At 41.6% G+C, this 144179-nt stretch overlaps 5 protein-coding genes and 11 non-coding genes across 20 annotated transcripts; 14 read left to right on the top strand and 2 right to left on the bottom strand.

The window, feature by feature from the left end:
- The first annotated feature begins 4637 nt into the window (after window positions 1–4637).
- Window positions 4638–11937, top strand: LOC119730662 (neuronal acetylcholine receptor subunit alpha-3-like). Its single transcript, XM_038203652.1, has 5 exons — window positions 4638–4986; window positions 6688–6827; window positions 6994–7148; window positions 7473–8499; window positions 9466–11937. Exons 1-5 carry the CDS (start codon window positions 4908–4910, stop codon window positions 9703–9705), a joined length of 1641 nt encoding a protein of 546 aa, XP_038059580.1. The 5' UTR covers window positions 4638–4907; the 3' UTR covers window positions 9706–11937.
- A 985-nt stretch (window positions 11938–12922) lies between these two features.
- Window positions 12923–29491, top strand: LOC119730552 (neuronal acetylcholine receptor subunit alpha-6-like). Its single transcript, XM_038203527.1, has 6 exons — window positions 12923–13258; window positions 25195–25334; window positions 26334–26378; window positions 26513–26622; window positions 26986–28000; window positions 28363–29491. The coding sequence occupies exons 1-6, from the start codon at window positions 13180–13182 to the stop codon at window positions 28600–28602; spliced, it is 1629 nt and encodes a 542-aa protein (XP_038059455.1). The 5' UTR covers window positions 12923–13179; the 3' UTR covers window positions 28603–29491.
- Trnaa-ugc lies at window positions 17217–17289 on the top strand. The gene has a single exon. It is a non-coding gene; the product is annotated as a tRNA-Ala (tRNA).
- Trnaa-ugc lies at window positions 18756–18828 on the top strand. Its single transcript has one exon. It is a non-coding gene; the product is annotated as a tRNA-Ala (tRNA).
- On the top strand, window positions 19074–19146 carry Trnaa-ugc. The gene has a single exon. It is a non-coding gene; the product is annotated as a tRNA-Ala (tRNA).
- Window positions 19237–19309, top strand: Trnaa-ugc. The gene has a single exon. It is a non-coding gene; the product is annotated as a tRNA-Ala (tRNA).
- Window positions 20036–20108, top strand: Trnaa-ugc. Its single transcript has one exon. It is a non-coding gene; the product is annotated as a tRNA-Ala (tRNA).
- Window positions 20359–20431, top strand: Trnaa-ugc. The gene has a single exon. It is a non-coding gene; the product is annotated as a tRNA-Ala (tRNA).
- Window positions 20678–20750, top strand: Trnaa-ugc. The gene has a single exon. It is a non-coding gene; the product is annotated as a tRNA-Ala (tRNA).
- Window positions 20998–21070, top strand: Trnaa-ugc. Its single transcript has one exon. It is a non-coding gene; the product is annotated as a tRNA-Ala (tRNA).
- Window positions 22121–22193, top strand: Trnaa-ugc. Its single transcript has one exon. It is a non-coding gene; the product is annotated as a tRNA-Ala (tRNA).
- Trnaa-ugc lies at window positions 22440–22512 on the top strand. The gene has a single exon. It is a non-coding gene; the product is annotated as a tRNA-Ala (tRNA).
- On the top strand, window positions 23402–23474 carry Trnaa-ugc. Its single transcript has one exon. It is a non-coding gene; the product is annotated as a tRNA-Ala (tRNA).
- A 3140-nt stretch (window positions 29492–32631) lies between the features above and the next one.
- Window positions 32632–63735, bottom strand: LOC119729964 (neuronal acetylcholine receptor subunit alpha-3-like). Its single transcript, XM_038202757.1, has 6 exons — window positions 63059–63735; window positions 49567–49706; window positions 36789–36833; window positions 36127–36236; window positions 33944–35033; window positions 32632–33437 (listed from the first exon to the last, which is right to left on the bottom strand). Exons 1-6 carry the CDS (start codon window positions 63141–63143, stop codon window positions 33180–33182), a joined length of 1728 nt encoding a protein of 575 aa, XP_038058685.1. The 5' UTR covers window positions 63144–63735; the 3' UTR covers window positions 32632–33179.
- A 21607-nt stretch (window positions 63736–85342) lies between these two features.
- LOC119730479 (neuronal acetylcholine receptor subunit beta-4-like) lies at window positions 85343–115899 on the bottom strand. Of its 4 annotated transcripts, XM_038203411.1 has the most exons (8): window positions 115337–115899; window positions 114990–115229; window positions 111144–111378; window positions 90287–90432; window positions 88220–88264; window positions 87740–87849; window positions 86590–87592; window positions 85343–86397 (listed from the first exon to the last, which is right to left on the bottom strand). In XM_038203411.1, exons 3-8 carry the CDS (start codon window positions 111235–111237, stop codon window positions 86194–86196), a joined length of 1602 nt encoding a protein of 533 aa, XP_038059339.1. In that variant the 5' UTR covers window positions 111238–111378; window positions 114990–115229; window positions 115337–115899; the 3' UTR covers window positions 85343–86193. The 4 variants fall into 4 exon arrangements, with proteins under 4 accessions (XP_038059339.1, XP_038059338.1, XP_038059340.1 ...); XM_038203410.1 differs by having other exon boundaries at window positions 114990–115899; XM_038203412.1 differs by lacking the exons at window positions 114990–115229; window positions 115337–115899 and adding an exon at window positions 112103–112452.
- Window positions 115900–118190: 2291 nt separating this feature from the next.
- LOC119730561 (sphingomyelin phosphodiesterase 4-like) lies at window positions 118191–143873 on the top strand. Of its 2 annotated transcripts, XM_038203535.1 has the most exons (17): window positions 118191–118305; window positions 120180–120263; window positions 121018–121233; window positions 122168–122270; window positions 122868–122929; window positions 124406–124569; window positions 124953–124985; window positions 131598–131838; window positions 133370–133515; window positions 134899–134989; window positions 136342–136466; window positions 138370–138533; window positions 139546–139727; window positions 140823–141071; window positions 142428–142553; window positions 143193–143321; window positions 143461–143873. In XM_038203535.1, the coding sequence occupies exons 1-17, from the start codon at window positions 118234–118236 to the stop codon at window positions 143830–143832; spliced, it is 2559 nt and encodes an 852-aa protein (XP_038059463.1). In that variant the 5' UTR covers window positions 118191–118233; the 3' UTR covers window positions 143833–143873. The 2 variants fall into 2 exon arrangements, with proteins under 2 accessions (XP_038059463.1, XP_038059464.1); XM_038203536.1 differs by lacking the exon at window positions 124953–124985.
- The last annotated feature ends 306 nt before the right edge of the window (window positions 143874–144179 follow it).

Here is a 144179-nt window from a genome sequence, read left to right as displayed (position 1 = left end):
AAATGTTGCCCGAGGCAATGTATGCCACGCCGCTAAAACGAACTGAAATAAATTAATTTCAAGATATATAATTCGAAGTACTTTGTTAGATTTTGACTGTAAATAGCTTGTAAATTTATATGTGATGACGTCATGATGGCGTCACATTCTCCCCCCCCCCCCCCGCATATTTGGACAGGGGTTCATGTTTGTACAAGGTTTCATCTTAATCACTTGAACCATTTGTGTGAAATCAATTTTGTTTTAATATTGAATTCACCAAACTTTGACCTTCCTTTAATCCCGGAAGTATCAAGTTCGTGAGTAATGGATTGATTGAAACATAGGGTTTTGATTTAATACCTGTCGACGTCATCATGACGTCACACTTGTATGCACACCTCTGTATCAGGGTTGATGTTCATACCTATTGAAGTTCATGCGTTGTTCCGTTTGAGAGAAAAGCCGCGGAGATGTAACGTCCAGGAAAAACTAAAAACAAAACACGAACACTACTACTAAAGAAGAATGAAGACATAACCGAAGGTTGAGCCAAGTCACCCTATTACTAAGCACATATTAACTTATAAAAATATTAGTAGATGATAACAATGTGAACACATTTTTGGGTATGGTATAAATCTGATGATCTTGCGTAAGAAGCATTGATACCATTTTTGACTTTTCCTTGGTGCACAAAAAATAGTTGTAATATAAAATGAAGATACAACTTAAACAACAAACATGCTGTCCGGTTGATAGTTTCTGCTGTTTGCTAAAATCCCATTTGAAAATCTTGATTCGGTGAGTTTTGTAGGATCTTTTGACAAAAAAATCGATCCTAAGTTATTCCTAAGTTTGTAATTTTTAAATAATTGTTTGAAGGAAATTGTTTGAAATTTGTTGACCAGTTATTTAATTAATATATTTTCCCATTGTTCCATTAACGTAATGGTTTGTATAGGACGACTGCATGGTTAGATATGTTTAAATCAGTAATCCTATATAGATACCAACGGTGTTAAATTCACATCATAGTTTTTACATTGTAATAACTTGTATAATTCAAGTATATCAGTGTACTTTTTGCCGATTTCTGGTGCCTTTTTGGAAGCATTTATAAAAACCACCGTGTCTCTATCATGATGGCCTAATTCAAATTTGTTACATGGTTTGTGTCGCTTTAAAGTGTTCTGCTTTGAACGCGTGTTACTTTGAATTGATTTCCATGTATTCTATATTGGTGTTTTTTAATGAAAGTTGGGCGTTCAATTCACTCAATTCAATTCAATTCAATTCAATTCAACTTCATATTTCAGTTTTCTTTACCGCTTTAATTTTATGGGTGTTTGATTTTAATGACGATGAGATTGTACATCATGTTTTAGTGCTCTGTATGAAGCTAGCTAGTATAGTTTAAAACGTCAGAAGCGTTTTGGCAGAGGTGGATTGTGTCGTTTTGGTAAACCTTTATTCTTGATGCACTGCACATTACAGTAACTATACCGCAATTATATTGTACAGTATTGCATTCTATCTAGAATTACTGACTTGTATGGTATCTATAAAAAATTAATGAGCTGCATTTTAGTGTCATTAACATTTTGCAACAGTGGCACATGCCTGCTCCCCCTCCCTTGACAGGTACTCCCCTCCCCTGAGCCCAAACATGATCCGCCCCTGCATACACAATCAGTAGGCTATCTCATCATTTTTAATAGTGTCATTGGCAATAGAGAAATTAATGCATTAAAAGTAGTGGTAAAAAAGCTGTCTTATTTTCATGCAGTTCGTTGTCATGGAAACTTGCACTAATTTTACGGAAATGTCATGGCACACACCAAAACCGATGCAAAATAGGCCGTCAGTTGCTTCTGACGTCACCACCTGCGTACACCACCCACCCGGGGGCAGCAGGTACCCTCCGTCGATGGGGGCGCTGTTCAAAACCAACGATTATGCACACAAACGGCCAATAATTTTCATGGTGCTTTTCAGGGCGATACATGTGTGAAATTCAGAAAAAGGCACACACAACGGCAGTTGCAAAAAAGGCACCACTTATTTTTGAAAAAGGGCACTTGTTCAGAGCAAAAGGGCAATTCGTTGAAAAAAAAAATGGGCATTTGAATGGAAAAAGGCAGTCTTTATAAATTAGTGGGGGAGGGGGGAGCCTCAATACCCCCCTTACCCCTCCGCTGGCTGCGCCTATGCCCCCCCCCCCATAGGGGGCATCGTCTGGAAGTATATAGCATCGTAAGGTTCTTAAGTGACTGGGCAGTTATACATGTTTTATGTTGTTTATCACATTTATTTGCTTTTTTTTTTTAAGATGATAACATTTTTTTTTATCCAGGTCACTTTCGTTTGACTCGCACTGTAGTTTTGCAAAATGTTGGCACGATCGGTCAAAATTCAAACACTTTTATTGTCATTTCGAACAATAATTACAAAACAAATCTGGCAATCATTTTATGAAAAGGTGAAATTTCGAGAGACGATCTTTAGGGATTAAAAACTAGAAACCTTTAAGATTTGAATCGTGCATCAAATGTTGTATTCGATATTTCATTTGCCTGTAAATATTGCGATGCAAGTTTAAAATAAAAATGGTTCAAATGACCAATGACATTGAATAAACCGAGTGACAAGAACCAATTAAGATTAGACTTGTTTCAGTTTTATCTTAGTTAATTTGTGTATGATACTCGTAGCCTTTGTACAGTTGAAATTAGGCTTTTGAGAATTACACTTTCAAAATGATTAGCCTACTTGTTCAGCAACTTGATGTTCTAGTTTGAAAAAAAAAAAAATAGTGGGACCGATGAAATGATTTACTAAATCGTCTTCACGAGGAAAGTTTGGTAGGCCTACACCTTGTCGAACCCTCAGATTTGTTTTGAAAAAGAAAACAACCTGGAAAGTATAGTATTTGAGATATATTTGCTGAATGGAAACACATGCTTTAAGATGGGTGGTCAGTATACCTGCCCCCCTTTCATGGACGTTCAACGGCAGATCCAGGGGAGGGAATTTTTTTTTTAAATGACGTCGCAAAAAAGGCAGCCACTGCCTACACCACCATCTTTTGCTAAAAACAATTGGTAAAAGTGGTCAGAACTTGCCTCAGATCGCACCACAGAGCATCTCGAATAGGCGGGCCCCGGACCCAACGCCGTAAATATTTTATTCAATTTGTTTTTGGGGGGAACAATTTTTTTGCCCCCCCCCCCCTCCCAAAAAGATTTTGTTGTGGATCAGCCCTTGTTGACGTTAGCCTATACAACTAAATGTATAACAACTACGCGTACAAGGTTAATTTCATGTATACGCAATTCTACCAGAGAATTTGCACCCAAGTGTGGTGATTATTTTGTGAAGTGAAGAGAGCCGTCGAGAGTTACTCGGGGTATCTTGAAGCTTGGTGGCGCTCTTGCAGAAAAACGGAAAAAGTGGAAATCCCACCCCCCTCCACTTTATGGAATCTTCGAAACTTCAAAAGTACCCCCTCAACGGCGAGCAAAATAGAGGAATTAGAGGTGAGGATGGGTTCACAATCCCATTATTATATTTTCATCATTTTTTTTGTTGTTATCAACTTGCCAGAGCCTTTTCTACCGCAATACTAATCTTATTGATCCTCGTTAAGTTTCATCGGATAAGAACAGTGATGAATCTACGGTAATATTCACACCGTGCACGTAACGACCTGGATCCGTGATTTAGCAGCTTCGGTCGATTAAGTCGGCAGCAGCGAAGAACGGAAGACAAACATTACATTGGAGCACGGAGAGATGAAATCGATAAACTTGTATCATTCGTCAGTGACGAGGCTGAACACGGAGGCCAGAAACGAACTAATTAATATAGAGGTTTTTGGGGGGCTGCTGGTTTGAGAGGAAAATGAATCACACGAATTATTCAGTATTGAGATGCGACAGACAGCCTTTACTCCAGGAATTTCATAATTAGGACCAAAGAGGTAGACACAGAGGAGAAAGGAGTGATATTTTATACTAGAATATTAATGGATGTGTGATTGACGTTTTAAGAACCCTTGCCTCCTTCCCTTTTTCAGGGGTCACTCAATTCACCAGCTATCCATAGGCTGGTATAGGATGGGGTGAGAAAACCAGACAGATATATCTTCTTTAGAAGACAGTTCTTGTCATTTTTCTGTTGCTGCATAACTTTGCAAATTAATTATGGAGAGTGATTGAGGAAGCTGAGGGAGATTCATGCAATTACAATACAGCGGCTAAGTGCGCTAGCTGGTGTTGACAATACAGGAAGTATCCCCGATCTCCTCAAATTACTTTAGCGAGTAATAGTAGCATCCCCTCCCTAAAAGTTGAAGCACAGTTAAATCATAATGCAACGCCATCTCTATTGCACGCATTGTCAGATCTATGTTTGCTCTAACCACTGTTTAATGACAACGTGGTGCTAGCAGCACGAATACCAAGGACCCTGTCCAACTTTCTCTTGTTGTTTCCAATCCTCTTACACCTTTTGTTGGTCTCACTTAGCGATACGGGGCCATAGTCAACAAAGTTCGACCCTATTACTAGGGGAGCTGACTATATCCAATAATAAAATTGCAATGAGCCGCAACAACAGAGCTTCATGAATAATTCATAGATGATGGGCCTTTCGGCCTGCGGATGTACCGTTAGAGGAGTTGAGTAAACGAAGAGGATGTACGATAACAATAGGCATCGTTCATCATCTGTAAACTACGGTAATCTAACGGTATGCTGTGACTGGAGACCTCGGGCTAACACAGGGCTCTCACTGCGCATTTCTGCATACAAGCACACCTGTCTCGCCTCCCCTTGAAACCAAAAACATTTCTTGTCATCTCGGTGAAGACGAAAAGTTCCGACAGGACGGTATTACGGAGTCAGGTTGGAGCAGTCTCGCTCAGGATGGCCGGCCGGGGGATAGCTCCGTCAGCAGGTGCGCTGGTGTTGCTGGTGACATGGGCAGGTGTCGGCTGGATCGCAGGTAGGTGGCAAACCAAGTCTATGCATTCCTTGATTGGAAAGTGGCTCAATCGAGCATGGAGTTGCCGCGTTTGCAAGGCAGAAAATTATAAGATGCTGTACTACAGACTATAATATAACAGTTAGCCTTGACTCAACCAACGTCTTAAAGTTGGAGTGTGAGCGGCAAGGAAATTTCTACTTCACAGAATCCCCTTTGTGAAAAGTTCGACTCGTCTCCATTCCATGTTAGTCCGAAACAAAAATCCTACATTCTACCAAAATATCTCTTCGGTACTTTAAAAACCAATACACAGTTTTATTGCTGCTGACAGCATTGCATGGAATACGTGTGGTGGAGGCCTTTGGATAATCTTTGGTATCTTGTGGAAAGCTAAGTATGAAGCTTTTCACTCACACTATAGAGACAATTTATGTCATTGGGCGAGGGGTGGGAGGGGGGAAGGGGAGGGGCATTGAGCTTTCCTCCCTGATTATGACACATAAGCCCGTCTTAACCCCAATCATATGTCTGCGAAAAATGGAGGTTCCAGAATAATTACTTGCAGAATGATTTAAAATGACTATTGTTTCATTTAGTGAATGTCTTACACGATATGTTTCGAAAGCCACCCCAACCCATGAAAAGTCTGTGTTACACTTTTGATAATTTACGTTTAATAATGAATTTTGTTTATCACTTGGGTTTAAAATGAACTCCGAGTCAACATTGGGTGACTTTTCAAGATGGACGGCACGATCATAACCGTTTCTTTTGTTCGCGACGAAACATGTTGACCAATCGATTGCAATTATCGATGTATTAGGCGGCAGACGCAATGTGGGATTTGCATATCGGAGATAGGCTGATTGGGACGCATCTGTGCAGCCTGAGTTGCAAAGGGAAAATGGGTTTTATGGCTAATAAACGGATTTCATTTTGATTAACTTTTGAAACAGTTGAGCACTTCATCTGACTCATAAGCTAAAAATGTATTATTTTAACCCTGAAGACCCTGAAGAAGCCGGGTTATTTCCCCCTCAGATCTCGGTCATTGAGTGACCAAAAAATATGAAACTTGGTGCATGCATAGAACAACTTAATATAAATACACCCAAGAAATGTTATGACTATAGGTTAAAGGGTTTTGGAATCATCGGCTAATTAATTATTCATATGCACCAATGTTAATTCTGCTTTGTGTACACTACATATTGGGAAATCCAGTGTTCACGGCGCGCAGCCATGGTCGGAATTTTGTGTTTTTGGTATCAAAAGATGCACAAGACTCGAAGCTAAAAAGTCAGGAAAGCTCGGGTCGGGAATTATTTTTTTTTGCAAGGGTATCGCGGAAAAAGTTGAGGGGGGGGGGGGCGGATTCGATCCGCCCGGCCCTTTTAGGTTTAAGTATCATGCGAATGTTACCTCGCTCGAAAAAAAGGAAAAGGAAAGAAAAGAAGATTTGCATGTTTCCAAAGAACAGACAGACACTGAGTTTTCAAAGAAATTGTACGGAGATGGTTGTTACACAGGGATCTAGATGTTTTTAATTAGACCTATAGTCTACATCTATGAGTATGAAACCACTTGTCTTCCAAAGATGCACAGCGCTTGGCACGAAGAGAAGACAATGAAGAAATGTTAGTTGACGATGTAGAAATGTCAGGTTTTAGAGACGAGGGTCAATGATGTTCCTAATAGAAATTTGATTTTTCTTGTTAGACTGCGAGGCTTCCAAATCAGCACAACAACTCCTTGAGGACAAGATGCGGGGCTATGACCCCTTGATTAGACCGGTGCAAAACAACTCCGATGTCGTAAGCGTCCTCATCTCACCAACAATCTCTCAGCTCATCGACATCGTAAGTAATTCAATCGGAGCAATCGAGTTTCAACTCAAGTTTCATTTGAAGGAACTCTTTTTCAAAGTACATGTATCTCGAGCTTAAACTCGAGTGAGTTTCATTCTTCATCGTCTACAGTCTGTAGCAGTTACGAGTAATTCTTATTTTGCTTTGCCATACTCAGGACGAGCAGAACCAGGTCATGATCACGAGTCTGTGGTTGAAACAGAAGTGGAAGGACAACAAGCTTACCTGGAACCCAGCCGACTACCACGGCATCGAGCAGATGCAAATACCCATCGAGCAACTGTGGAGCCCGGACGTTGTCCTCTACAATACGTAAGTCAAACTGGAATCCTTGAATCTTCTTTAGTATATAAGCTCATAAGTTGAGACGGATTTTCATTTTGTTTGTTTTTTAAACAATGACTCTGAGAAACTATTCCGAACAGTTTACATGCTTTCTGCTTTCGTCGATTGGTAGGAAGATTTAAGAAACGTTTATGACAAGACTTTTCTGCTGTACTCTTTTGGAACTGGTAGAATCCCCCAAGAACCCCCCCCCAAGAAAAAATGTATATCTAAGCAAGAACATAACAGATGTAGCTTTCGTTTATTTCATGCCATTGATGTAGTCCTACTTATTTGTCTTGTTAAAAACAGAGCCAATGGAAACTTTGCTGCGGATCTTATTAACTGGGCAACGGTCAAGTACGACGGTACGGTCCACTGGAATCCTCCTGTCATCTTCAGGAGTTCCTGTCTCATCGACATCTCCTACTTCCCCTTCGACGAGCAGCGTTGCAAGATGAAGTTCGGCACCTGGACCCACGACGGCTCGGTGGTGGATCTGAACCCTCTGACTCAGCGGGTGGAGCGCGAGAACTACCGGCCCAACGGGGAATGGGACATCGTGGAATCGCCGGTGGAGAAACACGCCATCAAGTATCCCTGCTGTGCAGAGATCTTCATCGATGTTACTTACACTTTCGTCCTGCACCGCAACCCGTTGTTCTACATCATCACGCTGATCATGCCGTGTATTCTCATCGCTCTCTTGACTGTCTTGGTGTTCTACCTCCCGTCGGCTGCCCAGGAGAAAGTCACGCTGTCCATCTCTGTCCTCATTGCCCTAATTGTGTTCCTCCTTCTTATCCCTTCCATCGTCCCTCCTACATCCACTACGGTGCCTCTCATCGCTCGCTACATGCTCTTCACCATGGCCATCGTGTCTCTGTCCATCTTCGCAACCGTCTGGACTCTCAATCTCCACTTCCGCAACAGCAACACCCACGTTATGGGCAGTTGGACCAAGAAGATCTTCCTGGGTGTCCTACCAAGGCTGCTGTTTATGGAGCGGCCAGGCGCGGCTGAGGAACGCAAGGAGACGGCCAGACAGAAGCAGAGGGAGCGGTCTCTCATCCGAAGCAACGTGTCCTCATCTTTCATCTACTCGCCGGTGGACGGTGCAGGTGGGCGCGGGAGAAAGGAGCCCAGAGGATACTCCAAGATGGTGGTATCTTCCTCTACCATATCTCCTTCCCTTCGAGAAGAGATTGAGTACCGGGAGCGGAGCAGCACACTGAAGAGATACGGAGAGCACAACCCTGTAAAGAGGGGTTGGGATGATCTCCTGGAAGGTCTTCAGTACATCCAAGAGAACTTGAAGAGCACAGATGAAGTAGAAGATGTAAGTTTGAGACCAACTTACATTTGGTTTGTCCAAAAGACACGTTGACCAATTTATTTTCAATTTTTAGCTTTGGTGTTTCTTACCATCTCAAGATTTTGTTAACCCAAACATGAAATTCACATTTTATTTCGTTCTAAAATGCAAAGCATGCTAACGACACACTAAAAATGTGGGTGTGAACTAACGCTCAAAGAGCCACCTTCACAGTAGTGCGCCTCCTCTAATAAAGTGTGTAAGCCCCCACCCCCCACCAATGGCGTGTGTCCCCTCCAATGGGTCGAGCCTCCTGCAGGGATGGGCGACCCTCTAAGCCTGTAAGTGGGCTCCCTTCAAGAGTGTAAAGGGTTGAGTCCATTGGTATTCACCTCCTCTAAGGCTGTGAGCATCTGAAAGGGCATGAGCGTCTTCCAAGTGCTGTAGACCCTTCCAACATTTTGATCCCTCTCCAATTATGGTATGAACCTCATCAAAGGGTGTGAGTTCTCTCAGTACGATCCCTGCACAAGATGGATGCTTGCTGCTCTTGAACCTGGGTCCACCCGATGTTCCCCAGTCCTTTTCCCCCCTCCAGTTCCTATGTTCCTCAGTGTTCCCCTTGGGTCAGGGTATAGGGTTAGGGTTAGGGTTAGAGTTAGGGTTACTGGATATATCAATGGGGTCACTCTGTGGAGAACATAGGGACTGGGGAACATGGGGACTGGGGAACATCGGGACGGGTGCGAATATACCTATGTTCCCCCGTCCCTATGTTCCCCAGTCCCCAATCCTAACCCTAAACCTAAGGACTGGGAAACATATAGGATTGGGAAACATAGGGATTGGGGAACATAGGGATTGGGGAACATGGGTATGTACCCCTTGCACCAATGTATTCAATAATTGCCCCAAACCGGTAATTGCTTCATTGCACCACATGTTCTCATTTAATAACCCAAACTCTGTTTCATTTCTTTCTCTCAATAGTCTGAGGAGGACTGGAAGTACGTAGGCCTCGTGGTAGACCGCCTCCTCCTGTGGATCTTCTTGATCGTGGTGGTAGTGGGCACGGCAGTGTTCTTTATGCAGGCCCCGATCATGTGGGAGGCACCAGACGTCCACAAGAGAGAGGTGTTTGAGGATCCCGAGGTACTACTGTCCGCGAAGTATTACGATCTCTATCCCACGGTGCCTCCCAGCCTGCCAGCTGACGCACAGTTGTCGTAAGGAGTTCAAGACCAACGTGGAAATATTCTTCATCCTCGAAGGAGGCCTAATGGTTCAAGCTAAAATACCGGAGCAAACTGGGTGATGTCTATATACCCAAGGCTCTGTCATCATCATCATCATGTCGGCCACAGCCGGGCTCCGATACAACTGCCCCACTCCCTCCGGTCCTCCATAAGGGTGGCAAGCTCTCCGGCCGTCTCCACTCCAGTGTCCCTCTTCAGCACCCCCACATAGGACATAGCTTGCCTACCCCGCCTCCTCCTGCTATAATGTTTCGGCTCCCACAGAACCACCTGATGGGCCCTGAGCTCAGGGTGGCGCTGGCAGTGCCCTGCAAGTCGAATCCGTAGTGCCGCCAACTACAATCCTGGCCAAATCTCGCTGGGCCCCCAAACCCCCGGCTCCCGTTCAGTGTTGTCTGTCATTGCGCGGTGTGTGCTCCATCAGCTGGAGAGAACAACATTGACCGGGGGAGCGGGGGAGTGGGTGACCGTGGCAGGCTCAGGAAGTGTCCCAACCATTTTGGCAGGGATTGTAGTCACCCACCCTCGGGAGGTCGCCGTAAAGGCTCTGTGGTATCGGTGCTATTGTTTGGACTCTTCTGTGACAGGACTTGTAACTATAAGACATAGTTCATCTTTCCTAATGACTTTTTGAGGGTTTGCAAAGTGCTGTAAAAAAGTTTTAAAATCACGGTTACAAAGGATTCAATAAATCGCTTTACAAGAAAAAATTGCCATTTATAATAAATTTGGTTATTGTAGTTCACAATCAGTCCTGTGTGGAGTCAAATGAAGACTGTGATGCATTGAAACGAACGCTGTGAATCTGAGGTATTTTGAAAATTTCTAAATAAATGAAATTGAAATTTTAAATGAAACTAAATAAATATTTGTTTATTTGAGTGATTTGTAACTCGCCCACAAGACGTATTTGATTATTAACTGTATGCCTGTCTTCTAACTGAGCGGCATAATTATAATCGTCGCCAAAATGGTACCACTTTTTCTGAGTGGGTGTATAATGCAGTGCTAATAATAAGAGCATGCCTTCGAGATCAAATTTATGCAGAAATTCACAGTCTAGATGGCCTTCTCTGTTTTTGTATATACTTTATTTTATATGTATAAATCGTTGTTTGATATAATCCGTTTGGTTTACAGATAATTGATTTCTTTTGTGTGATACTTTCCTTTTTGTGGCTTCCTTTAAAATATTCTAACAACCGGACTCGTAAAGTTGGTACAATTAATTTTGTTGAAGAAATTGAACGTGGACTGTTATCCTTTACATTGAACAAGTGCACAATTTATGTGTAATCAAACCTTGTTGTTGACACAGCCTATTTATTCACTAATATCGAAATAAAAGTAAATAGTAAAAGTAAACCCCCCAAATAAAACAAGTTTAAAATAAATACATTGTTCTAATGTTGCCATTATCGTTCCTTCAGTTAAAGTCCCTTAAGTTTTTAATTTGTTTCTCCCCTTCTGTTATTTATGAAAAAGTTGCATTTTTTACCCAGAAGATAACAAATAATATGGATTTTTGTATTTTGTTTTATATAAAGAAAGTGGGTGAAATGTTAGAAAAAAAAAAGAGTGTATAACACAAGCGAGTTCTGTTTTTTTTGTAGGTTTTATTATCCAGTGCGTTCATTGCAAAATGACTTGTCCTAAATAAAGTGTTGAGAAGACCCACACAAAGCATCAACTGTCCTTTCCGGAAACAATCTTGGACAGGCGGTATCAAACACCTTTGTCTTCCTGACCGAAACATCGCATATTCTACAGAAAATAAAACTTACAAGCATAAGAAAGAGTGAACATATAGGTACAGGAAAACATATTACCAAAATGAAAAAAAATTCAATTTGTTTATATTGTAGTTTTGATTTCTCATCAAGTAAAATACACATGACACACTCCGCATGATGTCACCTGACACTCGATCGATCACACGCACGAGATTTCATTAAAAGCGGTACATTCATGAACAACATGAGAGTGCAATCAATACGAAAATGTAGTCCTGTAATACATCGTGTGACTTTGCGTAATGAACATTATGGATTGTAGCTTCAGCTGGAATGAAATCTAATAACGAGTCATGCAGTCATGTGAAAAAAAATGTCACTGGCTAAAGCATTATCTTTATTGACTATAGAAAACACGGTAGCAGGATCCTGGAGACAAGACAAATAAAACAAGCAATGTATCATATATTGTTTGATGTGCTGATTGATTCGTGTCTGTTTCTTAGTTTGGTCTTATTGTTTGTTCATTTGTCGGTTTGCTTGACTGTAACTGAGAGAAACCAACCCACTGAATTTGAACATATTCGAACATTGTCATCTTGAGATTTGTATTACAATATCGGTAGGCCTACATCTCGTCAAAATATGTGAGTATTATTTTGATGGAGGGGGGGGGGGGTGTTGGGGTGGGAGTGGGTGAGGGCCTGAGGGGGGAGGTGTCATGGTCCAAGCTTGCTAGACACTGCATGGGTTTATAGAGATGCAATCCTTGAGAGAAGAGTCCCATGAAACAATTCTCAGGGAGGGGGCAGCCATGGCAATTTCCGACACCGATGGTGCAAAGATAACACCCCTGTCGTGTCTTGCATATTTTTCTGGAAAACAAAATGACAGTCTCTCAGAATGAGCAATCGAAAAGTTTCAGCAAGAAAACTGAACGCTTTTCAGAGTATCCCGACTGCGGTGAAATACATGTGTAGCAGAACGGGAGTACATGTGGTCATGAACTGTACACATATTGTGATTGTATTAGCTGATACTCAAAACTTACCGGAGAACGGTTGTATACTAATTTACAATAGTCACATTATACATAACAAATTTATATTCAAATCATAAAATGGGAACATCAACGACCACATAACAACCCGCTGCTTGTTTTGTGGGTTTTAGTGGAGGGAGCATAACCTGTTTACTTTGACTTTTGTACGAACTCTCCACGACTTCGAAAGTAAACCCTACAAATCGCTCTCAGTGCAATGTCTACTGACAAAAAGACGCAAAACTCTCCTCAAGGTTCATCCTGTTGTCATTCCCCAATCCTCTTTGCCTGTGACTATTGTCTCCTTCTTGGCTTAACGGCACACAGGTAACCGTTGATCCCCCCTCGAGCCCACTTGAACAATTAAACCTCACTACGGCAACCGTTTTGGGGAAGCTTCTGAATAATTCATCGGCGGCTCAGCGATATACCCTCACCAAATAAGAGTTAACGGCGGAGCACGCGTAAATATGCCGCACAGCGGTTCATCAACTACCACCTATGCGCCTATGGCTATACGCGCTACATTACGTGATAGCAAAGTTGACTCCCCGAATGAGTTGAACTGCACAGCCCATTAGAAATTGAAGATAATTTCTCCGACAAACGGAGCGAAAGAAACGGAAAGACCAACTTGATTTTGGAACCAGGTGATGTAGTGGAACCTGGCAGGATGGCCGGCCGGGTAAATGCTGTGGCGGCAGGTGCGCTATTACTGATGGTGACATGGATGGGAATCGGATGGATCGCAGGTAGGTGAAAATTGAGCTGAGTGGACCATTGATGAAGTCTGGAGTTTGAGATGTGGGTCTCCAATTAGTAGGCGGTTCTCTTGAACATTAAAATTGTCGTGTTCACCATGGTGTCAAACGAGTTGTGTAGAAAGCATTACGATGAATGGAGACGTACGCTGAATACATTCATGTTCGAGCTTGGGTCCCGTGTATTTACTATTTTTTTGCAAAGTGAAAAAAAATCCACTTTACTGGATTTGTTTTGTCCAAGACTGATAAATAACGTGGTAAATTGTGGTGTCGTAAAAAACTGTCCACGGATCACAAAATAGTAAGTGTTCTTTCAGCAAAAAGAACACATTCTCATAGGGATGTACTTGCCTATTTTGTGATCCGTGGACAGAACTTCAAAACGGTGTTTGTGTTCAAAATTCCGTAACTTAAAAAGTACATCAGTGATTTGAATGATTCTTGTACTAAAAGAAAGCTCATTGATTGGGCTTTCATATTCTAGAATTTGAAAGTGCTACAGGCAAAACCTCATACACAAATTGGTCCTGTCATTTGGGTTTCTTTTTCTATTCACCCTGTATATCAACTTAAAGAATATTTGGTTGTTTTTAAAGTATACCATTCCACACGCCGCCTGTAACGTCTGAGTCACAGTTTGGGAAAGCTTAACAATTCACATATCTATTATTTCAACTACCCTATCTACTAAAGCAATTTCATATCGAAACAATGTTGTTATTAATGTTTTGTAAATGTCAGTTATCCGGGATCCAAGACTGTGTCTGGTACCTCGACTATTTTCTTTTTATACAGTGGTCGCAATTTTCTAGTGCCCCATTAATAATATTGTCCAACGACTTCTTTTTGTTTGGGAGAAAATCGATTGCAGAGTGGACGTTACTCCTTAGGACTAAAGACCGGCCAAAAATCAATAACAGCTATTGACCATTGAATTCCGTTTGGGTGATGCATTCGAGAAAAAAAATATGCATAGGCCTAATGTGCCTGGTATGTTTTGCCTTAGAACAAGATCAAGCAAGATACAAGAGAGTTCCTGCAAAATATAAAATTATTGAAGGCAATGGGTGATCGCAATTTTGCTTGCATCCATCGACCTAAAGGTGCTGGTGTTTACTCGTCTCTTCACAAAAATACATGAAGAATGCGCAAAGCATTGTGGGTATAGCTCGTCGCCCTGACTTGTTCCCAGACCACAAGATTCTCACTAATCTGGCGAATCTTATGTTTTCAACCTCGTTTACAATAGGAACCCCTGAATTTAAAACTTTCTCCCTGTATCCTGATTCGATACAGAAATAGCAAGCAATGAATTTATATTGTGAAGGCCTACTTGGTGTTTATATTTACAACGTGTTTTACGTATGCTAACGTTTGCTGTGAATCATTCCGTCCACTCCACCTCCAAAACAATGTCCCCTTTTCCATTTTGCCCATATAATTATGTAACGGGTATTGGCTGGATAACATTGTAACACTTTAACATTGAACAAAAATATCGTGTTTTCGGAACTCACGCCGCCAGGAACGGATTCTGTTTTCACCCCAGACACCGCATTCAAATACGAACGCTTTTAAAACATAGCCGGTCACCAGACTGTTCCAAGTTTGCATATATACAGGTGCAATATTTTTGAACATGCAAACAAGCCCATGCCAGGGTGAGAGAGCAGGTTGTGGTGGGTGGGTACATCTGCTATATAAATCTGTCCAATGAGAGCTCAAAGATTAGTAGCCAGTACCAGCACGCAAAGAAGCAGTTGTGGTACGAGAAAAGTCCACAACCTGTTCACACAGGGCATCTGATTGAGGTTCTCTTCTGGTACAAAACCCCAGATGTTTACTTTCAGTAAACTTTCCCATGTTTGCGCACTTTCAAGGGATCCCTTTAATTACCATCAACTCTAAGTGCATGTGATCTAGGACTCCATTGTTTTCGCATTAACCTGTCCATTAGGTTTAACGTCGGTTTCCTGTTGTAATTAACCCCAGTCTGTCAGGAATTTATGCCCACTTATGCCTAACTGCTGCGAAAATGTCTGGGGAAAACCAGCCTTACTATTCGGAGTGTCAAAAAGCAAAGGTTATACAAGTCTAACTTTAGTAGTAAAAATCTCTGTTAATTTTACTTGAGTAATTAGGTTTACAGTTTGATTTTTTTTCGAGGATGTTGTCTATCTACTAACCCTCAGTTGTTGGCAAATGCAATTTAAGTATGGAGTGGCAAAAATCTATGGCGTAAATCAGTGTCGGGCATGCAGCGAGTGGGCGATGGAGGGGGGGGGGGGGGATTGGGGGATGACCAAAAATCATAAAATGGCCCGGCCGTGGAAAATAGGAAAAATAGGGTGGGGGCCGGGGGAGCAACCCTCGAAACCAGGGGGCGCTGTTCATGATACAAATCAACATTTTTATGCAAACTGTCTTGTGCGAGCTTATGGCCTACGTCCCTTAACCTTACCGCAAAGTGGTGCATTTTAAACTTGGTACTGTTTGTTCTCCAAATTTTCTTCTATGTATAGGGACTAATACATTTGGACTATCGGAATGGTGCAAGATCACCTTAAAATCTGCATTTTTTTTGTTTCGCCATACAAACATCTGGGACATTATCCAGTGCCCCCTCCTTCCCCTGGTCAAAAAATGGGGGGGGGGGGGGGGGGGGGTAAGTCTTTCTCACCAGTAAAATTAATTTTCATCAACAACGTTTTACATCACTAAAAAAATCCTTAGTCTTCATTTCAAGGCGCACGGTGCGTCTTGCTAAATTTTTTATTGATTTATAACACGCTGTTAATTGACATGATATTGGAGTTTTGTGGCCTATAGAAAATGTGAAGGAGTTTTCTTGTTTCAATAATAAAAAAACCCAGAGAAAACACTCTGCCGCCTGAGATAACAACAAATAATTATTGGGTGCATGTTAAGTCGAAAGATCAACAGGAAATTAGCATTTTATGAAATGCTATGGAGTTTGTCACTAACAAAAACAACGAAAAGGCAGTATAACAAATAATATTGAGCGTTACACGAGTAGAAGATGTGAGAGGTACCTAGGTCGATATATCCGGATCATATGTTTTTTTCTTTTTGATAGATGTGTAGTTTATTTTTAATACCCCCCCCCCCCCGATGAATTCCCTCACTTAAGTTACATTTTTCAGAAGACTCCACTAACTGTACGGGGATTTTTTTTATGTATAATTATTTTAATTAAAAATCCGTTTGTTTTTAGTATAATTGGGTGTTGAAAATCGTATGGGGATAAGATCAAATGGCAAAGCGCTCGCTCAGCATGCGAGAGGTACCGGGATCGATACCCGGATCTTCCAGAAATTTTTACTTTTCCGAAACTAAGGAGATTTTTTTTAATCACCTACTTATGTTGATAATCGGATATATAACTATTATAAAGGGCATTTAATAATCGAATGGGGGATTAGCTCAAATGGTAGAGCGCTCGCTTAGCATGTGAGAGGTACCGGGATCGATACCCGGATCTTCCAAGCACCTTCTTGTTTACGAAATTGAGATTTTGTTTAATATAATCACCTACATCAGTTCAAAATCCAGCTGTTTTATATTAGGTATTACGTACGGTTTAATAATCATAGGGGGATTAGCTCAAGTGGTAGAGCGCTCGCTTAGCATGTGAGAGGTATCGGGATCGATACCTGGAGCTTCCAGAAAATTTCATGTTTACAAATTTGAGTTTTTATTTTAGCACCTACTTAAGTTCAAAACTATCTGTTTTATATTAGGTATTACGTACGGGTTAATACTAATAGGGGGATTATCTCAAGTGGTAGAGCGCTCGCTTAGCATGTGAGAGGTTAGGGGATCGATACCCGGATCTTCCAAAAGTATTATTTTTTTTCGAGCGAACTGTTCTCATTACCTGAAAACATGATTGTCTTAAGTACGTATTAAAGGCGTCTTGCAGTATGGGGGATTAGCTCAAATGGTAGAGCGCTCGCTTTGCATGTGAGAGGTACCGGGATCGATACCCGGATCTTCCAAAAGTATTTATTTTTTTTTCCGAGCGAACTGTTCTCATTACCTGAAAACATGATTTTCTTAAGTACGTATTAAATGCATCTTGCAGTATGGGGGATTAGCTCAAATGGTAGAGCGCTCGCTTAGCATGTGAGAGGTACCGGGATCGATACCCGGATCTTCCAGAAACTTTCCTGTTTGCAAAACTGAGATTTTGTTTTTATATTATCACCTACTATAGTTCAAAATCTATCTGTCTTATACAATGATTAGGTATTACGTACGGTTTAATAATCATAGGGGGATTAGCTCAAATGGTAGAGCGCTCGCTTTGCATGCGAGAGGTACCCAACCTCGTCCCCAGTGCTTACTTTATTTCCAACGTTGTTTCCAATAGTAAACCCTGGATAGGAAACTTCCTTCCTGCATCCTGATTCGATACCGCAATTGGCTAGAAATGGATTTATATCGTGTACTTGGTGTTGTTATTCACAACGTGCAGTACGTGTTTTCGCCATCATTCGTCCACGCCTTCTCGAAAATATTCATTTTCTTTCCAGTTTGTTAATATTAATATGAAATGTGATACTGCATGTTGTCTCGTTAAGATCGTAACAGTTTAATTAAAATTAAATCATGTTTTCGTAACTCACTCCATGCTCGCGCTGCGACGAATTGTTTTTACCCCAGACACCACATACAAAAACAAACGCAAATGTAACGCACAGGCAGGCACCAGACTACTCCTAATTTGCATACGTGTTCAAAAATCTTGCACATGCAAATGATCCAATACCAGAGTGAGAGAGCAGGTAGTGGTGGGCGCGTACTGCTCGACACCCTGGGGACGAGGTTGAGAGGTACCGGGATCGATAGCCGGATCTTCCAAAAGTGTTTTTGTTTTTTTCGAGCAAACTTTTCTCATTACCTGAAAACATGATTTTCTTAAGTACGTGTTACAGGCGTCTTCCAGTATGGGGGATAAGCTCAAATGGTAGAGCGCTCGCTTTGCATGCGAGAGGTACCGGGAGCGATACCCGGATCTTCCAGAAACTTTCCTGTTTGCAAAACTGAGATTTTGTTTTTATATTATCACCTACTATATATAGGTCAAAATCTATCTGTCTTATACAATGATTAGGTATTACGTACGGTTTAATAATCATAGGGGGATTAGCTCAAATGGTAGAGCGCTCGCTTAGCATGTGAGAGGTACCGGGATCGTTACCCGGATCTTCCAAAAGTATTTTGTTTAATTTTCGAACGAAGTGTTCTCATTATCTGAAAACATGATTGTCTTAAGTACGTATTAAAGGCGTCTTGCAGAATGGGGGATTAGCTCAAATGATAGAGCGCTCGCTTTGCATGCGAGAGGTACCGGGATCGATACCCGGATCTTCCAAAAGTATTTTTTTATTTTCGAACGAAGTGTTCTCATTATCTGAAAACATGATTGTCTTAAGTACGTATTAAAGGCGTCTTGCAGTATGGGGGATTAGCTCAAATGGTAGAGCGCTCGCTTTGCATGCGAGAGGTACCGGGATCGATACCCGGATCTTCCAAAAGTATTTTTTTATTTTCGAACGAAGTGTTCTTATATCTGAAAATATTATTGTCTTAAGTACGTATTAAAGGCGTATTGCAGTATGGGGGATTAGCTCAAATGGTAGAGCGCTCGCTTAGCATGTGAGAGGTACCGGGATCGATACCCGGATCTTCCAAATGTAATTTTTTATTTTCGAACGAAGTGATCTCATTATCTGAAAATATGATTCGCTTAAGTACGTATTAAGGCGTCTTGCACTATGGGGGATTAGCTCAAATGGTAGAGCGCTCGCTTTGCATGTGAGAGGTACCGGGATCGATACCCGGATCTTCCAAAAGTATTTTTGTTTTTTTTTCGAGCGAACTGTTCTCATTACCTGAAAACATGATTGTCTTAAGTACGTATTAAAGGCGTCTTGCAGTATGGGGGATTAGCTCAAATGGTAGAGCGCTCGCTTTGCATGTGAGAGGTACCGGGATCGATACCCGGATCTTCCAAAAGTAAGTTTTTATTTTCGAACGAAGTGTTCTCATTATCTGAAAACATGATTGTCTGAAGTACGTATTAAAGGCGTCTTGCAGTATGGGGGATTAGCTCAAATGGTAGAGCGCTCGCTTAGCATGTGAGAGGTACCGGGATCGATACCCGGATCTTCCAAATGTAATTTTTTATTTTCGAACGAAGTGCTCTCATTATCTGAAAATATGATTGTCTTAAGTACGTATTAAAGGCGTCTTACAGTATGGGGGATTAGCTCAAATGGTAGAGCGCTCGTTTTGCATGTGAGAGGTACCGGGATCGATACCCGGATCTTCCAAAAGTAAGTTTTTATTTTCGAACGAGGGTTCTCATTATCTGAAAACATGATTGTCTTAAGTACGTATTAAAGACAATTTGCAGTATGGGGGATTAGCTCAAATGGTAGAGCGCTCGCTTAGCATGTGAGAGGTACCGGGATCGATACCCGGATCTTCCAAAAGTAATTTTTTATTTTCGAACGAAGTGTTCTCATTATCTGAAAATATGATTGTCTTAAGTACGTATTAAAGGCGTCTTGCAGTATGGGGGATTAGCTCAAATGGTAGAGCGCTCGCTTAGCATGTGAGAGGTACCTGGATCGATACCCGGATCTTCCAAATGTAATTTTTTATTTTCGAACGAAGTGTTCTCATTATCTGAAAATATGATTGTCTTAAGTACGTATTAAAGGCGTCTTACAGTATGGGGGATTAGCTCAAATGGTAGAGCGCTCGCTTTGCATGTGAGAGGTACCGGGATCGATACCCGGATCTTCCAAATGTAATTTTTTATTTTCGAACGAAGTGTTCTCATTATCTGAAAATATGATTGTCTTAAGTACGTATTAAAGGCGTCTTGCAGTATGGGGGATTAGCTCAAATGGTAGAGTGCTCGCTTAGCATGTGAGAGGTACCGGGATCGATACCCGGATCTTCCAAATGTAATTTTTTATTTTCGAACGAAGTGTTCTCATTATCTGAAAATATGATTGTCTTTATAAGTACGTATTAAAGGCGTCTTACAGTATGGGGGATTAGCTCAAATGGTAGAGCGCTCGCTTTGCATGTGAGAGGTACCGGGATCGATACCCGGATCTTCCAAAAGTAAGTTTTTATTTTCGAACGAGGGTTCTCATTATCTGAAAACATGATTGTCTTAAGTACGTATTAAAGGCAATTTGCAGTATGGGGGATTAGCTCAAATGGTAGAGCGCTCGCTTAGCATGTGAGAGGTACCGGGATCGATACCCGGATCTTCCAAAAGTAATTTTTTATTTTCGAACGAAGTGTTCTCATTATCTGAAAACATGATTGTCTTAAGTACGTATTAAAGGCGTCTTACAGTATGGGGGATTAGCTCAAATGGTAGAGCGCTCGCTTTGCATGTGAGAGGTACCGGGATCGATACCCGGATCTTCCAAAAGTAAGTTTTTATTTTCGAACGAGGTGTTCTCATTATCTGAAAACATGATTGTCTGAAGTACGTATTAAAGGCGTCTTGCAGTATGGGGGATTAGCTCAAATGGTAGAGCGCTCGCTTAGCATGTGAGAGGTACCGGGATCGATACCCGGATCTTCCAAATGTAATTTTTTATTTTCGAACGAAGTGTTCTCATTATCTGAAAATATGATTGTCTTAAGTACGTATTAAAGGCGTCTTACAGTATGGGGGATTAGCTCAAATGGTAGAGCGCTCGCTTTGCATGTGAGAGGTACCGGGATCGATACCCGGATCTTCCAAAAGTAAGTTTTTATTTTCGAACGAGGTGTTCTCATTATCTGAAAACATGATTGTCTTAAGTACGTATTAAAGGCAATTTGCAGTATGGGGGATTAGCTCAAATGGTAGAGCGCTCGCTTAGCATGTGAGAGGTACCGGGATCGATACCCGGATCTTCCAAATGTAATTTTTTATTTTCGAACGAAGTGTTCTCATTATCTGAAAATATGATTGTCTTAAGTACGTATTAAAGGCGTCTTACAGTATGGGGGATTAGCTCAAATGGTAGAGCGCTCGCTTTGCATGTGATAGGTACCGGGATCGATACCCGGATCTTCCAAATGTAATTTTTTATTTTCGAACGAAGTGTTCTCATTATCTGAAAACATGATTGTCTGAAGTACGTATTAAAGGCGTCTTGCAGTATGGGGGATTAGCTCAAATGGTAGAGCGCTCGCTTAGCATGTGAGAGGTACCGGGATCGATACCCGGATCTTCCAAATGTAATTTTTTATTTTCGAACGAAGTGTTCTCATTATCTGAAAATATGATTGTCTTAAGTACGTATTAAAGGCGTCTTGCAGTATGGGGGATTAGCTCAAATGGTAGAGTGCTCGCTTAGCATGTGAGAGGTACCGGGATCGATACCCGGATCTTCCAAATGTAATTTTTTATTTTCGAACGAAGTGTTCTCATTATCTGAAAACATGATTGTCTGAAGTACGTATTAAAGGCGTCTTGCAGTATGGGGGATTAGCTCAAATGGTAGAGCGCTCGCTTAGCATGTGAGAGGTACCGGGATCGATACCCGGATCTTCCAAATGTAATTTTTTATTTTCGAACGAAGTGTTCTCATTATCTGAAAATATGATTGTCTTAAGTACGTATTAAAGGCGTCTTGCAGTATGGGGGATTAGCTCAAATGGTAGAGTGCTCGCTTAGCATGTGAGAGGTACCTGGATCGATACCCGGATCTTCCAAATGTAATTTTTTATTTTCGAACGAAGTGTTCTCATTATCTGAAAATATGATTGTCTTTATAAGTACGTATTAAAGGCGTCTTACAGTATGGGGGATTAGCTCAAATGGTAGAGCGCTCGCTTTGCATGTGAGAGGTACCGGGATCGATACCCGGATCTTCCAAAAGTAAGTTTTTATTTTCGAACGAGGGTTCTCATTATCTGAAAACATGATTGTCTTAAGTACGTATTAAAGGCAATTTGCAGTATGGGGGATTAGCTCAAATGGTAGAGCGCTCGCTTAGCATGTGAGAGGTACCGGGATCGATACCCGGATCTTCCAAAAGTAATTTTTTATTTTCGAACGAAGTGTTCTCATTATCTGAAAACATGATTGTCTTAAGTACGTATTAAAGGCGTCTTACAGTATGGGGGATTAGCTCAAATGGTAGAGCGCTCGCTTTGCATGTGAGAGGTACCGGGATCGATACCCGGATCTTCCAAAAGTAAGTTTTTATTTTCGAACGAGGTGTTCTCATTATCTGAAAACATGATTGTCTGAAGTACGTATTAAAGGCGTCTTGCAGTATGTGGGATTAGCTCAAATGGTAGAGCGCTCGCTTAGCATGTGAGAGGTACCGGGATCGATACCCGGATCTTCCAAATGTAATTTTTTATTTTCGAACGAAGTGTTCTCATTATCTGAAAACATGATTGTCTGAAGTACGTATTAAAGGCGTCTTGCAGTATGGGGGATTAGCTCAAATGGTAGAGCGCTCGCTTAGCATGTGAGAGGTACCGGGATCGATACCCGGATCTTCCAAATGTAATTTTTTATTTTCGAACGAAGTGTTCTCATTATCTGAAAATATGATTGTCTGAAGTACGTATTAAAGGCGTCTTGCAGTATGGGGGATTAGCTCAAATGGTAGAGTGCTCGCTTAGCATGTGAGAGGTACCGGGATCGATACCCGGATCTTCCAAATGTAATTTTTTATTTTCGAACGAAGTGTTCTCATTATCTGAAAATATGATTGTCTTTATAAGTACGTATTAAAGGCGTCTTACAGTATGTGGGATTAGCTCAAATGGTAGAGCGCTCGCTTTGCATGTGAGAGGTACCGGGATCGATACCCGGATCTTCCAAAAGTAAGTTTTTATTTTCGAACGAGGTGTTCTCATTATCTGAAAACATGATTGTCTTAAGTACGTATTAAAGGCAATTTGCAGTATGGGGGATTAGCTCAAATGTAGAGCGCTCGCTTAGCATGTGAGAGGTACCGGGATCGATACCCGGATCTTCCAAAAGTAATTTTTTATTTTCGAACGAAGTGTTCTCATTATCTGAAAACATGATTGTCTTAAGTACGTATTAAAGGCGTCTTGCAGTATGGGGGATTAGCTCAAATGGTAGAGCGCTCGCTTTGCATGTGAGAGGTTCCGGGATCGATACCCGGATCTTCCAAAAGTATTTTTGTTGTTTTTGATCGAAGTGTTCTCAATACCTACTTTATTTGAAAACATAATTGTACATTTAAGTACATTTTACAGCTGGATTGCATTATGGGGAAGAGCTCAAAATGCCAAAGCGCTCGCTTTGCAGTGCCAGAGGTACCGGGATCAAAAGCTGGATATTCCATATTTTTTTTCTACCTTGATTAGATATGATGTTTATACTTCTTGACAAAAGATCATCCGCAGTCAATAGTTTATCTAGCAGGGGTGCAGAAAAAAACCCAATAATTATGTTCCCCGGACGCAACACCTGGATACACGAACTATTCAGGGATCTTCTTCTGTTCATCAGAATGTGCTGAATGGCTTGTACTGGATCAAATTTGATTATCCTCTGAACAAGTTTCACCAAACATTGAAAGCAGGGTAAATTATTCGAATGGCCGTAGAGAAAATGGAATAGGGAAATGACCAAATCCTCGAAACTCTTTACTTAAAACAAATCCATGCACATGCACGTATTAAAGCTGTCACAACAGGATCTATTTACAGGCATAAAGGATCATTTTGAACTGCATTCATTTTGCTCGTTTCTAATTAAATACCACTCAAAATCTAAAGAAGAATGTTTCCAACCTTAAACCTGTTGAAGTTTCAGTTCGGTGGATTGTTCACTTTTCGAGAAAGCAGTGAAAAACCATGCACAACCTTTTGATCACGAAACGAGATTTTGTATATACTGTACTCCTTTATTTCCAAAAATCAGTTAATTGACTGATCGTTGGAAATCACCTACATTTCTTGATTTCTTCTAAAATCACTGAAAGCCATACGGAATGATTTCACGGGCTGTTTGCTACCAGTACAATCTTTAATCTTAGTGAGCTTTTTTTGATGGTAATTCGGTTGGGTACTTGTGGGATAAATGCAAATGATCCTTTGTGCATTTAAGGAGAATAAAGGTTGTGACAGAGTTGATTCAGTATAGGCACCTCATGATATTGTAAAGTAAAGGAGAAAAAAAAAAAAGGTACACACCATGTACTCAGAACACGCCACATTATTCTCCAAACACCCACAATTAATGTTGCCCGCTTAATTAGTTATTAGTACAGGTTTTCCCGGCTAATTTCCTGAAATGTTCATTCACTTCTGAAAATCGGTAATTCATTTTCGTCTGAATATGAATGCAAGTCTTTAATCTCTTTCCAATTCAACGAAAATTCAATCGTTTTCATTGTCCATTCGGTTTTGAGAAACAGACGGCCTATTACGTTACCTGTGCATTCATTTACGCAATCATACCTTTTCTAAATTGATTTCAGGTACAGCTAATTCGATTGACGGTTGATAAAAAAGAAACCCCTAATTGTATCTATTGCAGATGACACTAAACTAAAAGTGAAATAGAATGGTGAATGTTTGAAATCGCCTTCTAAAAGCGAAAAAGAAGTCTTGTAAACGAATCTGAATGAGCATAAACGAAAGGTGCTGCTCAATCACTTAATTGATTGAACTGAAATGGAATCGAATGCTCTGGTAGCGAAAATGAAGCGCGTGTTCAGAGAGATTCTCAAATTCAAACGAAAATGAATGACCATTTTTCAGAAGTGATTGAACATTTTAGGAAATTGGCCGGGAAAACCTATATTACCGAAAAGAGGAAAACAAGCAACAGAGTCACGCAGATGTTTTGGTTAAACTTTCTGTTGATCACTTGCAATCCTCAGGTTGCGAAGGTTCCGACTCGGCTTACAGTCTGTACGAAGACATGATGAAGGACTACAACCCGATGATTATTCCCGTCGAGAACAGTTCCAGCGTCATGAACGTCTACGTCGGCCTGACCTTGTCTCAGATTGTCGACATCGTAAGTTGTCAGTTTAAAAAAGAAACTCACCTTAGATGGCTATGAAAGACAGGATCATATTTTGCACGCATGAGGGCGCTTTTACGACGCAGTTTGGGGGTACAAACACACGTGATAATCGATTTATTAACGTTAGTTAAAAAATAGAATTTTTTTTTTTACAATCTGCAATCTCAACATTGAAAGTAAAGTTGCTAATTTGCTTTTTTAATGTAATCTATTTGTAAAGCGCCGTCGCCAGCTCCGGGAATGGGGGGGGGGGGGGGGACGCAACAAGAAAAAACACAAATTTAGTTATTTTCTACGTTTATGGTTTTTGCCGATGGGAGGAGGGGGGGGGGGGCGTGGGGTGGGGAGTTGCTCGCCGGGGAGGGGCGGTCCCCTGCCCCCCCTCCCACTTAGCAACGGGCCTGCTATTTGAACCCAGTATACATGTCATTGTTAGAGCGCCCTCATTATGACCTATAAGCCAAATCGAAATTTCGCGTGAGCAATGAATTGTACGGGACAGGATTTCGGATAAGCAAACCCACGTGATGCTGAAAGCTAGACCCTCTATTAATTGGACTAGAATTTAATGACATGTTTTGTTTACCCAAATAAATGCACAGTTGAGACGAGTTGGCACATTCGCGAGCGAAAGTTCGATTTGGTTTAATGTAGTATACTCTAAGTTAAACAGTACACACCATATTGTGTGTTTGATCGAGTTGATGCCCTATTTAGTCATACCCCTCCAATTGTCTTCTCTCGAAAAAATTAGAACTGAAGTTGCTGTCTCATCAAATTTTAGCTCAAATTGAAATTGTCTTCATCCTCTCTAGAATTATATGTTTCCCCGCAGTATCGAAGCCGTCCATTTCAGTTCATCGTAAATCTTTTTTGTTTAAACATACATTCTTTAGATTTTCTGGATGGCAAACGTCAGACAAAGACATGCACTCATGCTCACACAGTTCTTCTTATCAAGTTAATTTTGTTTTTGTTTTTATTCATCAGGATGAGCAGAATCAGATTATGATCACCAGTATTTGGCTGAAACAGGTATGTCAAAATAATGATCAGTTAGAAACTCTAAACGTGACTCCCCACAGGATGCTAGCCCGCCCTCTGTTTTTGTTGTTTTGTACATCGCATGATCATGATCAGCCTTTGCATCTGCTTCTTTTTTTCGGCAGAAATGGAAGGATTACAGGTTTGTCTGGAACCCAGACGACTACGAGGGTCTACAGCAGATGGAGGTTCCTATCGATCAGCTTTGGAAGCCGGACGTCGTTCTTTATAACACGTAAGTCATGGTGTCTAGACTGTCGTTTGCCGTGCGTGGTCATAATGGAGGAACCATACTGAAGAACAATCCTAAGAAATCACTGCGCTGTATTTGACACACGTTCTCTTTTAAATTATATCCCACCAAGTCCTGCTTTACATTATGGTTTTATGCATGTCTTACAAAAGAAACAAATTGTAAAATTCAGGGATAGTTAAACCTCCTCAAACCTTTTCTTTTTGGTCGACTCGAAGTCTAAGTATCAGGTTGACATGGGTAAGACTCCCGTGAGCAAGATATATTTTGCCAAACTATAACTGCTATGTAATGACTTGTGAGTAGAATCACCTGTTTTTCGTTCCACTCTGCCTTCCTATAAAGGGCCGACGGAAACTACGCAGTAGAGGTTGTGAACAGAGCCACGGTAAAACACGACGGTACGGTCTACTGGAATCCTCCCGTCATCTTCAGGAGTTCCTGCCTCATCGACATCTCCTACTTCCCCTTCGACGAGCAGCGCTGCACGATGAAGTTCGGCTCCTGGACCTACGACGCCTCCCAGCTTGACATCAAGCCGCTCAGCCGACGGGTTGAGCGGGAGAACTACCGTGCTAACGGGGAGTGGGAGATCGTAGAATCACTCATCGAGAAGCACGCCATCAGGTACGCGTGCTGTGAAGACGTCTACTTGGATCTGACCTACACCTTCGTGCTGCATCGCAACCCACTCTTCTACATCATCACCCTGGTACTGCCGTGTATACTGATTGCACTATTGACTGCCCTGATCTTCTACCTCCCCTCGGAAGCTCAGGAGAAGATCACTCTGTGTATTTCAGTGCTCCTGGCTCTGATTGTGTTCCTCCTGTTGATTCCATCCATCATCCCACCCACCGCTACCACGGTGCCTCTCATCGCTCGCTACATGCTCTTCACCATGGCCACTGTGGCCATCTCCATCGTGGCCACAGTCTGGACCATCAACCTCCACTTCCGTAACACCAGCACCCACGTAATGAGCAAGTGGATGCGGCGGATCTTCCTGGAGATCCTACCCAGGCTGCTGCTGATGAAGCGCCCGGGGGAAGACAAGGAACGCGAGGAGAAGGAGAAGCAGAAGCAGATGGAGAAGGCCGTCATCCGGAGCAACGCCTCCTCCTCCTTCATCTGCCTGCCGGGGGATAACGGGAGGAAGGAGCCCAGGGGATACTCCAAGACGGCCGGGGCTTCCACCTCCATGCCGCCGTCTCTGCGCGAGGAGATTGAGCACCGTGAGCGGGGAAGCCCTCTCAAGAGATACGGCGAGTACAAGCCCGTGAAGAAAGAGTGGCAGGAACTTCTAGGTTACCTAAATTACATCCAGCACAACATAGAGGAGACGGACACAGTTGAGGATGTAAGTCTGTGTGATGTAAGATGCACCCATGTTGGTTCATCTTTCATGTATGAACTAACCTAGGGAATGGGTTAGTGTGTTTGCTGTGCGGTAAACAATGATTCAGCCGTGCATTGTTGTGACACATACAGTAGAATAACACGCGCAATAGTATGAGTTTTCCACCGATTACAATCTTTTGTCCTTCCAAACGATCGACTGCAAGGTCGATCCTTCCACGTAAACGCTCATATAAACTAATACATGTACTTAGGTCAAGCTTCGGAATAACTTGGATCGGTGCGTTTCTGAAATCCCAAGACTGAAACCGGTGTATTAATCAGAGTACTTAATATCACCGTCTCCTTTTCTCTTCCCAACAGTCAGAGGACGAGTGGGCCTTCGTAGGCCTGGTCATCGACCGTTTTCTCCTGGTAGTCTTCACCTTCACGGTTGTGATCGGCACCGTCGTCTTCTTCATGGAGTGCCCGATCTTCTGGGAGAACCCTAACACCCATTACAGGGAGGTGTACGAGGAACCAGAGATCCTACTGAGTGCCGGGTACTATGATCTGTACCCGACATTAGCCCCTACTCAACCGAGTGTCTCGGTGGCACGGTAGGGCGGGTTCGCACTACCCAAAGAGAAAAGTATCCTTCGTAAAAGACTCTGTAAAAAAATATGTAATTAGATTGACCTAGCTTGAACTGTTCCTAGAGGGAGCTATAATGTCGAAGCGTTTGCGCACGCACCAAACGAAGGAACTACAACGTGTCAAATATTTCCTACTTTTGATCCTGGATAACTTTTGTTTACCAATGGAATTAATCCAAAATTTCAGATATGCAATCAAGACACCACAAATTTTATGGAACGACTTTCATAAAAATTAGCTTTGTGCAAGAGGGTGAGATTTAAACGCCATACGAAAGAAAATACTCACTTTCAGAATGTCAATGCTGCAGTCGAAAGCCTCTGAAGGAATGCCGGTGTAGCATGAATTTAGGTTTTATGAAATACGGACTCATTGGTGGTATTGCTCATGCATATATAATTAGTAGAGGGACCGGTCACGTGAGAGGGTTTAACCAATAAAAGGGAAAAAGAGTCCGATTTTCATACAAGTCAGATTTTCATGTGACACCGGATCACCCCTGATGTCATTGGCGCAACACACGGTCGGAGGTGTGCCACGACACCAGGGGTGATCCTGCATTCCTTCAAAAGCTTTCTGCCGCTGGAGGACGCCATAGAAGTCGAAAGTGGCAGATTCTGAAAGTGAACATTATTTTCAGTGGCGTTTAAAACTCCCCCTCTTGTACAAAGCTGATGAAACTCGCTTCATAAAATTTGTCGTGCCTTGTTTACATGATCTGATCCATTGGTAAACAGAGAGTTATTTAGGATCAAAAGTAGGACACGTTTTTAACACGTAGTACTTTCCTATTGCGGTTAAGTTCAGTGTTGTATATCCAGAGGGGAAAGAAGGGGGAGGGGAGGGGATGGCAAGGGGGGGGGGTGGCAGGGGAGCGCCACCACCTCATAGCTTTTACACATGTTCATTTTCAAAGTACTCATATTTGAGTACAGTCATAACATGGTGTTTGAAATTAACGTCAGTGACGGGAAAACCCATATTGTAGTTTTACTGCATAATGTATATAGCCGGTCTATGAATTGGAACGTATAGTCGTCTGGTCTTCCTTGTTCGTTTTGTTGCTTCATGCCAAAGTAAATTGGGTGCAAACAGAATTTCGTGGTTTTAAGGTATATGAACAACATCATCGTTATTTTGTAAATATATTGCAATCCACTAGACATGAGAAATGTACTTCAGTTTTGACAACAGTAAAAAAAAATGGAAGACCCCCATGCTTGAGCCAAATGGTTGGCTGAATTCGCCATTATTAAAAAAAAGCTGCATTTGAAAAAAACACAAAAAAACTTGTTGGTTGTTGGCGTCGTTACTATGTAAGTTGATAAGCAATTACGTAAGAATCCATGCAAGTGAAAGCTTACCAGAGCACTTGCTTTAAACCCAACTGTGTAAGGTGGCCCAGGAGAGACCTCTTTGATTTGAATTCAGAAAACAAGTCCAAAATCATCCAAAAATTGTCCGCTGAGAAGTTCTTGTATCTATACATTGCTAATTGTGTATACATAATTTGTTTATGATTTTACTTAAATTATGCTGCCTATTGTTTAACATACTACAGATGTTGTTAAAAAGTAGAGTAGGGCCTACTGATATTTTCAAAGAAAAAAATGTAAATAGTAAAACATGCAAACAAAGTACAAAGCAGAACAAAAGACAGGAATAAACAATCAACTTTTGTGGGTTTCGTGATGAACATTATTTTATTACATTATTTAACACAATTTGTGAGTGACCCTGCTTCATGCATAGAGTATTAACCTGTTATAATTAAACTTTTATCGTCATGCGTTATTTCATTTTAAATTCCTATATTTATTATTTGTTATCTAAACTTAATTCCATTATTTACCATAAACGTTTACAAGAAGGAAGATCATAATTATTTCCAGCTTTGTGCATTTTTTTTTAATAAACTGACTTCGAAAGAAAAACAAAACGGAAGGAAAATGCCTTCAAACTACGTCAACTTTACGCCTGCGCAGTTGTTGACCAGCATTGTTACAAATTGTATTGAGTTATATTTTAAAACAGATCACGTGACATCGTACCGTCAGTTACTTTTTCCAAGTGAACATATTATTGTTATTTTTTCATCGGCAGTTCCCTTTTTTCGTTTGTCTCTCTATTTTATACAAAGAATAAAAAATGAACTGCCAGTGATTGTGCTGCCATACACATCCGGGTGTTTTACTACTGTTTTATACACACTTAGAAGATGGCGGCCGTTCATTTAACTCTCTGGTTATCAATCATTTCAATTCATTATTTATTTCCTTATTGCTTCTAAACACGTTGCTTATTGGCCATCCAGCAGGATGTCCCAGTAAGCCATGCAATCATCAAGTTGATTACAAAACAAAGTATACTTCTCTGTCTTCAAGTTATTCATCTCTCACCATATCATTGTTGATAATGTTAGGGTCGCAGACCCTCAATCTGAATGGCTACTAATTTCATTAAAAATTCGGTCATTCATGTCAATTGATCAGCACACCACCGGTAAACATTAACACAGTAAATTATTCATTCATTATGAAAAAGTCAAAACAATGTGTATTCTTCACAGGAAACGTAAACAAACGTTTTCCAAGCATTAAAATCACTGGCTACATTTTACGTTATTTTTAATCGCTGTGCTACCGAATTCCGGTTCTTAATACTTCGTCATTAAGATTTGTTTACTACTTTCATTTCGCTCAGGTTCCTGTTTATAAATACAAAACTACTGCTTTTTTGTGCCTGACAATACAAAGTTACACACCCTCTGATCCGAAAGTGTTTATCAATAAATCTCACAAAGGTTTCTGATCAAAATTTCCGATTTCATAATTAAGAATTTATAGCCGTCCTGAAAAACTTACCTCCGCGCCAGTGACGCACCCGGAATTTGGCTTGGGGGGGGGGGGGGGCTCATTTTTTTTTCTCAAAAAATGTTGCCCAAATTTTTTGGCTGTAGAAAAAAATTGGATTATTTTTTTTCGGGGGCTGACAATTTTGGCGCCACTTACACCTCTATTATACTACTCGAAAATAGGTCACATAATATCACCAAGGTGAAATCTTGGGACTAAAAAAAAAGATACCCCCCCCCCCCAAAAAAAAAGACGCCACTTACACCTCTATTATACTACTCGAAAATAGGTCACATAATATCACCAAGGTGAAATCTTGGGACTAAAAAAAAAAGATACCCCCCCCCAAAAAAAAAGACATTTATTTTTTTTTTTGGGGGGGGACACAAGCCCCCCGAGCGCCCCCCCCCCCTTGGGTGCGCCACTGCAGTCCCCGCACAAAACAGATACAAATTACGTTGTTCCATATTTGTTTTGAGAGCTGCTAAACGTATTATCTGTATAGGTAGCCGTTACAAATGACAAATGAACTATTCCTTATAGCATGGATAACTTTGTCACATTGTCAAATGCTGCTGCTCTTTCCCGTGCAAATACCTGGGAATGCTTTTAACTTTGTTCTTACTTGAGACAGTTATGACACACAATCCAGTGTTTCTTAGCTACAAATAAGTCCTAATTATTAAAGTTGTAATCAACGACTGTTTTTGATAGGATTAACAAGAAAAAAGAAGGGAAAAAAACAACAAGGGAGTACAGGGGCGGACCCAGGAATTTTTGCAGGCTGGGGGGGGGGGGGTTCATCAGCAAAAAATTGTGAAATGTAGAAAAATGTACACAGGTCTTTTTCTCCGGACACTTGGCCTCCAAAATCCAACATGGGGGGGGGGGGGGCTTGTACCAATGGGGGCGCCGTTAAAATCCGACGATTATTAACAGTAGATTACACAATAGTCTACAAATACCCCCTAACAAAGCTGGCTCTGTACGTATTTTGTGCACAGGCGGACAATATTACCAGAGTATAGTTTTTTTGGGTGTCAGAGCAGGAGGGGGGGGGGGGGGTTCGCATTATTTGTAATGAATTTCTACGAAACAAAAAAATGACAGAGCTGGGGGGGGGTTGACCCCCCCCCCCCGATCCGCGTCTGGAGTATCCCTCATAAGCAACCCTGTCCATTTCATGAGCATTGCTTTACACGTGTTAGAAATAATAAATAAATTGTCCTTTCGTCCATTTTTACCAAAAGCAAGATGATTGGTTGTATTAAATTGCACGAGTGCTACTTGGATCTAGTAGTTTAGGTTTTTTAACACCATCTCATCTGACCAGCTAATTTGCCCCAATCACGGATGCAACACTTCATTCAAACTGCGTGATCGAACTATAACAAGCCGATTCTATAACTTAGTCAAGGAAAACAATGGGACCGATGTCTTCGCAGGAGCATGCGCGTTATACTCCAGATCAACGTCAGCACGTAAACAAACTGTACACGTGCTTACTTTTTTTTCGTGCGACGGGGGCCATCATGGGTCAAATGTCATGTAGCTTCGCAGTAGAAAATAGTGTTAAGCAATTTATGCGGTGAGAACGAGTTTGGCTGGTAGCCTGATTCTCTTAAGCATAATGCGTCCGTACTGAGTAAATGTGCTTGCTGAGCAGCTCCATGGCCCCTCCGTGGCCTCTCATCGCTTCATATCGCAGGTATACAGCTGACTCTTGACGGTGGTCTCGTTGGAGTCCGGCAGCAGATCCTCCAGGTAGGCGCATTTGACCTCGGGTAGGCCCTGCAGCAGCGACTGCTGCTTGAACCGGTTCTCGTTCTCCCAGAGCACCGGCGAGGACAGCATGATGGCCATGGTTCCTATGACGACGGCAAGAAGGTAGATCCACAGGAAGATGCGGTCCACTACCATGGCGACGAACTCCCAGTCGTTCCGAGTCTGTGTATAGATTCGAAGCAAATGTGAAGGTTATTCAGGTTTGGGCAAGGTTTGCCCAAGGGCGGATCCAGAACACAATTTTTTGGGGGCCAAAAAAAATGTTGGTCCCCCCAAAAAGTGGGTCAAAAAAATTACGCCGTGGGGTTCGGGGCCCGCTTTAGGGCCCCGAAAATGTTTTGGATTCTAGATGCTCTGTGGTGCGATCTGAGGCAATTTCTGACCACTTTAACCAATGTTTTTTTGAGGAAAAGATGGTGGTGTACTCATTGCCTGCCTTTATTGCGATTTCACATAAAAAAAAAAAAAATTGGTTTCGTTTTTTTTTGGGGGGGGGGGGGGGGCATGGCCCCCTTTGGCCCCCCTGGATCTGCCCTTGGGTTTGCCAAAAGAGAGGGTTCTCGTGCATTCTTAGTACAGAGGCTATATGTCATCAATATGAATTGCTCATTAGGTTTTTGCTTCTACTTCCTGCTGCTAATTTGTTGGTGTTGCCCATGGTGCCTTACCTTTTTAGCTTTATCCTCTTCCTTCGTTCTCTCCACGATGTAATGAAGATAGTCCAGTCCCTCCTTGAGTCTGGCCGGTATTTTCTCTTTCTTCATCTCAGTCTGTCTGTTGTGGTCTACATTGGTCTCCTTTTCCTCGTCCGAGTCCCTCCACTCCATTTCTTCCTCCAGCGAGCAGTTCAGTGCCATCATCTTAGGTGCGTTGTTGTTGGCCGTCCGCTGCAGCAGGTGGTAGTTGCTGGTGGACCGGCCCACATTGAAGCTCCGCTTCTTGTTGTTGAAGCACGAGGAGCGGTCCGTAGCCGGGGAATCGCTGGAGTTGACGTAGACCTTGCGCTTGGGCTGCGGTGTAGCTGCCGACGCGCTACACAGGTAGTCCTTGTAGTTGGGCGGCCGCTGGATGTGAAGGAAAGGCGGTAGCGTCTCGGTGAAGAGCCGCTTGACCCAGGGAGACATGGTGTGGGTCTCGGACGAGCGATGGAACAGGTTGATGATGATGATGGTGGTGACTATAGACACGCTGACAATCCCCATGGTGAAGAGCAGGTAGCAGCCAATCAGCGGCACGGTGTCAGAGGTGGTGGGGATCATCTCAGCAATCAGCAGCAAGAACACAATGACGGCCAGCAGAATGGAGATACAGAGCGTGGTCCGCTCGCCACAATTGGAAGGCAGGTAGAAGACGAAGATGGTGATCATGGTGATCAGGACACAGGGCACCACAAACGTCACCACGTAGAACAGGGACTTCCGGTGCAGCTTGAAGTGGAAGGTGATGTCCACGTAGGTCTGCTCGCAACACGGGTACTTGATGGTGTGTTTGACCACGGGCGTGTCTACGATCTCCCACTCCGCGTTCTCCCAGTAATCCTGACGGTCCACCGTGCTTCCCAGGGACTCCAGGTCGATCTTGCTCTCGTCGTAGGTCCAGGAACCGAACTTGAGCTTACAGTCCTGCTTGTCAAAGGGGAAGTAATGGACGTCGATGGCGCACGCGCTGTAGAAGACGGCAGGTGGGCTCCAGTTGACCGTGCCGTTGCAGTAAACCAGAGCCTTGGTCACGAGATCGATCTTGTAGCTGTCGTCCACACTGTCAACACACAGACCATACAAAATTACAATCATGTCATTTTCATAATATTAGTTTTTTTGAAATTTCCTTATCTCGTGCTGGCGACAGGGTAGAATGAAAACAAAAATGTTTTCCCACCACACAGCAAAACAAAAACAATCATCAGTGAACAACAAGATTCCATGACAAGCACTATGCAAGAGTGCATGCAACGACTTTGAATGCTTGTGAAAAAAAAAATGAAATGCATTGCCCCAACGGAGCTCACCAAGGACATGGGATAGAGGAAATCATAACAAGGAAAATTTAGTAAAATTAAATGGAAGCTCCCTGCATATGTACACATCATGTCTAAATCGAGACAGCGCCCTCTCCCGATCAAAATAGGGCGTATTAATTTTCACATCCTAAATTGAATTTACTTCGCAGTGGCAAAATTACCAGATGTTGAATCATCTAATTACCTGGTCCATCGCAGGTGAATACTCCTTATTTATAGACACGAAATCATCCATATTTTCACTAATATATGATTCTTTATAGTCTCAAAAATACAGACTGAGTGAAAAAAAACCCCAAAAAACCCCAAATGTCGGTATCATTGTTTTAGTGAAGTTCTGCATGTAGCACTTTCAAAATCTAGAATATGAAAGCCTAATTCATAAGCTTTCTTTTAGTACAAGAATCATTCAAATCACTCATGTGATTTTTTAGTTTAATACGGAATTTTAAACATATCTACCGTTGTAAAGGTCTGTCCGCGGATCACAGACAGGTTATTGACTTTTCAGTAAAACGAAAACAAATCACATAGGGATGTATGTGAATTGTTTTCGTTTCTGAAAGAACGCAAACCTTTTTTGTGATCCGTGGACAGAACTTTAAAACGGTGGTTGCTTTAAAATCTCTGTAACTTAAAAAGTACATAAATGATTTGAATGATTCTTTTACTAAAAAAAAAAGCTTATGAACTGGGCTTTTATATCCTAGATTTTAAAGGTGCTACATGCAGAACTTCACTTAAACAATTGTCCCGACATTTGGATTTCGTTTTTTTTTTTTTTACTCACCCTGTGCAGGGGAAAAAAGGGGAAAATATCACACAACTCACTTGTTGTAGAGAAGCAAGTCTGGGCTCCAGAGCATCATAATAGGTATGTGGATCACAGACACATTCTTGTAGTGGTCTGGATTCCACGTCAGTCGGTAATCGTGCCACCTCTATACGAATAAACACAAAGCTAGTTCGGTTATAGAAACTGTACGGGGAACACCCTGTTTTTCGTTGCTGAAAAACGGTTGCTGAAAAACGGTGCCTGAAAAATGGTATAATGCTATGGTAATGCCCTGGCTAGCGGTCGCAGGCATACCTTAGGGTCCCCCGTCCCCTTGACTAATACAGAAAAAGTAAATTGATGCGCAACTTTAGAAAACTACTGTGCCACGTGGAAACTAATGCCCATTTTAATTCACCCATTTTGTAGAAAACACAATTTAAATCCCCGAGAGCCTTTGCCTCAGAATCATTAATGTTTTGGGGACTTAACCTTCACAGTTTTGTGTACAGAACTTCGAAATTCAGGAAGCAGATGATAGCACCATCGTGGTCTTCACGGGACCGAAATACACAATTTTTTTTCCGGACTGATAAGGGGGTAGAGCGCCCTCTATTGAGCCGTGATAGACCCACAGGAATATTGTTCTTTAGTGAGCGACGGTTAATTTCTTTCTGGGAAATTCCTCAGAGCACGGTTAAAGAGTCTATAATCTTACCTGTTTGACCCACAGTCCGGTCTTCATGACTTGATTTCTCTCGTCCTGAAAATAAAAAATAAAACGAGACGTCTTCAGTCAGTAATAGGGCGAGTTAAATGTCGTTAGACATTAGTTTGAACATGAAGCTTAGGTGATGCTTGACCATGGGTGAGTACCAGGTAGTCCCCCTTTTTACAAGGCCTACTGGCCACACTTTTTATGACAAGATGGTACTTTCAGGTGAATTGATTTGTTTCAATTGAAACACAGTTTCCCATGGTTCTCAAACGGGACGACCATTTTCATCCAAAAGTTAAACAGAATCCTAGTGGTTTGTTTCTCAGTATTACACTGGATTTAGTGCTTCGGCTAAGATAAATATACAAAAAAATTAAGGGAAGGAGCCGTTCCATCTGTAAAGAATTCAATGTTTTGACAAGGGTTCTTTCAAAAATAATGAATTTTGCGCATAATGAAGAAAAGAATTTAAAAAAAAAATGTGTGCAATAGAAATGGCACAACATAATAAACGACAAAAAGTGATGGGTAAAGGAAACAATATAAGTCGCACAGAGATTTAGAGATTAAATTATAATAAGCATAAGAATCAACCTTAGAATTTAGGAGCAAATTTAAGAAGAAAACGGGAAAATTTAGATAATGTAAGGACAAAAGCAACCGAAGCCAAACAAATGACCCCCTTAAGCATGTCCTCTGATAGAAGCATGCAAAAAAAAAAAACAGCACAGGCATGAAAATAATCAGAAAAAGGGGTGAAGATACGTGCGGCAGATAGCGCGAACATCAATCCACACTTCGGCTAATTTCGAGGCGAGAATCACGTCTTCAAAACCAACCCTGACTGCCAGGGATTAGCGTCCGTCATCTATGCCGATGTTTCTCGGGCCCTCCTCCCCGGTACGAGCAGCTAGGAGACGCCGCGCTGTCTCCACCGTCAATTCAGACCGGGCCATCTCGGTTTACCAAGTGTCCACACAATTTCAGTGAAAGACGAACGGGAAACAGGGATAGTTGTGTGTGTGTGTTGTGTCACGACCGTCAGCAGAGAGATGATGACGAGGAGAAAAGACGCCGGCTTCCCTGGTTCCTCGAGGGATGCTAAGTGATGCTGAAGGGGAATAAGCTCAGTTTCCGTAAAGTCAATTATTGGTGTGGTTTCAAGAAAAGTGGAATCAGAAAGAAAATACGGGGTTAAGGGCGCTTGAAACGATGACGTCACATCTCGAGCACTGACAGAAGAAGCCTTGATACCCTGCGGGATGTCAAATGATGCTCATGGGCAAATAGCTTTATTTTCCTTGTGAGTCAATTTCAGTGATTGGATAAACGACGATACAGACAGAAAATCAGACGGTAAGGGCCCTAGAGTTGACGGCGTCACAGTTTGGGTCCAGCACAGAGGAACCATGCACTGGTTCCTTCAGGGGTGCAAAATGATACCTGTAGTTTCAATTGTTCGTGATTTTTAGCGTTGAAGAAATGTTGAAGAAATGCACATGCAGAAATTAAATTCCGATGTTAAGGTCTGCATAATCAATGTCCTCAGATTTTGGGTGTGGTTCCGTACAGGGTGCAAATTAAAGGATCCCCTTGGGAAAGGCCCATTTCCGTTGTTGGTTAATATCAGTGATATTATGAAGAAATGACCATACAAAAAGAAAAACTGATGTTAAGGGCTCTTGAAACGAAGACGTCAGAATCGGGTTGGGCGAGGTCAAGATGGATTTCTCCTAAAAGTGCGTCATGTGCCCGTAGGTGCTTGCGGGCATCGTAAGCAAGACACGGGGATGGTTACGCACGAGGGTTGAGGCAAATCGCAAAGACTATAGAGAAATTCGGTTTTTTTTGTGTTTAAAGTCCAGAACTTCCAACACACAATTTCCATCAAAGATCAAAAAGTTTGCTATCCAATTTGCAACACAGACAATTTGAGAACAGCCCGCATCATTTGGCATTGACTGACAAGCCAAACCTCGGCACTGCTGATTCTACAATGCAGAGAATGCCATGCCGGCCCATAACGAGGCGATGTGCCGGTTCCCAGCGGTCGACCAGCGAGCCAGATGGATGTTTGCCAGAGCCCATTGGCGGCAAAACCTATCGAGTAGATGGTGTCAATAAAGAGGGGGGATTAACCAATAATAAAGAAAGAAACACATGACGATGACGACAGAATCGCCAGCCCGCGTTTCGGACCGTCAACTCCCGCCGTGTATGAGCAGACGCTCCCATGCGCAAATAGTGTGACGTAACTGCGTAACCCGCTCCCACCATTGGTCCGTTGCGCGCGTAAAAAAGCGCGCCCAGCTTGTTCATGCGCGCACTCGATGGCTGGAAGCTGGACACACACAGCTCAAACGCGGCGGAGAAGGTGTTGAGATATCACTGTCACTTCGGCTTGACCTCCGTGTTTGCTCTGCAAAGAGGTGAGTGCGTCTCTGCAAATACCGCCAGATGACTTAGTGTCACCTGACGACCGAGATACGGATGAGGGCAGGCATCTGTAAGGTGTCTGGCAAGAATGACAAGATGACACAGTGAGAAAGAAACAATCAACAGACATCCGGATTTGGCTTGATGGAGGCGAGTGGCGAGATGAAGTGACCAAAGTCAAACACTCTCGCCAGTATCACGATTGGAACCAACGAGATCGAGATCGGAAGTCGTTATACAAAGACGACTATGCAGCCATTGATGAAAAAAAAACATCTTTTGAAAATGTCCTTTGTATTTTTTTCAAGTACTGACAAACTAGTCTCATTGGATAGCTTTTGCAACGAATGTGTACGCAACTGATCCTCTCAAAGGCAAAAAGTTATCTTGATAATTGAGAATCGTTTGGAACTGCGGATCCGTCCATCTATGATATTTATATGTCCACACTCAGCAGGATGTTGTATATGATAAAGGAACAAATATAAACCTACATGAAGTCTTTTAATACATAATATAACATTCCTAATAGGGGTTTCTAAACTCCATTTGGTGGGATCCGGTCTGAAGCAAAAACAAACACTTTGAAGACATTCTTACCAAACTGTCTTGCTGAAAGGTAATTCAGATTGCTGTGGCACATCTAATACAACACATATACGAGATCCTCTAGACGTCCGTTTGCAAAGGTTTTGAGTTTTGTGAATGATGAACCGATACAGACTGTAACTTTAACTCAAGGAACGGACACTTAAATGAGGAATTCACCAGGTGACATTTGCAACTGATGGTGGCTCTGAAGGGACATCGCAAATCGTGAATATTGACGTCAATATGCACAATTTGCGATGTCCCTTCAGGGCCACCATAGCAACTCAACTTTGACTGTTAATCTTCTATTCTCTGCGTGAGTTAAAGACCAATGCGAGCACGCTATCAAATATATCCCGGAGGCCCCCTTCAATGGCGAAAGCATTGTGCTAGCTATTGTTCGGACAATTCGTCAGGGGGCAAATGCTTGGTACAATAGCATGCACAATAGTTTCTCCATTGATGGGGGCCTTGTGAGTGTACAGTCATCATGTGCCCGGATCCGTCTATACCAAACAGTAAAAAAACTGCTCTAACGCTGTGAGGGACAAACGTTCTATAGAGAATGAAATCCGAGCCGTTAAAGTAAAAGGAAAAAAAGACAACGTAGGCCGGGTTGAGAGTCTGGCGTTAATCCTTCAAAATGTCAGAGGTCAGACTTAATTATAAGCACAGCTGATAGGTTTCCATAATGAGCACGCCCTGGTCACCCAATGACATTGTCTCGTTATAGCGCGTGAGCGCCCCAGTCAGCAGCAGGCATTCTCCGTAAAGGTCATGTCGTCTTGTCATACCAGTTGTCTATGTTATGGCATGTCTATGAGTAATACAACATTTATATATGACTCGTATACACGCAGTATACAAGAAGCGAACATAAAAATAGGGTGGATAGTTTCTGCTCGGCACGCCGCGGATTCCCAATTGGCGCAGCGTGGGTAACCAAGAACGCATGCTGGTACAGCAGGATAGGTCATTTTATCACAACTGATCATGCGTGGTTCCCTGAAACGCATGGGTTCTCTCAAAACAAAAATCAAGCGCTTAATGAGTGTTGAAAACAAGTATAAACATAGCGAGCCTGTATCGTTAAATATTTGCGATATGCGTACTTTTGTCATAACTGCTTGCATGATAAAATATTTAGAGGTTAAAGAAACACGTTTGAAGAAGGCACTTCAGTGCAACTTTTAAGGTGATTCCGTTCGCAATGAAAAATACTTAGTATTCTATGCGTTAAACTAAAGTGATTAACAAATTCGTCTATCCTTCCCAGTAAGATGATAGAAACAGCTTGTGGTCATAAATACCAGGGGATATGCGGAAATTGAAGAGATGTCTTGGCGTTACATGTTCCAAGTATCAGCGAATGCATTTAGCCGATGGATTGCCTAAAGACATCGTTACATTTCCAACCATTTATAGTTGCAAATGCTTTGCTAAAAACCAGCCAGTAGTTTTTTTTCTAAGCTGTTTGACTCCACAGGACCCGCGTGAGTTGCATCTCGACCCTCCCACGGTGCGCCGAGCAGGCAGGATCACCATTAACGAGTAATACCCAATGGTCGGTGTTTCTCGCCTCTGTCGGCTTCAGGCAAATGGCTAATTCTCGGGATACGATTTGACACCGTAAAGGTTAAGAAGTACCGGGAAAGGCAGGGGAAAAGAGGGCTATTAGCCGGGCAGTCTGGTTGTATTCACACGGGAAAAGGGAAAAGACCGGCATTGCCATAAACCAATCTCTGTTTGTCGTGGGGATTGTGATAGGATCTCTGTGTTTCTTATGGCAACGCTTGTGAGAGCTTTACTGTGCAGGTCATCTGTTTCCACTTGTAAATGATGAATGTGCAGTTTCATTCTGCCAAAGTACCTCTCTAAAACGATTTGCTTTAATTTTACATCCATACTCAATTACAAAATTACAAGTGTAATATGGAATGTGTACTTCGTGCTTAATTTCTTATATGAATGCGGCACCCTGACATAAAGTTTTCTTGTAAAATCAACATTCCTGACAGTAGCTGAAATGTTGTATGATACTTGTAAAATGGGGCAAAAAAAATTAATTTGACTCAAAGTTTCTAAATTAATTCTCAATTCCTTTCAAATAGGGGAGGGGGAATGCCCCCGGCCCCCATAGCAGGGGCACGCCATCACTCAAATATCAACCCCCCCCCCTCCCCATGCGTTTCCTGAAAGCTAGATCCGCCCCTGCACGAAGGGCAAATGTTTTTTTTGTTATTTTCTTCTTGCATCTTTAGCCAAACGTATACGCATAATGCTTTACTTTTATTTTTTAATTTGCCAAAGCTTAGCGGACCAAAAGGGTTCATTCTTGGACTTAAAGTGTTCAAAATGACGACAAACGTTATTTGAAAACCAGAATGATCTCAATATAAACTTGGTCTGTGAAAATGAGGTTTATACCAATCTTATTCACAATCTTATAATTTTCATCGACATCAAGTCATGTGTTTTCTCGTCGAATTTTGTCAACACTTACAATGCAGCAGACAGCATTAAGCAGCTTCACCTGTTAAAGACTGTCAAAAAAATACTGAATCATTCTAGAGAAAACTAATCCCGGATGTTGCGTTCGAATTACACTGCATTCGCCACTTCTTTAAAACTAAAAAGAGAGAGACTAGACAGAAAACCGCGGGCAATCGCAAAGGACACAAGAAAGGCGGGAAAAATCAATTTACGGCACATGAGCAACCCTCACACTGGCGTCAGACGACGAAAGACCGCCACATTCTTGCATCCATCCTCCCCAATCCATTCCTTTCCTCCTTCTTCCCATCCCAATTTCCTCCCCTTCGTTGCCCTGATTCTTTTCTCCTTGTTCTCTTTCTTTCTTTTTGTGTGTGTCTCTGTAACATAGTATAAACCTATCCGAGTGATGTTCGATTTTGGCTGATATCGACGTGATGTCCCCTGGAGGGCGTTTTTCGGTCTTCCTCGGTTGCCATGGAGTTTCCCGCAAAATCGACACGGACACTTGCGTAAGTTGTTGCCTTCGGAGTATGTTTTCTTGCATACTTGTATATATCAGCAACAAAACATATGGACGACATGAAGCCGCATGGATTTTTTTTTTTTGAAAAAAAGTGAATCAAATTTTTCAGTAGCTCAAGCAGTAATCCGTTCGTAAGTTTGAAAAAAAAAATATTTATTTCACAACAACAAACAAAATTAATCACATCTTCCGTCAGAAAAGGAAGTTGCACTTCCGAATTACTTTGCGAAGCTTACAACAGAATACTCACAGTAATGGTTACACAAACATATAGAAGTGTTCTGTGGTAAACATGCCGTGGACATTCCTGAAAACATTGGAATTACTGGGATGCTCGCTGGAAAGTGGAGCCACTGGCCGCATAATATGAATTTGACAGTTGCCCGGAGTATCTGATCATCAATCATAACTGGACCAACCAAATCAAGTGACATATCCCCCCATGAAAGGGCCGCCCAACCGTCATGTTACACTTTATGATTGGATTAAGGGCGCGGCTATTGAGTTGCATTGCAGCAGGCCCGCCGAATTCCTAATCCTCAACCTACGATGAGTTTTAATACAGGTTTTTACGACCATAAGTGCTAATTCGGTTAGACAGTTCGGCAGGTTTTTTTCCCGATGAGCCAATAACGCGGAGCAAAAGCTGAACAGCCTTCCCGTAACTCGAGCGCCACTGAAGAGGGGTACTTGCAGTCTCCCCCCGAAGCAACGGGATCCTCCAAAACCGTTCTATAATTTGCGGCGACACGGAAACATAATTGTATCATGTAGGTCGGCTAAGCATCCCGGAAAGTAGGCCTATAACCTGTGTCAGTCACCGCAGGGTTTCAAGTTCACTGATTCGAAAAGATGGACAAAGTTGCCAAAGTTACTCAAGCTTAGAAATGTGTGCAGAGATATCTAGAAAAACAGCCACTCTTTCTAGCACGTTTGTTTATGGTGTAAATCGAGGATTTTCTTTTGTTCCTCTTCCCTTTTCCTTTGTTTGTACTAAATTTTTCGCAACAGCTCTCATTGGTCTTGTACACGTTTTTCAACCGAGGAGTCCTCGATTCGGTTTCTGTCCTCGATTCATCGATGATGTTGCAGGTGTGTCTCCTCGATTTACACCATAAACACGCATGGGTGCTCACACCAGTGTGTAAACACCTTAAATCGTGGATCCCCTATTGTCCCTCTTTTATTGTACCATAACTTTTTAGGAAGACCTCCCATATGTTTTGTACACGATCGTCAATTATTGTGGACATTCGGGAACTGTGGACCTTAATGTCCTCCATTGTTCAACGTCCCTTATTGAATGCAAAAACAAACCCGGGCACACACATAAAGCATATGAATAGACGATTTCCGTTACAATTACTAGGATATGTTATCCCCACAAACGACTTCTGTTATCCTCAGCAACGACTTCTTTTATCCCCAGATTCAATTTCCGACCAAACCGCTTCGGAAATCTGAACCAAAAAACGCAAATGAAACTCGAAAAGGATTAAGATATAGATTTCGGGAAAATATCTATAACTCCGTCATTTGATCCCACCAATTTGGCATAAAGACGTATTTCGTTTCAGTTCACCCCTGGTCAAACCAGTAAATATTGAGTGATTTTCCCCACATATTGTACGTGTATAAAGCTTCTGTCTAGACAATTCAAAAGTATCTTTGGTCATCGAAATGCTTCGGCGTTTAAAGGCGCGTAAAGTTACCAAAGCGCAAAAACCTGACCGCTAGTTTATTACAATTTGACGTTAATGATATTAAGTTTCATGACATGCAGCCGCGGAGAGGCCTCGTAGCCGAGCGGTTAGAGCGTGGAGCTACGGAGTGGAAGGTTGGCGGTTCGAATCCCATTCGGAACAAAAACTGGACAACTCTTTCTGACGACCCAACAGTAAAATTGGTACCTGATTCGTTCAGGGAAGGTAAAACGGCGAGAGGAGAGGACTGGGCACCGCCACTCATATGCCGCGCCCTAGACACAGTGGACTTCTAACATCCCACTGCCCCTACGGCCAGTAATGGCTATGGGGCCTTTACCTTTACCTTTACATGTAGTGCGACATTCACGACAACAGAACGATGAAGAGAAAGTCAAGATGGTGCAAGATACCATATCAGATTTAGGCATGATCACGTACTAGTAATCACCGACATTTGTTGATGAGAGTGATTGCAGAGCATGGTTGCATGAGAACATTTCCAACGCCTGTAGACACGGACGAGTGGCTCCGTATTGTCTCAGCTCATAATCACTTTCGCTCAAGAGAGTCATGATGTTGGCCAGTGAACCAAGAATGTGGATTCAGCTGCACGCAGACCGAGACTTTAATTATAGCCTTCCTTGTGTTCCCTCAAAAATAAGACATTTGCGCCTTTTGAGGCTTTTCAGAATGATTTCGAATGGCAATGTTGGAATCGTTCAGTGGGTCAGCTGCTTTAAAATAAGACATGCGAGATTTTGCGAGAATACGGGGCTTCCGACAAACTGTATTAACTAACGTATCGCCGTTTGCGAGTTAGCCACGCCCCTTCGACAAACATATGGCATTTTTACGTTAAGTTTTGTTTGTCTTAAGCCCGTTTCATGCTTCACGCGAAAGCATGTGCGAAGCGTAATTCATGTCGTCAACAATGGTGGACGCGCATCAAATGTATTGTTGACGTCACGAATTTCGCTTCGCTTTCGCGTGAAGTATGAACCGGGCTTTAGATTTTGCATGTTCCGCGTCCATTTGTATATCATGTAACTATTGGACAATATGTCACAAGCTGCGTTGACGCGATTCTTATCTCGCAAGTTTTCTATATTTCTGACACAGTTTGTTCTTGGGCGGTCGATATAAAATACGAATTGGTTCATGGTGAATAAACAAGAAGCAATTTGATCTATACGAGGTTTAAAAAATATTGTAAAGTTATGAGAAAAATAATTACTTCAATTTTAGATTAATTGGTTAAGTACACTTGGTAAAACTTGCAGACGCGTCCATGGTAATAAGACGTTCACATAAGAAGCGAAAATTGTGTTGTGAGGCTTCCAATTTCCGTTTCAATGGTATAGGCCTAAACAGTTAAAAACTATATCGTGCCACATGTCCTTTTCCTGGGTCAGTTAGATCTGTAACGTCTTGCTCGATACCACAGCAGTGCGATGCCTTCCCACGATTACAGCAGCCAAAACGAAAGATGGATTGGCGATTAGGCATTACGAGACAATGCAAAAACTCAGACTCGGAAGAAGGAGAACAAAAATATGTCCTGGGGTGAAAATCTATGCAGAGGAATTTACCGACGGTTGGCTCGTTCCTGCCTCCCCGACGCGAGCTAGCGGAGGGTGCAAGGAGCTGTCCGTGTGGAATAATACACTAGAGGATCAAAAGGCGGTTGAGCTAGACAAGTGTGTTTTAATTTCAGATACAAACTGGCCGCTTTAATCTCTTGAGGGAGATTACGAGTAAAGGAGCAGTAATTGAGGCCCGCGTACTCGGGCTGAGAAGGGCAGGGAGGGCACATGGGCTCTCGTAGCATCATTCGTTCTTGATTCAAGCAATTTCTTTTTTTCTTTTTTTTGGAGAGGGGATGAGTGAAAGATCTGGAATTAGGTAAAAGGTAAACGGGAAAGGTTGGCGGGTAGAGAGGGGCAGACAGAGAAAGAAACACATTAAGAGATGTTTAACTCTGAGGGTAAGTTGCATGTGTGCCTTTAGAATCACTCGTGTCTCGTGAACACATCTTGCAACTTGAATCGAAGTTATCTTTTCTTAAGGCTTCCTAACGTCCCATGCTCATTTCATCGTAAAACCAATCTTTAAGATCTTAATAATTTATCCGTAACAGTTCTTTGCTCCCATGTAAAGTTATTATTATTATTATTAATCATTTCTGATAATGAAACCAAGGATTCCTCAAAAGCGCCCTAGGCACTGTAGCTCGCAAGCCTGAAGAAACCTAGTGGAGAGAAGACAATGAGAAGAACTTAAAGCTTTAGAGGTGGGAGGAAAACCCCAAAAGAATATTCGGAGGAAAACCCACGGAATCAGGCAGGGAATGAAAACCCAATCCACATTTTGGCCCAGGCGGGGTTCGAACCTGGGTCACATCGGTGGAAGGCGAGGAAAGAACCAATACGCCAACCTGATATTGAACGCACTTTCAAGACGAATCGGCAAGCAGAGTTGCAGTTAAGTCTGAGACAAATGAATTACAAATCAAATCAAAACTCCTCCACGCGTCAAATTGGAATTAAGGTTGCTTGGGAATTGAGACTTGCTGACGTGTGAGAGGCTTGTAATTGACTTGTGATGACTTGAGGAGACTCTTGAGGATTTTGCTGTATATACAACTCCGTATAGGTCTTAAATTAAAACAGATACCTAAAGCACAATCAAAGGATAGTGCTTCAACATTCGTCACTGAGTATCGATGTAGATAAAAACTTAGTGTTTTCCTAATAACTTGTTATAGGCAGATCATTTGCTTTACATGCATGTTCGTTTCCAAGAGCGCCACTGAAAATGCAAAGAAGCATGTTCAAAACCTAAACTTTTCGAGGACACAGTGCAATCGCCTACATTTCTTGATTTCCTCTTTATGACAGCAAGCCATGGGGAACAATTTCACGGGGTGTTTAGTACCAGTACGATATTTACTCCAAGTAAGCTTTGTGATGATAATAATTCGGTAGGTTCTTTTGGGATAAAAGCGAATTATTACAATATGCCTTTAAGTTTTAGATTTCACAACCACAATTATTGTGAAAACGCACCACTGACAGTAAACTTAGACAGAGGCATCTATGAATTTCATGATTGAGGGTCATTCTCCCATCTACATCGGCTGTACTCAAGCGTGGGTAACAGATTGAATGTCTCCTTGTAGATAATGCCACAGCGGAGGTCTAAACAGGAAACCATCTCCCTTCTTTCTGCTCGAACATCCACGCATATTGGGCAGAATCGAAGGAGTTGAATAATTAATTGATCAAACACCTGCGGCTAGGCGCGCAACCTTTAAACACGTACCTAATAACAGAAGTGCAAAACCGCGACTTCAGATTTATCTTGTATCCGGCAGCAGAAGTTTTAAAGTAGAAAGCCAATATGCGGAAGAGGACAACATGGATGCTACTTATTACTAAAAGGTCGATGTGAACTGAGACACACATCGATCATTTAAATTCCGATGAATTGTTAATTTCATAAACACTGTATCCTCAGAGTAGCCCGAGGGCATGCGAGAGAAAAAAAAATACTCGAACTCGAACCCACGGCCTCTTGCTAAAAGCGCAAACGTCTTACCAATTGATCACCGAGCTTGGGGCTGGTTCGAATCTGATAGAGGGCGTGGTACCGCATCCAACGTTGATGAAGGGCAAGACACTATTTTAAATTTACATCCCCGACGTTAAATTATGTCGTATAAATAGTGACAGGTTGCACGGAGCTTGAGAATTATATTGTATCTGACATGCAGCGGAACTTGAAGAAGGAAGCCAGCACACTAGAGGGGAACATTTGTGTTACTTGTTTTCATAGGGTGTTAACTTTGACGCATAATCACATTGAATCAATTATTCTGATGAATTTGTAGTATATAAAACTGAGTTCGACTATTATGTTCTTAAATATTGTGGTGAGTCCGGGGGAGGAGCTGATGGTGGGGGTGGTGGTGGTTGGGGTGGGGTGGGGGGGGGGGGCTAAAACCTCCCCTCTCTACTTAAGCCGCATTGGTTCCCCACCACCTCCCCTTCAACAACCACTTATGCCCCCTCTAACAGCGACACCATATTCAGATCTGGCTCTTTGTTAACTTTCTAGCCACGCCCAGTGGCGTATCCAGAGGGGGACAGGGGGCACCTTGCCCTCACCCCCGCCGATAGTTTTGGAAAACTATTTGTTTAGTAAGTATTTACATAAATGGTTAGAGAGTTTTGACAAGAACCCCAAAAAAGAAAACCAGCTCAAAAACCATTGCAATGCGCCGTGAAAATTGGCATATATTTTCCAGTGTGTATAATGGTCAGTTTTGAAGAGCGCCCCCATTTGGAAGATGGGTACCAGCCCCCCCCCCCCCCCCCGATTTATTTCGGCGCGGATGTGCGGTTGCCCCCCTGACATCAAAAGCTGGATACGCTACTGGCCAATCCCCCCCCCCAAAAAAAAAATAATCCCAATCTGATTTTTCGAACCAGCCGTGAATACCATGTCAATCCCATCACTTAGGCCTACCACATCAATGATCTGTGAGATGAATAATACCATGTGGACCTCCAGCGGGACGGGGTGATTCTGCCATTCTGGACAGGGATCACTTATGAATTTGGAAAGTTAACAAACCATAATCCAACCCTTCCCCTTTGGCACCTGAGCTTAATCCCATGTTCATCCCATCACTTACCACATCGATGATCTGGGAGATGAATAATACCATGTGGACCTTCAGCGGCACGGAGTGATTCTGCCATTCTGGACAGGGATCACTTATGAATTTGGAAAGTTAAAAAACCATAATCCAACCCTTCCCCTTTAGCACCTGAGCTTAATCCCATGTTCATCCCATCACTTACCACATCGATGATCTGGGAGATGGATAATCCCATGTAGACCTCGAACGGGACGGAGTGATTCTGGACAGGGATCACTTATGAATTTGGAAAGTTAACAAACCATAATCCAACCCTTCCCCTTTGGCACCTGAGCTTAATCCCATGTTCATCCCAACACTTACCACATCGATGATCTGGGAGATGGATAATCCCATGTAGACCTTGAGAGGGACGGAGTCGTTCTTGACCGGCCGCACCGAGAAATTGTAGTTGAGGGTCAGATCAGTCAGCAGCTTGCTCTCCTCTAGTGATCCATCACACGCTGCAGGGGTGAGATACGGGAAACCATACGGGCATAAGTCAACATTGAAATTTAGACAGAAAAAAACCAGCATTGAGGTACATGTACTTGCAATGTCAATTTTAATTTGAACACAAGATAAAATGGTAGTTATTCTTTGCATATACATTCATTTTGACTTGTCACTTGCGTAGTTATCTTTATAAAGCAAGAGGAGGCACAAATTTGGCGAATTCAGATTTAATGTTTAAACAAAAAGTCATCCTGCTCACAATGACCATTCATGATTTGTTCACAAGATAATAGGATATTATCTTGGTGCCTCCCAATAACGACAAATTTTGATTTTCCCATAAGACACAATAATGATGAAACCACACACCGTCATGATTTTGCGACACTATTTGGCCTGTAAAAAAAAAAGAGTTTCCAGTGGTGTGAAAAAGTAAATTATATTTCCAATTAATGGATATTGGGGCATATTTTGGTATGATAAATATGATATTTTTTCTTTGCGAAAAGGGAATTTAGTAGCCTTGCCTCATTGATGGCATTGGAATGTGCTATAGCTGTGTGCAAATTTACAGATAATTATTATTATTTGAGAGTAATTTTGAAATAACAATGTTTCTGACGCCAACAGTCCCCTAGTTTTTTTTGGCGTAGACGCACTGACAAGTCATGCGACATGCAAGGCACGTATTTGCGCCGATGTACTGGGAACACGAAATCCATCATTATTTTGTTACATCATCTGCGCGCAGGTGATAACTCGAGGGAAGTATTGGAGATTATCGGTGAGCACCTGCGAGTGCGACGATTGAGAAATAACAACACACATTAGAAGCGAAATTCTGAAACGATACAACCTCCGGCTCTCTCAGGCACTCGGGCCGTGCCAGACTGGCATCGCCTGATTGAGCATGGGGATAGATTGCAGCACTTCAATTAAAAACGACGACAATTAACGCCGTTGGAATCAAATCCTGGCGCGAGATTCATGGGGATTATTTAGCGAGAGAGTCACCAGCGGTCATTGGCGCGCGATTTGGAAGGTTTCGCACACGGTATTTCGTCTAAACAATAAGCCTTCGTTAATTGAAGGGGATTTTCACTCAAAATGAGCTTACATTCGTCAATACAATGCATAGACACACTAATCTTAGTAAAATGTCTATTCTATCTTTGCTATTTTTTTTTCAACTGAAAAATGTTTTTAAAAGTAAGCGCCTCATTTTACTGGGAAATCCCTTTTACAACGTTTTCATTGTATTGAAATAGTCAAACGGAGAAAATGTTGAATGTTAAAGCTGTTTCCAGCTTTAAAATGTATAGGTGTTTATCAAAATGTAGATTTTCTTATGAATAAAGGCATGTAGGCTATACTTCTGACTTCGCTTTAAAAAAAAACTATTGTACGTCCTATGAGAATAAAAATTTGCGATGCGAAGACGTTGAAGCTAAGCCTCAGTAATAGCTTGACCAAAACTCCACTGAACATTAAAAATCAGCCGCATCATCACATCAATCATTGACCCCATCTGCAAGACGTACGCCAACAATATAATGTGATTATCGCAGGTGAACGAACTAAAACTCTTTTGAGTTGGATGGAGCGATTGCCTTTGATCTTGGCATGGCTTTTATCGTCAACATAAACCCCATCTATTACGAGTCACAACAATTATTGATGAATCAAGCAGAGAAATCATGGAATTAGCATCCCTCGCGATCAGACAAAAACCCAGCCCGAATTTAGCTGCATTAAGGGCTGACAATTCTTTGGAGTGACGGTGAAGACGTTGGATTGTTTGTGATGCGGAAATATATGGGAGGCAATAAGCTTCACAGAGAGACTGCATTAGACGATACCGTCATGAAGATTAATGTGTTTAGTTAACACTGAGGCGGCAAGTCATTGACTCCTGGAAGTTCTTGTACAGTGAAGCTAATTTTCTTCTAAAATTCTAAAACGGATTCGAAGAGGAGATCTCAGAAATACATTTGTATAACAGGAGGGGACCTAGCCCTCTGTTGTGTTGACCGTTGTGTTCCTAGAGTCTCGGGAATTCTTTTGAGATATCTTTAGGCAACAATAGTCTAGCGTGTATATTGGAGTGTGTATTCAAGGTATAGTTGTAATGGTATCAATCATACGTACACTCTAATAAACCCCAGGTCAGATTTGACCCGCAATCTGGGTTCTATTTGGCCTGATACTTTAGCGAGTCTAAATGACAACTTTACGGGTAAAAAGGACACCTTTTTCGTGTCAAAATAACACTTTTTCGTGTCACAATTACCTGGAAAATGAGTCCCAGAACCGTCGTCTTGACCCGAAAAAGTGTATTTTTGTCCCGGAAATGTATCTTTTGACCCGGAAAGTGCCATTTTGAACCGGACAAGTGTAGTTTTGATCCGGAAAGTGTCAGTCCAAATTAATAGAACCCAGATTCAGGGTCAAATCGGACCTGGGAGTTTCTAGAGTGTATAGTTGGCTACATGACAACTGACCGATTGCAACGGAGTTCCTTTTTCCCCCGTTCGAGACCTTATACTCGTGTTTAAACATTATCAATGCAAATATTCCCAATGAACTTTCGTTCGAAATACCAAACCAAATTCAATTTCGACTTGGGCGAGCTGGAGTTCTTCGCACTTTAGTACAAAAGTACTCCTGCCATTCCGCGCCGGTATAATGCAATGGAAATCATTCACTCAGTGGTGTTTAGTCAGTTCGTCGCGGGTATGCGGTTTTGTGCGACTGGTTAAGTTCCGTCTGTGTGAAGCTAATGCGGCATCGCCCGTGTTAGGTCAAGCCGTTAATGACGTTATTTGAACGTGAAGAAAATGAAGGGGCGCCTCTGCCTCACTCACGAAAACACCCTATTATTGCATTACGATGGCCCGTAAAAGACACCCGTCTGGTGCGGAAGAGCCCCTAGGGGTATCGGTGTGACGTCAGTATTAGCTTAGTTCACCTTGGATTGTTAATTACCACCTGGCAATGACAAACACCCCCTTAGCAGGCCAAGTTCGATCACAGCATGATGGTGTGACCAGATACTTATACCAATTGAGTATGAAAGACTTGTTTGTCTGGTTGGCTCTTCCTATTCATTACAAGGGCTTCATTTATTGATCTTCCCCGTTCTCTTGGTATGCCAATTCTACGGACGTCCACTAATCTTTGCTGTCTTCATTGTCTTCTGTCGGGTGGGCTTTTTACTGGCACGGTGTCTTAGTCTCAGCCACTTATGTCTATTGTTTCTATTGTTTGTTTGTCCCCTATTTAGTAGTCTCTCATAGTGTTTGGTCTAGTTTAGGTAGACCTTCCGAGTAAAACCAAAAACTACTTTGTTTTCTGAATCTTGACAAGTGAGGTCAAAACGAAGGTAACCCCAAGGTGTGCAAACAATGAAACTCAAACCTTTTCTGGTGACATATGTTTTCTTTGGTTGAGGATTGGCCACATCGTTTTTTAAAACTGACATTGTTGTTTTGCTATATATTTGATTTATCACGAAACTCGTAAGGTTTAATATTTTTTTTTCCTTTTTTTATTTTTTATTTTTTTTTAAAGATGTGTATGTTGCAATTAAAGGGCACTCCATCATGAATTGTGCTCGTTTACCGTGCAAAAGGTGTTTTATAATATGATATTATAAAATATAATATTATATAGATTATAGATTATGAAATATGATATTATTTACCCCCAAAAAAGTGCAATACCATCAGCCTAAAAAATATTCACACGTAAAACAAATACGATTCCAATTGTAAATAACTTTTGTGAAACAAGACACGCGACTAGGGGCAACTACGGCACTCGGAGAATGACACACTGTACTGTGCTCCAATAAAAATAACGACCTACATTCAGTGAAGGAAATTGAGGCGAAGTCTCTTGAAAACTAATAACAATTTCACGTCAGTTGCCCAAGGGGCGCGTGCCATTTTGCAATTTTTTTCCCGTCTGATAAATTTCGTTATTTAATTAATAACGTCCTTGAACCGCGCTTGGCATGGTTTCGGCGAAATAATTCCAGCGGAGTGTATGACGTGTATTATATCGCTTGGTTATTTTGTCCCGATTGCCGACTTCAATTTCATTAGAGTTCGCGTAATTTACGTTTGTGGATGCTCTCCTCCAGTAATGAGGTCACGGGGTCAATTTTACACAAAGGTGCCCCGGAGGCTGATAGGATCGGCCAGCTGGTATTCTGGGTCGTTTGGTCAGTTAGAAGAAGCCGCCTCATGACAGTTTGTCGCCATTTGACCTTGTGGCGGAGATAAACACGGCTTTTGCTATCTCTTAAAATAAAGGCAATAGATACAAAGTTTGTTTTTATTGCTTTTCCCAGAGAGGGCCAACCTATGAAATTCTACTTTGTACCGTGGCATACAGTTTCGGCGAAATAATTTCAACGGAGTATATGACATGTTTTATCGTTTGTATTTTGCCTGTTTGCCGACTTCAATATATAGAGTTCGCGTAATTTGCCTTTTCTCAGAGAGAGCCAGCCTATAATATTCTTATTTGTACTTGACTGACTGACGGACTGACTGACCGACCAACAGACCGACCGACCGACCGACCGACCAACAGACAGACCGACCGACCGACTGACTGACTGAATTGTGAATAAGCCTGGGTGTTGGCTGTCGAAGAGAGCCCGGCAGTACTATCGTATGTGGTGACCTGGTAATGGTAAAAAATCTAGCCCGTTGAGTATAATTATAAGGTGCATGAAATACTTCCACTGAATAGCCATTTGGAATCGATTGAATAGAATTGTTTGTGTAGTTTGGGACCATCTTTAACTTTCTCAGTTGTCTTGTCTTGTCGATATCGAGGTTGGGGAAAATCACTTAAGCAAAGGATCATTTCAGAGCCGAGAAATCTACTTTTGTCGCTATCGAGACCATGTCATTATATTTGTCTGTAATGGCGGATGAGGACTCAACCCAAAGCACAATCCGAGAGATGGATTTTCTTCTTGACAAAATAAATATATACAAAAGCCCTTCCCGAGATTCCTTTTAAGATTATTGATGCCCAAACAGTACAAAAACAATCTACGTTAAGCTACTTCAATCACTTTGAAAGCACACGGCTTGAGGTGCCAAACCGGGAACCAGTAAGTGGTTCTTAGCACTATCACGCGATAAGCAGCTTTCCGTGATGAGGTAGCGCTCATGGACTCAATCGTGACGAGATCTTAGCGGCAAAAATGTAATCATGCTTGAATTAAAACAAGGCAAATTAATCAATTGAGCAACTCGCAGCCGACAACCAAGCATGCACTTGAAAGTCAGCTAAACGCTTTGCTTAGTTGAGCAAGAATTGTTCATGCTTAGCACATTTTGTGCTCAGTGGAAGCTTTACAAAAATGGCTGCTGGTCCAGCCCGCTCGCTAGCGCCTTTTAATGCACTTCGTTCGGCGGGAGAAATAAAAAAAGATAAAAAAAAACATCGCACGCTACAACCACAACCACCAAAAACCCTCCCGCACGTCTGCCCATACCAACCACGCTGAATATCGCTGCCCGAGGGGATTGGAACGGATGCAATCTCAGCGGTGTAATATTCAGCTAAGAGGCCAGGCAGCCCCCGTCCCGGAGGCACAAACATCCGATCTAGCTGGTCAGAAATCCAATACACGACGACGGAGGGAAAAAAACACACATAAAGGGAAGGAGTTGTAGAAGACGGTAATTGAAAAGTCCGCGCGTTATTGGCGCGCTGGTTCTAGGAGTGAGGTGTTTGCATGAGATGAGAGTAGAGTTTGGAGATGCTGTTTGTTTCTTCAAGAGGTTCTTGGCTTCGAGATGACAAAACAACACTTCTGTATTTACTTTTTTCCGGAGGAAAAACAGGTCAAATAGTTCTTCATCCACGTTCGAACCATGAACTAGCTCGAAACACCATCTTAGAGTTGACGTTGTAAAAATGCCTCAAATTTGAGGCAAACCTTCCATTAATTTAAACTAGATATTTATATATGCATACTATAATTCCACAATGTGCTTAAAGTTACTCAGAATGCTGAAGTACCATAATCATTTTAAGAAATGCTAAATTGTGTACAGATTTCACCGATTCAATGCAAGAATTAATTAAGAGGTTCAAGGTTCAATAGTTCAAAAGTTTAGTGACGAATACCAACATTACTGTAGCAGAAAAAAAAACCCAAGTGCAATCTTAATTACATAATGTAATGCCCTCGGTACTAAAAAAGCCGTTCCTGATGACTTTTAAACGAGAGTCGTCGAAGAGGCACTCGTCCCCGGGGACCTCCCAAAGCGGCTTATGATATTAAGTGCTCTTTGAGATCGCTCGCACGATGTTGCGGCATCGATATTGAGATGTGACATCTGCTTCAATTCGTGAGGATTACATGATTCCGTTCGTGTATCCAACCTCACGTTGTCAGGTCCATCAAATTAATGCGTGTCCCTGCTTGGTGCCAAGGGCATAATGTCATAGAATGAGTAGGCATGCAGGCGGACCCCAGATGCATGACATGGTATGTCCCCAAAATGTGTCCGTCCGACTGTTTTAAAAATAACCACAAAAACATGAGGTTATGTTGAGAAAAAAATGCTGATGTGGCTTGGGACTGCAATATTTGACCTTGCCATGATGTCTTTCCATGATGACTGATAGCCAGGCAAATGATTAAAATCCCAACTGCAGCCCTTTTCACAACATGAAGGATTTCACACGGCTTATACTTAACACCTTACTGAAATTGAATAAGGCAAGGAACTTGGTCACAGTGTCCAAAAATGTTGTTGCGATCAATTGACAATTGTGTAGTTATGCGTGACTGAAATTGAATGAAACTCATAGGGGTTGAGGCCAAGGCTTAGGAGTATCTGAACAGCCACACATTTTCAAAATTGACCTCATAGTTTTGTAGTTATTTAAAAAATAGTCAGACGGACGCTTTTGGGGGGACACAGTACTGTACAACGTATTCGGATTCAAAGCAGGAACATCGTTTTGTCTTTACGACGATTGAAGACCAACCTTTCTATGCCGCACATCTTATTGTTTTTCTTCATTCATGATGTGATGTAAACCCCTTTATATATTCACAAACACCCCTCGGTTTTTAGTTCTTGATTTACTTTTAAACAGAAAAATAATATTGAGATTAAAACAAGCTGATAAGTTCAACCATGGAGGAATAATCCTCCATGATTCCACAAAGGTGTTGCTATTTTGTGTTTCCATTTTTTGAGTCAGCTTGTTGGTAGCACACAGCTGCAAGGAAGCATTTGTCTTATTCGACCAAACAAATCCCGCTGCCGCCGATAAACGCAAATAAGCCGAATGATATGGCTGCTTTTCACTTGAATACTTCGGATTAGTGGCGCAGAAGAACTTTCTTCTCATTATGTGACAGATGTTGATTTATCCCGAGAGGACAAAATTGAGAGTGGTTTTCAATGAAGAAAATACGAGATGCAAATGGTTGTTTCTTCGCAAGTTAGGTATGGATAACCATACGTCCCTCGTTCACAGCTTCTGTCATCGGCATGGCTGTTCTCCAGTCCAGTTCCAATAATGATTTGTTACTTCCCTGTAATCAGTCGCGATCGACCCCAAGCGTGTTGAAGCGCTCCCACGAACTAATTACAAACCCTAAACGACCGGGCAGCGGGCCTGCTTAAAACCAATTTTACTTTTCCACATGTCCGGCTGATGTGTTTGGCTTGCGCGCCATCTAAGTACAAGAACAAACATCGTTTTAGGCCCGAGCAAAAAGCGGACAGAGATCGATCGTAAATTTTGCCCAGATTTACGGGGGAAAACACTAGGCAGAATTACCAAGTCTGATGAGTCCGGGGACCTTCCCGTGGAGTAAATAAAACACTCCATGTAGGGAGGATGCACCGAGGATTTTAAGGAGGATGCATCGTTTCAGTCTGAAGACAGACATAAGATACACCCTAATCGCCAAAACAACATGGCGGTAAAAATGCAAGCAGGGCTGTAAAAATGCAAGCTGGATTGTATACAAGAAGGTAATGGCTTCCTGGGTTTCAGCCCTGAACGTGTAATAAGCGACACGGATGGACACTCGTGGACCGAGACAAAGTGCAGTTTTCTCCTCGTGATCAATAGTTGGCTGTCACGCTCCCTTTAGTAAGATCGGGACTCGGGAGTTGAACTCATCGATGTGGTGCATCGGTGGGAGGTATTTAGGCAAATCCTCCCCCAGTGGACGGGCTCATGCACCTAGGATGGTGATTAGAGACGGGGTGGATGATTGGGGAGGGGTGGGGTGATTAACGTATAAGAAAAACCGACCGGTGGGGCAAAGCACTTTTTTTGTATCACAGTGAAGGCTGATAATTGGATCCAATATACAGGAATTCTCGTCGGACAATGCATATTCATTCCTAGAGGGCCCCATAGAAATATCTTAGCTCTAGTCAAGTTTTGTGGATACTTTTGATATTCAAATACAGCATTTTTATCTACCCCAGTCTAGCATTCACGTCAAGTTGGTATACTGGTCCAAAAACGCATGAACATATTCTCGATAGACCATGATTGTACAATTTATATTGCCCCATAATGATGCAACCACAATTGCAGTATCTTTTCTAAATAGGTGCATTATAAATATTTTCCAGTTGAGCAAAGCGCCCTGCATGCACCTCGTCACTTTCGGTTTGCATATTGTAGTTAATTTGAAATTTTGTGAAAAAATGTATTCTTCCTCCCTGAGTGATCCCCGTTTAAGTTCCAGGTTTTCAGTATTGCAAATGTTGGTATAGCTACATGGCTACATGGCATGGATTTATGGCTTCTGACTCACGCCCCGGGAACAAAGACATGGGAAAAATTGGGAGCCACCAACATAAGGCTGGATAGCTCACTTGGTAGACAGATAGAACAGTAATTGGAGGTCGCAGGTTCAAACCCCGCTGTAGCACTTTATTTGATGTATACCTTTAATACATCAGGGCTTTCTGTCCTCCAACCAGCAGACAGTCACATTGCAAAGGTATTCTATTTTGTATCAAATCCACCCCACATTTTGCCCTATAACTCAGTTGAAAATTCAATTTGAGTATGTGTAAAGGTCAAGTAAGCAGAAGGAGCGATTTGTGGCGGCTCCTTCCGGGAGATTGCAAGTGCAGTAAATTCACAATGACCAAGTACATTAATGATCGTGATCTGATACACCGTGCCCTCTGGAGGCATGCAAACAATAGGGAACAAAATATTTTACACGTCTCCACAGGGCAATTTCTATAGATGAATACGTCTCCACAAGGTTTTCACGAAATAGATATATGGATTTTACTCAAAAACTAGGAATTTCCAAGGTATGTTGATCCGTCGCAAATGGTAGAGTTTTAGAAAAGGGATATTAAGTCCGAATTTCAGCCAAGGAAATAAATTCTGGTTAAAATAAGAGCGTTTTGAAACTGTACTTTCAAACTCGAAAACTTTAGTACGCGAGAACAAAGAAATGTCTCCACAAGGATACAAATTTCAGTATTCGTGACCTATCCGTTTATGATGATCTGGTGCCGCCCGTTTCACAAGACTCTTGGTGTCGTTCTGTTTTCATACCATGCATATAGGAACACACATAACAGCATGGACGTAAAATAACTACCAACAAAACAATTAATGATCTTGCTCACGGAGTTGGGTGGATAAAAAATAGTTCTGCAACACTGCTGTTGGAGCTGACACAAATGAAATAATATTTCAGTTTGTGAGGTTACAGGTACCACACGCATAATGGGCGCCCACGACATTTCAAACCTGCGGCCGATCCAGAAAGCATGGACGGACTTGAGCGAGTCTACTACTTTGCGGTTTTCAAGGGCCATCGTGTTTTACCACTTGCAGTCATCGACGACACCGCTTGAATGAAATTGGATATTTTTTAAAACTTGCGAATAAATCCCGCTAATTAAATTAGATCACACGCGTGAAATTAAAGGAGTGGTGGTTTGGGGAGGATGAATTCAGTTAGTGGAAATCAGAAACGGTCACGGCCATGGGCCCGTGGATGGGTGCAACCAAGTTCAACGCACCCAAAGGAGCGTGGACAAAAAAAGATGAGGAGGCCAATTTGCATCAAATTTCAGCCACGAAAGATTGAAAGGAAGAAAAGGTGAATGCCTTTAAACCGTCGTTCTGCATTGAAATTGTTTTGATACAATGTTGACAGGAAGATAAGAGAAATCGTTATTTTCTTTATCACATTTGCAAAAGCCCAAGGCCAAAAGCCACTTGAGGTTGCAGCTGCAACATGAAAGGAGTTGTGCAGTATTTCTTAAAGCCAATGGTTATAGACACTTAAGTACCTAATCGAGAGGTATCCAAATCGTGTACAAGCGTAGAGCATTGAGTGTACAGACAGCTTCGGGTAATGGGCACTCGAAGCAGGATGTATCAGTTTGACGTTGAGAACGGTCCCAAGCAAGACGACGACAACAAACAACCGTCTCGCATGATGTCGTTTTGTTACACACAAAAAAAGGCTATGACAATGTTGACATCGGCCCGATGGAAATGACGTCAGCAATGCATACCGCCCTCAGCGGTAGTTATGGGCGACAACAGATTCAGCAGTCGGAAAAAAAGTGATTCATAAATTTCAAATAACCTGTCAATTTCTTAAATGTCAAGTGTCTTAATGCCACACTTGAAAGCTAAATCTCATGGTAAATTGTTCTCCAAAATTATGATTTGCACAACTTGAGGGAAATGCGATTTTGTTAGCTCGCACGCCAAGAAAACGGAAGGCAATATCGACACCAAAACATAGGTCAGACACGACGCCATCAGATACATAGAAATGTAATATTGGCCTTCCTCAACCCCCCCCCTCCCCCATGGGCGTCTTGGGGGACTAAAAAAACCAATATCCTCCACGAGTGCAATTGAACATGAACACCCCTCCTGTGTCAAATAAAACGACAGAAACTCTACATTCAATATTCCCATTCAATTAAAGTGTTTGATAAGATCGCTAGAGTGTATTTACCCTGGAGTGTGTGTTATTGGTATTTGCATTGGGGCATCCAGGCCCGCTTCCGTACAAAGCGAACTCAATCATAAAATTCGCCACAACACTGTCGACTCGGAATTGCATTAATTCTGAGTGGTCGTTCAAACACGGGGGCTATTTGCACGGCAAAGCATTTGACGGATTGAAAGATGGAGTAAAACAAACAGTTATGTAACAATGATTAACTCGCTGTAACAGGTTGCGAATCGAAGGCGCCAACGACTTCGGAATTACGAGAAAAAAAGGATCCGTTTCATAATAGTTCTCCTTTTTACTTTATTTTTTTTGTAAATAATTGAATATTCCTATGTCATATACCTACCTCAATAATTGAGTTCACAACATTTCTTTGTCACTGAATTCAAACAATTATTCATTCTTTAATTAGGCATAATGTTCAAACCCTGTAAAAGACAATTACAAAAGACAATTACTTTTCTACAATACACCTGTTTTTGACATGCCATGGGAACACAAATACTGCCAATAACTGCACGAGTTCTGCTTGTGACCTGGTTTAATCTGATTCCAAGTTAGTCATTCAAATTATAATTTGGAATCACACCCAATGACATCATCATTTAATCGCAGCAGTTTATATTTGTATATTCCAAAAATATATGGAAAAGGCAAACAGATTAATATTCAGTTTCATACCAAAAACGTTGCATCACGTGACCACAACGCCAATATTTAACGGGATGTGGAATCTTCCGCAGGCAAAAAAAAAGTTTACAAAGTATATCAATCGACACGTATACATATATAATGAGCACCAATACTTTTAAACCGTAGACATTGGAATTGATATAGAAAGCAGTGCAGAGTACATCAGTTTTCTGAAAAGCGCCATCACCTGACCGCAATGGTACGACTGCCCTAATATTGAAAACTTTAACTATCCACTAGGCCGCTGTTGGGAAAAAAACAATCATTCTTTTTTCAACAACCTTTGGGGAACTTTCAACTTTCCTGAATCCCAATTGTTTACTTCGATACGAAAGACAAAACAATTGAGGTTTAAACTAACTAACCCAAAACCCCAAACCACATGGATTTGCTTTCTTGAAACCAAACAACAAACACGCGGAGGAGGTATGATAAAAAGTCAGTGAGTTTGCAGTGAGGTAATTTATATAAGAAAAGTGTTCCCATGTGTATCGGTAGATACCATGACATGTCCATGGTACCCTCTCCAGGTGTGGAAATCTATATGCCATACATTCAGACATCGCATGCTCATACTAGATCTGGTAACCAGTCTTAACTCTAACATTATGAGTGTGAAATGTCAAGGATTAATTTACGTGTAATTAAACGGACGACGGGAACACCGACTGAGAGACATAAAACACCACTGCTTCATGTTTATGTCAAGACGTTCCGAGAAACAATTAACATTTTTAATTTCAAGTGATTGTCACACGAAGAAGGTTACATCCTATAAATTCTATGTGTCGTTTGGTATATAATACCATTCTGTGCGATGGAACTTGGCCCAAACACTGCAAAAACTATTAAATTAACACCATAAGGTATTTTCATGATATCCCATCCCAAGGTGTAAATTTAACACTGCAATTACACATAAATCCCTCCCTGACAGTTCGGCTTAATAACAAACGAAGGTCAAGGAGTTGTTGCCACCTCAGATAAGAGAGGCAGATCTCTCAGGCTTCTTAATGCAAGCTTCGACTATAGAAATGATGGGAGATACCTTAGAATGTGGGCAATAATTTTTAAACCAAACTGAAATATTCCCATCAATGAATAGTTCTTGGACACTAACACGAAAACAAATCATCCAAATCGAGTAAAATAAACAAAGAAATCGACGATATAGAAATATAAAAACGTTTTTTTTTTTTTAGCATTTTAATAAATCTCTGCTTCACCGGCAAGGATTGATACCAAACCGATCATACCAAAAAGGTACAAAAAACGATCTTCTTGAAAAATCATACCAAATTACCACACAAAAAAAACGATCTGGAAAAATCAGAAGACGTCAACTGACCGTCGCAGTCAGGATCGCAAACAATGGACTCGCCGATAGCAAACATGGCTGTCTGCGTCTATTGTGATTATGTAAACGAAGCTAATAGCTTCAAACACTAGACACTCAATCACACGTGTGCTTCATATTATTAATACCTTCTAGCAGAAAATCTACCTCCGCCCGAGTTTCAGTTGAATGGTTTTAATTTACAGAACACCATACATTATAAATATTTATTCACTATAGTACCAAACTATTGATCTCCTGGGTTTAAGAATATTCGTCTACCACAATCATAAAAACACACCCATACTTACCAATAGGTAGTTCTAACAGCAGTAACGCACACATTACCGTGAACATCATCTTTCTCAGGCATGGCGATTCCTCTAGCGACGCCATCGTCACTAGCTCACCACACCAACGTTGGAGTCAAAAGTCCGTCTGACAAATGAGCCAAGGAATAGTTCCGTTGTTGGACGACGTGATTTTGGGTAAAAGGCGTTAGACTCGTGCTCACGTCATACCAGAGTTACTTGGCTAACCGGCTATCCAATTATATGACAAAGTGAGGTTGTCGAGCGTCTGCTGGTTATCTGTGCTAAAACAACAACCGTTGATCGTTCATTTAGGCCACACAAATACACATCAATTTGCTGGGTGGGTTTTTGAGTGGGTAATCAAAATTCAAAGTACACCGTCTTACAAATCTCGAAGCCGCCTTCCACAAAAAAATGGCGTGACCGGCCGGGCAAAAAACTACGCCAAGCACGGCATCCAGAATGGATTTTCCTCTTTCTTTTTTTATCTGCAGCGCCGCTTATGATACATCTCAAGTACTGCAAAGAAGAAGCGTCCATCGGCATTCCCGGCTCGCCTGCCTCTTTCGCCCGGCAATCCGAGAAAGTCCTCCTATAGGAGAAACAGCTGGAGGAGGCCGCTAGTATTTCTTGCGGATGCCGTATCATTTGACACTCGTTCAGCCCGCCAGGTACACGGCTGTTTCTCTCTTTCTTAGTTCCATCTACATGCAAGCGTACGTATGGAGCACCCGCACCGCGCACGCGCAGGACATGACAATCAATTGGTTTTGGTGGAGGCGACAGCTCGTACGAGTAGTGCGTATGAGCGGCAGACGAACGTGCCATGACCCTCAGTTACCCAACAGCCGCCTTTCATCGCCACAGCAAGAAACAAATGCATCACTGAGAATATTTCTACCAAGTAGTGTCACGCTATACATGACGACCAAATCTCACTCAGCCACGAAATTCAATAATCATAATCGCCCCTGTATATTTTTTCCAGGAAGGAACATGCAAAAACTCACTAGCAGGCATTTCTTGCAAATGGGTACCAAATGCTCTATGGTGTGACATCGGAAAAATGCGAAATTGGCTTTCAGCAGAGAATGTGACAGTTTACATTGCCGCTGTTTTATTTACATCTCGAATATGTAAACTGGTTTTAAAATAACAGTTAGGCCGCGGGGAAACACCCATCAGACGATGTTGCATTGCTGGACTGACGGGGCCGACTTGCAGGCTACATTAAACCATGAAAATATCAAATATATCTCACCACGTGCAAGGCATGGTATGGTTCCAATCAAAGAGATTTACGCGATAACAGAATGTAATTCGGTCACAAGTTTACGGTCTGGTAAATTTAATTTGATGGAAATGAGTCGATGGCGATCAAGGCAGGGCGCCCCCATGGCCTCTGAACCTAGGGAACAGCGATGTGCAACGACTGGGCACAGAACTGTGGTATTATTAGATCACGAAATACCAAATAGCAATTGCAGTATGATGATAAACAAAATCACAGCAAATGCTGATCATTCAAAGTCTACACACTTTAATATAAACATCCTCGAATACACATCTTCATAAAAGCCCTATCACAGGAGAATGTTTCTCTTAATAACTCACTTTCTCAAGTGCATCATATCACTTCATCGTCGGTATTACTTACGGTTTATGTATGTCATGCCCATGATTCCGTGGACAGATCACGAAAATTGAAGCTGGGACCAATAAAGTATGGAAAATAAAAGGATAAAAAAAATACATAACAAAGTGATGAACAAGAACAAACTGCTTAGACAAAGAAGCTTAGGCACGTGCAGAAAATAAGCAAAAGTGCTTACAGATAACTGAGACAACACATTGGATGCTAAGACCAAACCCTTCTAAAATTGTTTAGACAAGAAAGAAAATAACTAAAACATTCAAAGTATACCCGATAATAGTAATTAATTATACCTTAGGTGGACACCGGACATTAGGGAGACATTTCAATGTCTCCCTAATGTCACAACTCCTATTTAGAGGCAAAATTGTGTTGTAGCAAATAGGCGAGATCGATTGGTCGTGGTCCAAAACATAAATAAGCCCAAATTCTAGGATAAGGTAAAAGTGGGGTTGTAGGTGACATTGAAGATGGAATAATGGTATGCACAAGGCTATGCATGGGAATGTCCCCCAAAATGACCCATTTTCCGTAATCCGAATAAATATAATTATCATGAGGATAAATATTACAAAATACATGTTCCTTCCCTACGAGTTGACCTCTCCACAAAAAATGTAACAAATGACAAGTATACAGATTTCTAAGCAACCAATCATTCAACTCAGCCTGCGGAAGGTAGTCACCGTTCATATTCAATAATTAATTGACACTCGAGCGGAGGATGATGTCCGTGGCGATGATATCGATGAACCCCCACGGCCCATTTCCCCTTTCGTCTCTTCGCACCTGGGTTACGAGATGACAAGAGCTTCGAAGAACCACGGCACATTTGTCATAGGCGTTCAGGTCAAGGCGAAGGCCTGCGGGTTACAAAATACTGGTTTGCCTATATGACAGAGCGGCTGAAGTATGCCGCGTTATACTGGTAAAGACAGAATAATACCGCAAACCGGTACAGCTATAATACAAAATCCAGAAACTCGCTAAGTATATTCAGATGATAAGTTTGACTAAACACTTCAACATGTTAGGCTTTGGTTATCAAGCAACGCCATAAAAGGTCAATCACACTCCCGGGTGAGATTTTTGACACTTTTCCGGGTCAGAATGACACTTTTCCAAGTCAAAATGACACTTGCCCGGGTCAAAATGACCCGGCAAATTATCCAGAGTAGTGTCGTTTTAAAAGTGTCATTTGGACCCGGAAACGTGGCAGGTCAAACATGACCCAGATTCAAGATTTTTTAAGAGTGCAGTACAAACTATAATGCAAAGAACACTTGACAAATTCATAGCAAAGAAGTTATTTTACCAAAATCCAAAAGTAAAAATTAATTTGAAAAGAACTAGCGACAGGTCCAACTCGTCGATTTATGTAAGAGTCAAAGGTTTGTGTGTGGTAATAATATATGATATATGCGAATTCAATTTTTCAAGCAATAACTTTGTAGTTTTTATTTCTATCAGGCTGAAGTTGGTAGAGAACAAACTCTTTGAACACTCACACCACACAAAGAATGAACAACCTTTGCAACATGCGCAATATTTCGAGGCGGAGGAAGAGGCTTTTTAACTTGAGCAGAATCAACCGGGGACGAACATGGTCAATCCCCGCACTTGACAAGCAATAGCTGGGATTCAATCCTGGAGCTTTAGGAAACAGGAGGAAATCAAATCAGACGAAAGAGGAGAAATCAGGTTGAGGGAGTTAGGCCCATATGCGGAGGCAATTTCACAGTCGGCTCGCGATAGAAGTGGGGATTACTCCGAATTTGGACGGCAAAGCTTTGCGCGGATATCTCGAAGACTTTAAGGATCTGAAATGTATGTCACTGAGCAATGTCGGACAAGCAGATTGGACCTTAAGTCTGTTTTTGGTGAAGACTGTGAATGTAACTCTTTATGGGATAAATTAAAAGCGCGACGCCGTGGCTGTGATACTGAGGCGAACGGACAGTAAATAATGAGGTTTAGTACTATGCAGAGCATACTGTAAGTAGAGATGACTTGAATGAGTAAACATCCTTGTTTTGTAACATCTCATTTTTAGCTGCGGGATAGCAGCTCAACATAATCATGTCTTTTCCGTTAGTCCGTTAGTTAGTAACAAACGTTGACATTGTCTATTGCTCCTACATATTTTGACCGATTTCAAACAAACTTTGTCAAAAGTATCAGTAGCCCCAACCTCATTACAGGGCTTACTATATTTACAACCTCGTTTCCAATAGCAAACCATGGATAGGAAACTTTCTTCCTGTATACTGATTCGATACCGCAATTGGCAAGTAACGGATTTATATCGTGCACTTGGTGTTGTTATTTCCAACGTGCATTACGAGTTTTCAAGTTCACTGTAATTAACGTCCACACCTTCTCAAACTAATGCTTTCCTTTCCAATTTGCTCTTATTAATATGAAATGTGATACTGTAAATTGGTTGGAGAAGATTGTATTTTACGCCGCGACGAACTGATTATGTTTTTACCCCAGACACCGCATACAAATACAAACGCTAACGTAAAGCACAGGCTGGCACCAGACTATTCCTATTTTGCATACATGTCCAAAAATTACCACGGTGAGAGAGCAAGTAGTGGTGGTCGCGTACTGCTCGACACCCTAGGGACGAGGGTGCAGTAGCCCAGTCCCAACATGTCACATGACCAAATTGGGGTCAGAGGTCATCATGGGGTCATTGGGGTCAAAAAACTTCTTTTTCTTAACTCAAAACACTACTTCCAGAAATTACATGGTACAATCACTTGACTCGTGTATGAATACGAATTCGTTGGCCCACAGCTTCCGAGGTCCAATCGAGCTTGTTTTAAAACCATATATTAAGTAGCGTAGAAAATGATTATTACCTCATTAGTACATTTAAATAATAAGCCTATTTGGGTGGGAAATTTTACCTCGAAAAACAGTTAAAATCATTTGCGTGAAACGACAACCAGCAAATAATTTGCCTCATTAAAAATGTATCAAGATTGAAATACATCTGACAATACTTTTGTCTATTGGTCAAGGTAGCTTTTCCGTCATCCCTTCTCAAAGCCATTGGGAGAACGACATGGAATAGAAAACTATTTAATCTTAACCTCTTTCTGGGTCTTATTTGTGAATAAAATGACGAGGAAAAACCATTGCCAGATTTAGCTAAGTTACTTTTAGAGTAAATATGCTGTTTCTTCATAATTTATAACTCAGTTAACTCACCCTGGGTATATTTATAACAAGATAACAGAGATGAACGCAACCTTTCCTTAACAAACCAAAAATGCAAACAAAGAAGAGAGTGCTCTACAGAATATTAATCATTTTTACTACGTCCAACGCAGAAGTCCTGGAATTTGATCTGCCATTTTGCCCTAAACCCTTCTTGATTTGTAACCATTAAACCTGAACAACCTCTTATTTTTTTCTCAAGAAGAATCTTTTACGAGATTCTGAAGTACAGAAGGCAGATTACTCCGATCCATAATTGCATATTGTAGCTGGCAAATTGCTTGCGGACCGCAAGTAGGTCTCCTGATTACCGGGCGTTGAGAGCCCGCAGACCGGGGGAGAAACCGACTGAAGAGGCCCCCTTCTCTCGTCATTAAAAAAATACAACAAATGATATTATCCCGATGAGATTACCAGGCGAAAGACGACCCGAGTTGGAGTAGGGTCCTACTCATTTGTCACAATTTATCTGTCGTGAAAATAACTCATTGAGGGTGGCACCAACCGGGGCGACTTGGTTAATATGACTCAACGTCAACTATCTGAACGCAACCGCATTATGCGAGGTCTATTCAGTGCCCACCAACATCCCTGCTGAGAAAGTGCGTGATTATAAAAAGCGGCAACACAGTGGTATTGATTTGAAATGAGTTTCGCTTCTTACATGCTGGAGAGAATATTAATGTGACTCAACTGAAGAGGAACTTGGATGTCCCCCTGTGTGGAAGGTTCTGTCTCGACGTCTTCCGAGAGATGATTGTGACCGGCTGATCAAGGAGGAACAGCGGGAAGGATCGTGACAATCTCCCCGTTGATGTTCTGGAGAGGATGCTAATGTCGGAACGGCAGGAGGGCAGAACAAAGGAAGATGCGCTGACAAGGACGCATCAAGACACTCCAAGATAAAACTCTCCATCTCATCAACCGTCATAACTACTTAGAATCATCCAACATTGCATGACATTTAATTGGAGCTTTTCAATTATGTCTCAAATTGCTTAAACATTATTCATGTGTTATATTACAAAAACCAACGTCCTTGGTACATGAGAGCATCCAACTGTTTACTACGAGGGGGTTATCTAGTGGCATGTCGGCAGACCTTGGGGTTTGCGCTAGCGATACCATGTCATATTGAAAAAGGAATAACATTTATCGGAAAAAGTATTAAAGCTATACTGAAGAGCAAGAACATGCCAAATTAGGGTATCATTATTCAGTGATTCATTCGGTTTGATAGTATACAGCAATTTCATGTCAACAATTAGTCTGGGACTGAACAACTAAATCAAGTTACTGCATAACACTTCATGATGTACAGCAGTTCATGCAGGCACATCAAACTCAAATCGTCAGCTATCAGCAAAATAGTGAATCACGTAGAAAGGTAAACAATGGGGAAAAGTGCACTAGCGCCTGGATGAATAGCGAATATGTTAAGAATGTACATAAAAATAGGCAAATCCTATTCAAATAGACTCACCTACCAAAATACAATTGTATTACCAAAGAGAAAAAAACTTAAATACCCAACGATTTAAAATATCATCATTATGTCCATAATATATGCAAACGAAAAGGTGGAATTTGCATGTTTTGCGAAACGCTTAAACAACTTATGTCTCGCAACTGTTTTCTTAAAAGAGCCTTGCATAATTAGATTCATTAGTCCCGATACCAGACTAATTGTCATTACCGTGTTTGACCTTCTGTTACCTCGCCAGATACCATCGACCAGTGGGCATTTTACCCATCGTCGTCATAACAGCATCTCCTTCTAACACGTTCGTTTAATTACAAGCCAGCACACGCACATAATACAATCAATCGCCAATAAAGAAAAACCTTCATTAGTGTTTCTCTCCTGTTTTTTTATTTCTCTTCTTCTTTTTTTTCTTGAGGCCGGCGTCTTTATGACAGTAGCTCGTTCTTGGCATATTGATATGAGCGTTCGATTTATTAGTTTCGCACTTGACCGTGGCACGGTGGGATGTCTGGGCGGTGCGATACGGGGAATGGACGGTACTCCACGAGGTGTCTCTGACGGACGGGGGGTGGTGATGGTGTGACGAAAGCACTCGACAAGAACAAATTGCATCCGTGTCTTTATACAAAAGGCCATCTTGCCTCGGAATTTATCGCGTGTTGGAAAGCCTTGCCGCGTTTTTCTCCACTATCCAATCTTTGTCTGTCCAGAATCTGTCCGTGACTATACAATGGAATGTTTCAATTCCATTTATTTAATTTTAGTCTCCTCACTTGATTTCGTTTGTCTGAAACCTTCGACGATGGTTGTTTTATAAATGTTACACTCTTACCAAGAATCCAAGAATATGAATATCTCTATATTTAGAAGCGTGCATTTCGCATTTTATTCACAACTGTCTTGCACTTGATAATCAATTTTCAAAGATGTCTGGCATAAGATCATCGATGAAACACTTTATTCTCGCAAATGGCTCATTAGGGAGACACGTTTTGCTGAAATGCTGGACCTTAGAGAGACAAGGTGGATTAGGGAGACATTTCTAGGTAATATTTGTTGTCTCAAATAACCTAATTCGGTTCCTCGTGATACAAAACCCAAAATTAAAAAGTGTGTTGAGGGTATAGATGAAGCTTAGGTTAGGGTTCAGTGTCATTAAAATTATTTGTCCATGTCTCCCAAAGTCACCATTTCCAGTAATAATAATTATTTTCAGTATTTTTCAGAGCACACTTTATCATGGAGATATCACCCTACAGAAACAGCATCGGCTAATGCAAACACAATAGCTCCAGGGGCGGATCCAGGATTTTTTGAGGGGAGGGGGGAGTCAGGCCCGTCATTTGTATGTGCAATTGTTGCGAACAGGCGGACATAGGTAATGGTGCACATTGTTACTTATTGTTGTTTTTTTGTCTTTTTGGTGTCAGAGCAGGGGGGGGGGTGCGACCCCTCCCCCTCCTCTGGATCCGCGCCTGAGCTCTTTGGAATGTTTTTAGAATGTATACCGATGCAAACATGCTCTTATCACGAAAGAAGTCAATTTCATTTTGGAACGTTTTAAAGCATTTCAATGCTCCACAAGCGATTCTTGTTTTGAAATGAGCAATGATATCTGGCCTTCGGCACAATGTACGTCCAAAACGCATCATATCAAGACCTAAAACAAAATGAGTGGGCCGAGACATGATTTTTTTTTTAAAGCCAGCGGAGCTATATAGCCACTTAGCGGGCGGGACCGGGAGGGTTTCCGTCGATCCTCCCTCCGTTACGGATTGTGCTCGCGAATCGATCACACAGCCCCGGACTTTGCCGGAACTCGGCCCCATTTCCATACCGCAAATGGATTGTTGAAGTGGAGCTCGGCACATCATCTTACATGTTTTTGTCGGCGAGCGAGCTTTTTGTTCTTCATCTAAAATACGGAGCTCATTCGGGCGGGCAACAAGTAACAGTAAGACTCTCCCTCGTGGTGATATACCCGAAGTCTGCCGCAAAAAGACATATGGAGGTAGATGTAGCGAGTTTGAATGTCAATGTATTGTAACACTAATTGTTCGTGTCGGGTTTCACATGACTTATGTGACATCAGCCGGTAGTGAGTATGCTTTTAAATCCGTGACATTTGCTGCAATACTTGTCTCAGATGTCTGCTTTACCAAGCACGAACTACGTCACAACATGGAAAGTCCCGTCTTGACCGTTTTGCAACCGACTGCTTTGTGATCTCATATTAATGAGGCTTTGGTCAGCGGTCTTCATAGCATTATCCCCTACCAAAACATATTCGTTGAAGATGGGGCGCACTTTTGAATACAAAACAAATTGACATCTAGCCCATTATTGTCATAGCCACAATTCTTACTAATGATTGAATCTGACTATGTTTTTCTTTCTGCTTTTTTAAAAAATGTTTTCTGGGGTATTTTTCAACCGCAAAGATCTCTGATGACCCATGCAACCCCTTCAAAAGGGCTTTATTGTAATTTCGGAATTGATACGCGTATAGCTTTTGGTGCTCAAAGCAAGTCATTACCAAAGCATTATGTTACCCTACCAAAGCAGGAGGTCCACATTTTTTTGGATTAATCAGATAAAATGACATGGATAAAAGTGGAATTTTTTGAAGTTCGAAAACGGAGCTCCAAAACAAAAGTGACAATCGTAAGTTCGAAAAGATACAATAAAAATGTACACATTTTAATCTGAAAAAATGAAAATGTATAAAATTGCTCTAAATTTTCTTACTGACTAAATTAATCTGAAATATACAAATCAAACAAATTAAAGGGCCTAATATTTCGATCCTATAGCAGGACCTTTATTAAAGGAAAACAAAACATAATGGCCATCTTGTTGAAGGTGTTGAGCAATGAGTCGGGTTAACCCGAAGTTAAAGGGGCCATGAAATGAATTTTACACTGGAGCATATTTTGTAGCAAATATCAATTCCTCTGAAATGTATAGGCCTAAAGATATGAGACATGCCATTTTGATAAAATGTTTTGTCAAGTGCACTTTTTTAAACAATAAGTGGCATGCTTATCCTGACAACTGAGGGCGCAGCTGCTGTGATACCACTTGAGGAAGACACCCTTTAGATTGGCGATTTTCTCTTCAAATTGTTCATCAAAAAATCTGCTTATAGAAAACGTCTGTGCATAAAGTTTTCTCATTGTCTTACTGTCATGTACTGACACAACAATGAATCAATGAACACAGGAAAGTATCCACGGCAAACCCCAAAAATTCTGCGGACTTTTTATGCAGAAGCAGAAGTGACACTGAAGTTTCTGCCTTGAATGACATCACGGTTTTGCTTATGAATATGGAATAGGATAAAAACCAAAAACAGGCAACTGCACAAAACTCTTAAAGTGGCAATATGAAGATTAAGAGTGAAGTTAAATGGGACACCACCAAGGTACATTTCAGGGATTGGCTCCATTGTTTTTTTTATTACACATGGGCCATTTAAATACCCACTGTATACATGCGATTGGGAAAACGGTGTGTATAATTGGCACACTTTTATAATGTGAATATATTATTGATTGGGATTGAAGGAGACATAATGTAAAGGAATGTGAATGCTCCGGATGATCGGATACGCGACGACGATCCTGAAATAATCTTGTCCAACAAGAGATTCATCCTATCCAGTTTGGTATTTCCCTTTCTCGTGACTATGAAATGACAAAAATGACGCAAACAATTATCTCATCGTTGAGATACCTGCTTCTAGTTAATGATCCGGGTATAAATACTCACAGGGGGCAATCCCAACTATGCCGTGTCTGTTACGGCACGGGAGGTACATATTCCGCTCGGGTCCTAATCCTCCGCTCCTCGAGGGTTTTCAAAACTACGGTTTCGTCTGCAGCTTTGGCTACAGTTCTGGTTCTGGAATGTCCAAGCTCATTAATAATACACAGAACTTTGGCCTCCTATTATAGGACAATTTGATGTTCTGAGGCTTAACATGTACCTTTGTATTAGTCCAGATTTCTCAAAGTCACCCTCTATAGGCCTACTTCCAAAAAGTGAAACAAGGGACCCAGACGATTTAGAGTGGCACTCTAACTTTAGATTAAAAAAGTCCATCAAATAAAAAATTATTGGTTGCGGTACTCGCTTAATTGTGTCAGATTCTAACCAGCCATCCGACCCCGGCAATCTTGGTGGTCGGGTGGTGAGACGACTGCACTAAAGAAGGACTGAGTCCCATCCGAGTAAGCTTGTGAATTCTTTCTCGTACACTGAGTATAGAGTTTTTATTAAAAAAAACAATCACGTCCGTCAAGGGCAAAACCCAATTATACATCTCCCGGCCGCGACGCACAAATTCCAGCTTATAAATAGATTGAAATAGTTCAACAAAATCAGTCATGTGGAAACTCGAGTAAAAACTCGTTGTTTTTGACTGAACACAGTTTTCACTCTGATTCGTCTAATTTCCTTATAATTTCACTGAATTTGAGTAAATGTTTACTCCTCTGAAATAAGACCAACGGGTTCTGAAAATCTCTTGCACCCGAAACTGGAGTCAGAGCCTAGGATTGGCAAGCCTTATACTGGATACTCGGGAGGCTATCCGAGGCTGGCTCGATGACGTATTGGGATGGTGGAAATGCTGGGCAATGCTGATGGGCGGTGTAATTGAACAGGAATGTACGCTGTCCGTGTCCCCCTCCGCTTTGGGACTAATATGACAGCAAGGGTCCACCTTCAGATGTACTGTACAAGTTGTACTAAATATATTGAATTTTTAAGTGAACTGCATTTGCTTTAAAATCTCTGAGCAGTTTACACAATTAATTTCGAAGTAATAACTGGAAACAAATTAACCAGAATAAGCAAGCCATAGTGCGAATAAAAAAAAAACAGTCGCTAGCCTTTAAAGCCTATACCCTAGGTATTGTACCAAATTGTGTTGACCACTAAATGATTTCAGGCTGTAAGAGTTAATAATATCCAAATTGTTAAAAAAAAAAAAAAAGGGGAAAATGATGAAACTGACGTGAAAATAATTATGTTGTAAATGACAAATGTAGGCTATACACCCCCTTTTACTTAAAGTGTTTTGTAACAGCATACGATACGGAAACATCTAAGAGGAAATAATTGTCACGCAAAGATACCCCCTTGCAATTTTGTAATTAGTCCATCCAATTAAATTAATGGTGAATTAATTTATCGCGCGAAATTGAATGACCCCAACGCTGTTTTCAAGTTAACGAAATATCTATCTATTTCTCTTTAACTACATTCACATCTTTGAGGCAGATTGCCAGTTACGTAACTTGTGCGCTCAATTATATGGGATTTAATCCGATTTCGGTCTTGCTAAAGGAGACCGAATTATTCCATAATGTAAAGTACAACGAAGACTTGTTTCTCGTAGGTTCGCTGTCCAGAGATCTCGAGGACCGGGTTCGAATCTCTATGGTGTACTTCGTCTTTCTCCGATGCACGCGTTCAGTCACCTACTCTAGATTTAATTTCCCGTCGAAAAAACGTAACTTATAGCGTACTTGGTAAGTTCTACATAAGTACTGGCCGCAAATTTCAGGTTAGCATCTTCGTAAAGGTACAGGGCTCGTTTTGGCTGTCTCGGCAGCCAAGGCTTAGGGTGCCGCCTCGTTTCTCTCTGTTATGGGTTGCTTGGGGTTTGCTTTATGGGCGGAGAGGGAAGGAGGTGTGGTGGCTAGGGCAAACAAAAACGGTTTGACACAATTATCAAACCCATTGCGTGCCAACATCCAGAAAATGAGGCTTCCCTATCAGGGTTGTTCCTTATACGTATGGGCCGTGGACTACATGCAGTTAGAATGTGTACTCCTTAGCGAAAGGGCCAAAATCAAAATATGCATTAGCTCTACGAAAAATCGCACACCTTGACTGACAATCATTCTGCTCTCCACATGCATTATGGACACTCGTAAAAAAATGCGTTTTCTCGTTCATGACTTAAATTCTCACAGGATCTGTGCTTATATGCATCGAAAAGTCTAAAATTAGTTTTCTAAATTCCCAGAAAGCCCCCAAGCAGAATCCGGGATTAAGTTTCTGAAGAATCCAAGGACGTCCTCCGCGCGGGATTCACGTCGTGATCTCGGTCAACGGATGGTATTCCAAATTTCCACGGATTGCGGAGTAGAAATGAACGGATCTTTTTGTGTGTGTGACTAACTGACGTGACTGTTACACACGCGAGGCGCGCAATCGAGAAGTTAAAAGCGATTTCTTTTCATGCGTGCCGACGCGGAAAGTTTCACGGAATGAAAAAAAGACAGATAACGCTAATAGGGTTGGCAGTCATTCGCTTGAAGTGATAATTGATTACAGGGTTGATGAGTTGCTTTGTTTCAGTCGTGAAGCTATGAAATCAGACTCAGTATGTGTCTTTATAGTACCACTAAGCGATGAAGAAACCTTTTGTTGTTCATCGTCGTGTTTGACAATCAAGACCCATTTGACAGGCAATTAGATACACGGTTGCTGTCATTTTCAACTTCGATCATTCAGGATTAAATTCCATTTATCCAGATCTGTACTCACTGCAGATTTTTGGTTTTTCTTATTATTTTACCCATTAACCCATACAAACCTTAACAGTCAGAAACTGTTTATATTGGGTTCATGCATTAAAATAAAGAATGATTCAAATTCAAAATATATAGATTTAATGTTGGAACTAAGAATAAGAAAACAAATTTAATATTTCAACAAAAGGAAGACGTATAAAATAGGGTAGCGCCTGGCCAACGTCAACAGAGACACAACTCACTTAAGTTTAACAGTAATTCCAATTTCACTGCTCAAATAACAAGCAGTCCTTCGGGTTTTCGTTTAAAACGTCTTGCACAATATTGGTACAGTGTCAGATGCTTTTTCAGCCCGTTTACCTTTCGCTAATGCTCAAGGAGACCGGTTGACACAGTCAACATCTTCTGTTGACAAATTTCTCGCTAGCCTCAGATGAAAAAAAAAAATCCATTAGGCCTATACAGCCTCGCCGCTGAAGGCGGCACAAACATCGTGTAATTTGGATTTCATCGAGGAATTGTTTTGTTTTGATTTTCTGACTGAATGATTCTGATAAAACTACCAATTGGTCACAAAGTTCGGCCGTCTTCTTTAATTTTCAAAGCACCAGGGGAAAAAATTTGGCGGGAATTTACGAGCGTGTCCGAAGGTGCGGCTGGCGGTTATAAATTGCCATTAGTGTCTCACCCCCGTGTACTGATATATTTACGGAGAAGTTTTGTCTGACATGCATGTTTTCTTTGGAGAAGGGTGTAAATGCGGCCGTATCAACAATTTTATGGTTTGGTTTTATGCGGTGGTTTATGGCGAGATGGATTGCGCAGAGGTCCGCGAGATTGCTCTACGGCGATGAGATTGACTCCAACAATGCGGTGAATGTGGATCATTTCTCAGGAATGCCCAGCTACTGAGACCACTACGATATCATCTGTAAGACTCCTTTCACTTTCCACTGTTGTCGACCTGATTGCAGCTTTTCTTAAGTCAATTAGTCTCAATGTCAGGCTGGTTAGGGAAAAAAAGATTCGTTTTCCTTGACGTGGTGACCAATGCCACATTTTCTTCGTCTTGCAAACTCGTGCGTAAGAAATAATTATTAATTCATCTCATTCTGAATACGATTGTTTGTAACCTGATGGATTAAATCTGAATGAAAAGATTACCTTACACGATAACTAGTCGCCTTTGTGTATAACAATTGCTGTTTCTCAAAGATATTAAAAAATATATTGGCGACTAAAAAAAAAGGTGTCAAAGACCGCCGCTCTAAACCACGATTGCCTTGGCGAAAGGCTAACTGTGTACCAAATTCCATGCTCATATTCCCCCAAATATTTCCCCTATCGCCCCACTACTAGAACAGCTAGTACCAAAACAAATCGGCATCGCACAATCGTCAAGAACCAACATCCTATAGCAGCGTATCGTATAGAAGAAAAGCCGTTCGACATCCATGCAGTTATAGTTGGTGGCACGTACGCAATGTCTCCTAATCAATGGTTTCGATGGACGTGAATTCGATGGTGTTATATTACATCTTGAAGAGTTATTTCCCGTTTAAACGCAGGCCTCCCTCGAAAACCTTGAACGACGCACTCAAAGTCGCGTGCCAATGTTTTCCAGCATCACTAAAAAAATATGGATTGTCCAATGCCCAGCTAAATTAGCTCCCTGCTTGCACAGAATCAAATTTCGTATTTTTTCAAAAGCAGAGGCGGCCCAATCCGTCTCAATAAAGTCACCTCGCCCCTAACCCCGGGGACGGAAGGGGGACGGGGAAGATATCTAGATGTTGACTTAAGCCTGCCGAGTCGGCAGAATTCTAGTTCAATTGGGCATTTGTTTTGTTTAAAAATTGAGGTCGGTGCGCGAGTTATGTGGCTTCGTTTTCTGGAGCGGCAGGGGGAACAACTGGCAATCGGATTAATTGCATTTTGGAAGCAAATATTGTAAAACATCTCTCTGTTGATTTTAATTGATTGGAATAGACAACCTGCGTTCGTGGTGTAGGACAACGTGAAAAATAGCTCTGTGCGCTGCTGACCATCAATGGAGAGACGGAAGTTACTGTAGTAGGAGAATTTATCGACGTGTTCAATTTCTTAATTGCATATACGGTCATCCTATACGCTATAAACCTGGTGCTTAAACATTTTTTTGATTTTTTTTTTCTTTAGCGTTTTTTAAAGGGTTCATCAAATGAATTTTTCACTGGAGCATATTTGTAGCAAATATCCATTCTTTTGCAATGCATAAAAACTATAAGACAACCCTTTTTGGTAAACATTTTGCAAAGTGCACCTTTTCAGAGCATTTAAAATCTTTCATGATTTTCCCGACAACTGAGGGCGCTGTTGCTGTGATGTCACTTTAGGAACACACTCTTCAGATTACGGTTCTTCTCTTCAAATTGTAAACCCAAAATTCTACCTAATGAAAAAAATTTCTGCATTAAGTTTTCTCATTTAACCGTCATATACTGAACAACAAATGAACACTGAAAGCAGAAAAATGAACGACAGCAACCCCCCCCCCAAATTCTGGTGACTTTTAATGCTGAGGCAGATGTGACACTGCAGTTTCTGCCTTGAATGACATCACAGTTTTGCTCTTGAATATGGACATTGCATTAGCATAAAAAGCACAAAGGCACCAAAACGCCCTAACAATGGCAATAAGAAGATTTAAAATGAAGTTAAATGGAACACAATGGTACATTCAAGGACTACATTTAACTAAAAATCCATTATATACCCTTTAAATGTAAATTTAGTTCACTGCCGGCTTTAAACATTTTCAATCGGTAATAATAACCCTCACGACCGATCGGCTATGGTACAACGGTATTACGATGGGAAACTGACCAAAAACTCAACGAAAGGGGCCCTCTTCTTTTGGGATAATTTGTGGTGCATCTTTAAAAAAGTAACGGCATTGGAGCCACATGATGGGAACACTTCTTATTGTTAGCTGAACTCTTTTATTACTATACCGTCTGGAAAATGTGTATGCCAAAGTCTTCGCTGTTAAAGCGATGTACGGTATCTGTGACCACATCGACATACGCATCCATGTTTTGGCTGTTTATCTTTCTGTGCAGCATTTTTCCTTCGACTGCCTGTCAGCTGGGCTTCGGCCAGCCATTACACGACTTGCTATACCTCAAACATATTAGGCCACTTGTCATGAGATATTCTCCAATACTTTTTACACGGACAGAGAGCTGGATGTGTCATTTTAAAACTTCACTTCATCAACAACATGACCCTGTGTCGATGAGGTGTCGAGATACAGCACATCGCTTTAACCGTCAGGACGAATAATAAGTCTCCGGCTTTATTCATGTTACGCATCGTACATTCCTCGTCCATCAACACTCACTTTAATTTGTCATCGAGCCGCCTGGTAAATTAAAGTCTCACTTCGAGCCAAGAAAGACGTTATGCGAGCTCCGTCCGTCACATAAAACCGAGCAGGGAGGACATCACACGATACACCGTGAAGCCACGCGATACTCGGGCAGGCCTCGCAGCGTGTCAATTTCACAAATTAGATTTTCCGCGGGAAAAGACACAGGCACTCTTTCCCTGCATATCGGAACGCGCCAAAATGAAATTACCGCGGTAAACTCGCATAGTTACCAGACGACAATGTATTAGGCGACTGTTCTGCTCTTTTCAACGTCGATACGGGGTCACGGGGTCACGGGGACAGTAGTGTGGAGCGAGGTGGTTCATGGGTAATTGGTGCTCAACGCCGTGGGATATCGAGATGTTCGTTTCTTTCTCAGCATTTTGCGCGAGATGCAAATCCAAGTTATTCGGTTTATAAAGAGAGATCGGGGGACTGATTCTACAGGAAACGCAGTCTTTGCAATGCATTTTGGGTAACTTACCGCCACGAGAAACCACGTCCACTCCGTTCACACATGTCATGCGCCTTGTAAACCCGTGTCATTATATAGAAAATCTGTCTGATGACAGTTCAAAGAAATCAGAGGTCTCCAGTGGAATAGGGCATTGGATACGAGGGAAAAACAAAGGGCATTCTCCATTATGTAAACGAAGTCTTAATTAAAATCGAGCTCGCGTTTACACGAAATTCAATTGGCAACACGTTTGCTGGAATGCGCGAATTGGGAAAGTAGAGACGGTGTGTGTATATATACCCAGACATTTTGTTTTGTATTGTATTGGTGTGGTTATCGTTATTTGGACACAGAAGGTGGCAAAAGAGTTGTCTGACATCCAAGAATGGTGTAAAGATAGACGACGCAACCATACCCAGCCTTGAGCACCTCTATTGTTGGCCTTATGGGGTCATCTATGTAAACAATGCTCAAGCTTAAGATTGTATCTCAAGACTGCTGGTAAAAAAATTGCTCTAGGGGATAATTCCCATTCTTTAAATGAGGTATCAATTTCATTGCCCTAAAGCTCTATACTAGGGCCGTACGCGTACCAGTCAGAGCCAATATCGCTATATGAAAACAAAGTGAGACATAGAGCGGACGAAATAAAATAATTGCGACATCAGATACGTGGAAATAGAGAATGCTGGCTTGGGAAAACTTTGTAGATACACCATTACATGGGCGGCGATCCCGGGGGATGCCTCCCTTATTTTTTTGACAATGGCGTCCCCCTCCCCGAATCATTTATCCCAGTGCTTATGTTAACCCAATATGCCTGAATTTTGTACTTAATTTTTCCCACATAGATGTATGATATTGCTTGTGCATCGCCCTTTTCACGGCATGTGCACATAATGGGTGTAAATGCGCATATTTATTTATTTTAATTTATATATTTTATTTCTTTCTAATGAAACCAGGGATTCCTCATGTATTATGTACAGGGTGAGTCAAAAGGAAAGTGACCTGGAATTATAATTTTCCCCCTTAGCAAGCAATTAAATTTGACACAGAAATGAAGCATGTATTAAACGATGCTCTTCCACTCATTAATGAGGAACAACTATAGAATTGTTTGGGTGCGAATAAGACTAAACTTTCTTCCACGAATGATCTCTGGTCTTTACTGTGCCGCCATCTACTCCACACCTGGGGATCCTTATGGAGGTAATGTGAGTGACCATCTTCAGCAATCAGTTGACCAGATTACCACAGAGCATCCGGATGCAGGTGTGGTCATAGCAGGTGTTATGAATCACCTTGACATTGCTCAGTTGACAACTGTGGGATTCAAATAGTATCGGTTAATTTATTTGACATTATCGGTTGGTGATACATTATCCGTTGGTTACTACATTATCAGTTGTAACAAGGGTCCCCTTAATCATGTAGTATATAGGTGAAACTATTAGGACATTGTTGTAAAGGCTTGGAATTCGAAGAAGCTACACTGGTCATCTATATAGCTACTGTTCCTCCCCGTGATGAGAATCAATGCTCTATAAACAACAGTGAACTTAACGTGTTATCACATGCGGTCATGTTTTCCATGCTGCAGAGAGGACTGTACTTGATAAATGCCGAAATGTGCCGTTGTACACATTTAAGACCCTAACCGAAAATCTCAAAATATCAACGCAGGTCGGTACCCTGAGTTCATTCTAGAAACACATAGGCAATCGATAAACAGATTTCTTCGGTCAAGAAACGACGCATAGGAGCAATATATCAACTGTCTAAACTTATGAGAAAATCTATACCACACAACAAACCAACAATGAAGGTAATTTCATACCAATTTCCGCTCTAATTTTTTTTTTTTCAAGCAGTCTTTTCATGTTTTTTCCCCCCGATAACCGTTTTGAGTTATTAATTGAGCGTGAAATAGAGTCCACGGAATGGATTACAACCTAACATCACTCATAAAAAAAGGAATTCTGGTGAGAGCAATTTCGTTCAACGATTTATTTTTTTTCCGTATCGAATTCAATCTAACGCTATTTGAATCGGTTGCAATGTTAATAAATATAGGCACGGTTTGATATACACAGGGATAATAGGACTTTAGTTGTTAATTTGGAAACACAAAACAAACAAAATAAAAGAAAATTGAATGGAAAGCCCTTTGCGAAATTTCTGGAAACTACTATTTCCACCAAAATAATTGGGAAAGATAAAAAGTAATAATAAAATGACCTGACAATTCTTGCTCGAATCATTAGTAGTTGTATTAGAATATAACAATTATTTACGGACAGATAGGTGCTACCTTTAACGATATACAAATCGCATAATCATAAAATAAGATCAACTTGTCGATGTAATTATTGCTTTTCGTTGTGACATTTCAGCAAGCCACCCGAACCTCATTCCTTGACAACTAAAAATGCCTATGTCAAGCAGGTCCTTCGAGTAAGCCAATTCTTGCATGCTTTAAAATTCCATCTATTGGAACTCTTCTAAGAAACAGAAACAGAAACGCAAACGTTTTGCATAGAAATTAAGTAATACGAAAATAAGAGTTCGTCATGCGAGAACCGCACTGAAAAATTGCCTGGGTTAATTTTACCAAAGCAAGGGTGAAATTGCAACTACCAAAATTGAGTTGTCCTTAACCCAATTGTTTGGGTTAGAATTTCTGTTAAATTCAACAAAAACTTATGGTCATACAAGACCAGATTAAATTTAGTCTGGTATGACCTCAAGTTTTGGTTCAATTTAGCCGAAATTCTAACCCAAACAATTGGGTAAAGGACAAACCAATTTTGGGAAGTTGCAGTTTTCACCCTTGCTTTGTTAAAATTAACGCAGGCGATTTTTTAGTGCGTAGAACCAAAAAAACATGCATTCTCTTTGGTAATAGATGGATTGCATTCAGCAGACATCTTGGAGGTGTGTTTTGCTATGTTAATTCCTTCACAATGAATGCACAAGAGGTTTACTCATGCGTATCACTGTGGAACAAAAGCACACACCTCAAACATGGCTGCAGTGCAAACAATCTATAGCATACAACGCCCAGATAACGAAACATTGACTAAAAACGCGTAATTACCTATGCATAACTGCAAGTCAGCAAAGTTGAATAAAAGTCAGCTTCTCAGTATTAAAAAAATCTCAAGATGGAATTAAAAACAAATTGGAAATATAGTTATAAAAACAAACCTTATTTTATATGGGCCTATGTGACCACAATACTGTATTATGAGGGAAGTTTCAGCGCTCAGAAGGGTTGACTAAAGATAAAGTGCCCCTAACTTCTTTTAACAATACCCAGTGGATTCTCTGTGAACCCCTTATCATTCCGGGCACATACATTACAGTTCAATTTGTGGAAGGTGTTTTGGAGATGCACATTTCACACAGTTTGCATTAAAAGATAAAACACCGTTGCCATTACTTTACATGCGTTAAAGGCGCACCTCAGCTTGCGACACCGATGCCTAAGGTATAGGTCTACACGCGAATCGCCATGGCCGCTACGTGATCCGACGGGCCCTTTAAGCTACACGGGACGCACCCCTGTTGGACCTCAGAAGTGTCCGGGAGTCATTTTGGAAGTTTACTGTTCGCCTAAAAATTACTCATTGCTACCTTCTTGTACCTGGGCCGCGTGATGATTAATTGCACGCAAAGGTTCCCTGAGCAGGCGTCAGCCGTATACCGCCTGTCACTCATAGCAATTGCCATTTCTGTTTCCCGCTTTCCATAAAGCAGATTAATCTCCCGCCAAAACACGAGATGCGCTCATCACAACAGCTGCTCGGCGGGATTGTGTAAGTAAACCACCGCGGGCGGCGGAGGGATACAAAGCGAATGCACCGTTTTGCCCGCACGGCGCACGGAAATGGGTATTAATAATATGCCTCCGCCGGTGGGGGATGGGATCTGGTAAGACTAAGTAGTGTGTGGTGTCAATTAATTATGACACTGATGAGCGAAGGTGGTACGACAATGTCTTTACTTTGAGAGAATTCGTTTGTGAGATAAGGTAACTGTTGTGTGACATATCAACGTAACCATTATTTTGAGCAGTATTGAAATTTATTTCTTCGTTATGCAGCAGAGAAGCTTGCCCGACCATGCATGCTGGGAAAGGCATTTTGTTTTAATATTCGAACATGAAAGAACCCCAAAAGCACTTGCGCCATGATGCGATCACTAGGAGGGAAAATAACAGTCGGCAACAGACACATCTTTAACAGCCAGTAGTGTGTTAGTCATCTTCGGCGGTTGAGTCGCTAAAAACGACGGTGTACAAGCCGACAATGCACACGCACTAGCCCCACTCTCCCTGCTAGCTGACATTTCAGTAATTACCAGCGAATTTCAAGTGAGCATGTTCGGCACGCTTTGTCTACAACCGACGAGTATATTATGAGCAGTTTATGCCGGGAAACAAGAGTTGCCAAAACAGCTGTTTGATAATGGAAACATGTTCGGTCTTAATGTTCGCTTCCCTCCGCGGGGTCTGGTGCTTTGGAGCGGGGGAAGGGAAGGCCTGTCCCGGCGGGCCAGACGTTGCGCGGAACGGGCGGGGGCCGCAGCTGATCGCCGGCCCACGCGGCTTTCAAGCGGCGTTAATTGGGCAAATAAAATCACTATCACGCAAATCGCTGGGCCAATGTTTCCTCTCGTGTCGTCAAGGAAATCAATTAGGGTTCGGCGCTGGGACGTCTTCATTATACAATAGTACACGGCAGATAATTTGATTTGCCGGCAGTCAGTGCATTGCAGTTATAAGGTCCTATTATAACACAATGGCGGAGTAGTATTAGAAAACAGAATCAATACACTCGTCTTCAGAAAGTCATTAACAGGTAATCAAAGTCCTCAGAAGTATACACAAGATTAACTATATAAACTTAGTAATAATAGCTGAACAGTTCAATGAAATTTACAAGTGTAATAACCGCATTAAAAAACAATCCCAAATGTAAATACAAGTATCATTTGCAACATTTACACAGGATTTTATGACTTATTGGCGATACATATTCCCATGTGTTACCAATCAAATAAACAGAAAGCACTTTTAAAACAACATGGCATTTCAATTATACTTTAGCCACGAATTAATTATGAATATCGAGCATTCCTACCTTAGCCCCCCCCCCCCCAAAAAAGTCTCTGGTTTCTGGTATGGAGCTTGCCCGAAAAGTGGTGCGGCGACGCGGCTTTTTTTTTTTATCTGATTTTTTTTGCTTCAATTGTCGGCTGATGACTGCAAATGGTGCCCGACTAAACTTTGTGCAAATATATGGGAGTCCAGAGAGGCCACATAAAGCTTATTCTCGACCAAAACCCAATCTAAAAACACGTTAAAATTGTGCAGCAGCAGGATTCCAGTCAAACCAGTGAGTTTGGCGGTTTTGAGACATCATCTTTCATTGAAAAAAAAACACGTTTTCATTTTGCCGACGCGCATGGCTACGGCGACGCGCGCGCATACCAGAAACCGGAGACTTTCTTTTTTTGGCCTTATCTGACACACATTTTTTCCCGCAAATCCCAAAACAATGTATGCGTTCTTGAAAATGTTCCAAAACGAGTTTCGCTCATAAACATAAATAGGCAATGTAGGCCTATTGATGAAGACGCACAATTTCCGTGTGTACGTGTATAAGCCAAAAAGTGCAGCAAACTTGTAAAGGAAATTTCGCTTCATAGTTTCATGGATTTTCTCACTGTATTTTTTACAACAATCATCCGAATAATGATTCTTTTCATTATGTACTTGTGAAGTATGAACACACACCATAGATTATTCAACACACCGACAGCATCGAGTCATCAGACGTTTTATACCTGAAGGCGTAATAGGTCATTAATACAACTTTAACTACGGGGTTTTATGTTTAAACGTTTTGCTTGTCGTAACGAAATTGCAAGCAGGAAAGTCGACTATAAACTGGATTATATACTGTACAAACGTTTATTGAAAAGTGGAAGAGCTGTGTGAGTTTTTTTCTTTTTTTTAATAAATGAATGAATCTTTAGTCAACATAATATGCCTCATTCTTCCTTAAAAATGTCTAGTAACCAGACGTGTATTATACAATGGCAGTAGCTCCATGCAAACTGTTACTTTAATACTGAACCAATCAATGGCGACCGGATAATCACGTGATTTCAGGATGCCAGAAATACACGTGACAATAAAATCATCGGATACCCTTATCGATCAATAATGTCAACTGATCCTTAATTTTCATAAAAACCTAACGACCATGCGGGGAATTAGAAAACATCAGGGCCTAGGGCGCCCCCAAGCGGAAGTATGAATGATTAAACGGTGACTATGAGATATCCGGCCGGCCATATGTCGTTGTGTTGAGGCGTATAGGCTTGGTGTAGTTTGAAGCTTGGTGGAAGTTAGGGCCTTCCCAGAAGACAGGTGATCGTAGGATGATACCAAGCGAGCCGCAGAAACACATGATGGCAAACACCCACAGAAAGACTCGGTCAATCACCATGGCGACGAACTTCCAATCTTCCATTCCCTGCCAAAACCAAAAACAACACGAAGCGTTGTTTACATCTCACAATTACAAACACAAAGTGATATATGAAATACCTTCACCAGAGATTATTGAGCAAAACAACTGAGTGGCAAATGTTAGATTACAATGTGCTATTTGGTTTGCTATCTAATCACAATATATAGCGATGAACTTTCAAAACAGCATACTCACTTTGTAATGTTCATCCTCCATTTGAAAATGCTTGGCAATGGTTTCCACATGATCGATAAGTTCCGTACACTCCTTCGACAACGGCATCGAGTCACTAGCGTCCGAATACTGCCGGTCTCGAAACTGGATCTCTTCCAGCAGCGAGGGCGTGATTGTGTTCACCATGTACTTAGCCCCCGACCTCATGAACTTCCGGTCGTAAAAGTACTTGCCGCGCAGCGGGGCGTTGTAGCTGGCCGGCGTGTAGTTCGTGTTTTTCGTCATGGACTTGTACTTCTTGCCGGACGGGAGTTCCAGGCCTCCAGGCCGGTGGATGTTGAGCATCCTGGGCAGGTAGTACAGGAACACCGTCCGGACCCAGTTGGGCATGATGTGAGTCCTGGCACTCCGGAAGTGAATGTTGATGACCACGACGGTGACCGTGATGGACATGGTTACCAGCACCATAGTGAAGAGCATGTAGCGGCCGATCAGAGGCAGGGTGGTGGAGGTGGGAGGAATGATGGACGGGATGAGAAGGAGGAACACAATCAAGGCCAGTAAGATGGAGATGGACAGAGTGATCTTCTCTTGGGCGTCAGCAGGCAGGTAGAAGACTAAGATGGTGAGGAATGATATCAGAATGCAGGGGATGACCAAGGTGACGACGTAGAAGAGGGGCTTCCGGTGCAGCTTGAAGTAGAAGGTGACATCCACGAAGGCTTCGTCACAGCAAGGGTACTCAATGATGTGCCTGATGGCGGGGGATTCTACGATCTTCCACTCCCCGTTCTCAGAGTAATCCTCCTGGTCTACAATGTTCTGCTCATCGAGCATGTCCACCTTGCGGCTCTCGTGGGTCCATGGCCCGAATTTCATTCGGCACTCCTGTTCGTCGAAGGGGAAGAACTCGATGTTGATTTTACAGGAGCTCTTGTATATGGCCGGCGGCAGCCAGCGCACGGTGCCGTCGTGATAGACGATTGCATTGACCAGAAACCGCACATCGAAGTAACCATCCGCACTACAAGCAAAAGACAAAAAAAAATATTAACCAATATTTTAATAATAATGTCATCATAGGAGGAATGGGCTATCCCTATAAGCAGGAGGGGAGGGAAAGACACGAAATGTAGTTATCTGAAACCCAAAAGACTCCCACTGAACTTACTTGTTGTATAAAAGTATATCTGGCCGCCATAAGAGGCTTGAAGGGATGTGTATGTATGTAATTCCGTCATACTCGTCGGGGTTCCACGTCAGATGACGGTCCGTCCAAGACTGTACGAAGGGAACAAAGAAGACATAAACAGATCAGCCTATTGACAAATTGTGACATCAATGGGGACGATCTACTTTGACGTATACGCGGAACGCAGTTCGAGGGCTCCAACGAAAAACTGGATCTAGTGCCGTGTCACCGAAATACTTGGCTTGAAATTACACACGTGCCCCTGGAAGTGGCTGCAGCCACTTCCCAGAGACCCGTGTGTTATGTCCAGCCGTAGCCAAGTCATTCAGACTAAGACTCGAATCATGGGTATACTGTTTTTGGTATGGTAGAGTCGATATAGGGTATATATGTTCAAATAGCAATTGTGGCAATGTTCCACGATCAATGTTCAATGATTAGTGCTTCAAAATCACTCACATGTTTGACCCAGACGCTCGTTGTCATGATCTGGTTCTTCTCGTCCTGCAAATGTAGAAAAACAAATGGATATGACCATCGAATTTTATACCAAAATTTACGAACCCCTTCAAAAGATTAAAGGCTGGGTACCACAAGCAATAATGGTGCTGCAACCAAGGGCGGATCCAGAACACAATTTTTGGGGGGCAAAAAAAAAAATTGGTCCCCCAAAAAGTGGGTCAAAAAAATTACGGCGTGGGGTTCGGGGCCCGCTTAAGGGCCCCGAAAATTTTTTGGATTCTAGATGCTCTGTGGTGCGATCTGAGGCAATTTCTGACCACTTTAACCAATGTTTTTTTGAGGAAAAGATGGTGGTGTACTCATTGCCTGCCTTTATTGCGATGTCACATAAAAAAAAAAAAATTGTTTCGTTTTGGGGGGGGGGGGGCATGGCCCCCTTTGGCCGCCCCCCCCCCCCCTGGATCCGCCCTTGGCTGCAACTGAAGGGTTCGAATCGATTTTACAAAACGTGTCATCTGTGTCTAAATATGGTACCCAGATAAAGTCATTCACCGTAACTCACATCCCATAATATTTAATGATGGAAGCAAACTGTACAGCTGGTAATGGGTGAATCGTGGTGGTGTTCGAGACCGAGGAGTCTGAGGTACCATGATATTTCAACAAACGAACATCTAGAGCTACGGCGCCGTCTATGGTCAGCATTTTCCCATGTGGTTGTCATTGAAGACCTAGACCGTAGCTCTAGACATGAGATTTGGCTGCGGCCATAGTCCAGTCAGCTTTTAAAACCAGCCGATAGGGCATATTATACAACACCTGAATAAATCCCCGTCATCTGATTGGTGAATTGTGGATCACGTGACATATTATTATTCGGTATAATGCACGGTGCGACCATGCGTTATACCCATGCGTTATACCGTTTCACTTTGCGCTTGTTCCATGACGCGGTATTTGCGTGCAAAATGCATGCTGGTGTGCGCGTTCAGCGTAGCGCGTATTGTTCCAAAGAGCCAGCGCTACAGCGTTGGGTTCAAACATTTTCGTGAAGGGGTAGTTCAACATCTTTAAAATCAAAATAAATTGTAGCTTATAATTTACCAATCAAATGACGAGAATTTATTCAGGTGTTGTATAAAACAAATAACGAATGTTTTACGTTCGTGCGATGGAAAGAATAATTTCATTCGGTGACAGATTGAATGTTCTATTCCACTCGGCTTCGCCTCGTGGAATAGAACATTCAATCTGTCACCTCATGAAATTATTCTTACCATCGCACTCACAAACATTCGTTATTTGTATACTAACACACCGGCCATGCAGCATTTGCGTTAGGTACCACGGACGATTGAACCTTATTGTGATTGATTATCAAACTGTATTGATTTGCACTTTCGCCCCCTTTTTCAAAGTTTGACAAATAAATATTGATTGGCCAATACCCAAACGGGGACATAAGCCAAATCCTGGTTTCGTCACCGGCACTGCCTCCATGTGGGCTCCAGAGTTATTTCTAAATGTTAAACATTTTCTTGTGGAATAAAATGACAATACAGAACATGGACCCACGTTGAGCTTATGATTAGTCCCCAAAATGAGGATTCATATCTCCTGAAACTAAAGCTGCAATGAAACCTAGGTTTCCAAAGCCTCCCTAATTGTAGCCTGGTTCTCCTATGTCTCCATGCTCAGGTTTACCCATGGTTTACCCGGCTTGTACTAGGCCATGTGCTCGGGATAATACTTGGTAAGATACAGATACTTGAAATAACGATGTTTCACCATATGTCAGTGTCTGTTTTCCATTATATTTGTAGTGTCTAATTTGGTACACATTAAGACTGGTTCCCGATTAGTTTTACACATTAACAAGAATGAAATTCTCATTATGAATTTTACTTAAGCCTTTGCCTTCATATTAGGTGATGTTACGTTTCTGAGGCTGATAGGGAGCCATTTTTATCATTTATCACACAGGGGTGTGATTCGTGAAGCTATAGAGCCGAACTAGGGACGAATCTGATGTTTGAAAAGGAAAGAAAAGCTCCCATGACTTACAACGTCGATGAGTTGTGATATGGACAAGCCGAACTTGACCATTACCGCCTCAGACTCGTTGAAGACCGGTCGGATCAGCGGGTTGTAGTGATTCTCGTTGGTCAACTTATAGAAGAGTTCGTCGGCCTTTTCGGAAGCGAAGCACCCTGCAGGATCGATAACAGAAGAAACATTAGGCTTGCATGCAGCCCTGTCAAATTCTGAGAGATACTTGGGTTGGACCGACCTCTGTCCCAGGGTGTATTTTACCGTTACCTCAGCCTCATAGGACAGCCAGGGAAGATTACAAGGGGGTAAACTAGTGCCAGACTCGTTCCCGGTGTCTACTTAATCTCAACCTCTGTCTCAAGTAGACCTTTGAAGGGTTATGGACTGGCCTCTTTCCCAGGGTGTATTTAACTTTTACCTCTGTCTCATAGGAGAGCCAGGGAATAGAACAAGGGGCTAAACCAGGGCCAGACTCGTTCCCGGTGCCTACTCAATCTCAACCTCTGCAGTCTCAGTGAGACCTTTGAGGGGTTGTGCGGACTGACCTCTTTCCCAGGGTGTATTATACTTTGACCTCTGTCTCACAGGAGATCCAGGGAAGGTAAAGCCAGGGCCAGACTAATTCTCTACACATCTCAACCTCTGTCTCAAGTAGACATTTGAAGGGTTATATGGCCTTCTCCTAATCTGATTAGTTATCGCACGAAAAGCAATGATTTGCAACGTGTACATGGTGATGTTAATTTGGTAACGATAATTAATGTGAAAGTGGATGTCGTGTGGATAGACTTGTCAATTTCCTATAGTTAAAAAAACAGCAACACTTGTTTTCCAAATTTGGAAAAAAAATGTGTGGATAGGATTGTCACTTTCCTAGTTAAGAAACAACAACACTTGTTTTCCAAATATGGAAAAAAGCAAACACTGAATGGGAGATTTTAGGAGACATTAGACCACATCGCGTCTAATAATTTCCTGATTTGTGTGAATGCAAACAATTCCATACCACGGCGAAGTGTACAGGGTGTCCTAAAAAGTTGTGCAAGCAGATATCCTTTAATTTCTCAAAAACTACTTAACATGAGTATTCCATCTTGACGGAGCACGTTCATTTGGCCTATACTGTTGTGTATATTCCGTAAAAATGACATGGAAATCCGTTCATGCAAACCAGCGATCTAACAGATTATAACAGACTATGTTTTTTTTACCCATTCCAATGGGATGGGATTTACACAGTTAATTAACTTAATTCACATCAGAGTGAAAAGGCCCATGATAATCTTATTCACTTATATCACCAACTGTGTAAATCCCATTGCATGGAATGGGTGACAAAATCATAGCCTTCTGCACTCTGTTAGATCTCTGGTTTGCATGAACAGATTTCCATGGCATTTTCACTGATTATACACAAGAGTATAATTAATATGCTCCATCAAGATGAAACACTCATAGTTTTTGAGAAATTAAAGAATATCTACTTGCACAACATTTTGGGAGCACCCTGTATGTACTAATCTCTTCCAAGCCATTTTATCGATACTATGGTATGTGTTATGGCCATGGGCGTCGCCAGGATTTTTTCTAGAGGGGGCAAAACATATTCCCCCCCCCCCCAAAAAAATCCTGTATTTCTCAACATCTCCTCGATTTATCAATTTTAGAGGGGGGCAGGGACATTCCCCCCCCCCCATTAAATTTACACCACTATGACTTCGCGCCTCTTTTCCTTTTCTTTTTTCTCTTTTTTTTCTTCCTTGTTTTTTTTTTTTTTTTTTTTTGCTTTTCCGGGGGGGGGGGGCAAGTGCCCCCTTGCCCCCCCCCCCCGACGCCCCATGGTTCTGGCTCATTAAGCTTTGTCATAGCTCTAAATTACTGCAAATCTATCAGAGAATTTTTACGAAGAATCGTGATCACGTCTATATGTGGTGCTTGAAGCTTCCCCAATTAATCGGTTCATTAGCCATGCTTAATTTCTAGAATCCATGAAACGATGTAAGTACAAATTAATCATTACAAACAATTATTTTTCATAAAATTGTCACTCTTCACTGTTCAAATGTACATTTTTTATTCAAAAGCCAGTCGTTTGCCGTTGACGTTTGCTCGTATGCACGTTTTAGTTCCATGGAAAATGAAATTGAATATTTTAACAACATGGGTGTCGATTTTCAACCACGGCCGGTGGTTTCTCCCTTTGCTTCGGGTGAGTGTTTTGCTCCCACCCCTCTCTAGATCAAATCCCGGAGACGCCCATGTGTATGGTTCATCTCTTCAGAAAGCTTATCAATACCGACCAGTGGAGGAAAAAAGGTTGGTTAAAACAATGTTGGGCAATGTTATTTACCCATCGTAGTTACCTAACTTGCTGATGAATTAGGGTAAATTGACCGGCTTTTGGGACGAATTTGCCCAAGAGTGTAGGCAGTTGGTATGTTGACTAACCTTGAGCAAAATACCAACATTTTGTGAGTGTGTTCTCATATCGCCATCTTTCAAGTTCAGTTAGTGTTACGATACACTGCATGGAAAGTAGTGACACAAACAATTTATATCTCATAGGCCTATACTCTTTGTAGGAGCTATACTGTGAAGTTTCTAGCGGCAGCAAGTCTGGGGAGATTCAATTAATTAAGCTTACTAGTCATCAGCAGCAGCGGCTACCTTGGTCCGTTTATTATCATCATCATCATTTGCGGGCCTCATGCCCCGGACCTCCGGCAATCTCATTACTGTGATGGTCGGTGTTAATCTTTACATGTTTATCGTGTATGCCTGTCTGTGTGATTTTAAGGCCGCCATTAATTTGGTTGGGTCAAGATTTATGTTGCGAAACAAAAATATGCGAGTAAGTTAAGAGCGGAGCGATGGAGTGAGCAGAGAATGGTGTGAAAGAATTTTAACCGTGCTGGGGCCGAGTATTGAGGTGATAAAAGTGGCGACAAAAAGTCTCCTCAACAATCTCTGATATCTTCAGTTTCATGTGTGTTTCTTTAAAGTTGAATAATAAATTGTTGAATTGATGTACGAAGTATCTTCACACACTCTTAAAAGCTGTGGTTAGATTTAAATGGAATACATAGATCAACTTGCTTCCAGCTAGCTCCCTATAGCCGCAGTCTACTGGGTACAACTTCCACCCCGTAACCTGATTCAAAGCCAAATCGTGCTCGCTCTGTGTTGCCGCATAGGTCGTTGAGTGCAAATCGCAGCACCAGAATTATACGTGTCTGAAGCTAAACTCTTTGGCAGCTTGAAGCTTCACATTTTGTTTTTTTTTGCATCGGGTAATTCTAGCTCGCAGTACATCCTCAGCATAAAATGCCGGGCCTTCAAGTCAGGAACACTCATAAACGTCGCCATTAAACACAAGATACGGTTGTAGAGCGTCCCGTCGAGAAGCTACTGATGAAAACAGTCAGGTTATATTTACCACTAATGGCTACCGTCGTGGCTTCTTCGCTACCACCGGGGTCAAATTTGGTGTGTGGTTTGTGAATGGTAACTGTGATATTGTGGTAACCAAACATGGTTATCTCGAGTCGACTGAATACGTAAATGCAAGTCTTCATATAAAATAATTGAACGGTCCTTTTTACTGACGAGCAGAATGTGGTGTTGCAAAGGGGAGATATTCGGGAGGTGGAACAACAACTGTAGCTTTCATAAGATGGAATTTGCGTCGGAGTGATGTCAATCAATGTAAGGTTTTGCCCTTCACCGACGTATAAACACTGTTTACTCAGTGTGTTACCTTCCAAGCGAAAGTTGGGTAAACTCACTCGGGTGGGACTCGAGCCTACGACCTCCTGCTTTCAGAGAAAAACCCTGATAGCGCATTCACAACATTTTGAATTATTTCCAGCCATGCATGCCACTTATGTTCACATTCGTATTCGGGCCTCAGAATCGAAGTCCTGAAATGGCTTTCAGCAGAACTCCTCGTGAATTCCAATAGTAACCCCATTCTGGGTTCTGAGTTCAGACATTGATCCGGGGTCGACTCAAATGAATTCTATTCAGTATTAAAGAAAAAAGACCCACAGCTAAAAGTCGCGCCCTCCTTGATGTTGGCGCGCTTTTCTCCACTCGGTTGCCATGGCGACATAGTGAACCGCATTGATTCTTGCTAGGAGGATGCGGGCACTCCAGACACGTGCGAACGGAGAATGGATGCAGGAATTCCGCTTATTTTAATGCTCATTCGTTGCCGGCGAATTAAAAAAAAAAAGAGCAGACACTGTAGGCTTAAAATCCCAAGGAATTGGAGATGACAAAAGAATATAACACAACGGTTTCCTTATACGGAGGGAGTAGCTTTTTACAGTCTGAGAAAGCAGCCAGCGCAAGTTCACAATGGTACTTGCCATTTTTCCAGAAATATTCTGAAATATGAAAGGAACACCCTTCGACTGCTTTCAATCAGAAGGCTTTTATTCAATATTGAAAATTATTTTCCTCAATGTGTTAACAACTGCCTGCCACTGCGAGCCGCCCAAAATGAAGCGTGCTTGCAAAATGACAGCAAATACACCATTTCTCAAACCTTGGTTAAAGGCTTCGAGTTTCCAATTGTAAGATTTTTTTTAATGCATTTGCATCTGAAGTATGAAATCTGACAAGCCTTTTTCAAACCTTTTAGCTGTCAAAACGGCGCTGAAACGACCGAAGCCGTAACCAACAATAGTGTTCCATGACTATTGCACATCTCGTGTTTTCGCAAAAATCTCAAGAGTACACTGTAAAAACAGTGTTTAGCATTCAAACACATCAGAACGTGTTTAGAGTTTAAAACGTTTAGGAATGTGTTTCAATTCTAAACGTTTACCACTTTTTAATGTTGTGAAACAAAACTTGTTTACGTTTTGGACATGTGCTTAGGATTGTATATCTAAATGCGCATAGGAAGGTGTTTAAATGCTAAACATATGATTCATTGAACATGTCAAACGGATAATGCGTGTCACAGAAAAAGGACATCTAAACATGTCATGATGCTAAACGTGTGGAAAAAGTGGGTACAGAATAAGTGTTTAGAAATGTGTTTAAATCCTAAGCACCATTTTTACAGTGTATAGTGGGCAACATGTCGTTACAACGGTCTTGGATAAATGAACCCAACCTTGGCAATGGAATTGGCGGTCTGGCAACCCGGACCTATAACCGTAACCATGGCCAACTCATCAGCCGATGCTGCACATTCACGTAATTAGTTTAGCCGAGGCCAGCAGGCCGACATTGATTCTCATGCCACGGTGCTCGATACGTGGTAGAAAGTGCGACATCTCACACCGCAAATGCCCTGCAAGGAACTACGGTACTACACTGGTCAGGCATAGCTTCCGCTATGCACGGTCATACGGTCACTCGACACCCGTTGTATCTATATACATGTATACGCAGAACGGATATCGCTACGGGCGTATTTTTTGTGTGGTTTAATTGGGAATGTCAAAATGCAATTTTGCAATCTTAATTTCCGTGAATAATTTCGGCTGGGCTGTGCATACACAATGTATCTGTTTTAACATAACCGAAGGGAAAGGTTTATAATGACCCCGAAAGATTTTGCGAATGTTTAAAAACAAAACATGACAAGAATTTACATTATAATTATTTTAATAATTCGACAACAGCCACTGATATTTCTTTGCATTTTCTTAAATAATGCCAATTAAGACAGTAGTCATTTGGTCAAAAGTGCGGAGTTGTTAAATTCTCTCAATGTCTAATACCCAGAGTTAACAAACTATAGATGCAGTCATCTTGAGACTCGTGTGGTCGAGGGACGGAAATAAAACCCGTCTCCCCTCCCTTTGACAAAAAAAATGACGGCAACATGAATTGCACCTTGTAGTGTTTATGCCCGGAGCGCCTTATGTTCACCCAAACGGCACGCACATCCATCGCAATTCACCTGATATTTAACAGCCGGTAATTAATTACTCGATCAAGTGCTGCCATTCGTGTCTCGCATGTGTACCGACATTCGGCACAATCAGCCTGATTAGACGAAAAGCTCCCCCCCCTCCACCTCCCGTGATTAAAATCCTGGCTCAACATCACAATGTTCGAGTAAACAGCAATCGGTTGGAATAAAACAAGGGAAAGTATAACCACAGTTCGGGTGCCTCATTTTGCGGGCACAGCGCGTTGCCAGCCCCCTCTCGAAGTACATTGCGCCTCAAGAGGAGGCTGAAAGCTGCTCTGCCTCCATCGCCGAAAGAATATAAGGGGACGAAAGAAGGAAGAGACAAAAAAAAGAATAGATGAAAAGAAAATCCGGGGAGAAGATGCAGATACAATTTCCGATATTGCTCCTTCTTGCTTCCGATGCCGTCGGACATGCGAGAGCATAAAGCGAGAACTCTTGCAAAAGCAGAGGGGGCCGGAGCGCTATCATTACAGCCCATCGCAGGTTGCTGACACAGCGACGAGTCAGTACGAAGTACACAGACACTGCACAGCTTTATGAATGCCACTCATCAGCCGGAGCTGTGGTTATATTATTATCATTAGTACTGCGAAGAGACGTACCTGCACATTAATGAACTGAATTTATACATCCATTATGTAGGGATATCAGCTCAACATGACAAATTTACTTCAAAACCCATTTGTCATTATTATACATGGTACATAAAGTCCGCAAAAGTAGTCTAGATTAATTTCAATTGTTCTTTTCACTGAATTCCTTCTCTACCTCAAATACCAAGTGTTGATAGGCTTTCTAGATAACTGATTGATAAAAAAAACGTAAATCAACACAGCCTGCAAACACAAAACAAGAGCATCCACCATTTCTCGTTACATACTCCTTTAATTCAGAAAGTGAACCACTGAAACGTGTACATTTTATCTTTTTTTACGGTGACAAATTAATTGAGGTTCTCTTGCATAAGCGCACTGGTTGTTTCAAAAGATCACAAATTCCGTGTCAAAATGGGAATTCCGTTCAGTCCACCATTTTTCCATTTGAGCGAAATATCACTGATTCTCATGTAGGTACTAAAAAAAACCTGCTAGGTCAAATTGAATCAGCAGCGATTCCGAATTTGCTCTACCCTATTCCGGGTCAAAATGACACTTTTCCGGGTTAAAGATGACATTTTCCGGGTCATTTTTAAACGGAAAAGTGCCATCTGTTGAAAACCTTTCCGGGTCAACGATGACATTTTCCGGGTCATTTTTAAACGGAAAAGCGGTGCCATTTGTTTTACCCGGAAAACTTTTCCGACTCAAAGATGACATTTCAAATGACCCGGAAACGTGTCATTTTTTTTTACCCAGAAAAGGGTTGAGCAAATTCGGATTTAAGTGCTGGGTCAATCTGACCTAGCAGTTTTTACATTGTGATTTTAACAAACTGTTTATCATGTGGGGAAAAGTGCAGCAGAACATGGCTTCCATCCAAGTTCAAATTCACAATCGTAATTTAATCTAATCGTATGCACTTCTCTCGACTGGTCTAAAGAAATGTGTGTGCATAGATGCGTCTCATATCCCATTACGTGGCGATAGTGAAGAGAACCATTGGATTGGCTGGTATACGTACATTATTTGAAGGGTTGACATTCGCGGGATGGATTTTGCATGAGTCAATAATGCACCCGGGAGAATCGATGTGATGAAAGAAAAGAAAATGTATAGAAACTCTGTGATTGATGGCTCGACAGATGCAGTACGGAGTAGCTGATTGACTTTTATTCAACATCGAAGGAGAAGACAAAAGATAATTTAACACTGAAACCTGGTCGTGTGATAATTTATTGGCTGCAGCGAATATGATCGGTAATAAACTACATGCCGGTACGATTTTCTTTTCTAGTCGGATTGTGACCTTTACCAATATGCTTGATGCTATATATCCGAGAGTTTGTGAGAGAAAAAAAAGCAAGGTTCCTTGGGTGGGACTCGAACCAATGACCTCCTGCCTACTGGTAAAAAAGGTGGATATAGTTTTTGTCCACGGCGCTTTATCTTGGTTCTTGGTTGGTTCATTTCCTAAATACTCCGCGTGGGAGTTTTTACAGGAGACCAAAAACACCGGGGCAAACCCCTTCTCTTAGCGACAAGTGTCACTGGGTTCTTTTACGTGCATTAGATTACACAACACACGGGACCTACGGCTTTACGTCCCATCCGAAGGACGAAGCAATAATGGTTAAGTGCCTTGCTTAAGGGTACAAGTGTCCACCCGGCGGGCTCGAACCTACGCCACTGTTGCCTCTGAAATACCAGAACATGAGTCCGGTGTTCTTAACCGCTAGGTCATGACACACTCAATGTTTAGGACGGCTCTATGTTTCTGCTTTAAGTCCCAAAGCCTAAATGTAGCTACGGCAGCGATATGTTCAAAGTTTTGAGGTTAATTAAAATGAGATTTGTTTAAAAACTCGCTGTATTTCTTTGTAGGCACGGCTATCTTGCCCCTTTAAGCTCCAGAAAGCATTCCCGGAGCAAACAGGGCGGACTTGTGGGGTTTCCCTGGTGAATAACATTCTAGGCTCCCTTGCTTGAATGGCTCTAGGATATTATTCCTCAAAGTTTGCACTCGTCTTCCCCAAACGGGCTATAGTCTTCTCATCTCTGAAGGCATGCAAAATGCATTCATTTTTGGTTAATAGTAAGCTAGTGTTACCGAAGCAATACTGAATGGTTCATTCAATGGGATGTGTGCATAGATGCCAATGGTTTGCTCAGTGGCTCAAGGACGGGTTAGTGATTTTTTGAGCTTTTTAGTTTGGAAATAAAAATTAGTCGGCAATAGATTTCCAAGTCACTAAAAATTATCAACACCATGTAAAACTGTTACTCTTGGCAGTCAAGTTAAATATCACGTTTAAAAATAAAAACAAATTACATGTCACAAGCACGTAACGGCAAAATCGTTAAAAATGTATAATATATTCGGAATCACGTCCAATTCTTTGAAGGCCTTTCCAGTTGGGGTGAGTACAATTTTTATTTATTTCCAAAGGAACTATTAGCAAACATATCTAAATTCTATTACTGATTTATGGCAAAATCATAACAAAAGCAATGGGAGCGGCTCATTTTGTAAGATTTATCTCGAACTTCGGCCCTTACATCTGTGACACAGCTGAAACAAATTGCCGAGAATGAAGACATTGACGGATCAACTCTATATTCAGCCGTTACAATTCAACTTTACTGAGCCCGGCGCTCAACATTTTAAACAGATCAAAAAATCCACGCATAATGATTCTTAATGATCCATTCACCTTAATAGTTAGTTACTTATCACTCTTTAATAACCAATGCTATTTTAAAAAGTTTTTCACGTTCATAATTTCGGTGTTAATCCTCCTCTACATTTAACGCGTTGCTTATGGCTTTTCCTTGTACATACACTCACGCACAGTCGTGAATTTCTATACGCCCGAGGACAATACTTTGTGCATGTAGAGTGTATTTTTTTTTTTTTTTTTTTGCCCACATGCTATTTACCCATACGTTCCAAGACTCATTGGTCATTTGACATGGAACATTTCCAAATACAACAGAAGTTACTAGATGATTGATCCACGGTTTTATTACTCAATCATAGTCATTTATATTTCTGAGAATCAGGAAACCAAGATGCTTGCATTGTTCCCTTTATAATTACTTCCCCATGAGCAGTTTCTAATTCAATCAGTCAGTCAGTATTCAGTAATTCTCAGTAGTAACGGTTAGTATCCAGTATCCGTTTTCGTTATAACAATCGGTTCGTTCCAGTTCTCTTTTCCCCAGTTCACTTCTCCACCAGTTCAGTTAACTCAGTGCATATTAAACATTGTTGTGGAATAAAGCCGCGGTTAACATAGTCCTAAGCTTGTGCATGGACTACATATTCCCCAACAGAAACATCCGGTACGACATGAACATTACCAACGAAACGACGCCATGAGTTAACCATGCAGCTTTCCAAAAGAATCCCTGTGATTTAACGCATATTAAAAACCAAGTTGAAGTCTGATTGGTAGATACTAAAAATATTATTCTGCCAGCCATACAGGAACCCAGCGCGTTAAATCATTAGCTATAGCCATAGCAGAGCTCACCGCCGCTCAACTGCCGAGGGGTTTGTCATGTTTACGATGCCTATATAATTTTACTATAAAGCTTAAGAATTATGTTATACCCCGAAGCTCCAGCCAAAATATTATGATCCTAACAAATCCGGGCACAGTCGGGAGAGATTCTCCGTTTGTCCGCGGTTACTGAGATGGGAAACATCTGGACAGATTGAAGGAGGAATGTTCGCCCTGTCATCTTCTGTGGAAAGGAACATCCGGAAGAAAGACAAAAAAATGTATACGCTGGTTTCATTTTGAACTGTGGTTTTTCTCTTTCAGTTCACTCTGTTCGAATGACTGATCTGCTACGGGCGAAAGTTGGGTATGTTGATTGAAAAAACGTACACGCAGATGGCAAAAACAAAACTCATTAAATTACCGAACTTTTCTGCGGAATGAAAGGATCTAGAAATCAAATGAGCGCACGCGGATGAAAATAGGACAACGTACTTATAATGGACTAGACAGTAGGACAGTAGGAGGAGGTAATCGAGGTTTTAAAATAAACATTCTGGAAAGTTCATGTCGCCATCGCATCGTGGGTAACTTGGCTGATAAAGAGTTTGGTAACTGTTTTGAAATCAATGGCCTAAGTCACCCATGATTATAGGAATGTACGTAGGGTAGTATAAGCTGGTTAATTAAGTGGCAAGCTTCCATGATGCATAGGCCTACATTCTGACAGCGTAACAATTGAACACATGATTAATGGTATTTCAATTTGACTTGCACATAAAAACCTACAGGCCTTTACGACAACGACATCCACCGACTAGGGATAGTCCTGAATAATAAAATAAAACATCCATCCAGGCTGATAGATTAATAATACTTCAGTCGAGCATTTTGAGAGACGTTAAGCTCACTGTACTTAGAGTGTCCCATTTGTTTGACACAAATGGAATACGAGATTATTGTATATGGGCTAATGAATTCATCATCTGCATTCTGAGAAGAGGACTCTCTCATGATGTATAGAAAAAATATGTAGAAGCTAGCTGACTCGGGTTCCAGCACGGGTCATCAGGAGAACACATCTGGCATTTCCAGCGCCAGACTAAAAATTATTTTAATGGGCAAAGTCGTTGACGGACGTGGATGGATGACAACAAACAGCCCGTGATTGCGATGATGTGTAATATGACGACGGCAATGAGCGACCGCGGCTCGCTGGCGGATAGAATGCGCGGGCGTGGAGTGACGGCCGTGATATCATTCCATCCCCTTTTTTCAATTTCCTCGTAAATCGCAAGACAACAAATTGAGTGGTGTTGTTGTGGCTTATGATGAGCTCGTGACAGACGCTAGACTTTGGAGGCGAGGTGGCGTGACTGACAGACAGACCGAATTCTTGCAGTCGCTATGTAGATTACATTTGCAGCCATCTTGGTCAGATACCCTGACTACACCGTCAACAACCACAGAATATCAATACTGCACTTCTGATTATGAAAAGGAACCAGCCTAATATGTGGAAATCCACACATAACTATTGCACGTTGAAAATTTTAAGACACATCCTGCATGCTGTGGTGATATTTGACATTTTAGCTATTTTATGCATGTCTTTATATGATAAAATTAGTATGTTTAATACAGGAAAATCAAAAGTTGTGAATTGGACAGGACATTATTAATCAATTACCTTACCATTTACCCAATAGACACGTTTTATTTCGGTCATTCGCCCAATTCTTCGTTTGACATGTGTCACCAAACCAAATGTAGCTGTACAGAGAAACTAAATTGGTCAGACGAGTCAATCACCGTCAGATCTCCAGACGGAAATCAATGCAAATTCAATTCGTAAGCCGCGAGGGAACCAGTCCAGTCCGGTGTGGGACCCCGGGTTCGTTATTAACAACAAATAGTGGCCACAAACTGCCGGAGCTGAATGCAGAGGTTAATATGGCACTGCATATAACTGGCAATTAATAAACCCAACGACTAACTGCTGCTAAATTTGCGGCTTCTTTCGCTCGATTTGCTGTATCGATCGGGCAAAATTAAATCTGGTCCACGTGCCTAGGAGACGGCAACAGCTGTATAATTAAATCGATCATTTGTCAACATGAGCACACATGTTGCATGCCGGTTGAGGAGGACACTTTTTTATATCAGATCTTCCACTCCCAGAGGACTCTTCAAAAACACTCTTAATAATTTCACAAATGCCATTGTACGGTCGGTGTTTAGTTCCGTAGAGATTTAGGAGCTTAATGTTCTTTTTAAGCCTCTGTACAATTTGTATTTTCCTTGAACGTGAAGAAACGAAATAGTCACCGAGTGAAGACAAGATCGCGACCCCAAATAAGTAGAGAAGATAACATCGTTTCCAGGGCCTGTTTTCAACCCCGACCTCAATAAATGACTGCGGGTAACTGGCTTTCCATATTCTCATAATTATGTCATCGGATGGCTATGCATGATTGTCATACTGCGAATTAAAAAGAACTATCTTACGGTCGATCTTAAGGTGAACTGTTGGAACCGTTTTCGTCTGGTATCCAAGACACCATATTCAAAAGCACTTGCGGTTTGGGAAGGAATCAAACCTTAGCGTAATGTATAATATCCAAGACTTTTCGATATAATGATCCAATACCTGGGCGACAGATCAGCCGATGGTAGTGTACTGCTCGTAGGCCATGGGGACGAGGTTAATGACAATTCGGTACATAGTACTTCTCCTCTAATGGGTGGGGACGAGGTTGAGAATATGATGACAATTCACTACATAAGCTCAGGGTGAGGATGAGGTTTGGAAAATAACGACATTAAGTACTGATTACATTACGGTTGGGGAAGAGGTGGGGAAGATGGGCCCCATTCAAAACATAGTCTCTTCCATTGAAGGCTGGGGACAAGTTTAAAAAAGGCAAATCAGTACACAGTACTTTTACTTCTAAGAGTGGGGACGAGGTTGAGAAGATAATGGCAATTCAGCACACAGTACTTTTACTTCTAGGGGTGGGGACGAGGTTGGGAAGATAATGGCAATTCAGCACATAGTACTTTTACTTCTAGGGGTGGGGACAAGGTTCGGAAGATAATGGCAATTAATGACAATTTTTTAGGGGTTGGAACGAGGTTGCAAAGATAATGACATTTAAGTATAGAGTTTGGGAAGACAATGACACATCAGTTCATAGTACTTGTCCTTTGAAGATTGAGGACGAGATTGAGAAGATAACGAAAATTCAGTATATGGTGCTTCTCCTTTTAAGGGTCACGCTGGATTCACACAGATCTATCTCGGTTTTTTTAGTAGTCAAATCACACACTCGAGTAGAAAAATATTCCATGAGTTTGCGGATTGTAAAGCAATAAACCAGTGGTGCATTTCATCAGCTAAGATGGTCCGTATTGATAGAGACAGCTCCATATCCAAGTGATAAATGAGAAGGCTCTGCGTGTAATCATATTAGGCTGAGGATAATGCAGACGGCATGGTGGTTATTATTAACAGCATTCTCTCGATGCTCTGGGTGCGACTAATGCCAGATTCTTTTTTATGGTCCCGTGTAAGTGCACGACCGCAGATATAATTTTGATCTGGTATGCATTAGATTACAATGTATCAGAAAACGGCTCAAAGGCAGAAATTCTTAATGGAGTTACCAAATTTACCCACTGGCAGCTTTGCATGGTGGCATTCAATGGAAGAATTGAAGGCAATAATGGTGTCGTTTCAAAACTTCAGACAAAACCCAAGGAGGTTTCTATTTTTAGCAGAGGATCGTTAGTTTCTTCTTCTTCGCCCAACAAACAAAATCAACGGTGCGAGCGACTAGAGAGTCGACGAAAACGTCATTGAAAGTTAGTTGAAACCCTCATGTGGTGAAAAACACTGAGCTTATTACTGTATAATTGTTAAGCCAATTAAGCGATTCAATTCTGTACTTATTTATGGACGGTTCGATAACAGATGTTATATCAATTGGTTCGCTAACTAACTTCATAGGCCTACTCGAGATGCTTGTTTTCCTCGCTGTTGCCACAGCGAGCCAATTGTGATAAAGTGCCTTGCCTAAAGACACAGTCAACTTCAAGACCTCACTGCGGTTGCCCTGATAGCATTCTAATTCTGCCTACAAGAAAAGAATACTTTTAGATAAAAAAAAAAGAACCAGGCAGCTCCAACAAACGCTTCGACCATCAAGATGTGATTGCTTCAGACTTTCATAATTCAGTAAGAGAAGGAAGGGTTTAAGTTTCGAAATAAGCCCTGTAAATCAGTTTTCACAGTTAGACTCTCTCAATCCGTGTTTAAAAGTGACCATAAATGTACACACCAAATAAACGTATACATGTAGATAAAAAAAGCTCAGCGACCTGAAATAAGTCCAACTATAAGGTCACGCGGACGGATGACGAGCCCCGAATATTTTATTGAATTAAATTGCATCAAGCGAGTTTCCATATTTAAATATGCTTGAAATGTTGTCTCTATATGTTTTGGCCCTGGTACGCGGGAAAGATATATTTAGTTCATCATTTACATAATTTAAGCTTGTTTGTCTGTTTTGACCACGATGAACTGTATTTTTAGGTTCATGCGTCTTCACGTTGTGTTGAATGTTTTGGTATTGATGTAATGTTTATTGTACCATTCATTTTTTGTCCGTTAAGTATGCAGGTATGTGTACATGATTGTCTGCCAATGGGGCTGTTTATCCGTCCGAATGGTTGTCTATTGTGTAGTCTCTCTGTCTGTCTTCCTATTTGCTTGCTCACAGTTGAAAAAAAACAAGCACAGGAGCAATATACAGCGGGGGTTGTTTTGGTACCGTGTATTTACATTCAATCTCGTACACAGACGAGCCTTACGGCGGAGTACGATCTTGAGATGATTACGGACAAGTCTCATCGCGGGGCCGAGGGAGCAAGAAGCCCCAAGGCCAGGCACGGGGTGGCCGCTGTAATCCCTTTAATCCCAGAGCCTGCCTTGATTGAGTTCCGGACCCCGCCAAAACCTTGTACCACTCCCAGGGAAAATATTACAATCTTGTTCTTGCGAGATGTTCAGAAAGAGCAGGATTATAGCGATAGTTAAAGCTGATCGTGGATGTCATTTATTTATGAATCAACCTCGGGGTTAGGATTTTCTTCCGACGGAGGGACGCACATCTTTGGATAGCTGCACTCTCCCCAAACTTTATCTGCATCAGTATGCACATAGCGATTTCATTCTTTTTTTTAAACGAGAACGTAGAATTCTACGAATAATGTCGGAACCGCATGGGGAAACGGAAGCTCATTCGCCATTGCGTGAAGTTTCATGTTTAGGCATATTTCTACGTCATGGATATATGGCAAAAATAGACTGAAAAGCCACCTTCGTATTCCGTAGAGACACAATCGATGGAGAAATTGTCATGTGTATCAGTCAGTATTGAAATACATTTCGAGATGTGTATAATTTAAAAATATAACTTCAAATGCAGCAAGAAAAACATATAAGGATGACTTAGGCCAAAGTAGAGAAGGAAATTGCTATATTTTATGTAACTCCATTATCAATCTTGTGTATAATTCATTTTATTCTCGACTGTATTTTCAAAACATCCGCACACACATCCTTCAATTAGGTTTCGGATGTGGACATAATCAAATCAAAACTTTCCACTTATTCATATTCTTTCTTTTCGCGCTCCCATTATTTCGTTCAGAGAGGTAAAATTAGCCAATTTGAGTCTCGTGTTTCTGACAGAACGACATCCCGGGTTGCCGTCAAACAACGCCATAAATGCACTGCAAAGAAATCATCCATTCTCTGCGCCTGTAATGGCGGAGTCACTGACTGACCGGTGGTTGAGAGCTGAGGTACTGACCGCGGTTGGGAGGTGATGAATAAGGACTACAGTTAAGTTGGAGAACACTCAGGCCAGTAAATAGGCCGAAATATTGCCCACGTACGCTGCATGCTCAAATTATGATTTGCATGGTGTAGTTTTCAGAACCGTTAAATGTATTTGGCTCAGGGTCCTTATTCTGAGTCAGGGGCGGATCCAGCTTTGTTTCAAGGAGGTTTAGCTGTCATGGGGTTTAACAGGCACGTGCAGACGTGCTACCTTTTTTTCTGCATGATTTTTATATTTTTGCAGCCCAAATGGGAGGTTATATGCCCTCCCCCTAACTCCTCCCCACCCAAGATTGACCAGGACAGTATCAGCTTTGGAGAAGATCTGATGATAATTCGTCACAAATGCAACCCTACTGGCGAGGGGCCTCAGCAGAACCATGCACGGGTCGTAAATATTTTGAGGGAAATTTCGAGCTTGTTTTTTACTGCTTTGATTTTGGACTTGGTTCGGTCGTAGCTACACAGTAGCTGTGTAGTGTTTTAGTGTAACCTACACTAAAACACTGCATTGGCAAAACGATGCCGATACCACAGTGGTGACATTTTGATGATAAAAATGTCTGCAACAGTAACAGCAGACAGCAGTGTTTGATGTATCATCCTCGGTATAGTGAAACATGACCGGTCCCCCCATGGACGCACTGTCTGATCCAGCATTCGGTCACGACATTTTAACATTTGAAACCGATATTGGCCGAGACGTGCTTGACATGCGAACAGGCACTGGTTCAGTATTAGCAGCTCAACATAGCAGACTGGCTCAGTAGCAGTGTTAGGTTACGGGTTTCTTGTTGTTTGTTCAACAGTTGTTATCATCAGATGGCGCGGCTGGGACGAACAGAAGCGGGGAGGGAGAACATTCCGATGGATGCCTGCCAGCTGGGGAGGCAGGGATGAGGGAGGCTAGGGAAAAGGTAGCATGAAGACTGATTGAGGAGGATGCCCTGAGATGGTGGCACGGTCAAGGATCAGATGTGACCCGGGTTCGAATCCTGCAAGTGCACACGCATGGAGTGGGTGTCGAGTCCCTGTCTGTTATTATAGTTTTCCCAGGGAATTTCTCCGTAACCCTCTCATTAGGTTTTTCCAGGTTTGCGAGTTACATTGCCTGTACGCCTTTGTGGAGCTCTGACCAGAAAGATACCCAATAAATACGTTAGACCTAAGATAAAATCGTGAAGCTTAGTAAGCAGATATTGAAGCCAAAAAAGAAGGGTTAGAAAAAGGTTGAGTGATCAGCACAGCATGCACCTTAAAGCCACCGAGTGAGCAGCCACCAAGCCGACTTAAGATTACTTACCACCCCCTTCAGTATCCCTGAAGAATTAAAATTTCTCCTTACAAGAAAGGGTTTATTTATCATGAGATTTGAAGGTTTGCATGGTGGAAAGATACTAAGACAAGATAAGTTTGCGGTAGCACCATGTGAATAAATCTCTTTTGTGAGTATGTGTGGTTCTGAAAAGAACCAGAGCTTCTTTTCAGAACCACACATACTCATAAAAGAGATTTATTCACATGGTGCTACCGCAAACTTATCTTGTCTTTGGTTTATTTATCATAAACCTGTACAGATTTTCAATGATGAAAATGACAAATTCGTAACCGAATGCCGAGATAAAAGCAATCTGGTTGCAGTAACGAGCTCTATTGTATCAGGATTTGCTACCAGCCGCTGAGATTATGGATATTGTTGTGTCAGTAGTATAAGCAAAGTGTAAATCCTGCAGAAATACAGCTTTTCTATAAGTTACCGATTTTGTATTCAAGTGGAAATGTCAGTCCCTCTACCCCAGCTGGACAAGCAATAATACAACTAAGGATTCACTGACTACACACATATACAAATTAACGTGATAATGGCGTTGACATGAATGTAAAGTTGCAGACATGTCCGGAGCCGGAGTGGAATCGGACTCACAGAATCTCCCTGGAGTGTAAAATCGTCTCATCGCCGTTTTTTTCTCGACCTTTCATGTCAGAACGTCTACTTTTCAAATCGCCTAGATCCCCGAAGCTCTAAGAAGGACATTGTGTAGGCGTTAATTCCCTCACATAAGAAATACCCAACTCCAATCGGTCAAGCACCCGGCCCGCCCCCTCCAGGAACTTGACACGCCCCTGCGTGGGCAGGGAACCGACAGTGCTGCTTATAAAGGCAGTGTAGTATGACTACTTAACTACTGGAGCACAGAACTAGACATTCATATAAGGATCGTACATCAAGCGAATTATGTCATTATGATGGATTGTCTCTATATGCGGTTTATGAGTTATGACATACGCTTATGGACGGGACAGCTGCTCGGAGCATCCGCGGTTTACCGACATGATGCACCGCATGGTAAAACCCGCTGCACGGAAGAAATGACATTCCTTCGATAAGGGAAGACTGGAACACCAAATGTCTAATAATGTTACCTCTTTAAGGTTTTTTTTTTCAATAATTGAATCGTTATATGTCTTTCATTTAATATTATTTCACTTTTTATTTTTGCAGTGGGAACCGTCGAAAATAGAGATATCAAAATATGTACACCGTCTCCGGCTCCGGTAATGTCTACCTGATCGTAATATGATCACTTTGTTTGTCAAATGATGAAGTATCACGCGATGACGATATTACTTCCAATTTTGTTCAAGGACCTTTTTTTCTCGTTCTAGTCTGAAAGGTGTATGAACCTAGGCATAAGATGACGTATTGTGAGCCTAGAAATAAGATGGATTTATAACTGCATCATTTTTAAGGTAATTCAGTCAATGGCTTTTGACTGCATGTTCTCATGTACAGGGCCCTCACCCATATTGGTATGTTAGGCATTTTCAAAATTAAAAACAAAATGTATAATATTGAAAATAGTCTGCGATCGTAAATCATAAGATGACAGGCCATTCCGCGAATAGCTGCGACGGTCATCCGAGCTTAGCTGTGGCCTCTGACCTCTAACCTCCAAATATTAATAACACAAATCGCCTTGGCTGGTAACACGCCTCCGGGGTCGTGTGACCCACTGCGCACGCTGAGCACGTAAACCATCTAATTAGGTACTTGTTCTACTTTACTTGACCTCGATCGAGGCTGTATCATCGATATTATTTACAAAATATCTGAAGTGGAGGAAAGTATTGTGTTCTCTTTCTGTGTGGCATTTTTATATGTACGACAAGTTGAGTTAAACCAGCGATTCGCATTTTTCCCCTTCAATTTACCTTTAGAAGTATCGATAATTCAATCTGCACCAACGTAAACATTTTCGACGTCATAATCGTCTTGTTACTGTTTAGTTTGATCGCTCATATTGTATTTTATTTCATTTGTGTCTCATGTAGAGCAATTTTTATATTGAAAAAAGACCTTTTACTTTATTCAGTTTATCAGATATTTTGTAGAAGATCCACACGATACTGTCTTGCAAAGAATAATATTCCTTATTTTCGTTTTGTTTGTGTACGTCAATATTACCCGATACATGGAATTTATAAATGCAACTCTTTTTCCCAAATTTATTCAAGTTTTTCTTTCTGTCAATTGATAAATATAACAAGGAGAGTTACTATTACGTGGAATGGCACCTTAGGGAGACATTTCCATCTAGGATTATGTACAATATTTGTTCCAACTGTAATGACCCCCAACTCCAATTTTCCTTTATCCTAACCCCACGAATGTTGGTATATTTATGTTTTGGAATTCGAGCAATTGATCTAGCCTAATTCTGCCTCTAAATAGGAGTTGTGACATTAGGGAGACATTAAAATGTCTCCCTTATGTCTGGTGTATCCCTAATGACGAAAAAAAATGTCTCCTCAGGGGTACATTAACAGGAATTAACATATCACTTTGAACAAAGATCAATGCGCTTCACATTATTATCAAATTAAGTATTTGGAACAAGGACTTTAATTAATGGCCGACTTTCATTTTCAAAATTTCAATCTATAGTCAATACAAAGCGTAAAAATGTGGCTACCTTTCACAAGACACCAACATTGAATACAGAATGGTTTATCCAGCAGGGTAGGGCACTATGTTCATGCTGTTTGATAAAGACAACATAAGAGTTTTACATTATAATTGAAAAGATAATATCATTTAGCAAGCTGCCCATGCACTGACTAGTAAAAATGTCCCATAACCTATCGCTTACTGATAATTACACCTGTTCTTTGAATGATCTTTGCTGCCTATAGTGAGTGTTACTAGGCTATTATTCGATAATTATGTACACATCAGTGATTATGTGAATGTCTGGCACAATTAACATCGATTTTTGGTTTGGCGAATCGATCACATAACTAACTGTCCCCCGACTAAATACTGTGCTACCACATCGCTTGATGCTGTTCCCGTACAATAATAGTCAACGACAAAATTTAAGATTGCCACAAAATACACCATATTAACCACAGGCGGCCATCTTGATTTTTCATGTTCTATTTGCGGCATGTCTCATATTTACTCAATGAATAAATACCGAGTTTATCACGTTACCATGCCGATTGGACCCCACCCACGCAATGGCATAATGTCAACGGCAAAATTCGATATCTTCATAAAATATACACATTCTATTCAATAGGCGGCCATCTTGATTTTTATGTTCCAATTTCTGCGTGTGTGTTATTTACTCATTAAGTAGCTATGCGTTTACCTTTGAATTCTGACATTACGAGTGTCGCTTAATTCCATAATATTGCATCCTTGAAAACATGCATGCTGCAACACAGAGCGAGCATTCAGTTTTTAATTAAGAGTTTTCTCTCACGGCATTCGAGGCACGTTTCTCCACCGACATTTTATACGTCTCCATCTTCTTTTTCAATAACGGATGTCTTCTGATACTTTACAGCCTTCAAGGCGCAAGCAACCCGCAAGGATGACAGAGAAAAATAATAATAGAATTTGAATGCTATTTACCTGATAGATGGAGGCTTGCTAGAAGCAGCCCACAGCACCATGTTCCCCGTACCATTCTCCACAGATATCTGGCTGTTTCCCGAAGCCTACACATGTTTCTTTTCTTCTGTTTTTCCTCTTCTTGTTGTCTTGGAAGAAGACACTATCCTCGAAGCTATAGCTGCATTTCTCGTGTGTCCTCAAACGCCGACATATTCACTGTTATTTCGTCCATCGTCTTAAACAACTACAGCATCTGAAATTGTGTGAGGTCGAGAAAATAAGACAGACGGTTCCTTTAAATCTCACTTAGCATTATTTAAAAAAAAAATGGGGGATATTTCCTGACATTATTGCAGAATAGCGCAGGCTTTATTGCACGGCATGCTATGCTGCTCGTTTAGTGATGCGTAAATATAGCACGGCGTTGGCCCGGAGCTAGAAATGGGAGCACGGAGCGGGGCTGGCTGTAACAGCTGATACCGTGGTCGCGTGCGTCACGACGGCAGCACAGGGGCCGCTGAGACACGGTATATAGGGCCGCGTCGAACGCAAGAGGGCGGTCCATCGCTAGGTCGGTGTTCACATCGCGACGACCCTAACAACCTTCATAATTCACATTTTTAAAATACATGTAGTCGATGAGTATATTGGTTTACCGTATAGGCTTTCCCTTGAACGGTTCTGTGATGAGCTCGCTCACAATGAACAGATGGAAAGAAAGTTCGTCAAGTTGTTACGATGCAGTTACACTTTTCAGACATGAAGTTAGTTTCATGCGATCTTATCTTTCTAACGCGTACGGCTAGTTGCGAATGCAGTCTGTTCTTACGCAAAATTAAAGAGTTTGCAATCTGATGACTTAAAGCATGACTCCAAGCATCAGTGAAGCGATCCCACTAGGCTAGTGGTTTGGTACGATAGACCCAGTTTGAAGTTTCACGCTATAACGGCCACCAATCTCAGTTGGGTTAATTTACCTAGCTATTTAGTCCACAGCAACTATCGATCTCCATTGAAGGGTGTACATCGAGTCAGAAGGCACTGCCTGGGCTTCGCAAAGCCCGTCTCCCGAACCCCCGGATCGATGGGTTCACAATCTGTGGTTCGGACAAAGATCGCACCAAGGGGGTGAGCAAGCACTTCGAGGAGCGATAGGCAAACAAGTTGAACTCTTGTTTTGATAGTCCCAGTGTTGGCAAGACAGTGACATCTTTTGTGGTAGGAGGGAGAAGATATAGCGGTTATGATAATATGGTGGAGGTGGTGGGAGTGGTGGCGAGGATATTGATGGTGACGGCAATGATATTATGGTGATAATGATTGTGACATACGATTTAGTGGTGGTGACGGTTATATATAGTGTCGAAGGCGATTATGGTGAAGGTGATCATGGTGGTGATCATAGTCGTGGTCTAAGTAATGGTGAAGGGGGTTATAATGCATGGTGACTGTTGACGACAATGGCGCTATAGTGATATTCTTAGACGCCTGCAGTGCTGTCCATAGTTCGAAATACTTGAAATGACGCGAGTCCACAAAAAGGAGAAAGTTGCTAGGAAAGTACACTGTAAAAACGTTGGGTAAAATATTGTTGGGCAATGTAATTTACCCGACATTGGTATGAAATTACCTCATATTGGGTTGAATTGGGTAAAAACTGTCAAACTATTGAGAAGAATTTGCCCAAGAGTGTAGGCAGTTGATAATTCGACCAGCACTGGTCGAATTATCAACCCATTTTGCCCAACTTTTTTTTACAGTGTAGCATTCTGCTGAAATAGACAATTAAAATAGCCAACACACACAGGTTGGAGACACCTTACCAATGGCTGGTTCCATATGCGATTCTAGCATCCAACAATAATTCTCTCCCTTTGAATGATTAAGTTGTGCCTTTAAGTACTCACTCCTGAAAGTAATTAATACATTAAACGTCTTGTAATTATCAACATGACGGTCGCTTTAAGCTTTCGGTATTGAATCACGTTTTGCTCAAAGAGTGCAATCAGCTCATACAGTTTTAATTAGTCCTCGTTAAAGGGACTGACTTCTTCAAGCTTAATCTCCGTATGGTCTCGATGCTGCGGCAACAGTGTTGACTCGCTGGATTCTCTTTCGTTTGCTCAGTGACTGAAGTATAATTACCAAAACGGAGCCTGATATTTACCTACCAATTTACTGTGTTTGCAATGCTACGGCAGAGTGTCACACATGGACTCTTGGATATTGACAATTGTGCGATTGAAGATGTTGTGTGCAACATGACTGTGCTGCTGGGAAAAGGCCGTTATAATGCAATCAGGCGTTGTAGAGTGAGAATTTAATTAGCTTTTGGGAATTTGAACGTGCTGGATGCTCTTGATTTGAAGACGTATCCTCGAAAACAAAGTATTGTTTTAAATAAGGCACTACTCAAACCTCAACCGGTTGCTGTTCAATTCTATCCGTCGTAGAACAGCAGGGCATCTTGGAATGTCTGCGGACGTGCGCAAAACCATCTCGTTAACCCTAAAGGGGCCGGGTTATTTTGACCATCTTTCAGCCGGGGGGGGGGGGCGGATTCCGCCCCCCCCCCTAAGATCTCGGCCATCGAGTGACGAAAAATTTTGAAACTCGGCACATGCATAGAGCAACTCTTCCTAAACATACCCAAGAAATTTCATGACTATAGGTCAAAGGGTTTTGGAATAATGGCTAATTAATTATTCATATGTACGAATGGCAATTCTGCTCTGTGTACACGACGTATATGCGAAAATTCAGTTTTCACCGGAAAATTTTTCGCTACGCGGCAACCCGTGGTCCGATTTTTATGTTTTTGGTATCAAAAGATGCGCAAAGCTCTAGGCTAAAAAGTCAGAAAAGCTCGGGTCGCGAAAAAAATTTTTTTAGAAGCTATCACGGAAAATGTTGAGGGGGGGGCGGATTCCGCCCCCCCCCCGGCCCCTTTAGGGTTAAGGCATACCGAACTGCAGTCAACGAAACACAAAATGACGGTTTTGTCTACTTATTTGCAACAGAAACAGGGCGAGAAATGTGATGCATAGATCCGCTCGTGGGCGCCCGGCAGTGTACTTAAGATCCATGTCATACGCTGAAAATATTCCAGTCGAATTTTCTAGAAATGAATGATATTTAATAAGTGTCGCTTAGGGCTTTCCACCATGCGCTTCACAGTTATTGCCTTTGTTTATCAGGCTACTTTTTTGCTGCAACCGCGTCAGCGCAATCTGGTCTCTACCCTCACAGGTACCCATTTTATACTTCTGTGTGGAGAGAGGAAATTGTAGTAAAGCGTCTTGCCCAAGGACACAAGCACCATTTTCTACGTAAGGGTTCGAACCCGTGTACCATGGCACAGTGGGTCAAACACCGTAGCTACTGGACCACAACGCTCCAGAAAACAGTCCTTGTATACCCAGCTGATCCTGTCTGTCATGTCTGTAGTCAGCCTGGCCTGGTGCAAACTTGACTGTTTTGTAGTCAGATCTTACTAGGTGTTATTATGGCATAGAACTGCTTAGCTGGAAATACAACTCAGAAAAAGCCATAAGCAAAAATGATTGCGCGACATTTGGCTGTTACGTATAAACGGTTTAACCATGCGATTTTTAGGGGGGGGGGCGGCGTGGTATAATAACTTTGCGGGAAGAGAGATGTGCCATCCAGCTGAGACGCTTCATAAATAATCATGAAATATATGTGCAGGTGTTATCAAATTACTATAAAAGCCCGCAGCAAATTATGATTCAATTCGATTTATATAACAGTGACACCTACTTGATTTGATCCATTTATAACGGTAAACCAAACTGACGTATTATTACCGCTTTATAGGCGTCACCTTCACTTTTTATGACTCACCTTAAAATCAGTTTAAACAAAAATAGGCAATGTAAATCCAGTTTCGTCAAGTCACCCCGGCCGAATTGCAAGCAGTCTGACCGTACCGTACCGGTAAGCCAATCTTCCGAGAATCTGACTCTGATGAATCTGATGAGTGCAACGCCCGTGGCCGTCGTCAATCCCCGGAGCAAGGCGTGAGGAGGAGGCGTTACCCGGTGACGGTGTAAGTGGCGGTGATGAGTTGCTGTCAGTGATATCCTATGGAGATTTAGCAAAGGCAAATTGATGACAGTCTTCCAACATTAAACTACTGCCAAAATCCATTATAAAAAAAATAGTGCTGTAGGCCTAATATTGGCGTGGACCTTTGACGGCTGACTTCAACTTGAATCAGATCTTGTCTTCTCTTTCTTCAAATTTAGCCGAATCCTTCAGTCTTGGAATTCCTCAGAGGTACATGTAACAGTTTCAATCAGCGGTATCATGCTTGATTGGACTGTTACTTGCATCTGTCAGTGGTTACTTAAGTGCCACCTTGCCATCGTCACTGAGTGATAAACGCAGCATCATTACTCGTCCTTGCTAGTGTCTCGGATTCTATACCGTGCCAGCATAAATAATCACCGATGATGATACATCAAAACGTGATGACAAAAGGGAGTCTTTACCTCTGAGGGGGTCGATTCTCAAGTAAAAGTGTCTATTTTGTGTGAGAGTTGAGAGCTGTGCAACCGTAACGGAATCTTACACAATTGGTCTCGAGACAGGTCCACAAAAACACCACACTCTACCGAAACCCTATATAGCCGTGTTATTGTCAGCAATGCCTTGGTATAACGTCTCCAAAAGATCTCTGGCCGGGATTGCATACCAAGAGGGATATTTTCCAGCGGATCACTGCAGGAGCCCCTGAGGGGTTGGCGCAGTATTGTCGGTGGCAGTTTGATCTTAAATCCTGGTCGATACAAGTCGGTCGGTAGATTGTGAATGAGGACTTGCAGAATAATCTCATCTTTACAAAACGTTGTCTCGGTGTGCCATGCAGGTGGTAAGAAGACTATTATTATTAGAGAGGATTACCACCTGATTTAAGATGCTGCATGAAAATAATGATGAGATGTTTGCTATGGTACCTCCATTATTGCAAACGCGCAAACATCTAATTATCTTAATCTAATGGCAAGAAGATCAGAAGGCAATATGACATTCAGTGGGGGAAGGAAAACCAATTTCAGAGCCTTCTTTTAGAAAATTAAAATTCAATTTTAGGTTTTATTCCAGAAACAAACAGACATAGTTTTTAAATGTCAAGAGGATGACTAATCGTGGAGTATCCGTACTTTTGGATTTGCGCAAACAGCGACCAACTATTGAACCTCAAATTTGTATTAAACCAACAAAAATAAATCGTGACTGAGACGCGTTTTTACTATTACGTATTGCAACTCAGCGTATTGTACGTCAACGTAAAACATTTACGGTATCAAATTAAGAGAAAACTTTGGTTCATAGTCACAGACAACTCTGGAAATAATTACGTATCAAAGACGTGTTATCCAAATTTTAACCCCATGGTCTCAAATCTGTCTCATTAATCTGGTGGTTTTGTAGTTATTTAAAAAAATATTTGAACGGACTCTTTTTTGGGGGCCATACATGTACTGTATTATTCATCTTAATGGATGGGTTGCATTTTGGGCAATTAATGAGAATACTAAATCCCAATTTTTAAGTCCAACCCCACCTTGGCAACAGCCGTACGACAATTTGTTTACGATTATTTGTGATAATTGTGGAGGGAAGGAGAAACACATTTCTGACACAATGGTATATTTCGGCATGAAGGACTAATTGAGTCCGTGCAGTCAGTTCATAAACTGTCTCTCTGGATCAATCAAGGCGCCCACGGATCGATAGCTTTGTTTGTCCGGACACCGTCGCCGTTATACCCTCTCCCGACCCAGAGGACAACGGGGGACAAAGGCCGAGCGGCCTCATGTCGCCTCCCACAACCAATACCCCAAATCGATCCCCGTAGCATGATCCCCCTCCCCTGGTGCAACTCTCCTTTGTTTAGGTTGATCTTTTAAGACGTGTACTGGATGTTTATTTTATCGCTACTTTAGAGAATGAGGTTGTCAAACGCAAAGTCACTTTATGATTTATGAAACTGGCTGAAAGACAGGGCTACACAATACACAAGTACATGATTCCGAAAAGCTTCCTTATTTGGGGGTGGGGTCCCATTTTCCCCATTTCAATAACACCAAATTAAAAAATTATTTCTTCACAAAAGCTATCGCGTCCAGCCAGATGCAGACCTAAACCCTTTTTGTTGCGGGCGGGGGGAGGGGGGGGGTGGAAAGTGATGAAACCAACTTCCTTCCCTGAAAAGAAGCCGATTTCGTGCGTATTGTTTTGTCATTGTGTAAATAAAAGATGGTGATCTCTCTTTTTCGAAGATAATAAAACATATTCTTTTTGGAAATCAGATTACTTATGTTTCTCAGTCGACTTTCTCAAAGATACATATTTTTGTCTTATTTCTTCCAGATTGTTATTCTCGCTTTAATCTTTTCATCGTTTTAACTTCGTCCAGGAATATTTTTCATTCACATATCGCCTTCTCCCATGGATAGAGCTAACCCCGGGGTTAGTCATAACCGCAAGTTCAGTTGATAGGATTAGGATTACGGCCTAGCTCTAGCGTTTGGATTAGGTTTAGGTTTAGGTCAGCCCTAGCCCATTGCAAAGTCAGGAGTAACCCTTTGACAAATTGGACAATTTTCTTTCAGGACCTCATAATTAGGAGCCGCTGGTCACACAATGGTCATTTTACCCTTCATCCCTGCTCAACCGTGGCCCAAAATAGTCGTCCGCGCTGTTCAGAATTAAAAAGAAGAAAATATTTTAGATTAAAAAGTGCAGGCCTAGTTTTCATAAGTTGTCCACGGAGCCTTCTCCAAGTCGCACACATTGGCCTAATTGTAGCGCGGGACAACTCGCAATTATAGAAGTGATTAAAACAGGGACACTTCTTTCCTCGTTTTAAAACTCTTTGTGCGTTGTTTTCGGGTCAGGCAATTGGTTTTCACAGTAAAAATAAGGAATATTTTTCTTCTGATTATTTTTGCTTGTTATTTTTTTAAGGTAGGTGAAGCGCCTTTGTACGTGTAACGATTTATTGGTCTGAGCACCAGAAACGTTAAAACGCGGTGACTCTTGAGCAGGGTAATGACGAAAGAGGGCGCTATTTTTCAAGATGGCGGCGTCCTTGTTCGGAGCAAATTTGACTTTCTCCTCAACTTCTTCGATTTCCTCATTGCCTAGATCGGTAAATTATAAGACAGTGGAATAGCATTTTTAAGACAGTGCATGTGGTTGTGCTTTGGCCCTATAACCCCGTATACATAACGTGTAAATATTACTTGTCTTTGTGTCTCAAACCATTTCTCCATGCTCAAACTATAGTCAAAATCAAATAGGCTAACTGACTCGGCGAGTGTGTCGTTACACGGGCCTGTACGCAGTGGCCAGTGGCTATCGTTTTTTACGGCAGCCGTAACGCAATTTTCAACTGCTACTGCTATCGTTTACAGAACCGTCTAATTCCCTGACCTATTGGTATTCAATGTCACGATCTTTGGCTGTTGGACATGTTGGAACCAGACTATCAACCAATTATGGTTCTCGGACTTAATGCCCCTTTTTAAAAAAAAAATGCTAAAAAAAACAAAACAAAACAATCGAGCGGGAAAAGTTCCATACTTGGACGTCAATTTATCTGCTGCCAAACATATTAATTGTCACCTCACCTTGTCCTTTGAACCAAGAGAAATCCAGGAAGCTGTGTTAAGGTGAAAAAAATTTACTCAAAATGTGTTTTTAGAGCACATTTTGGATGCATACGTCGTGCAGAACTAACTTGAAGCAGCCGGTCAAAACTGATTGTAGTGGCTGAAAGACAGCGGTACGTTCAGCCCCATAAATGTGGCCTATTTACTGGACTGCCTCCGTAAACATAGGCCACACATCCACATGTACAAAAGTCGTGTCGACGGAGCCAAATTTTGATTTTCACATTTAGGCTTAGTTTGTAGGTTTTTTTTGCTTTAGAAGCATACTCACCCTCTTTACAGGCTAATCAGAAAGTGCTGCCTTTTTCAGATGTATATGTTTCGTGAAATTTCCAGATTCATTTTTACACGTTTGCGTATCAAAATTTCAACATGAAATTTCACAAAAATTAGACATCTGAAAAAGGCAGCACTTTCTGATTAGCCTGTAAAGAGGGTGAGTATGCTTCTAAAGCAAAAAAAACCTACAAACTAAGCCTAAATGTGAAAATCAAAATTTGGCTCCGTCGACACGATTTTTGTACATGTGGATGTGTGGCCTATGTTTACGGAGGCAGTCCAGTAAATAGGCCACATTTATGGGGCTACGGTACGTTATACACGTGACATCAACAACCATGACGTCGCATGAGCCTGCCAATGATAGTGCAATACGTCATATGAATATTTATTTTCTCATGAATATTTAGTTTATTTCAATGGATACTTCAAATACGTCCAAAGATTGATTATTGCAACAGCGATCGTGCGCGGCCTAGCGGTTAAGAGTCTCGTGTATCAAGCAAGAGTCAGAGGTTCGAATCCCGATGAAGTAACTGACTGATTAATAAATAGAAATTAAGGAAAGGAGAGGGTGAGAGTAGAGGAGGGAAAGTGGAGGAATAACCATCAAAGATGTAACTTTTGGTGCTAGAAAATTAATTGAAAAAAGTGACGTCCGAGTACGAAATTTTTTCCCTGAACGACAGCAGTTTGAAAATCACTTTACGTCTGCCGTAACGATAGCGATAGCCGCTGCAAAATTAAAATGGCCATCACCGTGATATACAGTGAATACCCAATGATTCCCATGGCTTCAACTGAAAAGTGCATAGGATAAATGCAATTTCTATCAAAAGGTATGGGACTTTTTTAAATTGCAAAAAAAAGGGGTTAATAATAATTAGAATGAAAGAAGACTACTTCAGGTTGCAGAAGTCACTTTGGAGTGATCAAAACATGAACCAAAAAGAAAGAGGGGCCCATAACTACATGTTCACAATCGCCATCACAATGACACTGGTCAATTTACTTTTCTCCTTCCTCAATACAATCATGTTTCTTCCCATTTATTCATTGTTCACTTTGACAGACCGATATCTTAGATGCCTGTAACAAGCCAATGAGACAAAGATGTGAGGAGATAGCAAGCTTTATACACAGGTCATCAAGCAAGGTGGGTAACACACAACTTGACCAATCTCCAACAAGGGGCCTTTTTCTAGTCCGAAAATCTGATATATTCGATCATCAACCAGTTTTCCAAATAGCATTTTACCTGATAGAATGTTTGAAAAAAATGTGAGCTGTCTTGAGAAAGTGATGAAAAAAGTTCTTGATGTTTAATTTTATTCGTATAAGTTCAGAGGTTTTAGTGTTCGTCAAATGCTATTTTGCCATTTTTGGGGGGCAGCCACTTTACATGTGTGATTTGAGAGCAAGTTCAATGAGGAATATAATTACTTCTAATTTACATCTTTAAAATTTGTTGAATATCAGCTTGTCAGCTATCTAAAAAAAAAAAAATTGCATTTTCTTTCTGGTAATGAAACCAAGGATTCCTCATTAGTGCTCTAGGCCCTGTAGTTTGAAAGCATGAACAAACCTGTAGAGAGAAGACAATGAGAAGAAATTACAGTTCTAGAGGTGGGAGGAAAACCCCAGAAGAACATTCTAGGGAAAACCCACAGAATCAGGCAGGCACTGAAAACCCAATCCACATGTGGTCCAGGCAGGAATCGAACCCGTGCCATAGATATCGATACATACATTATATTCATGAAAAGTATTTACCTCGGTGTCCATGGATGTATATGGCAATGTTCGATTGAATCTAAGTTCCACTAATCAAATATTAAATTATTCAAAAATACGCAGCCAGTGAGAAGCATAATATTAAGTTTCTGATAAGACTTTCATTTCACCTGCAGGAACTTCACAGCGTCTACCCCCAGCTGCTGGATAATATCTTTGGTTACAACCAGAACCCCGGCTGGGGTCTGCACGTTGTGACCCAGCAGACATCGAGGGATGACTACAGGGTGCTGCAGGAGTTCATGTCCCCACGGGGACCTCTCATGCTGATGGTCTACAAGCTGCAGGCTGACGGGGTCTTACGCTATGAGTTTCCAGTCTCCAGTTTGCCGGTACGTCCATAAAATAATTGTCTCGCCGCTCGAAAATCCAAGACATTGTGGGTTGCACTTACACAGTGAAGATTTATAGACAGTTGCAACATATAGACTAATTCAGCGACAGTCATTTTCTGTGGTGGCAGCAGACTCGCACGAGTCGCGCTCAATTAGTACGTACGCGCTCTGGGCTCCTTTGACTGATAGGACACACCTCGACTTTGTGTGCGGCATGTGTGCAAATGGTGTGCCACCTCAAACTGGCTTCTAATTTTGTTCGCCGGATTAGTCCATAGTCCACAGATGATCCCTTACTCCGTGGTGCATTTCAAAAGTATCCTATTTGTCACTTCATCATTGTTCATACATGTAGTTCATGGGACGAAATGAAGATTCACAAGATTGACTGTTACTGAAACATTTCATCAAGTTTCGGAAATGTTCTACTTTCGTATCCCTATGCTCAGAGCATGTGCACAACAAATGAATCACAGTTTCCCTATCTTGCACATCTAATTTTTCCTTATTGTTTCAAGACTTGGTTTTTGCAATGCATGCATTCCTCTCAGAACACAAAAAGTGAAAATTTCTTTCCAAAGTTCTTTGATGGGGAAGAAAGTGAACTCTGTCTTGTCTTTTCCAAGAATTATATTTCACAGCATTGAAGACAATTGACCTATCACGGTAGAATCGCGTCAACACACATGTAGCTTGTGAGATATTGTCCAATTACATGATATACAAATGGACGCGGAACGTGCAGAATCTGAGACAAACAAAATCCATAGAGTTGTCTAAGGGGCATGGCTAACTCGCAAACGGCGATAGGTCAATTATGCCTATACAAAACAACTTGTTCCGTAAAGATGTATAACATTGATTTTGCAGCAAAATGTTTTCTCTTGGAATACAAATTGTCTAAAATCCTCCCAATTTTTTGGTCAAACAGGCTCCAACCAGGGACGCCATTCTAGAAGGAGCCATGCCAGGTTTATATGCTCATAAGCTGAGTTACCAGACCCAAGGAAGACTACCCTCAACCATCTCACTGAGTATCCTTTTCACCACATCTTTGACCGATCTATTTAACCCTAAAAGGGCCGGGTTATTTTGACCATCTCTCAGCAGGGGGGGGGGGGGGGGGGGCGGCTAAGATCTCGGCCATCGAGTGACGAAACATTTAGAAACTCGGTACATGCATAGAGCAACTCATCATGAACATACCCAAGAAATTTCATGACTATAAGTCAAAGGGTTTTGGAATTATGGCTATTTAATTATTCGTATTTAAGAATGGTAATTGTGTTCTGTGCACACGATGTTTGTGGGAAAGTTCAGTTTTTATGGCGCGTAGCCCCAGAAAACTTTTTCGCTGCTCAGCAATCCGTGGTCCGATTTCTATGTTTTTGGTATCAAAAGATGCACAAGGCTCAAGGCTAAAAAAGTCCTAACAGCTCGGGTCGCGAAAAAAAAATTGAAGGCTATCACGGAAAAAGTTGAGGGGGGGGGGGTTTCTAGTTGCTGAAGTTTAATTGTATACTTGTATTAAAACGGGGAAGGGGATGCCAGAATAGTTTGCAGGGTTTTCAAAAGATGCTCAGAAACGAAACATTTGTGCAGGAAGTTTTCTTTGACCATTGTACTTTCAGATGCATTTGAGTATTTTATGTACAGCTTTGCTTACCTGATTGTGTTTCGGCATAAGCAACAGGTATGTACATCTACACATACGTGTGTGTTGATTGATTATTGGTAAACAGGTAAATAGATCATCCAGTTAGGAAATAAGGAGTACAAATTTTGGTTCGAAGTATGCAATTGTTCAACCCAAGAAAACTTGCTCAACCTTACCAAATCAATCAGTTTAAATGTACATGTAGGAAACCGATAGCACTTTTTTTGTACCTTATTATCAAGGGGCACCAAGCTCCATGTGAAGTATGTAGTGACTGTATGCCTTTTTCAATCCTGCAATATCCTCCCAAAGTGCTTGATGGATTTGATAGGATTCAGAAGGGCCTAGTGTATGTGTAAATTGGCTGTTCCAGATTTGACCACGAGCCTCGCCCACTTTGCACGTTGGGTAGCAACGCATGCATCTCCCCCCAATGCCACACCGCATGTTCCAGCTGCGCTCATCAACATGTGTCAAACTTTTGCCAACATTTGGTGCACAGTTAAGGCTCTGATTGGCCAAAAGATCATGGGGTGTGGCTTAGCGGATTGGTCTACAGTTGAATCTCGTTAAAGTCAAACCTCAGGGGAATTGACTCAAATTTTGAATTAAGCAGAGTTTTGAGTTTTCTATTAAATAACAATTGAAGGGAAGAAGTTTTTACTTTGAATTTATAGACAGGTTTTTGAGTCATCAGAGTTTGACTTATCGAGATTTCACTGTATTTCCAAATTGAATTGATCAACCATGATTAAATAAAACCCGACAATAAGCCAATGTGGTATTCCAATTGCACATTCATTAAATACGGTGGGTAAAAGCAGTGATCAACAATACAACAAAGCCGTATTGGTTCTTTGTGGTACATTCTTTGTTGGATTTTTTAAAAATTCCACTATTCGGTTTCAATTTTGAAAACTGGATATTCAAAACCAACCCTTAAAAAAAAAATTAAGCCTTCCATTTTTTGTGTGACACAGGCTAAAGAAAAGAACTTGTACATCCCCTGATTTGCTCCATGGTCTCTGATTGTTACTGCATTCACTTGCTAGTGGTCTTCTTGGTATATGAATAGCCTGCCCATACGACTTATCAGAGAGTTCCCATCCAATTTTTTTCGACATAACATCTCTGGAGTGTTTTTGTAAAGGCCCAGTGGTCATTGAATTTTGTAAGCTACATGTATACCCAATCATGCGGCACCTCACTTGTCACTTTCTGTTGGCATGACTGTGAGCTGGATGGGAACTTCCGGTGAAATAGGATAACCGATATTCGGTTTGAAAAAAATCAGGATAACTGGATTTTGAAATCTCCAATTTCTCCCATCTCTGATACTGCTATTGAATTCGGCTAGGTGCCACAATTTACAACATTCAAGGAAAACAGTGATCTTTGGCACTTGAGTCTTGTCAGACGTCTTTATCCCAAATGACTTTTGATTTGACCAACTTCATTGTATGAGATCGAAATACCACAATTGGCTTACTGATTTGATTGATCCAACGACAGAGCTTACAGCAGTGGACGGACGCAGATGACTGGCTGTACCCGAGTCTTCTCAACGACTATCTACACCACTTCCTACCCATCGATGGAAGCAGTGTACCCCCTGCACCCTTCACCTCCGGCACCCAGACCCCCACCCCAGGCCAGGGCCACTCCCCTCCCTACAGGTAGGCTAATGTGTTGACTAACCCACCCGTTGCGTTTCTCCCAAAGCCCAACACTCTTCGGTAACTCCATGGTACGGTTTTCTTTGTACTTAGAACCGATGAGACGTGTTAGGTAGTTGTAGCTGGGTTCTGCAGTCCTGAATGTATTGAAATTCTTCAAAACATTTGCCTGATTTTGAATCATTTTAGGTAGTTGACTTTATTAGCAACTGTTCTACATTGTATTACTTTGTATTCATATTCATGTATTCTTTTGTTTAAATACATAGATGCCTTATTTTGATTTCAATGCAAAAGTCATCTGTGCTCTCTTGTTGTGGGCGTGTCTCGATAATCTTTATATTTCTTCCCATCATGCGACACTCCATCTACCATGTCTACAGGTTGCCTCAGTACGGAGTTCTCTATCACTATTTGTAAGTTCCTCTCATACAGGTCCTCGCCTCCCAGCCACTCACAACCTTTTACCCAGGGAAGAAGTGTACATAACATCTCCCCCACTCCTATTTTGCACCTTTCCTTGTACCCTTTGGCAGGCACCGACTGTGGGTCTGGCATATCACATGTATTTTATCACCGTTTAGGGTTCCCACAGTCATGGACAAATCCTGGCATTTTGCAATTTTACACGGAGTCATGGAAAATTGATATTCCAAGAAAAAATCATGGAATTCTGCACAAGGCATATGTGATGCTGCGTAATATTTGGCTATAGCAGTCTTCCAGTTGACTATACTTCCTCTTTATACAGGTTGGTGCATAAAGAAGGAAACCCACTTTTGACAGGAATTTTAACCTACTTACTCAACTTATTTGAACTGGTGTTTTTTATAATGTAGTGAAGGATAGCTCATATATGGTGAAAAGTCTTTTTACAAATCGCAAGAATAGTGTTGTTAAGCAAATTTGAATACAAGTCACCAAAAATCACTGTTGTCCACGTGTAAGTCTAGTCATGCTAGTGTAGCGTATTTTGTCTTCAAATCAAGCTCCGGAGCTCAGTCAAGCAGATGGAGCCGTCCGTTGACAAACAGGTTTGGCACATGAATTTTTAAAACTACCATATATATCTCGGAGACAAATATGCATTTGCAATCAGTTTTTCATCACTTAAGTTTAAAGATCAATATTTTAATACCATTAAATTGAAGTTTTGAAATATGCTCAACAAGTAGGTGAAAATTGCTGTCAAAAGTAGGTACCTTTCTTTTTGCGCCACCATGTACATGCCACTGTATGCTTGCTGCATGTTCAATATGCACCACTGAGATGCTTTTGTGGTGCTTAGTGGTCTGGTGTCAAACTGGAAGGCTGAAAGGGAGTGGTGTCCCTTACTTCATTGTAATGACTTGCAAGTGTATTGTAAACAGGCTCCTAAGATGCCAAAAAACATCACAGGAATTGGTCATGGAAATCTTGTTCCGGAAAAGGCATGGAAAAATTAGGGTATTTTATTTGAAGATATCTGTGGGAACCCTGACTGTTGCAATAACCATGGGCATGACGGAATCGGTTGGGTCTTATCATTTAAATTTGTTTGTTTTTTATGTTGGCCCTCAATAGTAAAGTATTTTTACGTAGATTATACGTGCTGTCACAGGTGTACATGGAAGCCCCCTGGGTGTGAGGTGTTTTTGCCTGTCTGCAATTTTTTTCTCTCATTTGGTTGCATTCTTTATTGCTTTTGTTTTGTTTATTTATGTTGTATGTGTTTACGTCATTGGTGGAAGTGTCATATATGTGGTGCTTGTGGTTTGTGTTGATTTCGTGCATGGGAAATCACTGGTGTTTTTTGTGTTGCAAATTAAATTAAAGTAGCATGTAAAATGAAAGAATTTTAAGGTTCTGTGGTTTACAGCTTCTCGGAGCCAATAATGAACTTCAATATCTATTTTCTTTGCCTGAAAACAAATGCACCTTTGGAAGGTTAATAAGTGCAACTTTGGAAGGTTAACAAGCGCACTTTTGGAAGGTTAGGAAATGAAAATAAAAGTAATCTTCACTTTTTATTTTGTACTTTTATCAACAGTAGTAACAATACTTTTTATAGAGCGCACTTGTAATTCAGATTAGCATATTGTAACACCGTCTACTTTGGTAGAAAGCGTTAATTTTACATGGGCAATTCTGGGTTTTATGTGGTTAAATTTCTTTTAAAAAAAAAATCCTATTTTTTGGGGGGGGGGGCCTTGGGGTAGGCAAAGTATCATAAATGCCACATGCTATGAAAAAGTTTAAAGTATATCTAGATTTGTGCGATGTGTGATTCAATTTGTTTTAGCTCACTTTTAATAATGCAAAAGTGGGTTTGCAAAGCAATCGTTTTCCAGTTTAAACGTATGATATACTGCTCGACATATTTCAAAAGCAATCATGATTAGTTTAGAAAAGAAGATACATTTACATACTGTACATTGTACCTAGCCTGAATTCTTTTAGTACAATTCCCATTACAAAAGATGACTTCTACACATTTTTCAGTATAGTTTCTTAAAGGGAAGATACAACATTTGCAAACATCAAAAAACGAAATGATCAAATTTTCACGAAATACTTCGCTGGATTGTTAGGGAATGACAGTTTAAAGCATCCTGTAAAATTGTGGCTCCTGATGTGCTGACATTTTCAAGAAAAACAGTATTTTTCCAACGCTGGTCGGCCAACCAGCGTTGGAAAGAACTGGCTTTTTTTCAAAAACTGCTCCTCATTTTTCAAATTTAGTTATTCCGCATTTTCTTTGCAATTGATTACACACCTGTGAAGGGGGACAAGCCTGCTAGAGTGATTCTCTGACCATACAATTCCCCAAAGTCCTTACATTTCTCCGTTTCATCTTAAGTGGGGTCAGGGAACCAGACTACTAGAACGTGATTGGTTTTCTTGGTTTTTCCAGCATATACAAGCCCAAAACATGAAACAAGTCAGTTTAACAATATTTGCTATGACATACTAATCCTCCAAATTCATTTATTTCTGAAAATTGCAGCAAAAGCAAACGTTGTACATTCCCTTTAACCCAAGTGTTACCCTTGACCTCGTAAATGAGTAAAGACATAAGTTCTGTTACTGTGATCACCCAGTATACTATACCTCATACTGCAAAACATTAGAAGGATTTAAACTGATCACAATGAATGAATTTATTAGATTTTTTTTTTACCAGAAATCACTGGCTATGAAACCAACATGCTTTTTAGCATTTTTTTTTTTTTACATTAAAGTTGCTCTCTCCTCGCTGTTTGAATAAATTATAAAAAAATTGGTAAAAAGTTAAATTTTAAAGGAGAAACCAATCATATATGTTGAAGAGCACAGGTAGAAAGTGGTATGCATTTGCAAGTAGTGCGGGAACCGGGCACCCTATTGTGATAAAACCAAGTACCCGGGTATACTCGTAAAAGGAACCCAACCCAAAAATTCAAATCCCGGAAGTTGTCTGAAGGGCTCTATAGCTTTACTTTTTAACTGCAACTTTCGTAAGCGTCATCTATGGCATGTTAAAATACACATAAACGTAAAATCTGTTTTGGTTTTCATGTAGCCTGGTTTCATTTGGAAAATTCCCCACCAATGGCATTCAAAACCTTTCTTTTTCATTGTCTAAAAAGTTACTGAGTAATTTGTAAAGTTGGTTACGGGTACCCAATCCAGTAACCTGGAACCTGTTCCTGACATCAGCGGTCGGTACTTGGGTACCTGGTTCCGATGCACAGCCCTATGGTAGAGCTACTTTGGAATTCACTGGCACGTTCTCCTTATTTCCCCACTTAAATCGGTGTATCAAAGAATAATGCATGCAGATAATTTTGATCCCCAGTCCGCCCAAGCAGATACAAACCTTGCTGTGGTGATGCATAGTTTGCATGTCTGGCTGTAGCTGCATATTATACAGGTTGGATAAAAAAAACGAAACCGAGATATTATTGCTAATTGGAACAGAAGTAGGGCACATGTGAATCAAAGAGAGATATCCTCTGTTAGTGTTGAATCTCCTCTTTAAAATGACACTCTGATCATGTCCTTACATTCAAGGTTGACTGAGCAGTGACCAATTTTATGAAAGGGTCTATTTAGAGAATTGCACCACTTTTCATGGTGAAATCACTTTTTCCCCCATCTGCCTTGATTGGCAACCATAGCCTTTCACTCTGTGACAAATGACACCACAAAAACCACAATTGAAAAGTGGCGCAAGCCTCTAAATAGACCCTTTCATAAAATTGGTCACTGCTCAGTCAACCGTGAATGTAATGACATGACCAGGGTGTCATTTTAAAGAGGAGATTCAACCCTAACTGAGGATATCTCCCTTTGATTCACATGCGCCCTACTTCTGTTCCAATTAGCAATAATATCTCGGTTTCGTTTTTTTTTTATCCACCCTGTACACGTAGATACAGAACTGTAAAGGCCAATTCATGTTTCACGCATGTGCAAATGCGAAGCGAACATGACGTCATGAAATATTTGTGAGTTGAAATGTTTGCAACTGCGAGCTCACAGCATGATGAAAACTTGATGTGACATGAACAGGCCTTTAGAATGAAATTGTATTGCTTGCTCTAAAAGCAAAACGTCAACAATTTTGTTATTTGTTTTGTGATTTAGTTTAGCAGTCAGTACATTAGCATGGCATGGCAGAGTACAATGGTGCAAAAATCAGGCAAAAAGAGTACTGCTTGCTAGTAGCTCGAACATGTAGATTAAAGATGCCTATTACCAGCAGGTACTTAATGATGGAAAGGTTGGACAAGTTTTGAATAATTTATTTATTAGTTTTTAACTTGTTTAGCAGGTGATGTTTACTTAAGAAATGTATTCCCAGTGTCATTAGACATTAGTTTGATTACTAAAATGTGATCCACACATGTACCTCCTCAAGTCTGTTCCCAACGTATCCAAAAATTAAGGCCCCTTTATCATTTTTGTAAAGACTTTCAATGCCCACCCTCAAACATATTTTTATCATATTATGGCCTTTAAGTGTGATATTAACTCTTTGGCTGCGTAATTTATAGCCTTAATCAGACTCACGGGGAGTCAGGTTGGCGTATCGGTACTTTCCTCGCCTTCCACTGCTGTGACCCAGGTTCGAATCCCGCCCGGGCAGATATGTGGATTGGGTTTTCAGTCCCTACCTGATTCCGTGGGTTTTCCTCAGAATATTCCTCTGGGCTTTTCCTCCCACGTCTAAAAAACTGTAATTTCTCCTCATTGTCTTCTGTCTATCCATCCTGTAATTGGCGCTCGCGCTGTTGGATGTGGCTGAAATAAAAAAAAAAAAAAAAAAAAAAAAAATTGGAGATTTATCACCTAGTCATATCTGAGTAGGTGCAATTGGTAGCTGATATATTGGTTTGTCACACGCACATACATGTATTATAAATACTTATTCATGAATACCTAAGACAGTTTACCCATTCCTGTTGGTCAAGAGTCTATCATGTTGGTTGCTTAAACGGTTGATAAAATATCAGCTGGCTGGTTTTAAAGACTTACAGTGTCACATGAAATCCTATGAAATCTGGTCCCTTTCACCCTTTTATTGGTTGAACATTTACAATCTTCACTTACATGTAGGCATGCGCAATACTAACATGAGTCCATATTTCGAGGGTCCTAAATTCACACTAAACCAGCACCGCATCGTTCTGCGCCACGTGGGCGCCAATCTCCATATAAGAAGACATTTACGCCTACTCGTGAGGGGTACATACCATATCATGGCTAGAGGGGTGTTTCAAAAACATGAAGTAAAATCGTTCAACAAAATTGTTGGAAATTTATAATATTTGACTTCTTTTTATTTTTGACTCAAACTTATTTATGAATGGAAAAAATATGTGCTTGCCCGGTATTAAGCAAGTCCCGGAGCCGGTCTTAAACGTACTTGTTTAATACCGGCCGAGCACATATTTATTCCCCTATTAAATTATTGCGGGGCACACACACTGACACTCATACATCATTTCAGAATTGTATTTATTTAATTTGTCTTATTTACATATTCGATGTTTTTGACTTGTTCCAACCACTTTTATTTGAAGTCCTAGTTAAAGCTATAGTCCATCATTTGTAATTTGTGCATTTTGTTCGTTTGAAGCAACAAAAGAGTTCAAAATCTAATGAAGGATACTGAACAACTAACCTGATGAAGTTTCAGCTAAGCTTCAGCTGTATATTCCGAGAAAAACAGCATTCTAAGATCTCAATTTCAAATCCAAAGTTACTGAATCATGTTTTGAATTGTTTTGAATTGCAGCTATACGCGATGTAGCGCACTGATCCGACGAATTATAACAACCGCGCGCGCGTGTGCGTCGTTCCAAACCTTGTGCGCGCTGCGCTGAATAACAAAACGAACTACTAATTTAAATTTTCCTACGGTGCTTCTTAAGAATCACCGTTGGAAATGCCTTCTTTTGTTGATTACTTCAAAATGACAGCTTCCCAGAAAGAACAATTTCACAGGGAGTTTAGTTCCCTTACTATCTTTCGACCAAGTTTGTTTTTCAACAATAATTACGCCAGGTACTTTTCGGATGGCTGCAAATGATGGACTATAGCTTTAAGGGTCCAAAAGCATAATTTGCACTAAGCGCTACTTCTTGAAAGAGCTTACAAACGATATATTACTAGTAATATGCCGCTTCTGAACGACTTGGTTATAGCTTGCTATCATGCATGCGCCTATGGAAGCAGCTGAAGCCCATTCCCATGCATATGTAAGCCCTGCTCAATGATGCTTTGAACAATCACAGCTTTGACTGACGTCCAGCATGCGTGCACCAAAATCCGACATGTGTACGCACGTATGACGTGCACAGCTGTATCGTGCAGTCTTGCATTGGAGAAGAGATGCGTTAGTTGCCCACGTGCGCGCAGTGGGCCGGACTAACTGGATCAGTCTATTCGGATGTGGTCATATGAGAGAAGTAATTTTTAAAAATGAAGATATATTCAAAAAGTGCAACCCAATCACCATCGTTGCCATTGTTCCGTTGTTTTTATGTTTCCTGCTTCTCAAGATACTCGGGTGGTTCTCAGCACAACCAGCTTTTTCGCAACGATGTTGCCAGCGGCATGGCACACCACCAGCACCCGCACCAGCACCACCAACCCCTGTTCAACCTCGCCCAGTCTGCACCGATGGACTACAGCAACCAGGAGACGTGGCGCAGCGAGACCTTCCTGCAGGCGCTGGGGGAATTCTGGCTGAGCCAGAACGCACTGCAGCCCAAGGAGCAGGGATTCAGGCAGCATGTCAGAGTACGAGCAAAAATCACTTGTTTCAAAAACAAATTTGTCTCTGACTTAATGCTTTAGTACCCCAAAAAGATATTGGGAAATTGGAATTTCTCCAATGTAGGGTTGGTTCAGCTTCCTGCCCAATTCATGGTTCTTGGTTCTTGGTTGGTTCTTCTCCTAATTACTCCGCGGTGGAGTTTGACCAGGAGGCCAGAAACACCGGGGCAAACCCCTTCTCTTAGCGATAAGTGTCTCTGGGTTCTTTTTACGTGCATTGCATTACACAACACACGGGACCTACGGCTTTACGTCCCATCCGAAGGACGAAGCAGTAATGGTTCAGTACCCGGCGGGCTCGAACCCATGCCACTGTTGCCTCTGAAATACCAGAGCATGAGTTTGGTGTTCTTAACCGCTAGGCCATGACACTCCAGGGTTCTTGCTGACCCATGTGACACCCCCCCCCCCCTACATCCGGGTACCGCAAAGTCAGCGTCGCCATTGTAGTAGGCACAGATCGTATAGCGCAGCACATAGTAGGTAGTAGGCAAGCCCTCAAAGCAAAAAACATGCCAACATCCAGTGCTGTGTCGGCATGATTATTACAACCGTACACGGCACAGGTAGTGATCATTATGCCATTTGATAAAGAATTTGCGGTAATTTTACGTGAAAATAAGCCCTACTGTCTAGCTCACAATGCGCAACGTGATTGCTAAACCAAACGCTTGCCTACTGCAATGGTGGCCAATTATGGGGAAACCAGATGGTCACGTGGTACATTGACGTCATATGATCGGAACCTATTGTATTGCTCTGCTAAGAACTTATTTTCTGCAAATGGAGCCTCTATCTATTTCACAGGGACGGCAAGCAGTAAGCACAGCAAAAACCATGATAACCTCAAACGAACAATTTGCTTGAATTCGTAACGTATAAGTAGAATGGGTAAGATTCCCAACCACATCTGTGAAGGTTTTTGACATACATTATTTAAAGAGGTTGTGGAATGCTCGAAGACATTTCCGTCATTTTTCGGGTAAATGTAGCCTAAGGTGTGATGAAATAGAAACGAATATTGTGTCTGTCATGAAATGAGTACAAAAGGTACTTTTGAGAGCTGTTTTTCAGGTCCTGTTTCGACCCGAACGTGCAATTTGTGTAAAAGTCATCGTTGGGGGCAGCAAACAAAACATAGTAAATCATGACGTAATAAACAGGACTCCCTATGCAGCGTAGTGTAAACGAGTCCTGTTTATTACGTCACGATTTTTCTCATTTTATGAAGAACCCGACGACTGTTGATTTCAATTATGCGCTCGCCGACCAACAAATTACTCGATGAATTTCAGTTTTATAAACATGTAAATGCACATTACAAAAGAATGGGACTTTGTCATGATGATATATATGGGTCTACTCTACAATAAGAAAAAATATAAAAAACAAAATGACTTTCAGCATTCCACAACCTCTTTAAAAAATATCCCTTAGGAAATCAGCCCAACAACCTAACAATTGACAAGAGGTTTTCTATCATTGACTTTAATAGGAGAACTACATTCCCAGCTCAGACCACGTCCGGGTGGTTCGAATCCTGGTCAAGCACCTGCATTTCTTTGTAAACTCTGCCCGACCTCCCCTGGCCATCACCGCCTATCAGCAGCCTGAGCAGGGCCAGCTGGAAGACTTCAAGAGGTACACACATGCAAACCCATTCTATGCAGACATTCTCATCTCCACAGCTGCGGAGAATCCAGTGTTGTAGTGAATTGACTTGTGATTTCCTTGTGACCAGACTTGTGATGCACTCGTGATCGATCATTAGTACCTTAACTACAGCTTTATAATAATGTGTATTTATAAAGCGCACGTATCCACCAGTATTGGTGCTCAAGGCGCTACATCATTATTACCCTGCTCATTGGGCCAATGACACATTCCCAAGACAATCTCAGCTCCCTGGGGAGTATACAGCTCGATGCTGCCATTTCAGCGCAAAGCAGCTAGAATCAATCACAATATAACCATCTCTGCCCTCACAGGTACCCATTTACTCCTGGGTGGAGAGAAGCAATGAGTGACAAGTGCCTTGCCCAAGGGCACACGCACCATGACCCCAGGCTGGACTCGAACCCACAACCCACAGAATTACCTGCAGACCATGAATTCAATGCCCTTAACCACGAGGCCACGACACTCCATTGTGGAAATCTGTGAAAAAAGAGTACTGAAACTCATTTTAACTGAAAAATTTTCTGTCACATTTTTTTCCCTGCAAAATCAAAGCTGGCATGTGATGCTTATAAACTTTCATTTCTATAATCTGAATTTAGTAAGGCTGTGAATTTAGTAACTCACTGAGTTTATAGTCACACATGTTTTGTCAGCAAGTAATAGTTGAAGACCTAGCTGTACTTATCGACAACATGCTCTAGACATGAGATCCGGAAGTCTTGGCCCTAGAATTTGTATTTTGTTCCCCAAGCCATCCCTGAGATTATATCTCGGGGACATACGAACACATATGTAGCCGTAGCCAAGTAGTTCATGTCTGAATTGCTTGGCTTCGGCTGGAAATTACACACACGTCTGGAAGCGGCTGCAGCCACTTCTCATAGACCCGTGTGTTATTTCCAGCCGTAACTCGGACGCAGCCTTTACCTGGCGTGGGAATGTGAAAAGAGAGACCACATGAGGGCTCCCTTCATGGTGGTTGATAGATTTAAAAAACAAACCAGTGTCTTTGTTGATGTCAAGTTTTTACGTGCCTTGACCTTGACACGGAGTTAGGCTCCTGCAGACAGAAACTGCATTGCTTCTCTCCACCCATGAGTAAATGGGTACCTGTGAAGGCAGAGATTTAGATGCTTTGCACGGAAATGGCAGCATCGAGCTGTATACTCCCCAGGGAGCTGAGATGGTATTTGGAATGTTTCATTGGCCCAATGAGCAGGGTCATAATAAGACTTTGTATCCTTAGGCAATTTGGCGCTCAGTTTTTATTATTATAAGCGTGATGTAAATGTGCAAAAGTTCTCGTCCTTTGATGTATCTGACCGAGAGTTGCATCCATTGCAGGTATGTGATTCCTCAGTTCATCCAGAAGAAACTCTACGTCTTCTTACGACACGGCTTTGACAATTGGCCACTGGACTCCACATTCAGACAGGTATGAGAATACATCAACCCTAACTCCCCAGCATGATTCACTAGGAACCATACCCATCCTGGCAAATTCCAACACCATACGGGAAAGTGCACACACATATTTCTGACTTTGATTCTGGAGGTGTGCTCAACCATACCCATCCTGGCAAATTCTGACACCATATGGGAAACTGTGCACACATATTTTTGACTTTGATTCAGGAGGTGTGCTCAACCATACCCATCCTGGCAAATTCCAACACCATATGGGAAACTGCACACACATATTTCTGACTTTGATTCTAAGGGTGTGCTCAACCATACCCATCCTGGCAAATTCCAACACCTTATAGAAAACTGCACACACATATTTCTGACTTTGATTCTGGAGGTGTGCTCAACCATACCCATCCTGGCAAATTCCGACACCTTATGGAAAACTGCACACACATATTTCTGACTTTGATTCTGGAGGTGTGCTCAACCATACCCATCCTGGCAAATTCTGACACCTTATGGGAAACTGCACACACATATTTGTGACTTTGATTCTGGAGGTGTGCTCAACCATACCCAGCCTTGCAAATTCCAACACCATATGGGAAACTGCGCACACATATTTCTGACTTTGATTCTGGAGGTGTGCTCAACCATACCCATCATGGCAAATTCCAACACCATATGGGAAACTGCACACACATATTTCTGACTTTGATTCTGGAGGTGTGCCAACCCAATGTAAAAGACTGTCAGTTTAGGGGTACTGTACCCATCCTAACGGATTTCAACAAAACATGCCGTTGGGGTTTGATAAGTTGAGTTCTGTTGGGGTTAACCGAAGAATTTGAGAATTTGAGAACCTGAGGAGTGTTTGCAGACCAAAAGTATTAGAGAAAGGAAAAAATAGTTTGAATTGTTTAATTTTTATGGCCTGATTTAAGAAAAATGAATCTTTGCCTCCCCTGCGTAGCGGGTGAGTGTTCCGCCTGTGGCCTGCTTTTTGGGCAAGTCCCCCACTTAAGTATAGCGATGATAGTGGATTTGAGCTTTTTGAATTTCTGAACTTACTAAATATCTTGCAATCTTGGGGTTTATGTAAACTGAGTCGTGTATTATTTTTGAGACATTAAGGAAATAGTGGCAAACTTTTTCCAGAAATTCAAAATCTTTGGATGAGACATCATTCGTAAGTAAGAATTGGAAAAGATTTAATACTCGCATACATAAAGTTTTTCCTTTTGTAAAGAGACACCGCGGGTATGCATGTGAATCAATGGCTCCTATTTTTGTTCAGGTTTTTTTTTCAGTATGAAAAAGTTCTGGGTATTCAAAGAGCGAATATTTAATGCTTGACTTTCTGACTTTCTGATCCAGATACTGGAGGTGTGGCTAAGTTACATCCAGCCCTGGCGTTACACTGAGCAGACAAGGGAAGATGAGAGATCACCTGTAAACATGAGAGACACAGCAAGGGATAGACCCTTACAAGAAGAAAGATGGTATGTGGGATAAGATGTGTGTGGGGTGCTGTGGTCCAATGGTTATGCCGTGTGACATGGTACATGGGTTCGAAACCTGACCGTGGGAACATGGTGCTTGTGCTCTTGAGCAAGGCACTTTGCCATTATTGTTTCGTCCTTCGGATGGGACGTAAAGCCGTAGGTCCCGTGTGTTGTGTAATGCACGTTAAAGAACCCAGTAACACTTATCGCTAAGAGAAGTGGTTTGCCCCAGAGTTTCTAGCAGTGGCTGCAATATGGGCCACAGCACCTTGTCAACCTTTAAAGGTGCTACATAATGGGTCTCATATTTCTCATAAACTTTATTTACCTTTTCTTTAATAATTGACATAATTTCCAGCCCCTTGAGTACCTAATTGTTGGTAGATACGTGCGCTTTATAAGACTCTGGTATTTTTTATTATTATTAAGATGTTGCTGCATGAGGCCCATGATAAGCTTGCAATCTTGGATGGTATGGACCAAGTACATGAACAGTAAATGATACTTGATGACCTCTTGTGAGAGGCCGTTGGAGGGTCACCCTGCTTGCTGGACATTGGTTTGAGAATGTAGGGCATTGAATGCCCAGGGGCCATATTCATGACACCTTACTAACTTAGCAGCCAACTAGGCCTTAGTAGGATACTAAAATGCCTAGTAGTCTACTATGGAGTTGACAACTAAATTGTTATTCATAAAACCTTACTAAGAACCTTGCTAAGTAGTTACATACTAGGGGAATTTGGTTGCTTATGTGAGTAACTGGAATTGGGTGCTTTTGGGTGGAGTGGGCATGTATGGAATGTGATGACAACAGATACAATAGTGCGACAGGTGTATTAGGCTAATCCATGTCCAGCACTTGCGTGGATTAGCAAAATATATATATATGTGGTATAGTGTACTGCATGTAAGTGAATCAACATCAAATTCTCCAGCAATTGCATATAAAGCTATCAGACATGGCTACAAAAAGGGCAAGAAAGGCAAATTATTCTCAAGAAGAGAATCTCTTTATGGCAGACAACAAGAATGAGGAATTAAAAAATATTATTCATGCTAAGCATAAGGATGTAAACACTAACAAGAAAAAGAGAGATGCATAGGCAGCTATTCTCAGCCAACACCGTGCAAGATTTCCATTTTCCACAGGTTGAAAGATTATTGGATGATTTAAAAATTAGATTATCCAAATTAAACTCTGAGTCAAAAGAATGCCTGTCAAGTATGAGAAAGTCAAAAAAGGCAACCGGAGGGGGGAAACCACCTCTAGAGCCAAGTCCGGCACGACAAAATAATGATATAGTTGTTAACTAGTGACTTAGAGTTGCCCTGGATCAACACTAACTTTAGTAAGAAACTTGGAATATAACTAACGCTAGTAATGTTTCATGAATACCAATTAGTTACCAATTAGGCTTAGTAGCAACTACATGCCTTTTTAGTAACCAACTAAGCTTAGTAAGGTTTCATGAATTTGGCCCCAGATCTCTTTTCGTTGTTAATAATTGTACAAACCTATATCAGAAATGAGTTCATGAGTCCTGACTAACTCTCACGTTGTTATGTTGAGGGGTTACCTGTAAAGGGAGTTTATGGCACTGTAGAAAATGTTTTGTTTCCCCTGGCGGCGCACAGCGCCGGACAGCGCCGGACATCGGCGAGCCGAGGTAGGCCGTTAGCCCGGTGCTCTTGGCAGCGCTGTGTCGGAGCGAAGCGGATCGTACACTCCAACTCCAAAATTTTTGGTGACATAACCTTCGCATTCCATTCACATTTGCTTACAGTATAAGCCCATCTATAATCTTGGGTAATTGTTTGCATTCTTCTAGCTTAAATATTTTTTTCCTTTTTGAAAAATGCTTTTGGATTGTGCATGCTACTCTTTGCCATGTTGCAGGTTGAAGTTTGTATCCAGCAATCTGCTGTTCTACACGGTGCTATTTCAGGAGTTTCTACCCAGGGCCTTCCGTCAGGATCTGACTGGACCCAAGAACGCTATCGTCCTGTTCCGTGTGGCCAAGGTGTTTGCCCAGAGCAACCTGGCTCAGGTCCTGGAAGAAGGTGAACGTTTTTCTTACCATTGCATATCTGGAAGTGAGGGGGAATTCTTGTTCAGGTTGTGATGAGGCTGTGATAATAAAAAAAATTTAATATTGATGTCGGTGTTAGGGATATAATGACATCTGTAAACACAACGTGCATTTCAAAAATTGGTTACTCTGTTGTCAAAAGTTTTTATCAAAAGGCTATCAATTTCTTTATAAAAATAAACAGTCAATCAGCAAAAAGGATTTGCCATTGTTGAAAAAAAAAATTAAGCCCACACATAATTAACAACGTTGATCGAAAGAAAACAAAGAAATAACATAAAAAGTTATTCCGATGGTTGTTCAAAACATACATTGCCAATAAACCAACAAAATACTAAAATTTGCATGACTTGTTAAAGTGGCCACATTCAAGGCAGCTCGTTTAAACTTTGTTTTTTAAAAATGAAATTAGTAACATATAATGAAATTAGTAACATATACCTCAACATGTACCTTTTTGTAGTGAATTTAGAAATGTGTAATGTTTGATAGTTCTGCCACTTGAAGTGCCCATGTCTGTATCCAAACACGATTTTTGTTCTTTCAAAATTTGTACTCAATCTTGACTCAACAACATTGTGACTCAATCTTGTCTACATCTTATGGGGTGGCATGGGTGGCTTGTGCGTAAAGCGCTCGTCTCTCACCAAGGTGACCACGGTTCGAATCCTGGCCGCGGATCGCATGTGAGTAGAGTTGTGCGTTGGTTCTCTCCTGTGCCACGAGGGTTTTTCTCCGGGCCCTCCGGTTTTCCTCCCTCCGGAAAAATCAAACACTTTCGATCTCAAGCTGTGCTCCGTGGTCATATATGGGTCGATGTGGCCGGCAGCCATAGGCGCCTTTACGTGCCAGCGGCCCGACCACGTTGTAGCCGCGTCCTTTGCAATTCAGCTTCTCAGCTGCGAGTAAGGATGATTAGCCTTCCAAATTATTATTATTATTATTACATTTCTAATTCATTTTTTTTCTGTTCCCCATATCAGCTGAGCGACGTCTTGTTGAGGATTACCACTCCCCAGTCCGGGGTCGTTCAGGGTCGTTCGGCAGCAGTTTCATTTCTCATCAGCGTGTCCCATCATCCCTGGACCTCGGCTCCCAGATAGCTGAGCTGGAGGCACCGGGCTTCGCATATTGGCCCTTGTTTGGTGATGAAGTCAAATCAGGGGTAAGTGGGAAAAAATGAAATTAAACCGCTCAAAGTTTGGGGATTTTGCACCCTGGCTGACAAGTTGATGGATGCTTTAACCACTGGGACGTGACAAGTAAAACTGATATAGGTCTCTCTCAAAGATGGCCATCTCTGTAGGAGCACTGCAACTGCGTATTTTACGCAATCAAACATTCATTGCGCAGTGTTGAAAATGTTCCAAACACGGACACTTGTTGCTTGAAATGTGTTTGAAATACGACGCAGCCAATGCGCGTTATGCAAGTTGACGCTCAGAATGACAATGCTCACTCATTTGAGAGAAACCTATTGCTGTGTGGGTTTTATAATTAACTTCAGGATGCTGTAAGGATGAAAGTAAATAAAAGGAGTATTAGTAAATAAAACGTTACAAAAAGCTGTTGACCCTTCTGAATGTATTAATGTACTTCACTGATCATAGAAAGAGACCCCTTATTTCTTTTTCTCCATTTTACAATTATTGTTTGCGCACTTCACACCTTTCAGAGTCTGACCTTATATAAGGGCTTAGGAATGATGTTGAGAAACTTTGAAAAAAGAAAACACTACTGGTCAAGTTGGAGAGTTTGATGAGCAAGCGCTTTTGGAAGTTTAAAAAGTTATCGTATACTTCTGATATTGATAATACCCCAAAAATAGCATAATTGCATATACATCCTCATTACTTGGGAAAAAATCTGCTGAACTCCATATACTTGTTTTTGGAAATGAAATATAATAATTCAAATTTCTGGTGACCATGCAAATGTAGCGCGGGCAGGACTGCAACACTGTCCTGATAAAAGGATCCACCGTTCAGTTTAGCGTGTTTTGTTCAGGAGATATGCTGAAAAGATTTTTAAAAACTCAGAATTCCATTAAAAAAAATCACATTATGACATCATCAGGATTCACTTCAATAATACATCCTTGTGTATGTACATACCAAGTTTCAACCTGATGGGACTCATAGTTCGGTTGATACAAGACTTTGAAAAATTATACTGTGAGAAAAGGCTCCAAAGTTGAAGCCCAAGGAAATTCTCCATTATAGCCTTTCTAATGTACCATTATTTTTCTGACTTGCAACAGATAGAGAGGTTACTACAAACGGTCCACCAGGCCCACATCACAGTCTCTAACATGAACTACTCGCCCATTGCCAATCCTGACGAAGGCTTCTTCTCATGGTTGGGATTCAGTGACCTGACCTCTGAGGGTCAGGGGTCATATGGTCATTATCATCATCACCAGCTGCAGGACGACATTGGGCCGGGGGACATCCGCAAGCTGAGTCGATACTTGGAGTGTACGGCGGATTACCTGTGCAAGATTTTTCAGGTGGGTTGGAAAGTGCAAAAAGGAGTGAGTGTTAAGATTATCTACTGGCGGAATACTTTCTTTCAGAATTGGAAACACCACTCTCCACATGGGATCCTCACATATTTCTATAGTTCGGACAAGAATAATAATAATAATTTATACATTAATATTCTGCCAATTCCATAAGAATATGATCAAATGGGTGGCATGGGTGGCTTGTGCGTAAAGCGCTCGCCTCTCACCAAGGTGACCACGGGTCGAATCCTGGCCGCGGATCGCATGTGAGTAGAGTTGTGCGTTGGTTCTCTCCTGTGCCACGAGGGTTTTTCTCCGGGCTCTCCAGTTTTCCTCCCTCCGGAAAAATCAAACACTTTCGATCTCAGGCTGTGCTCCGTGGTCATATATGGGTTGATGTGGCCGGCAGCCATAGGCGCCTTTACGTGCCAGCAGCCCGACCACGTTGTAGCCGCGTCCTTCCCAATGCAGCATACCAGCTGCGAGTAAGGATGATTAGCCTCCCAAATTATTATTATTATTATTATTATAAATGTGCATCACAGTTATTATCTCTGTTCATCAGGAATGACACCCTGCATCAGCTCAAAATCCGCACAATGTGGTCTCTACCTTCGGTACCTATACTCCTGGGTGAAGAGAGGCAATCGTAGTAAAGTGCCTTGCCCAAGAACACAAGCACCATGTTCCCTGTCAGGGTTCGAACCACGGCACACAAGTCGAACACCGTAACCATTGGGCCACAGTGCCCTACTGATGCATTAGGCCCCAGCCACTGCGAACGTGGGAAAACAACACGTGCGTCTCTCCAGTGCGGCGCGACATGCTCAAATGTATACACATTTCAGACATTAACCCTCCTATGCAAACATGCATTCCGTGCAAAGTTGTTCTTTAGGTCAAAATCAATCAGGTGACGTTTTCAACAGTGCTCCGTGCTTTCATAAAGCAGGATTGACTGGCTGTGATTGTTATGAAACCTGATATAGCTATGCTTTCACTGTAGGAGATTGATAACCCAGTTGTGACTACCAGTCACCTGCTATTGTCTATTGATGGAATTTGACTGTCACAGTGCCTACAAGAAATATTATCTGACTTTTAAGCCAGACAGTCTTGTTCTGTAGTTGTGAGGACATACACTCGTCTCTACAAGGTATTTGTGGGGACTGAAAACGCTGTGGGGTGGACAGCAGAAAGTCCCCATAACTCGGTCCTAATTCGCCTTACAATTAACAACTTCCCCATAACGCGGTGCAGGCAGCTGTACCTACCAGTCACCTGTCACAGTGCCATGATTTTTAAGTATGAAATTATTTGAATACTTCCATACACCTAAACTTTTGTGCCTCCATGCAGGTCAGTGCGCCCTCAATAACCAATGGTTCTATGGATGGTGGTTCCAGTGGGGGTGTAGGCAGTCAACAGAATGGCCAACCACCCCATTGCATCGAGGGCAAGTTGAGCCCACTGGGTCGCTACCAGGTATGTTGTTAAGCGAAACATCAATATTGATCACATATAACCTTAATCTCAAAATAATGTGTGTGTTTGAATGTTACTTTTATATCCCAACAGACGTAGTGCCTAATTTACATAATATATGTCTTATGTATAAGCCCGAGTAAAAAAAAATAAACCAGTCACTTGTCCCCGCCTGCTTTCTTTTCCCGCCTGCCTAATTTTTGTTTTCTGTTTTTTAATTCATACATTTGCTATATATTTTGTAAATACATTGTCAATATGTTTTTTTTTTATTTGTTTTCATTACAATTGTAGCTTTGTAGAAAGGGTGACAGCTCCTTTGGACACAATGTTAAATCAGAAAAAGAGTCGAGAAAACGGAAGAATCCAACCACTGTCTTGGAAGATCCGCCATCTTCGAAAAAAACAACAAAGGGGGCCGCCTCTTTTATTTTGTCAAAAAGACTGGACAAGAAACCATTTTTTTTCACTTGACCCTATTGTGAGCCAATCATTGTAAACTTTTGAGTTGTTTTGTGTTGTGCCCTTTTCAACCAAATAAATTAAACAAAACATAATCCTCCTTATCTGCTATCCTTCAAGATCCTTCACATGTTCTGTCTCACTGTGTTGCTCATTGTTTCACTGCTCTCTCGCTAGCTCATGAACGGACTTCGGAGATTTGAAATCACCTACCAGGGTGACCCCGACCTGCAGCCAATCAGAAGCTACGAAAACGCCTTCCTCGTCCGCAGGTTGTACAAGTTGTCAACGAGCATCAACGATACGGTAAGAAGCATGGAACCACGATGTATTTAGATACATAACAGACTTGTGATTGACCTGACAACACTGTTTGATCTGGATGAAGTATCGATTTGAAACATACATTCTATAACAGTTTTTAACCATTTATTCTCGTCTCCAGTTTGGCAACAAAATCCAGGAGTTGTACCATCGACCAGATTTCACGGGAGCCGTCGCCAAGCAGTTCTTCACTCCACCCACAGTCACCCCGACCCACAGACAGACCCCCAAGCGGACATTGTCATACAGCCCCACCCCCGCGCGTAGTTCAAGTGGCACACAACAATATCGGCCGAGGGTCAGTCTGCGATTTCTTGCCAGTCACTACACGCTGGCCAAGCTGGTCGTCTTCTTCCTGTGCCTATGGTTAATGGGCTTCGGTCCCGTGGGGGCAGTGTTTATGCTTGTCATCGCGGTGGCGCTCTACGGAGTTATAGGCGGGACGATGTACACCTTCGGACATGATAAGGAAACTCACGAACATCTCGACTGATGAAAAGCCTTGGTGGACATTTAGTGTTCTCGGCATGCAGTGTTGCTGGAATTCTGCTGCACTACTCAATAACATGCCATTAGTGCCCTGACATTTTACAGGAAATTAATCAGGGTTGTACAGGGTGAGTCAAAAAAGCGGAACCCAAACCCCCAAAATTATATTTCATATTAAAAAAATATGTAGCACCAAAAATAATTAGGACTGGACAGCCAATTTCTTAAGACACTTTTAGATGAAAAAAATGACAGAAATTGGTCAATCCGTTCAGAAAATATCACCTTTTAAACACAATGACCCTTAAACGTGTGTCGTCCAAAAAAATGCGATATCAAAAATCATCGTCG

Source organism: Patiria miniata, unplaced genomic scaffold (assembly GCF_015706575.1).
Source record: "Patiria miniata isolate m_02_andy unplaced genomic scaffold, ASM1570657v1 HiC_scaffold_22, whole genome shotgun sequence".
NCBI lineage: Eukaryota > Metazoa > Echinodermata > Asteroidea > Valvatida > Asterinidae > Patiria > Patiria miniata.
This window is presented reverse-complemented; position numbering and strand designations above follow the sequence as displayed.

What these genes read in the sequence shown, in the direction of transcription:
- LOC119729964 (XM_038202757.1), bottom strand. Translation starts at nt 63,143, where the DNA reads ATGGCGTCGCTAGAGGAATCGCCATGCCTGAGAAAGATGATGTTCACG. An exon ending in GCTGTTAGAACTACCTATTG is followed by an intron (nt 49,707 to 63,058) that starts GTAAGTATGGGT and finishes TCACCCCTGCAG; the next exon opens with CGTGTGATGGATCACTAGAG. An exon ending in AAGAGGATAAAGCTAAAAAG is followed by an intron (nt 33,438 to 33,943) that starts GTAAGGCACCAT and finishes ATCTATACACAG; the next exon opens with ACTCGGAACGACTGGGAGTT.
- LOC119730561 (XM_038203535.1), top strand. Translation starts at nt 118,234, where the DNA reads ATGGCGGCGTCCTTGTTCGGAGCAAATTTGACTTTCTCCTCAACTTCT. An exon ending in CCCTTACAAGAAGAAAGATG is followed by an intron (nt 136,467 to 138,369) that starts GTATGTGGGATA and finishes GCCATGTTGCAG; the next exon opens with GTTGAAGTTTGTATCCAGCA. An exon ending in CAACGAGCATCAACGATACG is followed by an intron (nt 143,322 to 143,460) that starts GTAAGAAGCATG and finishes TCTCGTCTCCAG; the next exon opens with TTTGGCAACAAAATCCAGGA.
- LOC119730552 (XM_038203527.1), top strand. Translation starts at nt 13,180, where the DNA reads ATGGCCGGCCGGGTAAATGCTGTGGCGGCAGGTGCGCTATTACTGATG. An exon ending in GGGAATCGGATGGATCGCAG is followed by an intron (nt 13,259 to 25,194) that starts GTAGGTGAAAAT and finishes TGCAATCCTCAG; the next exon opens with GTTGCGAAGGTTCCGACTCG. An exon ending in GACGTCGTTCTTTATAACAC is followed by an intron (nt 26,623 to 26,985) that starts GTAAGTCATGGT and finishes CTTCCTATAAAG; the next exon opens with GGCCGACGGAAACTACGCAG.
- LOC119730479 (XM_038203410.1), bottom strand. Translation starts at nt 111,237, where the DNA reads ATGTGTAGGCTTCGGGAAACAGCCAGATATCTGTGGAGAATGGTACGG. An exon ending in AGCAAGCCTCCATCTATCAG is followed by an intron (nt 90,433 to 111,143) that starts GTAAATAGCATT and finishes TCGATCCTGCAG; the next exon opens with GGTGCTTCGCTTCCGAAAAG. An exon ending in TATCACAACTCATCGACGTT is followed by an intron (nt 88,265 to 90,286) that starts GTAAGTCATGGG and finishes CTACATTTGCAG; the next exon opens with GACGAGAAGAACCAGATCAT.
- LOC119730662 (XM_038203652.1), top strand. Translation starts at nt 4,908, where the DNA reads ATGGCCGGCCGGGGGATAGCTCCGTCAGCAGGTGCGCTGGTGTTGCTG. An exon ending in AGGTGTCGGCTGGATCGCAG is followed by an intron (nt 4,987 to 6,687) that starts GTAGGTGGCAAA and finishes TTTTCTTGTTAG; the next exon opens with ACTGCGAGGCTTCCAAATCA. An exon ending in GACGTTGTCCTCTACAATAC is followed by an intron (nt 7,149 to 7,472) that starts GTAAGTCAAACT and finishes TGTTAAAAACAG; the next exon opens with AGCCAATGGAAACTTTGCTG.